Source organism: Amphiura filiformis, chromosome 2, assembly GCF_039555335.1.
Source record: "Amphiura filiformis chromosome 2, Afil_fr2py, whole genome shotgun sequence".
Lineage (NCBI taxonomy): Eukaryota > Metazoa > Echinodermata > Ophiuroidea > Amphilepidida > Amphiuridae > Amphiura > Amphiura filiformis.
Genome location: NC_092629.1, coordinates 63,428,461 through 63,556,816, shown reverse-complemented (window position 1 = coordinate 63,556,816; position 128,356 = coordinate 63,428,461). Strand labels below are relative to the sequence as shown.

General features: G+C 38.5%; 2 protein-coding genes across 2 annotated transcripts; one reads left to right on the top strand and one right to left on the bottom strand.

Annotated features, from left to right (window-relative positions):
• Positions 1 to 52,569: 52,569 nt before the first annotated feature.
• On the top strand, positions 52,570 to 66,110 carry LOC140142040 (glycine N-methyltransferase-like). The gene is made up of 6 exons (XM_072163960.1): positions 52,570 to 52,602; positions 53,096 to 53,238; positions 59,547 to 59,674; positions 63,069 to 63,322; positions 63,920 to 64,116; positions 64,806 to 66,110. Exons 1-6 carry the CDS (start codon positions 52,570 to 52,572, stop codon positions 64,966 to 64,968), a joined length of 918 nt encoding a protein of 305 aa, XP_072020061.1. The 3' UTR covers positions 64,969 to 66,110.
• Positions 66,111 to 73,336: 7,226 nt separating this feature from the next.
• Positions 73,337 to 110,810, bottom strand: LOC140146523 (glycine N-methyltransferase-like). The gene is made up of 5 exons (XM_072168399.1): positions 110,281 to 110,810; positions 80,176 to 80,303; positions 79,656 to 79,909; positions 77,927 to 78,117; positions 73,337 to 75,780 (listed from the first exon to the last, which is right to left on the bottom strand). Exons 1-5 carry the CDS (start codon positions 110,469 to 110,471, stop codon positions 75,618 to 75,620), a joined length of 927 nt encoding a protein of 308 aa, XP_072024500.1. The 5' UTR covers positions 110,472 to 110,810; the 3' UTR covers positions 73,337 to 75,617.
• Between the last annotated feature and the right edge of the window lie 17,546 nt (positions 110,811 to 128,356).

Genomic DNA, 128,356 nt, shown 5'->3' with positions numbered 1-128,356 from the left:
TTGATGTTTGTAAACTTTATATCTTAGACGAACTACTGTAAAAAGAGGATTTTTGCACCAACAAATGTTCGTGGTTTTCTGTCGATTCTGAGCTTTTTCACTTCTTTTGAATTCCAAATTAACAGCTAAGAAATGACTAGAATCGCACATTTCTATGATAGTGTTTGCCAATTGGAGCACAGCAAGCTTGAAAATAATTTTCAGCAAACATTTCCACTTTTCAGTACCTATGACCATATTCCTAGTACAAAAGCATTTTATATTGGTCAGGGGTGTAATAAGTTTTCTGTTTTTACGGATTACCAGGTTTTTGCTGGTCCAGAATCCGGATTTTTCCTGATAATAAAAATTCTTAAAAAGAAAAATTGGGGGGTGATACCCTCACACCCTATTTCCCAATCCCTAGCATTCCCTAAAAAGATAGTGCTCTGATCAAGTGTTCAACAGCTACTTACATCCCTGATCCTTGGTATAATGATATTATGATACTATCATTAATTATGCGTAATTGTGCGTGTTATATGAAATGAATGTGCCCGTCTCTGTTGTAAAATTGTGTAGACGAGGTGTGGATATGTTCACAATGCACACACTAGGGGGGCAATGGGCTATTCCAGTTGAAATCATATACCCCCTATGGAAGACATGGCCTCAATATCCCACACATGTGGTGTAGATTTTAAATGGAGCTCTAGACCACCAATTCAGGTATCCCCAATTAAAATTCTCCCGGTATGGAAAAATAAGTGCATGTCTTCTATAGCGTGTGTATGGTTTTCAACTGGAATAGCCCAATTTGGCTTCTACCCCAATTTGTCAATGTAATATATTGTTGTTATAGATCAGGCCTTCTCAACTAGTTTATTTGAAGTGCCAACTGGGAAATTTTAGTGATCATGAAGTGCCAATATGTTAAGGGGGGATTTTGCGATGGAGCGGGTGCGTGACCGCATCCATAGCGGGTGGGGTCCAGGGGCCCGCCTTATGGCCCCTGAAGGGGTCCAGTGTTAAAGGCCCGATCGCGGGGGTCCATGGGGCAGCGCCCCCGGAAGCTCTGAGATTTTAGAGCTTTCTAAAGGCTCAGATATGGTATGTTCACCCCTTTTTTTGTTAAAAATTTATGTGAAAAAATTAGTAAATTTACCGTACGCCACTCCGTGCGCCACTTCGACTAACTCCAAGCGCCACAAGTGGCGCGCGCGCCGCCAGTTGAGAAGGCCTGTTATAGATCATTGTCAAACTACAAGAATGATCACTTTTTGTAGCATAATATTGTCTTTCGTTTGAGTGTTTTCCCTCCAATTGAAAAAGTTTATATTTAGTAATGCAAAATTCAGCCTGTAGGATGAAGAATAATAACCTGCAGTGAAGTTAGCTCTATCAACAAGACACTAGACTCTTGTATAAGTCTGATGAGCACCTGTACTGTTGTTAGTCTATTCTTGCTGAAAATATTTAATTGGGATTCCAGGTAAAAACCATGTGTGCCTGCTCACGGTCAAAATGTTTTATTGCATGAGGTGAAAGGGCTTTGGTAGTATGTTACAAAAAGTCACATCAAAAATTCCTCCGGGGCTTGTTGCCATAGCAACGGCAGATTTTATGATGTTAGCGATTTTTGCTTATTTGGGGTGAAAATAAGGGAAAATATGAATTTTCTGAATTGCTCTAGTTTTTGAGATCACATTAAAACAGCAACATTACCACCATAAAGTACTATCTTTAAGCTTTCCCTAGATGCAAAAAATATTTCAATAATATTTCCCTGCGTGCAATTTTAGGGCTGGGCAATATTGCCAATTTAGCACTTTTGAAAAAAATGACATTTTTACACTATCTTTGAAGTCAAAAAACTAATTTTGCTTGAACACCCAGCATTTTTTTCTCTTTGGTGGTACTTGGGCAGACATTGCCCCTTCCAAATCTGGTAAATAAACTCTGGGACTATTTGTCCTGTAAAGCCAGTGTTGCCAGAAACTACCATTGTTAGTTGAATATCTGTACATATGCTACCACCATCTCACATAATATAGGTTCACACACATTGGTCCGTATGCACAAAATTTGTTTGACCAGGTCTAACTTTGGACCTGGTTTAATTATGGAGGTTAGACTTAGGGAGGGTCCCTTTAATCATTTCTTTCCCTCCTTTACTACTATCGCAAAGTCAAAAAATAAACGGCAGGCATCTAATATTAAGCTACATGTATTTGCCCTTAACAGGATATAGAATAATATAATATAAGGTTTGTAAATTACAAAAAAATCCTTCTCCATATAGGACTAATTTCCATAGTTAGACCAGGTCTAACTTGTTTTCTGCATACAGACTATTAATTAATAATATTTCCATGCATCTCTATACCAAATTTTGTTTAGATCAAAAGTTAAACTAAAATAGAATTTTGCATCTATTTTTTTTTTTTTTGGGTGATTTTTTTACACACAAATGGTTGGCAGTCAAGCACAACATTGTGTTCCCAAACATATATACTTTCATTAATCAAGGTAATCATGGGCAACTAAGTTGACTTTAAATACAACTTGTGAATGTTTTATTTATATATATCTAATTTATATCTACTTTTCATGCTAGTCTAGCTCTTCAAATTGACATGGTGATGTTTCAACAATATTCAAGATATTTAAAAATGACACCACCCATTGTTAAATAAGTTTGACCAGAAAGTATAACACATGTTTGTATCTTAAATACACAATATTTTCTTCAGACTTGCATTCTTTTTTCAACTGTCAACTACTTTTGAAATGCTGAATGTAGATAAAATTTAACATTTTATATACCTGTATCTCCATACACATAAATCCATCTTGTATTTTAGTTTGTTTGAATCAAGATTTTATTTGTCCAAACAAGCTCCAGTGTTAGCATTTTGTGAGTGTTATATGCAGAGTGTTTCAGCGGAGTTCAAACCTATTCAGTGTATGTTTTGCAGTTGGTAGTTTTACATGGTTTCCTCCTTCTAAATAATATAAATTCACGCATTAAGCATACTCGTCGTCGTACTACCAACTTAAAATATTTTGATATTTAGTGGGAAAAGATGAAAGTGTGTTTTGGAATGTTAACAACTTTCATCAAAATGATGTTGGAGTATGCAGGTCTTTAAAAATACAACAGTAAGCGTTAAAACAGGTATCTACTTGTTAAACTTTGGTACTCAAGTATACACAGACTAATACATGTTTACTTCATGAACAATAAGGATCCTTGCACAGGTATGTATGTAAACAAGTAAAAAACATTGTTCATTAATGCATTACAGATTTGGTTTAAAAGATGTACATGAACACTGTTTAACAAGATCCTGTAGCTTGATTACATAAGCTTCTTTGCATCTCTTATCTCTTATGTCCTTTGTCTCAATGTTCAAATCACTGCAAACTGCAGAATAGTTCACAAATGTTATGTGTGTTTGATACAATTGGATGGTGCAGACCAACTTGGTCAAGAACAGAACTAACCAGTCTTCTCTGGGCTTCTGCATTTTGATCATCTGCTGTTGGAGCAATTCCTCTAACCTTGGCAGCTACACGGCTGAAGTAACTGGAGATTTGCTGTGATGTCAGGAATTCAGTAGACTGGAAAAGTCTATTTCCTTGGACATCGTTCTTGAAACGCATTTCTTTGGCAACCTCCTCAGGATCACATTTTACACCACTCACCTCCCCTTCGTTAAACTTCCCATTTAAATACTCCTTCTGTTTCTCTGTGAAACGTTTGGCTGGCTTTCTTTTCTGAATGGCCCAGCCATTTGGTACCACTTCTCTGCTTGATGAAGTGCTAGTGGGTTCGAAGCTCGGTACTTGCTGTGCAGGCATTTCTAGTTTTCCTGCATACATCAACTTCACTTTATCATGTAGAGTATATTTGTCTCTAATCCTGGTATGGGTGTCACACAACACATGATTATTCAGCTCTGCAACAGTATTGTATGACATTATGCAGCCTTCTTCAGGACATGGGAAAAGATTAACAGAACTTTCACCTTCCTGATGACTATCAATTGAAGCTGTGTTGTCTTGACGGTGCACTGAGTATAGTCAGTGCTTGGGGTATGCCTAAAATCAGAAGCTGGGAGAACAATTGGTCTTCCTATTCGATATCCTTTCCAGGCATATACATCCTCCTCTCCAAACTCAAAGTTAGTTAGTTGGGTTATGTCATCAATCGGTTTTGCACTTGTAGCCTTTTCATTCACTTTACAGAGATACACTTTGACGCCAGCTATCCCACCCTTGCTCTCTATGGCCGTTTTAAATTGATCAGGCGTCTCCACGTCATGCCCTTCATCTATGTGGATTTGAACATGGGCCTTATAGAAGGAATCAAGGAATCTGTGATGCAGGAGTTGGTCAATCGTATTTATACAGTAAATTAGGAGCCGGGAATTTTTGATGTGACTTTTGTAACCTAGCCCTTTTGTAATCCTCCTTTCACCTCATGCAATAAAAAAAATTTGACTGTGAGCAGGCACATGTGGTTTTTACCTGGAATCCCAATGAACTAGCTTGAAATGATTCTACAATGAACATACATGTACTGCTCAAATGTTTTGATTTACCCCTACATAACCTTGGGGAGTTGATCCTGATTGATGATTCATCTAGACCTAGGTAGATTACTGCGCTGGTAGATTATTGCGTCCCTGAATGGTGCTTAATAGTTTATAAATGTAGCGTGTCTTCAGCCAGTGTGGTCAGTGACTCCTGCAAACTCAAGTGATTTTATTGTACTTTATAAATCTGAAATATTTTGTTTAAACCCACTGACCTACAGGTCACACAACACTTTAATCATGTGATTATTTAGTTTTATTGGTACAAAATTGTACCTTTGCAATGTTATGACGAAATGTTGAGAGGACTTATTTCTTGCGATGTGTTTATTAATGGTGGTTGATAGAATTCAAATAATATAGCAAGTTAAGTTGGAGACTTGTGCAACTTGTGTGAATAAAAGGTAACCAAATATTCCAGTGTATAAAATATGGCAATTACAAACTGAAAAGGTGCCTAACAAGTGTAACATAGAATCACAAGTCTTAATAGTAGACATCCCCCATCTATTCATACCACTAAGTCAGACAAAAAGTAATATTGACCTTAGGTGCTGTATAGGACTGTGCTACCGTTGTATGGGTGTATGAAATGGGGGCATTCAAAACAAACATGGAGGGGGGTGCTGTTGGCGTTAATGTGGGGATATACAGATCACTTCAGCTGGTCCCATAGGTGCTCTAAGGGATTGAGGTCAGGCGAACATACCTGCCACACTATTTCGCTTAATACCCTCACCAGCCAGGAATGCAGTAGCTAAATTGTCTCCCTCTTTGTGGTTGGGCATTGTCATCCATGAACACAAATGCTCCATCATGGGCTGCAGCAAGAGGTGCAACATGTGGACACAGCACTTTGTCGACATAGCATTGAGCTGTCAGGTTGCCATCAATATGCACAAGTGCTGTCTTCCTGTCAAGGCTGATACCACCCCACACCATAACACTCCCTCCACCGTAGGCTTAACTGGTTGAACACAGCACTCTGCATGTTGCTCTCCAACTCGACGCCACACACATCTCCGGCCATCAATGTGATGCAGGCAACTTCTCAGCTCATCGGTGAACAGCACATTACTCCACTGCTATCTGGTCCATCGAACATGAGCTCTGGCCCATTGCATATGAGCTTGTCTGTGTCGGAGTAACAAACACTTTTTGCCTCTTTCTTTTTTCAGATGAACTAGTTTAAACTAAGTTGTCAGTTTGTTTAGGAAACATATTTACAAGTGCTAATTAATCCATAAAACTCACAGTTTTGGTAATTTTTAGCTTTTCCAGTTTAAATAGTTGGTTCATCTACAATCAACTTTTCCTTTGGGTATGGGAAATTTTCGTCTCTAACTGCAATCACTTCTCCCAGATACAAGATCCCCTCTTATTCAACTGAGTGCCAATCTCCAACATTGACCTTGTCCGTAAAGGAGGGGTCAGGACTTAAAGTTGATGATGGTGGCATGCTTCTGTCATCTTTGTCTCATCCTTAATTGCATTCTCTGTGAGCAGGATGATTGGATATTTTCACACAGCACCTTAAGATGGTACATGGTTGCAATGTTGTTTATTGGCTTGCGATTTTGAAACACAGATGGCAAACTCAGGCTTTGGTTTCTCTCCTTATAGCATTTCTGATACAGAAATATTCTGCATCATCCTTACGCCTGCCACAAATGTGGCTGCACTTGTGACTATTGTCTTTTGCGTCTTTCCGAGTTTTTCCCCGCACACACCCGTCCATCTGTTAGTCACATGACAGTATCTTATAAACCGGTCGCAATGCTGCCACAATTATAGCAGTAAGCAGTATGTTTTCATGTTCTTTGTGGGAACCAGGTGTCTTGCCTTTTGCATGTGCACACTTGTAAATGCACCACGATGATTCCCCATCGGCACAAATGATGTTGACATGATTTGTCGGTGCTCTGACCATGGTTGAGCACACACAGCATTGACAACATCGGCCATTGCCTCAAGTTAACATTGCCAACATTGTTCCTAATGACCTTGCCATAGTATGTAGTCAGTTTGTTTATATATATAGTTCCAGTCAGTTTTGCATGACCACCCCCCCCCCAACTGCCAAGCATAACGCCACATTTACAATTTTGCAAAGATTTGTGCTAATTCTTTACTATAGGTTTGTGATTTCCAGACTTTCAGCGCAAAAGTCCTATATGATATTCTGATGGACTTGCCCTTTTCCTTATCTTTGGTAAGCCATGATGATGATACTATTTATACTGTGTTATCTTTTTCTGTTTCCCCAAGAAATTCGACCACTGAATACTTTGGAAGTGCCATTATCTGTGCATATATGTGAATGAATTACGTATATTGGGCAAAACCAGAAGCAACTTTCCTTTATTATCTTTGGTGAGCCATGATGATATAAGTATGTGTACCTTTGTGCTAAGTTTTAAAAGAATCAGTTTCCAGTATATATACATGTAGAGAGACTTCCATTTCCTGTGTTATGAACCAGATCAATATGGTTGAGTAAGGCTAGAAGTTTCGTGGTATCTATCTTCTTCGTGAAGAAATTGCGAAGCTCAGACAGTGAGTAGAATGCCTAGGGTTGCAAGTATGTGTACCTTTGTGCTAAGTTTTAAAAGAATCAGTTTCCAGTGTATATACATGTAGAGAGACTTCCATTCCCTGTGTTATGAACTAGATCAATATGGTTGAGTAAGGCTAGAAGTTGGGTGGTATCTATCTTTTCTGTGAAGAAATTGCAAAGCTCAGACAGAGAGTAGAATGCCTAGGGTTGCAAGTATGTGTACCTTTGTGCGAAGTTTTAAAAGAATCGGTTTCCAGTGTATATACATGTAGAGAGACTTCCATTTCCTGTGTTATGAACCAGAACAATAGGGTCGAGTAAGGCTAGTAGTTGCGTGGTATCTATCTTTTCTGTGAAGAAATTGCAAAGCTCAGACAGAGAGTAGAATGCCTAGGGTTGCAAGTATGTGTACCTTTGTGCTAAGTTTTAAAAGAATCAGTTTCCAGTGTATATACATGTAGAGAGACTTCCATTTCCTGTGTTATGAACCAGATCAATATGGTCGAGTAAGGCTACAGTCATCGAAAAAAGTCTTTGAACGCTTGTGTGTAAATAACGGAAAACTGTCACCCCCTCTCCCCGTGCAATGTTGAGAAATGCCAATGTCTTCAGCGGTTTCCCAATGTGTTCCAACATTGATTGATAGGGAGAGGGGAAGGGTAGATCATTGTTGTAGATGTCATGTTTGTTCCCAAGCACAATATACGTCATTTCCATGATCATAAGAAATTCTGCACGGAATTTCGACAGAGTGTGCCAAACATTCCAAATAATTTTTTCGATGATTGTAGCTTAATAGTTGGGTGGTATCTATCCTCTCTGTGAAGAAATTGTGAAGCTCAGACAGTGAGTAGAATGCCTAGGGTTGCAAGTGTATGTGTACCTTGCTTTGTGCTAAGTTTTAAAAGAATCGGTTTCTAGTATAATACATGTAGAGAGACTTCCATTTCCTGTGTCATGAACCAGATCAATATGGTTGAGTAAGGCTAGAAGTTGGGTGGTATCTATCTACTTCGTGAAGAAATTGTGAAGCTCAGACAGTGAGTAGAATGCCTAGGGTTGCAAGTATATGTACCTTTGTGCTAAGTTTTAAAAGAATCAGTTTCCAGTGTATTTAGGGAGACTTCCATTTCCTGTGTCATGAACCAGATCAATATGGTTTAGTAAGGCTAGTAGTTGGGTGGTTTCCATCTTCTCTGTGAAGAAATCGTAGAGCTCATGTAGCGAGTAGAATGTCTGAGGTTGCAAGTTATTAGGCCAAAAATGTGCATGAAAAATACAGTACAGGACCGACTTTTTAATAGTACTGTAAAGTAAACTTTGAGTTTATACTGACTACTCCAAAGGTGCCCTCTCTAAGCTTCTGTGCCAATGTTACGTCTTTAACATTAATTCTGGGAATGAATTGCGGTAGTTCCTTGATCTTGAACTTCTCCATATTTGTCACCATGATCATCTGTGACTCCGCGCTGTGCTTCAAACCAAGACTTTAGGGTAGGCGGTAACTGAGTTGATGGCAGTGACCCTTCACAGATTTTTTTTTGTATTCATCCTCAACCACTCCATAAGCTGTTAGATCATGAGATGAAAGATGATAGGACTTAATGAGGCCTGTCTTCTGCCCTCCTTCCACAAGCCCAGCCCATCGGCAGCCATCCCTTTTAGTACCGGGACTAGTCCATCTGTATTGATCTGCAAAAATGAAGAATGAGCATGGTAGGACTTATAAAGGGTAATCTTGTCACAATTCACAAACTGGTGTTGCCTGATTATTTCATTTAAAGGAAATGAGATAATGTGGTAGCAAACAGTCATGTGTCACAAGTTGGTTTTTTTCGCTGTGTGTAAAACATATCTCCGCAGCATCTGTCTGAGACTCTTTCCTAGACTTCCGAGTGGTCCTACCTGTACCACCTGCAACAGACTTGGATTTCTTTCCCTCTGCAGATTGAGACCGCTTGCATTTTTTTCTCCTTTCAGGTGCATCTTTCCGAGATTGAGAATGACCACATTTTTTTTTGCCAAAGGTCAAAATAAAATTACCATCGTAATTTTCTGGCTTGGTAAGATGATTGTGCGTTCAGATGTGCTGTAAGTGTGCAAGCAATTCTGACATTTTGGAAAATGATGTAGGGGGCACATCTTGAATGTGACTTTAAAGTTCTACTCTTCCGTATTTTCCCTCTTTTTATTTTGATATCTATCAACTTATCCAGTTAATTTTTCTTATTGTCAATAGGTGAGGATTTGATTCCACTCTCTTTCTCTGTAAGAATTGAAGTCTTTGTGGAATTGTTTACTTTTATGGCTAGTTGCTTATAATGTAAAAGAACAAAAATGTTTGTTTAATAGCATAAAATCTAAGCTTTACAATGACATGCCGCTTACTGTATCAAATCTTGAAATATCCTCTCTGGTAAAGTGCTTGTTCTAACACCAGAACACTGGAGTCTTTATAAATTCAAATATGAGGCGAAAAAGGGCCAAGTGCCAGGGGAACTCCCCCCGCCCTTGGCACCTGCTTGAATAGAACGAGCTGTGCCTTGACCGTAGTGGTGTTCAATTTGTAATTTTGTACTAGATATGATTTATCCTCTTTAATGCGTTCATATTATGTCATTTGAATACAGTTTCGCTTCATACGATGTTGATCCATCAGGTAATCCCAGTGGTTCATGTTTCATTTTTCATTTTTATAAGTGATTATTACTTTTTTTGAGACAACTGTAAATGCCAAATTGTTCACTCTGTGATCATCATTTTATGCAGTTTCTTCTTTTCTTAGAATAAAAGTAGTTGGACATAAATTTTTGCCGTGATCAATTCTTATCACTTACTTCATCTTGTAACTTCAGCTCTGCATCGGTGCAAAAGGGATCACTCGTAACTTTCTCGTAACGGTACTCCTAGCTCATTCAGCTCTGTATCAGTGCAAAAGGGATCAGTCGTAACTTTCTCGTAACGGTGCTCCTAGCTCATTCAGCTCTGCATCGGTGCAAAAGGGATCACTCGTAACTTTCTCGTAACGGTATACTCCTAGATCATTCAGCTCTGTATCAGTGCAAAAGGGATCAGTCGTAACTTTCTCGTAACGGTACTCCTAGCTCATTCAGCTCTGTATCAGTGCAAAAGGGATCACTCGTAACTTTCTCGTAACGGTATACTCCTAGATCATTCAGCTCTGTATCAGTGCAAAAGGGATCACTCGTAACTTTCTCGTAACGGTACTCCTAGCTCATTCAGCTCTGTATCAGTGCAAAAGGGATCACTCGTAACTTTCTCGTAACGGTATACTCCTAGATCATTCAGCTCTGTATCAGTGCAAAAGGGATCACTCGTAACTTTCTCAGAACGGTACTCCTAGCTCATTCAGCTCTGTATCAGTGCAAAAGGGATCACTCGTAACTTTCTCGTAACGGTATACTCCTAGCTCATTCAGCTCTGTATCAGTGCAAAAGGGATCACTCGTAACTTTCTCGTAACGGTACTCCTAGCTCATTCAGCTCTGTATCAGTGCAAAAGGGATCAGTCGTAACTTTCTCGTAACGGTGCTCCTAGCTCATTCAGCTCTGTATCAGTGCAAAAGGGATCACTCGTAACTTTCTCGTAACGGTATACTCCTAGCTCATTCAGCTCTGTATCAGTGCAAAAGGGATCACTCGTAACTTTCTCGTAACGGTACTCCTAGCTCATTCAGCTCTGTATCAGTGCAAAAGGGATCACTCATAACTTTCTCGTAACGGTATACTCCTAGCTCATTCAGCTCTGTATCAGTGCAAAAGGGATCACTCGTAACTTTTCCCACTTCTTTATATATGTATGTGCTGCCCTGTCTCGATGATTGTGATGTTTCAAATGTTGTGTAAGTGCCCTAGGTTGACTTAGATTACCTAAGGTTATTTTGCCTGGAATGCAAATTATATAAACTTTAAGATATCAATAATAACTTTTCTCCGCCATATCATAACATACATGTTGCCACCGATGGTGTGGCCATTCGACGCTTCTGGTAGAACCTGGTCTTCAAATGTGTGACCACATGTGTACGATAAGTTATCTGCATCCAGAACGGATTGAAGAGCATCCTTCCCCCTGGTCCCTGTGTAAGAAAAAGTGAATGGGCATATTACCTTGTTGCATATATTTCATGTAACACTGATAATCATTCATCTGATATTTTGAAATCAATGTTCTAGCCAAAGACACTTAAAACAACACAGAACACTCGCCAAGTTTCCTCTTGCTATACACTACCCTCCAAATCTCACATTCCTCACAGCAGATTACAAGGTCACAGTTCTTGACATGCTGCACAGTGCCATTGAATGGCAAAATGCCCCTTCTGCTGGTCTTGGTTGCAGATGGTCTGTGATTATCACTCGTGGGAGTACCATACAACTCACTGTAAAATAAATAAAATATTTTCAAGTGATGAGGTAAGAAATAAATTACAGATGTTTCCAATCACAGCCAGGATGGACCATTTTGTTGTTTAGTGTAAAGTGCATCTGCCTTCAACTTTCAGGAAAGCAAATGTTGCTGTTTGACATTCAATCCAGAAGCTGAAATATTTAAAAAGGAAATATTATTGAAAATTTATGTAACTAATTGTACCATTAATGCTTCTTACCTGAAGGTTTTAAAATGGAGACCATCTTCATCAGGTATTGGGTCTGAAAATATGTGGAGTGATTTGAAGACTTCACTGTCCATCCTAACTGCCCGCCAAATATTGCAGCCTTCCTCACCACACTTCATGATACTGGTGAAAGAAAAAGACTACATGTATACACTGCACAAGGATTACACTGCAGATTGGTAGACTTTTGATCCCATTTGCCCATAACTTGTCTGCTATACATTCTATAGCCTGTCCAAAACTTGCATACACATGTCATGTTTGACCACTATTTAATGTAAGAAATTGTATATACGAGGGGGTATCCAAAAGTTTTTGACATCACACAGAAGTGAAAGTGCTATACCGATGAAATTTTGTCAGTGTAATCACTGGTCCTTATGTACATTATGGTCCAAAAATGGTTTCATAAGTATGTTTACTTTCTTCACAGGTGGCGCTAGATGGGAAGTAGGCGCATAACCTTTTCGTGATAAGATCCTCCACTTTCTTGAGTTTTTTCACTGTGGCCGCATCATCCGTAAGTGATGGACGCCCACTTCTAGGCTCATCTGTGAGGGACATGTGGCCAGTTTGGAAATTCCTTTTTCAAAAAGCAATAGTGCCATATGATGGGCAATCATCACCGAGATTGCTTTAATTTCATCATAGATTTTCTGAGCATTGTAGGCCTAACCCTTCAAATGCAGGAACTTAATCATGATGCGTGCCTCAATTTTCAACATATTGCAGGTTATGCGCCTACTGCCCATCTAGTGCCCCATGTAAAGAAAGTAAACATACTTATGAGACCATTTTTGGACCATAATGTACATAAGGACCAGTGATTACACTGACAAAATTTCATCAATATAGCTCTTTTCCTTCTGGGTGATGTCAAAAACTTTTGGATACCCCCTCGTAGCATCTTGCTACTCGTAGAATGTGGTAATTGGGTGGAATTGAATAATTACAACAGCAACCTGCATCTGTCCACTACTCTCCCAGGACATGTGACCTGGACATACCCCAAAAATTAAATATGCTGTTTTGATACAGGGCCACTCATACTCCATAGGCATCTTCAATTACTTCTCTTAGATCTGAATGTTTTACCCCATAATGCAATATAATAGGAATCATCATATGCATGGACTACTTTCACAAGACTTACCAGGCATGGTAAGGACTACTAATCTTCTGAGTGCGCCTGTTAATCGACTGAAGATTTTGTAGACGTCGTCATGTGTATGTCCGATGATGAGGAAGTTGATCTTAACCTGTAGGTATTAAATAAATTGTCTACATTATACATTTTGTCTGTTATAAGCTAGTTTATACCAAACCATTCATGTTTTAATGAGCTGAATTAAGAAAGCATGCAAATCATTTTGATCTATTTATGTTGCTCTCTGGCCAGTTCCATAACTTGGCTATGTAGTAGTCTATAAATTTGGCCGCTGCCCTCTATCATCATGACTTCCAGACTCACCACCAGGACACCTGTTGCTGTCCATCACAGGATACAGCTTACTTCATCAACTGAACCAATCTACACATCTTCTGAATACTTATACCTTTCTCATGTTATTATTCCTCATTATGTACAGGTGAGCCAAAATTGTTCATATCTCCTCATTGGTATAATATTATAGATTATTTTGATTACATTTATTTGTCATATTGTTTTGTTTTTAAAAGGTAATTTAAGTTGGAATCTTTCTTCTCATTTTCTGACCTTATGAAGTAGGTGTAATGTGAAACCTACCATGTGGCACTGGCCACATGGATACATGTATAGGTGCTATGCTCATGATATAAGAGAAGGTCACTGACTTTACAGTGTTTGCGCAGTGCACACAGACATTGTTTTAACATGCTTGTTTAGTATAATTTCTAACTTGCCCAATGATAAAGAAATATTTTCTTGGATCTTTGTTTTCATTTCTTATTTGTCTACATGGCCTATATTTTGAAAACTTAAAGTCATGCACTTGAGATATTAATAGTAGTAGGCCTCAATATATTCGTAGGTCTTGTATGTTTAAGTATATTATGTTAGGTATAAATCAGTGCAGTAATTTACTTGTGTTTTGAAAAGTTCATGACAAACGATCAGATATTTATACCATTGTGATAATGATGTATGTATTTCCAAGTTAATGATTGGTTAATTAGATCATATGCACCTATGATCCAGTACTTAAGGCTAGCTAATTGAGGAATTAGTCCGATCGTCGACAGACAAATGGTATTAAGGTAGCGAGCTCGATTGTCTGTCTAAATCATGTCAACTTGTTTATTGTGTTTATGCTAAAGTACTATGCACTGGTTACGGGTAGAACACAGCATAAAGAATTAATATGATGTATTAATTAAGACTCGCATAATAATGATGATTATTAATTATTGTAAGCGAAGGTCATGGTGTTGTATACCTATCATTGTTTATGTTACCATAAAGAATGGATGTGTTTAACTTAGGTCATAGATGTTATATTATTTAGAATAGTTTAGATCTCAATATTTGTTTTGTGTTTTGGTCATTTTGTCAATTCATTCAGTTTTAATATTTATAATCGCAGGTTTGTATTCGAACCTTGTCGCAGTTGATCTTAAAGAATTATAAGTTTAAAACAGGATACAGCTTACTTCATCAACTGAACCAATCTACACATCTTCTGAATACTTATACCTTTCTCATGTTATTATTCCTCATTATGTACAGGCACAGAGAATAAAACCAAACCAAGACAAAAGTATTGGCTGTCAACTGGATTTTCTTTAGTGTGAGCCCTAAAGCCCCCCACGGCCGAGTTGAGCAAAATAACCCCCTAGATCATCTCTGTTACAAAATGGCGCTTCAACGTGGGGCTCTGACGTCAAAGAAGAATAATGCTCAACTCCGGCCAGGGCACTAGCTGAAGACATTGTACCGGTATGCTACCAATCCCTTCTACATGTACATGACGTTTCTACCGTTGGTGTTAACATGCAGCTTTGGACCGAGTAAGACAAACATCTGTTGAACTTGAACTTGAACACTACCAGAATTCAATTTAAGCTTCATTTCATCGTGACTTTCATATGACCCCCCCCAAATGCGACAACTGGAGATGGTGTTAGTACATTATGCAATTATTTCATTGAACTTGACATCATTGAACTTGACATCAGGAAGACACATCATTGATTGAACTTGAATATAACTTTCTGAACTATTTGCCTTATTGTTCATATGACATGCGCTTTGTTTATGTGTAATCAGGGAAGTGCTGGTGTAATATTGTTGTTGAATTGAACCAATTTCCCTAGTACAATGTCAAATCACTTATGTTTTGTTTAAAACATAATTTAAACATAGCTCTGTACACCTTGTGCACCAGTGCTATTGCTTATTCATACTCTGTTGTTGTTAAATGCAACCTATTTTTCTAGTACAATGTCAAGTCAGCTTAAAACATAATTTAAACATAGCTCTGTACACCTTGTGCACCAGTGCTATTGCTTGTTTATACTCTATTATTGTTGTCGAATTGAACCAATTTCTCTAGTTCAATGGTAAGCCACTTATGTTTTGTTTAAAACATAATTTAAACATAGCTCTGTACACCTTGTGCACCAGTGCTATTGCTTATTCATACTCTGTTGTTGTTAAATGCAACCTATTTTTCTAGTACAATAATGTCAAGTCACTTATGTTTTGTTTAAAACATAACTTAAACGTAGCTCTGTACACCTAGTGCACCAGTGCTATTGCTTATTCATACTTTGTTTTTGTTATTGTTTTTGAATTCAACCAATTTTCCTGGTTGCATTTTCATACCACTTAAGTTATGTTTTGTTGGTCAGCATAATTTAACCATAGCTCTGTACACCTCGTGCACCAGTGCTATTGCTTGTTTATACGTGTTGTTGTTGTTGAATGCCACCTATTTCCCTAGTACATGTATGTTGTCAAGTCACTGAAGTACATTGGAAAAATTTAAACGTAGCTCTGGCCACTCTGTGCACCAGTGCTTTTGCTTGAAACATTGTATGTTCATTTAATTTGGGCAACATTCTATTTTGGTTTGAATTCATTCAATATTCATTGTATTAGCTATAGCAAATTTTGTCATTTGTCAAACATCTGTGCATAATGGCGGATCTCGTGGAAGAAGGGTACCTCACCGTAGATGAATCTGTTGAGTCTTCAGTTCCCCCGACACCACACAACTTTGACACTCCGCCTATGAATACTACGGTATCAAATCCCGACCGCAGTGGGGTGTACGCAGACACCATTCCGGACCTGGGCCAGCTACGACTGACCAGCTACGATGACATGGAGGCACAACCTAGGAGCACTGAGAGACCCATGGGAAGACACAGCTACCAAATGCCAAGGCAGTCAGATCAGTTCTTCCGACCAGACCACAACAGCGAGGCTTACCCATCACCAAGCCCGTATAGGACACCATACCCAGTACTTCCGGATACCTTAGGATTATCACCTCCCCTTCCTCGACATACCACACCAATGAGCGTTAGAGGTACCAGGCAGGTTGTCCTACAACAGACTTTGGCCAAGCCTCCAGTGTTTTCGGGCGAGCTTCCCATCAAATCTGGTGAGGTATCATATGATGTATGGCGTTATGAGGTTGACATGCTCACACGCGAGGACCCTGACTATCCTCCATCATACATCCGGAAATCTTTGCGAGGGGAAGCCAGATCGCTGACCATGAGGTGCGTGACAATGGCACAGGTCCTCAACAAACTACACACCTTCTATGCTTCAGTTGACGATGGTGTTGTGCTACTTCAGAAATTTTACAGCTGTCGGCAACGGAAGGAGGAACCAGCCCGAACCTTCTACTACAGGCTGGAAGATCTTCTCAACAAGGCCAAGGATAAGGGTGAGATAGGAGAGCCACAAGCCAGCAGTAGGCTACGAGAGGTCTTCTGGAAGGGCCTTCTGGACTCTACCATCAAGTCTTCCCTCCATCACCATTACGAGGCCAGGATTTCACCAGAACGGCTACTGCGGCTGGTAAGGGAGCAGGAAGATGAGACAGTTAAGCCAGCGCCAGACCCACCAAGAGCTCGTGCCAGAATTAATCAACAGGTGACAACTCCTTGGGAAAAAGCGGATGAGGCAACCTATCCAGCACAAGACCAATCTACAGGTGGACCTCGTACCAAAGTTAATCAAAAGGCGATGACCCCTTGGGACCAAGAAGAAGAAGTAGTACATCTTGCACCAAACCCTTCTAGATATCATGCTGAACTACACCAGCAAGTGGCAAGCCCACCTCCACATCCAGCTTCGGCTCTGCATCCAGCACCACCTCAGACATCCTCCCAGGAGAATGGTGAATGGACCTGCTACCGCTGCCATTTACCAGGTCATGTTTGGCGTGGATGCAAGAATTTCCACTTGTGGACAGAGGGACCCAGACCAAACCGCAGACAAAGACCAGACAACCAAGGACAAAGACCAGGCCACAATAGACCACAGTCACAACACCGGACTCCTTTAAACTACCAGCGGCCACTCCCACAGGCCAGGGGGCAGTGGCACAACAACACACAGGCCACCCGCCCCCACCAGTACTAATTGGACAAAAACAGGCTACCCTAGAAAGGATAATTGGACCACGCAACGAAACGACACTGACAGTGAATGGAGCAGCCTGCAAAGCCTTGATAGATTCTGGTTCGCAAGTTACCACCATTGCAGAAGCCTTCCACCAACGACACCTTGCAGAAACCCCTATTCACCCTATTGAAGATCTGCTGGTAAAAGGAGCAGGAGGACAGGCTGTGCCATTCACTGGCTATGTCGAAGTTGCACTTACCATACCTCACGGAAACTCACAGACCAGTACCCTGGACGTTTTGGCATTGATCGTACATGACACGGCTGACAACAAAGATGTCCCAGTATTGGTTGGGACCAATACTATTGTTCTTTTCAAGGATAGTTGCAAGCAGACATATGGAAGACGGTTCCTGCAACAGTGTAACCTTCCAACAGCTTGGACTATGGCTATCAAACACATGCATGCCCTGGAAGCCCTTTATGGTGCAGATGGAAAGGTCGGACCAGTGACCTCTGCTAATCGCAAGACACTTACCATTGGTGCAAACCAAACCACTACTGTGAAGGCTACGGTGCGGTCCCACCCCAGCGTTGGCACCTACACAGGACTACTACAGCCCACCAATGAGACTAATATATCTGGCCGGGCTGCTGTAACTCCGAGTGTTGTAAATGTCAAGGCCAGGAAGAAAGCATCATTGATTTGGGTGCCCGTAACCAATCTGTCGGACCAGCCCATCACAATCAAGCCCAAGGCAGTCCTCTGTGAACTGCACCACGTTGCTTGGGTAGGATGTGCATCCTCAATGGCTACACCTGATCCATCTACCCATGATCAAGCTGAATCTGATGAGGAACCAAACACGCCCCCTTTCGGTAGCAGAGGAGTGGATCTCGAGGACTCCCCCTTGAACACGGATCAACGGCAGCAAGTCCGAAATCTTCTAGGTTCATGGGAAGGCGTCTTCTCCCAAAGTGAGCATGACCTTGGATGTGCCACTGCCGTGAAACACCAGATCCCCATGACCAATGAGACCCCCTTCAAACAGCGACACAGAAGAATTCCACCTTCACAGTACAATGAAGTGCGTCAACACCTGAAGGACATGCTGGACGCAGGCGCTATTCGTGAGTCCCACAGTCCATACGCATCTCCGATCGTCCTCGTCAGGAAAAAGGACAACAGCTTGCGACTCTGCATCGATTACCGCCAGCTCAACCAGCGGACCATCAGGGACAATTTCCCACTCCCTCGCATCGAGGATACTCTAGATGCCCTATATGGTGCTCGATGGTTTTCGTCTTTAGATCTCAAGTCAGGATACTGGCAGATTGAAATGGCAGAAGAAGATAAGGCGAAAACTGCGTTTACCACCCCTCTCGGCTTCTATGAGTGCAACAGGATGCCATTTGGACTCACGAATGCGCCAGCCACCTTCCAACGACTTATGGAACGCTGCATGGGTGACCTGAATTTGACACAATGTCTAGTCTACTTGGATGACATAATTGTCTTTTCAGCCACTTTTGAGGAGCACCTGCAGCGTCTGGCATCTGTCTTGAAACGTCTTCGGGAGTATGGTTTGAAGTTAAAACCAAACAAGTGCTTTCTATTCAAGCAGAAGGTGAACTACTTGGGGCACGTTATATCTGCCAAAGGCGTCGAGACAGACCCCACCAAGACAGAAGCCCTGCGGAGTTGGCCTGTACCTAAGGACCAATCTGAATTAAGATCATTCCTCGGCTTCGCAGGGTATTATAGAAGATTCGTCCAGAACTTTTCACGGATAGCTAGCCCCCTAAATAAGCTGTTGGGAGGTCCGCAGAAGAAGAAGAAGCGAGGAAAGAAATACCATCAGCCCGGCCTTCTGTTCCTTGGTGTTGGACGGATGAATGCCAACTCTCCTTCGACACCTTGCGAGATAAGCTTATGGAGCCGCCGATCTTGGGCTATGCTGACTTTGGTCAACCTTTCCTTCTTCACACTGATGTGAGTATCACTGGCCTTGGTGCGGCACTGTACCAAGTGCAGGATGGCAGAGAGCGGGCAATCGCGTATGCAAGCCGAGGACTCAGCAGAAGTGAAAGGAACTACCCGGCGCATAAGCTAGAATTCCTTGCGCTGAAGTGGGCAGTTACTCAAAAGTTCCATGATTACTTGTACGGACGGCGATTTGATGTCAGAACTGATAATAATCCACTGACATATGTGACGACAACAGCCAAGTTGGATGCTACTGGACATCGGTGGTTGGCTGCCCTATCGACTTATGACTTTTCGATATCCTACCGTCCTGGAAAGAAGAATGGGGATGCAGATGGTCTTTCCCGACGTCCACATGAAAGCCAAACAGAACCATCTGCCCAGCCTGTCGTGAGCACGCCAACCACTGTAACCAGTAGTACCATCAAAGCCATATGCCAGCACCATCACATCAGCTTCCCTGTGGTAGAGTCCATTGCAGCATCAGCTAATGCTATACCTAGCACTCTTGACATCCCGCAACAATGGCCTGGATCTTCTTCAACATCGAGCATCACCATGACTGACTGGCGTAAACACCAAGATGAAGATCCTGTTATTAGCAAAGTGTTGGCCATTATGGAAGGTGCTAATAGAAGACAGGGAGAGACCAAAGAACTGCCACCAGCTGTAGCCACCCTTCTTCGAGAATTGAAAAGACTAAAGTTGCGCGACAACGTCCTTCATCGAGTCCGACAAGAAGATGGGAAAGCCAATTACCAAATAGTTGTCCCCGCACTCCTGCGTGACAGGGCATTTGCTGGAGTCCATGATGAAGTTGGGCACCTTGGACGTGACAGGACTCTGGATCTTGCAAGAACAAGGTTCTACTGGCCGAACATGGCAGCCGACATCACATCCAAGATCAAGTCTTGTGGACGCTGCACCCGACGTAAGATGCCACAAGAGGCATATCGACCAGCGCCGTTGGTACCAATTGTCAGCAGAGAGCCGCTAGAGTTAGTGTGCATGGACTTTCTTACTATGGAACCATCTAAGGGTGGAATAGAAAATGTTCTTGTGATAACTGACCATTTCACTAAGTACACTGTGGCCGTACCTACAAGGAACCAAACCGCCAAAACGACAGCAAAAGCATTGCATGACCACTTTTTCATGCACTATGGCTTCCCCGCCCGTCTTCACTCTGACCAGGGCCGCAACTTCGAGAGTGCAGTAATTGCAGAGATGTGTAAACTGCTGTCAATCTCAAAAAGCAGGACTACACCATACCACCCTCAAGGCAACGGTCTTTGTGAGCGCTACAACAGGACGCTGCTGGATATGCTGGGTACGTTGACCAGCGAGAAGAAGGCCAACTGGAAGGACTACGTAGGTCCTCTGACTCATGCCTACAACTGCACTAAACATGCTTCTACTGGATTCTCCCCCTACTACCTCATGTTTGGGCGAAATCCAAGATTACCAGTTGATATTGCACTAGGACTCTCGCCATTTGGAGACGTGGAACAAGACCACATCACATATGCATCCAATCTTCGCTCCAGACTAGTTTATTCCTATCAGAAGGCAGGAGAGAATGCTCAGAAGTCGTCGGAGCGAGCAAAGACAAATTTCGACATGAAGAGTAGAGAGAGTGTCCTGCAGGAAGGAGACCGTGTGTTGGTGAAAAAGACAGGCTTCCAGGGGAAGCATAAATTATCTGACAGATGGGAAGAATTGGTGTATACGGTAGTGCGTCGAGTGGATCCAGACATCCCTGTTTACGATGTCAAATGTGTAGTCAGTGGAAAAACTAAGACACTGCACCGCAACATGATGCTTCCATGTAATCACCTTCCTATTCAAGCTGAGGACCCAACACCCGCAGTGGAGGATACCAGTGACAAAGAGAAGAAACCTCGTCGATCCCGAAGGCTGCAACAGTTAGCTCCAGAACCACAAGACTCGGACGACAGTGATGCTGACAGTGCTGATGATAATGAGGTGGAAGCATCAGTAGTTCAAACCCACGAGCTGCGTGCGACAGCTTCTCCATTTGTTTCAAATGGTGGGACTCATCCTCCTTCATCTGAACCGCACCTCTCACCTCTGGTGTCTACACCGCCTCTGCCGCCCAGTGCTGCTATATCATCTCAAACCTTACCTGGCCCAAGTGTGTCTTCATTGACTGAACTCCCTGCATCGAAGCAGCCTGCATCATCATCAACACTTCCAGCATCTATGGTTTGTCCTCCATCATTAGTGCCTCCTTCACTGGTAGTTTCTGAAACTGTTGACGTTCCTTCCACAACACCCCTTGTGCTCAGGCAGCATGCAGCACTGGACATTCATCCTTCGTCACCTCCAGCTGCAGCTATTCAGCAGACCTATGATTTGGCAGCGGATACCAGGGTACCACTATTTGACCTAAACCATGAGGAGATACCACCTGGAACACCTGACACTATCGCCTGCAATCCTGTGCCGTTTTCTGTCATCTCCTTCAATTGGATTGCAAGATTCCACAAACTCCTGACTGGTAATGTTGAGGACAACATTTTGTAAAGCGGGGGAGAGTGTAGTAGTCTATAAATTTGGCCGCTGCCCTCTATCATCATGACTTCCAGACTCACCACCAGGACACCTGTTGCTGTCCATCACAGGATACAGCTTACTTCATCAACTGAACCAATCTACACATCTTCTGAATACTTATACCTTTCTCATGTTATTATTCCTCATTATGTACAGGTGAGCCAAAATTGTTCATATCTCCTCATTGGTATAATATTATAGATTATTTTGATTACATTTATTTGTCATATTGTTTTGTTTTTAAAAGGTAATTTAAGTTGGAATCTTTCTTCTCATTTTCTGACCTTATGAAGTAGGTGTAATGTGAAACCTACCATGTGGCACTGGCCACATGGATACATGTATAGGTGCTATGCTCATGATATAAGAGAAGGTCACTGACTTTACAGTGTTTGCACAGTGCACACAGACATTGTTTTAACATGCTTGTTTAGTATAATTTCTAACTTGCCCAATGATAAAGAAATATTTTCTTGGATCTTTGTTTTCATTTCTTATTTGTCTACATGGCCTATATTTTGAAAACTTAAAGTCATGCACTTGAGATATTAATAGTAGTAGGCCTCAATATATTCGTAGGTCTTGTATGTTTAAGTATATTATGTTAGGTATAAATCAGTGCAGTAATTTACTTGTGTTTTGAAAAGTTCATGACAAGCGATCAGATATTTATACCATTGTGATAATGATGTATGTATTTCCAAGTTAATGATTGGTTAATTAGATCATATGCACCTATGATCCAGTACTTAAGGCTAGCTAATTGAGGAATTAGTCCGATCGTCGACAGACAAATGGTATTAAGGTAGCGAGCTCGATTGTCTGTCTAAATCATGTCAACTTGTTTATTGTGTTTATGCTAAAGTACTATGCACTGGTTACGGGTAGAACACAGCATAAAGAATTAATATGATGTATTAATTAAGACTCGCATAATAATGATGATTATTAATTATTGTAAGCGAAGGTCATGGTGTTGTATACCTATCATTGTTTATGTTACCATAAAGAATGGATGTGTTTAACTTAGGTCATAGATGTTATATTATTTAGAATAGTTTAGATCTCAATATTTGTTTTGTGTTTTGGTCATTTTGTCAATTCATTCAGTTTTAATATTTATAATCGCAGGTTTGTATTCGAACCTTGTCGCAGTTGATCTTAAAGAATTATAAGTTTAAAACAGGATACAGCTTACTTCATCAACTGAACCAATCTACACATCTTCTGAATACTTATACCTTTCTCATGTTATTATTCCTCATTATGTACAGGCACAGAGAATAAAACCAAACCAAGACAAAAGTATTGGCTGTCAACTGGATTTTCTTTAGTGTGAGCCCTAAAGCCCCCCACGGCCGAGTTGAGCAAAATAACCCCCTAGATCATCTCTGTTACAGCTACATCAGTGATGCACACATGTGTCCAAGCTAAAGCCATGATTCCTCCGTGATACAGAAAAACAGAAAAATTCACGGAATTCAGGGTTTGCTCACGGAAATTTGAAAATGCCACAAAATAGTGAAAAGTTGTGTAAAATGTCTTAACTGGTGTTGATTTGCAAAATAAAACAAAGAAAAGTGATTATTTAGCAGTAACCAACCATTAAACAATCTATTCTGGCATTAATTCTAGGCCTACGATGCAAGATTCTGGCCATACTTCAGTAAACGGTAAGACAGAATACACTTTAAGAGCATGTTTGTTTTAACTTTTCAGTGCTTTATAGTGAAAGACGGAAAATCACAGAAATCGTCCAATTTGTAACACAGAATTTAAATTTTGTAACACGGTGAAACTTGTGGCTTTAGTCCAAGCCCCAAGCAACTTATATACATCATTTTACTCTTTTCTGGATGTGTGTACTGTCTTCAACAAAAAGGACCATCAGGCCCATCACAAACATAATAATATTATAGTATGAAAAATCAGTTATTGTGTAAAAGTACTCTACCATTCTGTTCTGTTATTACATCTTAAACACCACGTTAGACTACTTTTTGCTACACAGAATTTCAAGGATGTGTACTGTGTGATGAATTGAGACAAAACCGAAAAGTAATTAATAGCACCCACCTTCTTTAAGGCCACCAGTAGAAATGAGAATGGCAGAACATAGTTGTTTTCATTCTCCCGCCAACAGTTATCAAACTGGAGATACAAGATGTCCGGGAGCTTCCTGGATGTCCTGGCATGGTCTTCAAGAGTTAGCATCAAGACGTTTATTGTCAGATTGCTATCTGAATGAATCTCCTGGCTTGTTATGAATGCCAGGGCATCCTTTCCGAATTTCATAGTGCCATGTGTCAACGCCCCAGTGACATGGGTGTGGATTCTCCACAGATGCTGGGTGAACTTGTCCATCCTTGTTAGATGTGGGATTCCAGTCTTAGACTGGTCCATCCCGTCTTACGGTCTATGCAAATACATAAATACTTGATATTCTGCCTTGACTTTTCTTTGTGCCTCTCATAGGTTTCTCTCTCTTCTTCTTCTTCTTCTTAAGTACGTCGACAGGGTGGCTTTATTAATATGCCACATTTCGTCAACCTAATGTATGGGGTACTCGCGCGCAAAAGAAAATAAAAAAGGGGGGGAATGGCAAAAGGATAAGGCTGGATATCAATCTAAGTGCTGTGCATGTGCTGTGCTGAAATGGATTGGTATCTAACGTGCTGCTCTGGGATGGATTGGTAGTGCTTGAAGCTGCTGCTTGAAGGCGTCGATTGAGGGCGCTCCAGCTACCTCTTTGGGCAACTCATTCCATTCTCTCAATGTCCGGGGGAAGAAGGAGAGCCGGAACGAGCTTTTTCTACGGTTACTGACCAGCTCATTAGCACGATATTGGATATTCTTTACCTCAAGTTTACTGCCCTCTGTTGACGACAGGGCTACGAACTTTTATCAAGGCGATCCGACATGCAGGGCCATGACATGTACCCGATGCATGACAATATTGATCATCTTCCATTGATATGTCACTGTTTTTAAGAGAACTATTCCTTGCTCCCTTAGTGGTAGCAGTGTCATGTTCAATCCAGCCATTCATATGAAATGAAACCCTTATTATTAAACAGCATTTATGAAGCGCCTTATCAATGAGATCAAGGCGCTGTACAAAGAGACTTTAAAAATTACATCTTAAATTACAACTTACATTACACATACTAAAAACATTGCATACACTGTTAAGCAACAATTAAATATATACACATGCAAAAAACATATATAAACAGGTGACAAGCTGCACACTATTCAAGAGGCAAGTAGAAAATTAACATGTTGGAAAAAGATGGGTTTTGAGCGATTTCTTGAATCTATGGATGGAAGGGAGTTGGCGGATGTGAATGGGCAGAGAGTTCCAAAGGCGCGGTGCAGCTGCCGTGAAGGCTTTGTCCCCAAGTGTTCGTTTTGTGCGTGGTATGGCAAGACGTAACTTGTCGTCACCAGATCTCAAATTCTCTCTAGATGGAACATAAGGAATGAGATACTCAGTGAGATAAGACGGCAGTAGTCCATGGATACCTTTATAAGCCAGCAGCATGAGTTTGAAAACTATCCGGGATTCAAGAGGCAGCCAATGGAGTTCTCTGAGCAATGGAGCTGATGAATGTCTCCTATCCAATCTAAACACAATCCGCGCCGCCCTATTTTGCAGAGATTGAAGTTTCTTCAGATCTTTGGATGTGATGCCATACATCATAGCATTTGAATAGTCAAGTCTGGATAAAATCAGTGAGCGGACAAGTTTGTGGCAGCTATCAACAGTGATGTACCGACGGATCCTGTAGATGTTACGGAGGTGGAAATTGATGGCCTTCGCCGTGTGTTTCACATGTCCTGTCATTGACATCGTCTGATCAAAGACAACACCAAGGTTTTTGATAACAAGAGATTGCAATATAGTGCTGCCACCAATATTAATGCAGATGTCCTTGATATATTTGATGTTATAGTTAGACGATGCTATAAAGAACTCGGTTTTTCACTGTTAAGTTTGAGCTTATTTCTAGTCATCCAATCACTGATTTCATTAATACAAGAAGAGAGTTTGTCAATGGCAAATTTGATATCACTTTCGGATTTAGCATTAAAGCGGTAAATAAAGCTGCACATCATCGGCATACATATGGTACTTGATCTTGTACTTCTGAATGATAGCACCAAGACAACATGTATACAAACCGAAGAAGAGCGGGCCAACCACAGAGCCCTGTGGAATCCCATAATGGAGAGCGTGATTGCTAGATGAAGCATCTCCGACGGATACGTGAAAAGAACGATTTTGAAGATAAGATGATATCCATGCCAAGGCTGTGCCACATATTCCATAGGTGTGCTTAAGCCGATTCAATAGGATGGCATGGTCTACCGATCGAATGCGGCGGATAAATCGAGTAATACAACCGCAACAGCATTGTTTTCGTCCATAGATCTTAGTATATCAGTTCTAACACAAAGGAGAGCAGTTTCTGTGCAATGCAGTTCTCTGTACGCCGGATTGGAATGGTTCTAGGAGGTCGTGGGAATTGAGATGGTCTTTAATCTGGCTACACACGACCTTCTCCATTAACTTAGACACATAGCTTATATTTGACACTGGGCGGAAATTCTTTAAAACCTCTTTGTCGAGGGAAGGCTTCTTCAAGAGGGGGATACAATCGCCTCACGGAGCTTAGATGGAAAGACACCTGTACTTAAAGACACATTAATTATAGATGTTAACGGTTTACACAACAATTCAACGTTCTCTTTAAACAACCACAGAGGAATGGTATCTAAAGCACATGATTTGGGTGGCATAGATGATATGATTTTACACACCTCTTCAACAGTGACCTGGTTAAATGAAGACAAAGAAACACTTTTGCTTAAAAGATTCTGACAGTACTCTAAAGGTTTGCAATCTGGAAGAGCACTAGGTACACTTGTGCATTTGACAGTCATAGGCTTTGATGAACATGGCGTAGCTGCAACCAGGAGCAAGAAAATTCAACACATCAAGAAATATTTTTTCAGCTGTTCCATCTTTACACACATATGGTTATAGTTGGACCCTTTAACAAGTGTGAGGCCAACCAGAGAAAAAACTTACACTACAATGCATCACAAACTAAAGTACAATTACACAACAAAAAAGAAAAAATCTATACCAGAAAGCTGATGTAAACAAACCCCTTAAGCAACTAAGAAAAATACAGGGTGAACAGGGTGGAACAAGAAAATTACAAATTGAATGTACAAAACTTAATATTGAGTCCACGAGGTTGCATAGTGCCGAGTTTGAATATCAGGCGGTGTTCAGCAATGAGTCTGTCCTTATTGGAGCCAGCGAGATTGTATAACAGCAGAAACTCTGAAGTGGCTAACATTACAAAGAGAAGGTGGATTGAAATGACGAGCAACAGGGAAACCAGCAAAGTTCTTAGAAATGGAGCGGAGATGTTCTGTAGTACGATCTGCTAATCGGCGGCTGGTTTCCCCTATGTACAATATATGGCAGTTTGTACATTGAATACAATAAACAACATTGCGAGAGATGCATGTGAAGTGGGAGGTGATGTCAAAACCCCATTGGGACCCATGGATGTGAGTTTCATTGGAGACATGAGCACAGGTATTACACCTTCTCCTATCACAGCAAAAAGTACCAGGGGTGTCACATGGCTGGATGGGGTGTGAAGTATTTTTCTTAGTTGCTTAAGGGGTTTGTTTACATCAGCTTTCTGGTATAGATTTTTTCTTTTTGTTGTGTAATTGTACTTTAGTTTGTGATGCATTGTAGTGTAAGTTTTTTCTCTGGTTGGCCTCACACTTGTTAAAGGGTCCAACCCGTAACGTTGTGTTTATCTATACCTCTTGGTATATATATATTTTGCACTGTTTCTAACTTTAATCTCTACGACCATATGCTCTCACAGTGCTACGCAGTTACCCGACCTTATGGTTATAGTTTCTCTTTACCATGAACTTAATGGGTTTGGCAGTCTGCAAGAAGCTGTAGATTTAGGGTTTGATGACATAATTTTATTTCATAATTTTGTACAGTTTAGAGGATAATGTCCTTTTTCCGTTCTGACATGTGTCCAAAAATCTTTGGGACTTTGCTAAGGGGTATACTCATGAAAGTATAACTGTCTATCACAAATCATGAATATTGTCTTTTTCTCCCATGTCGTATCGTTTGAAGCAATGGTTCAAGTAGGATATCATAGCATTACTTCCTTTTGATGAATACAAACTCTCATCAATTAAATAGTTGATCTGTTGAGGGTACCCTTCACTGCAAATACAAGTATTGCACATTTCCTGGGCATTAAAAAGTAAATAGGGCCTGGTTGAAGTTGGTTGGATGGGTAATGGACCTGCTGCGCATAGTCAAAACTATTATAGTGGACATTAACTTCACTGGAGCATGGCATGTGTGGTTCCTTGGCATCATAACCATTTTCCTGTTTGTTTAAGTCTCTCTTTCATTCCCCTGTTGAAAATGTTCTGCTTTGTGACTCGGCTGTCTTTCTGGCTTTTTGTCATCAAGGCAGGTAGAAAAGGCTTGGCCTTGATGCCTAGTGAAAGTTTGGGGGAAGTGCCCCTCATGGTGCCTGCTTTAATAATTTAAAGTCAAAGTTTTCCAATGATATGCTGCTTACTTGATCAAATCTTGAAATATCCCATCAGGTAATGTACTCAATATATTATCAGAAAGCTACAGGTTTTTGAGATTCTTCAAATTAGGTGAAGTGCCTAAATATTTTGGGTGGAGTGTCCCCTCTTGGCACCTGTTTTTATAGGGCCTATCTCTGATCTCTCTTACAGAAAAAATGAAGTCTCTATTTGATTTGATAGTCATACATTGACAATTAAAATTCCATAAAATCCAGATGAAGGTTTAGAGTAGCATTTTGTTAACTGCAACATGTACCAAACTTGTTTAAAATGAGATCCAAAACAAGTGTTGTAATATGTACATTTTTATGAGAAGTGTTCGTATATATTTATTGTAGTCCCGACTCAACAGATGAATTGAAGGCAGAACCCAAATAATCTGATTTATGTGAATCCATGGTTCAAGTCAATCTTTTTTTTTCTGTAGGTAATAATAGATATTGACTTTTTGTTGCATTGACATTCCTAGCATAAGTCGGTTATGGGCTTTAGGCGTTTGATGCTTGGGCACAAACGCGGCAAGTAAAATCTGGGAAGGCGAAAAAGAGTCCTGTTTTAATAGCTTAAATTCAAAGCTTTATATTCTGCTTACTTGATCAAATTTTGAAATATCCCGCCAGGTAATGTACTCAATATATTATCAGACAGCTGGAGTATTGTTAGATTCTTCAAATGATGAAAAACAGACCAACATGTCTGGGGAAGCCCCCCCCCCCCTTGGCTCCTGCTTTAATAAGGCAGAACCCAAATAATCTGATTTATGTGAATCTTACCCTCTGCAAAGAATCCTTGTCGATTATCCATGGTTCAAGTCTATCTTTTCTTTTCTGTAGGTAATAGATATTGACTTTTTGTCCTGTTTTAATAGCTTAAATTCAAAGCTTTCCATTGATATTCTGCTTACTTGATCAAATCTTGAAATATCCCGCCAGGTAATGTACTCAATATATTATCAGACAGCTGGAGTATTTTTAAATTCTTCAAATGATGAAAAACAGGCCAACATGTCGGGGGAAGTTCCCCTGGTGCCTGCTTTAATTAGGCACAAGCCAAATAATTTGATTCATGTGAATCTTAACCCTCTGCAAAGAATCCTTGTCGATTATCCATGGTTCAAGTCTATCTTTTTTTTTTCTGTAGGTAATAATAGATATTGACTTTTTGTTGCATTGACATTCCTAGCATAAGTCGGTCCTGGGCTTTAGGCGTTTGATGCTTGGGCACAAACGCGGCAAGTAAAATCTGGGGAGGCGAAAAAGAGTCCTGTTTTAATAGCTTAAATTCAAAGCTTTATATTCTGCTTGCTTGATCAAATCTAGAAATATCCCGCCAGGTAATGTACTCAATATATTATCAGACAGCTGGAGTATTTTTAAATTCTTCAAATGATGAAAAACAGGCCAACATGTCTGGGGAAGCCCCCCCCCTTGGCTCCTGCTTTAATAAGGCAGAACCCAAATAATCTGATTTATGTGAATCTTAACCCTCTGCAAAGAATCCTTGTCGATTATCCATGGTTCAAGTCTATCTTTTTTTTCTGTAGGTAATAGATATTGACTTTCTGTTGCATTGACATTCCTAGCATAAGTCGGTCATGGGCAAGTAAAATCTGGGAAGGCGAAAAAGAATCCTGTTTTTATAGCTTAAGTTCAAAGTTTTCCAATGATATTCTGCTTGCTTGATTAAATCTTGAAATATCCCGCCAGGTAATGTACTCAATATATTATCAGAAAGCTAGAGTTTTTTAAAATTCTTAAAATGATGCAAAGAACCAAAATAATCTGATTTATGTGAATCTTATCCCTTTACGAAGAATCCTTTTCAATTAGCCGTTGTTCAAGTGCCTTGACGTAAAGGGATTGTTCAAAATCGTCATATTCGCCGAAAACAGTTCGGAGAACTCTGTCCTTTCCCTACCATCTCTTCAGGCTAGTCATTCCTTTCTCACTCTTCAAATGTCCTTCCATACATCCATTCTAAGGTATGAATCTCTGAAGAAGACACCGATCTTATTGAGAAGTCCAATTAGGTTAATTGCTGCTACGCAACTCTCTGTGGTATCAACCATTACCAAGTTCAAAACATGGGCATAACACCATACGTGAATGTGACCTGGAGAATTTCTTTTCAACCAACTTGTTTATTCCTGAATACTCTCCGATCATATTAGCAGCCTCATCTTTATGACAATGTTAAAAATACACAAGAAATTATTCAAACTTAATATGAAAGCATTGGGTACTTACTTGAACGACAACCTCACATTGGGGAGGCGGTCATATCCCAAGGCCATGAATCGCCTGATGAAACCTGACATTGGGGAGGGGATCATATCCCAAGGCCATGAATCGCCTGATGAAACCACGTAATCTCACATTGGGGAGGGGGTTGTGTCCCAAGGCCATGAATCGCCTGATGAAACCTGACATTGGGGAGGGGGTCGTATCCCAAGGCCATGAATCGCCTGATGAAACCTCGTAATCTCACATCATTTTCGTACACAGCTTGAAGTCCAAGCTCCTGGACCTTCCGCCAGATACTGCTTCAGCGGCTGGCAGGGAACTGTGCACTTACGGCCTGTATCAGTGTTGCTTCAAAGTCAGTAGTAACTCTCACCGGAGTTAGTCTTCTTCATGTGAGATGTAGGACCTCCACTTTGAGTGCCCCTATCATTATTTCATAGTACATTTGGGTCTTCCCTGTCAGTAGAGCCATTCCTAAAGGAATGAACCACTCATCTTACAAAATTCCATGAATTGTCACTATTTGTACACATGGATTTGGGGCGGTTTGGAAGGTTCCATCAAACAACAATGTTCTCAGTTCCCTGTCACTACAAAATACAGTTACACCACGGTTAGTATTTAATGAGGAGCCTTCTTGTCCCATCCCAGACGCCATTTATTACTACATCAGCAATGCGTCTGGGAACAGGTGCACAGAGTACATTCCTTGTCTTTTGTAGAACACTTCTTAGCTGTTCGATCTGTGCACTCATGGCCTGCTTCAGTGATGCCTCAAGTCTGTAATAACTTTGGTCGGAGTTAGTTTTCTTTCTGTGAGGTTTAGGACCTCTGCTTTCCCCATCAGTAGGGCCATTCCTATAGGAATGCTCCACTTGTTTTTAGGAATATACCTTTTGCTGTTTTGCTTGATTCTTTGGTAATCAGCAAACAGCTGGTCAGTGCAGCATTTGATTTGCTTGGTGGCAGTGGACCAAACTTCTCTTTCTAGTTTCTACAAAAATAAAGTAATATTGATAAATGTTAAACAGACTGCTATCATCCAAGATGCAGTACCGGTACTCTTCTCCATTCACAGTCATTGCAGCATTTGATTTGTCTGGTGGCAGTGGACCAAAATCCTCTTTCTACAAAAATAAAGTAACGTAACATATAAATGTTAAACAGACTGCTATCATCCAAGATGCAGTACTCTTCTCCATTCACAGTCAGTGCAGCATTTGATTTGCCTGGTGTTTGTGTCGCTGCCTCCAGGACAGTTGGCTCCATATATTTACATCAGTGAAGTTCTGTCCTTGCCTACATACAATAGCCAATTTTTCAAAAATGACAATGGATCTATACATTTTGGCATGCATAATTTGTACAGCATCTCAACTGTGAGATGCATCAAGTACCCTTGTTGCATTGTTTTTCAGCTTGGCTTTCCCCAAGCTTTCTTGCCATCAAGAAAGTTTGTTTTTTCCAATATGTTCATTATTAGACTACTTTTTCATTAGTTGCTCCAAATCATTTATAACTTTGTCTAATTCATCAGTTTCTTGTTTGAAATTCATTGCTATTTGGGCGTCTTCTGAAGTAACTCAGCTTTCAAATTCTTCTTCAGGTTGGATTGGGGCAGCTTAGAGCGCATCTGGATCTGTATTTAACTTCTTGGACGGAATCACAACTTCATCTTCACTTGCAGCAATATCAAGCTTTGTGCCCTGGACAATAAATGATAAATCTTGTGAAAGATCCGCACAAAGTTGTTCATCATTTTCAAGAGTGTTTACCATGTTTACTAACCTGCTCTTGTGTTTTATCAGTTGAGTAAACTGCAAATCACATATTAGTAGCATAGGACATTTCTTCAGAAAGAAGCAAGGCCAAGCTCAGGTATTGATGCGCATCATTTAGGAGTTTTTCAGCTTGGCTTTCCTCAAGCATTCTTGCCATCAGGAATTGTTTTTCAGATATGTTCGTTATTAAACTAGTAGAGCTGAATAACTCTGTCATAATCTGACATTTCACTGAAAGCTTTCACAGCCTTAGGCAAAATTATGGTAGGTAGGTAGGTAGGGATTTTTTTTACTTTTAAAACTGTAAATTGCTGTAAAAAAGACCTTGGAATTTTTTTTTTTTTATTTTTTTTTAATTTGATTTTAATTTTTTTTTAATTTTTTCTTTTATTAAAAAAAAATAAGAAAAAAAATCAGGTTCTGGCCTATTTTGAGGGTAGGTCAGGTTATGCCAATCAAACAATTTTTTAGGCCTCATCAACAGGTGAATGTTCTTGTTGAGTGTCACTCTCTATGTCTATGGACATATCTATTGATGGTGCCATGGCCTCAATTGTAATAACGCCATCCCGTTTTCCCTCAGCCTTCTTCTTTTTCTTCCTGGGGTTAGTAGTTGATGAGTATCCATGGTCACCTGTTCCTGGTGGGAAGCACAGAACACATTCTTCAGAATGTGTTGGAAAGGTATGTACCTGTATTGATAAAAATGTTTATGTACTTTGTGATATTTAAAAATAGAAATATAGTACAATGAATAGTTTTGGTTGTCTCTTTATTTTCCAACTTTCAGTTCACATGTATGTGATTCATATATACTGAACAGCAATCATGTGTGTCTACAGTCTACAAGTGTGACCAGTCAACAGAAAATATTTGGTTTTTACTCATTTTAGTATATTAAGTGTTCATTTCATTTCACACAATGAAGTTGCTATAATACTTGAATCAACTGGAATTCTTCGGCTCCACTCAGCGATGTTCACTTATTGATAAGTTCATCATCTTGCAATGCTGTAGCCTACAACCGGCCCTCATGGGTTCTCAAATATCTATAACTGTCATAGCTGCAGTAAATTCTGACATTACAAGAAACATGTTCCTCCAATTTTTTTTTGTAGAAGAGAAAAGTCTGATCGTTTACCATAGTCTGCCACAAGATTTTATCTATACCCACTCTTGGCTTGTCAAGTTTAGTTTTCTTGTCATGACCAGGTGTCATTTTGTCTACAAGATTACTAATAATGTCAGTATTGATGAATTACAGTCGACGATTTAATTTATATACCATAAATCCAGCGACATACCGTAATGTGCTGTCTTCCATCACGCTCATTTTTGGTGCATTTTGGGGATATTTTCTGTTACCTCTCTTTCATGATTGATAATGAGTTTGTTAAACAGAATTTGTCCAAACGTCTGTGTGAAATGGATAGGTATGCAAAAGCTGAGATAATTAACACATTTTTGGTATTTATTCTTCTTTCAGTCTCTTTATGAAAAGTAGTCCTGTCATATCATTACATACAACCAAGCATCTGTGCTTGAACTCATCCCTGCATCCTCTAATTGCTGTTCTAATCTACTAAACTACTTCTTGTGTCCTTAAAATCTTATGTCCTTGTGTGGTCTAGTCCTTCTAATGCAGACGGGCGAACCTAAATTCCACGTAGTACCCCAATGGCTCAGAGTACTTTGTTCTAATGCGTCCCATGCAACAGGATGGTACCACTCTTCTATTACCTCTGCCGAGGTAGCCGTGCTGCCATAAAATAAACTGGCGGTAGGCAGCATGTCTATAGCGCTTGTGTTCCTCCCCCAGGTTCCTCTGTTGCCCTCTCTGGTCCTGGTGCACAGGGAGATGAAAAATAACCCCCTGTACAACCTCTGCAGCATCAGTACCGCTTTGTCCAGGATCAGAGCATTCATTTCCTGAAAATAATAGATAAGAGTAGTATTCTGCAATTAGTAGCCTATAAAATACATTCATACACTCTAAAGCTGAATTTATATTTCATTGCTGAGCTGCAAATGATTGGTTTCTAGCCATGACACAACCACTGCAGAAAATTGTGTACAGTCTCAATATATCACAAGTGCATTTTGATTTGCAGTTGTCACAGCATGTGTGTGACGGTACCATTGATTGATCATCATACTCAAGTCCAAAATGTTTTAGAGCCATCCTCCTCCTACAAATACGTGTGTGTCCCACATCTTATACTCCTTCATAGACTCACTCACTGTGCTGTCTTGATACATCTGGATATGTCACAAGTATGGAAGCACTAGAATGATGCAGGGTCACCAGGTATGGATTAGCTAGTCTCTGATCTTATCCCCAATTAAAGCCACTTATCAACAAATTGAAAATCATTTGCTGCCAACAAAATTCTTCTCAACTTATCCAGTCCAAAGGAACCTGGTTTATCAAAAATTATACCATCTGGCTTTCCAGTGGGTATATGTGTAGATGTTCCTTTCTTAATTTTATCGTATTCTACATGGTTCTTATTTGTTGCTTCATCAGCTTATCAAAAATACAATAAAAAATAATAATAATAATTAATGGTAACAAAAATGAAGAGTGATAGAAGCCAAAAGAAGGAAAGATATATTTTATTTCTATCATTCACTTTTTGGTAATGATGGAGTTCTTATCTAGATGCAACAAGACCAACATTGGGCAGAGTGAAACAGGAAAAGTGCTCCATAATGCTATGCTACCCTACCTTAAAATATTCACCTGCTTTATGTCAACTCCCATACCAAATGCTACTGTTGAGAACAACACCTTTATGTGCCCATTAAATTGAATGAGTCGAGTTGACTACACCTTCTTGAAATTTTTGTGGTGCATGGCAAATGGAAAGTGTTTGTCACAATTTAGTCCTTGGAAGAATATGCGATGTGTACACAAGCTGGTTCACTCTATCCTTCAGTACTGTTAATGTATATTCATATTGGCTCTTACGCTTCCCTGTCATGAATACCATTGCTACGAACCCGTTTAGGTACAAACCATATATCGTCAAGACTTGCTAATACGGTCTCGGCGCTGACCGAAAAGTTCCGTCCGTGTATGTAGTGTGTGTAGTCATAAAATTGTGCAGGTTTCTCTGTTTCTTGTCCCTCTAATGCTGCCACAATTTTTTCTGTACATGGCACTGCTGCATAACACAGCTGCCGATCCATTGCAAATATTGCAATACCTTTTCTATTATTTTGCTTCAGCAGATTCCGTCTTCCATTCCAGCTCTACCCTTATACCCCCTGAATTAGAATATACTGAATTTGAGCAGGAGGTGGTGGGCAGAGTGAAGACTTGCATCTTTGCAGTTGCGACCTTGAGCTCTCGAAATCTGATATGTTCATTTGCACTGCTCTCTGTAGACATTATCATATGCCCGTTTGATGGGGATGGACGGACCTGCGTAGTGGCAGCTGCTCTTTTCTGTGTCATCCTAGCTTGTCCTTGTCTGCAAACCCTTGAAAAAATAAGCACACAAAAAGAACAGAGTTCAAATAATCTATGCAACCAATATTCCATTCTTTTTAAATTATCTGGGAAGTTGTTTAACTTCCAAGCATTTCACAATGTTACAACAGTCATATTTCCATTTGAATAGACCCAGTACCAATATGCTGTTAAGGATATCATATATTATATCTGTTCAAGTCTTTGGGTTTCTCCTCACAAATTTTCTTCAGAATCGACTTCCATGTTCCATTGAAATGCTCAACTATTACATGCTGGGTGATAATGAGTAGTGACTACTGTTTCATTGAGAGCAGTTTGCTTACCTCAGGTGTACATTGAGAACCTTAGTCATATTTCCATTTGAATAGAATTAGTATCATCAGGCAGTCTGTGTGGAAACAAAGCTGATAAGTACAAATGTACCTTCTTCAAGCCACTCTCTCTTCAATCACTCCATGAGTTTGTCCACTCGGGATGCTCATGGCCAATATGTGGATTCACCAGGTGATTCATTATGGCACGGAATTTGGCTGCCATCAACTCCTCATCGCGATCTGGTGTGGAACTTGCTGACCAATATATGTGGTTTATGATAGCCTTCCGCCACAAAGCAACAACATCGCAGTCCTTCATCTGTGATACAGCCAGCAACTTCACTCCTTGTGGGGTGGGGGAACAAGTATAAGAATAATAAGAATTTTTTCTCACACAAACTGACCATTTTTGGTGGTTGTTTCTGGCTGCAAATAAAAATTAGTAAAATAGACATTTAATAGAACTTGATCAGTTCCCTTGGATAGTGATGTCCATTGTGATGTTCAACTGGGCAGCGAGCTCGGAGCAGAGGCGCTTCCGCCAATTCTGAGACGTCAAGACCGTCTGTCGTGATGACCTAAGTAATGGAAGCATGTCAAATAGCATTGGGTCTATTTAGGCTGAAACAAACGAATAAATAAATCGTATATTGGGGGAGATTACACCAACAAAAAATAGAAAACAAAAACATTAACATCCACGTTTGCTTACAAAATGTTCCACAACATGAATAGCCAGTGCAATACGGCAAACAAGCTCTGTCGATTTTGACGCAGGGGGAGGCTTTCCTTCTCTAATAGCATCTGCTATCGCTTCATCGTAGAGATCTTGTTCTTGATTTATGTATTTTTCAGCGTCGTCAGAAAAATTATATGTCACTTCATTTTCATGCAGTTTATAAATGTTTGAAGCCGCTGCATCAAAGAAATTGTCTTGAATGTCACTTATCTTGTCCTTCGCTTCCTTCACCACTGATGATCGTGGTGGGATTGTATATGGTATTGTCATCAAGAACCTGTTAAGTAGTCCGGAACCAACCTGACTCAGTTTATTGAATAGTAATCCCATAGGTTTCATCTGGATTGTGCCCAACAGGGAAAACGGTGTTGGTCGTCTATTTTCCTCGTCTTCTGTCCAGCAAAAATTTATCTCCTCTCCAGAAAATAGCTGATTCAGCACAGACACGTTGGTTATACCTTGGCTGGCATTGGTCAACATGTTGGGAAGTACGTCAGCTAGTTCTGTTGACAGTAGCATTGCTCTTTTTTCCTTGGCCAAATGATGTACGAACCCTGCAGGTGTACACTTCTCAAAAGTCAAGCCTGTCAAATCCTTGTCACTCGCCACAACTCTCATGGGGTCAATGGCCCCACCCGCATGGCTTCACTCTTTCCTGTAGTTGGATGCCTGACCACTATAGTATACAAGTTGGGCTTCTTCAGACAGCCCCACATCATCAACTGGCTCTTCAGCGATACTACAAAAGACACTGTGGTCAGTAATATTGGTATCAAATACCCAATATGTGACTTGACAGATATGACCTTTCTCTCCATGAACTTGTAGACATCCTCAGAAAATAGCGTATTGTACTAGAACCTTATGTCGCTAACCCGGCGATGTAGCTTTGCCCAGGACTCCGGAGACTCTTCCTCCAGTTGTGTTGACATGCGTCTACTTGCCATTGTGATTCTGGAAACAGTGGCAAGAGTAAAACAACCAATGCGTCACTGACAAAAAAAATTTGAAACCGGCTTTAGGCGTATAAGTACAATACGTCAGCGTCACAAACTAAATAAATAGCCTACAATGGATGCGTCAATGCGTCAGACATCTACAGATTCTTTATAACATTTATGAGAAATAACATGTGGCGATATGTACAACCAATGCGTCACTGACAAAAAAAATTCAAATCAGGCTTTAGGGGTATAAGTACAATACACCAGCGTCACAAACTTTCAGGGAATTAAAGCCTGTCACCAACGTCAATGCGTCTGATTATCAGACTCCGGCAAATTTTAAATAGCACACATATAAGCCTCACATTCATACGTCAATTCGGCACACATCTATGCAGCCTTTATAAAAACCAATGCGTCACTTACAAAATTGCACTTGATAACAATGTATAAGTAAGCCCAATACATCTGCGACAAACCAATTCCAAAAGACATATTACATTTGCACCCTATTCGGCAATCGCTCCAACATAGGAGGGTGATAGTATGTTCACACGTGAATTGTGCTTTTTATCCAATATATATGTGGTATTTTTTATTTGGGGTCAAAGGTCATTTACCTTTACAATTTCTACTTCCACAGTTATTAAATCTGTTGTGTCTGCAGTAACATCCTTCAATTGGACCATTCCAGGGCTTATGATATTTTCAGCTCGCATTCTCATCTGCTCTGTTATCTGCATTTCATAGCTACCCTGGATAACTGTACTTTCCTTCAAAAGAGCTAGCGCATAGTGCCCCTTGGTGAAATTTCTTATCAAAACTGTTCCCTTCAATTTTGGTGTGAGTGCTTTATTGTAGCAGACACTCTTGATTACATCTGTGTTGTCAGCAAGTGCTATTTCTAAGATACTGCTGGCTTGGTTTTCTTTCATGGCCACTACTTTACAACTTAGTGATTTAGGATATGGTTTACTCAAACTACCCGAAGTGCTGGATTTCGCTTTGATTGATTATATTGGTTCCATCTGAAATCAAAGAAAAAAGACAAAATATTTAAAAAATACATGCAAGTGGAAATATTTACTCCTAAATCCCCTACAAATTTATATTAGGCCAAGTTACAGTAATTTAGAAAACACTGTTAGCAATCATCTCCTGATGAGCGATTGTCGCTTGCAAGTTGAATTGAAGTCAACTGCTAGTTAAGTTAACAATATTGCTGGTCATATTAACATAAAATCATAATATAATATTTATGCGAAAATCTGCATTTATTTCTGCTGGTGACTGTATGTTTATCATTGCCTGTTGTTCTACTTTTTACATACTCCAGCAAGTCCTGTTAAATTTGAGTTGCTTCCTGACCATATGCATTCTGCATTCACATGAAAATGTTTATTTCCCATTGATCCTTTCCACTGTCATGTACTTGTGTTGTAGAAGAATGACTATTGCTTATGAGCGACACACATATTTGGCTTTGTGAGAGCTCCTTTGCACCCAAACACAAATATGTTACCTGACACAGGTTTAACTTTGAAAGGTTCGCCAAGAGTAGGTGGACAGACAGGTTTTTCTGGAGTTGGTCTGACAGGGTCAGCTTGAGTGACAAACATTCTCAGTGAGCCAGTTGGTTCCACAGGATATTGTGAAGTTAGATCATATGTGGCCAAGGATTTGGAGAGAGTGGGTCGTTGTGGTTCATCTGACCAACCCTTCCTTACCTGTTTGCTGCATGGATTCTTACCAGCACAGCTTAAATCATTAGCATTGGTGACCTTATCAGGATTTGCCTTCTTTTTTGATACTGCTTGAATAAATGTATTCAATTTGCCAACCTTGGTAGCATGTACAATCACATGCTCACAGATAGCATTATGTGTCCATTGTTGGGCACTGGCATGAGAAGCTTCCTTGACTTGTTGGGTCACCTAAAATTGTGCACTTGAAGCTTTCTCAAAGGTCAGGGTGTCTGCAGAAAATCCCTCCCTATATTTGACCATGCCAGCCCTTCTGAGTATCATTTTCTGCACATCGGCTGACAAACATGTCAAGGTGTGAAGACAGTTGCTGGTCCTTTATGTGTTGCTGCAAGTGTTGGTGAACCTGGTACTTGCCTTATCGGAATAGTTTTGCTTGGGTTGTTTACATTGAAGCTTTTTTGTCTTCGCACCTGGCTGTTCCTGATATAGATCTTCTGTTGCCACTTTATATTCAATATATTCCTCCCAAACTTCATAAGGACTTCTGTTCGAGCATAATGCTTCTTTGACATCTCTTTGTTGACATTTTTTAGCTCTCTCATGTCATCTAAGAAAGATGAAATTGTTTGTTTCTTGATATTATTCCACTTCTTCATTGTCAACTGCAATAATTCTGTAAGATAATTGTCTGGTATGTTTGATACTAGACCCGTTTCTCTTGCTAGTTTTACCATACAATGGGCATACATAACCTGTGCTTTGTTTTTGTTTAAGTATGTGAAAAATATTGGCTCTTACTCTGGAAATTCAGATCAGTCATCCCACTTGGTTTGGGGTTTTGTTAAATTTGACTCGTATTCTTCATACGATATTGAATGTATAATGCCTTGCGATTCTGATGATCCAGTTATATCTTTCAAAACTGTTATGAGAAACCTGTTAAACAAATGAAGGTTGTCTCTCACATGCATGCTGCTTAACATACCTTTCTTTGTGCATCATGCACATGAGGGACACAGCAGCAGGAAATACTTCTGCCAATGCCTATTGCAATGCCCATCCGTTACAAAGGCTTTTAGGCCTAAAGGCAGGGCAGGCTTGTGTAATTGTATCAAATAGCACCTGGTAGGTTCCTATGTTAAGTTACTATTATGTGTCCCATTAAGCATGAGTATTTGCCATCTTTGTTTTTTAATTGCGGATGTCTAACTTGTAGTCACTACAAAGAATCGTCCAAATTTAAAAGTGCCACACGGAAAGCCCTCATTTTCATGTGACATGTAGGGGCATGGTCAATGGTAATTGTGATTAAGTTAGGTCAAAATCGATGTAAGCATGTGAGTGCCAGAGCAAATGGTTGACAGAAGAAAAAGACAGAAATAGTGGTCCGCAGACAACAAACAAGACGGCATGAAGGTCGGATGGCTGAATGAAAGTTAGGTCTATGTATACAGACATTTTCCCTCTGCATTTCGTCCAGGCTTGGGACCGCAGTTGGCTGCATTAAATAGCTACCCTGCACAGCTGTACTTTCCTTCAAAAGAAGCGCATAGTGCCCCTTGGTGAAATTTCTTCTCAATACTGTTCCCTTTAATTTTGGTTTGAGTGCTTTATTGTAGCTGACACCCTTGATTACATCTGTGTTGTCAGCAAGTGCTAATTCTAAGATTCGCCTTACTGCAGTGTCATTATTTTCTTTTGCCAATGATTCGAGCAAAAAACCTTGTAATATAATGGTCCATGCATATACAGGTGAGCATTTGGTAGGACTCTGTTCAGCGTCTTTCCCAAACCTGACCTGAATCCAGTTGAATCGTCAACAAGGGCACAACTTTCTCCTTCAGGGTACTCTATGTACACATTCCAGCCATTTTTAGAATGGTGCTTGAGTTCTCCCTTTTCTGATACTCTATCATCAAGGAATTACGTGGCATCCCCTATAAAAGAATTGCCAGGTTTCTTGTCATCCACTGTTAATAATGGGTACGGTAATCATGCAAACATGGGTCTAAGAAGGACTTGTCTGACTGCAACCACTTCACAAACTCTTACAAGGAAGCCTGGTCTCCCTCCCACCACTCTCTCCAGTATTTCTCTCTAATGCATATCTAGAGTAATAATAATAATAGTGGTGTTACTTTCCAATTCCTCTGCAATATTTCCTCCAGGACAGCAAACAAGCTTGCACTCGTGTATGCTAATTTGACCCTCGACCCACATGACAATACGGATGAACTGGTAGAACTAAGGAATTTGGTAGGACTCTATATTCAGTGTCTTTCCCAAACATGAATTGAATCCAGTTGAATCCTCAAGTTATAGTAATTTAGAAAACACTGTTAGCAATCATCTCCCGATGAGCGATTGTCGCTTGCAAGTTGATTGAAGTCAACTGCTAGTTAAGTTAACAATATTGCTGGTCATATTAACATAAAATCATAATATAATATTTATGCGAAAATCTGCATTTATTTCTGCTGGTGACTGTATGTTTATCATTGCCTGTTGTTCTACTTTTTACATACTCCAGCAAGTCCTGTTAAATTTGAGTTGCTTCCTGACCATATGCATTCTGCATTCACATGAAAATGTTTATTTCCCATTGATCCTTTCCACTGTCATGTACTTGTGTTGTAGAAGAATGACTATTGCTTATGAGCGACACACATATTTGGCTTTGTGAGAGCTCCTTTGCACCCAAACACAAATATGTTACCTGACACAGGTTTAACTTTGAAAGGTTCGCCAAGAGTAGGTGGACAGACAGGTTTTTCTGGAGTTGGTCTGACAGGGTCAGCTTGAGTGACAAACATTCTCAGTGAGCCAGTTGGTTCCACAGGATATTGTGAAGTTAGATCATATGTGGCCAAGGATTTGGAGAGAGTGGGTCGTTGTGGTTCATCTGACCAACCCTTCCTTACCTGTTTGCTGCATGGATTCTTACCAGCACAGCTTAAATCATTAGCATTGGTGACCTTATCAGGATTTGCCTTCTTTTTTGATACTGCTTGAATAAATGTATTCAATTTGCCAACCTTGGTAGCATGTACAATCACATGCTCGCAGATAGCATTATGCTTCCACTGTTGGGCACTGGCATGAGAAGCTCCCGTGACTTGTTGGGTCACCTAAAATTGTGCACTTGAAGCTTTCTTAAAGGTCAGGGTGTCTGCAGAAAATCCCTCCCTATATTTGACCATGCCAGCCCTTCTGAGTATCATTTTCTGCACATCGGCTGACAAACATGTCAAGGTGTGAAGACAGTTGCTGGTCCTTTATGTGTTGCTGCAAGTGTTGGTGAACCTGGTACTTGCCTTATCGGAATAGTTTTGCTTAGGTTGTTGACATTGAAGCTTTTTTGTCTTCGCACCTGGCTGTTCCTGATATAGATCTTCTGTTGCCACTTTATATTCAATATATTCCTCCCAAACTTCATAAGGACTTCTGTTCGAGCATAATGCTTCTTTGACATCTCTTTGTTGACATTTTTTAGCTCTCTCATGTCATCTAAGAAAGATGAAATTGTTTGTTTCTTGATGTTATTCCACTTCTTCATTGTCACATGCAATGATTCTGTAAGATAATTGTCTGGTATGTTTGATACTAGACCTGTTTCTCTTACTAGTTTTACCATGCAATGGTCGTACATAACCTGTGCTTTGTTTTTGTCAAAGTATGTGAAAAACATTGGCTCTCACTCTGGAAATTCAGATCAGTCATCCCACTTGGTTTGGGGTTTTGTTAAATTTGACTCGTATTCTTCATACGATATTGAATGTATAATGCCTTGCGATTCTGATGATCCAGTTATATCTTTCAAAACTGTTATGAGAAACCTGTTAAACAAATGAAGGTTGTCTCTCACATGCATGCTGCTTAACATACCTTTCTTTGTGCGTCATGCACATGAGGGACACGGCAGCGGGAAATGCTTCTACCAACGCCTATTGCAATGCCCATCCGTTACAAAGGCTTTTAGGCCTAAAGCCAGGGCAGGCTTGTGTAATTTTATCAAATAGCAGATAGCACCTGATAGGTTTCTATGTTAAGTTACCATTATGTGTCCCATTAAGCATGAGTATTTGTCATCTTTGTTTTTTAATTGCAGATGTCTAACTTGTAGTTACTACAAAGAATCGTCCAAATTTAAAAGTGCCACATGGAAAGCCCTCATGACAACAGAAGTTTTCAATGTCGTCAACCCATCTTGTACGACACATCAACTTCCGTTTCTTTCCTTCCCTCCCTCCCTCTCAGTCATATATTCTTCAAGTTATTTCTCCAACTCTTGTTGGGTCCGAGGTGAATTACAAAGTACTTGGCAATCTATCATACCTCAAACGCCATTATTCAAAATAATGGGTGACAATAATTGGTCAAGAACCATAACACATTCTACACATAGCATTACTCTTTTTATTTCTGTTTTAAAGTCAAAATCTTCTCCCCTTGATGGACCACTTGTAGAAATTGTCATCCATGAACTGTTTGACTTGTGGGAGTTTGGTAGTGCAATTCAATCTTCTGATAATTGGGGTGGTTCCATCTGTGGAAGATTGGGGCATGCTTAACCTTGCTGCATTTACCAAGTCAACAAAGTTGAACAATGATGGCACTATTTATCTAAAATCTTGTTTGCCTCTTTGCATGGAGTAGACACTTGCATAATGGTCATCAGAAAAAAAGACTTGCAAATGGCAAGGAAATTTTCAAAAATCTTTTTATCATGAAATGTAAGGAATAAGTCATATTATTTAGCTAATTTAAATTTAAACATATGTAAATAGCACCCTCAATTTGCAGAAAAAGGTACAGCTTAGAGAATAAAAATTAACACAAAAAAGTGTAAAAAGATCAATAATTTTATATATAAACGAAAATCTATATTAGAAATAGCTTTGGCATTGTCCAGGCCTAGAATTAAACATTATAATGTTTTGCTAGAAAAATAAATAAATGATCACATCAAACAACCGTGATATCACATAACATTATATTAATTGTGTAAGTTGTATATTAATGCGTTATATAATTGGCATACTTACGGTTGGCATCCACAAAACAGAGAATAAGAGATAAATGCTCTTTCTGGGACATATCGCAAGCTTTCGATCATAATGGAAAAGAATTGTGCCTCTTTGATCTCTTCTAGAATTTGATCCTTCACTTGGTTGTCTCATATAGAAATCATCTCATTCTGTATTAAGCTTGATATCATGCTTGCATACTTTGCATGTCTTTCCAAATATATCTGAAAAACTTCATCTCCACCTTAAAAATGAAATAGAAGAGTTGCCTAAAGCAATATTACTTTAGTATAATGTTCATCTAAAATTATGGTAGTGCTTGAAGTTGACAAAAAGTGTATCGGTATACACTTACCTCTAGCACGCATTTTATGCATCTTCGCTGTCTGCCTGACTATCACAATGACCTCTAAAGGCTAAGCCTTGTCGTCCTAGAGTCACTACCACATCAAGAATATATAGCAGAACCTTCCTGTTTGTTGCTCTTGCCTCTGCTCCTATTTTGTTGTCTGCATCATCTCCAGTTTGGTGTTCAATTATGGAGCAAAGAGATAACCATGATTGATGACACATTCTTTGTGCTTCATATCCTACAAATTATAGGTTGACCAACTTCTTTATGCATGGTATAAAGTTAAGAACATGATGTAGATCACATCTAAAGGTTAATGTATGATAACAGATGAGAATGGTACAAATCAGCGGGGCAAATCAGTTACTTGTTCTTCTTGCTTTTATCCCAAGGAAGTTTGCTGAAAATGTGTCTAGCCTTCTTCCAATCCTTAAGGGCTGGGGTATGAATGTTTGGACAGTATTTATTTTGGGACATTAGAGCACATCAGACATATCGAATTGCATTCTGAATACGAAGAATGTCATTCTGATATCAAATAATTTTGATTTTTGAAATTTGCAATTTAATACACATTTTATGGCAAATCATTAAATATTGATATTTTTGATATTTAACAGTACTTGAAGTAAACTTTATAAATCTGATGATTCATACTTAAAGTGTATGTAGGTGGGATGAAAAGCCGACGATCAATTGAAAATTTTGACCTTTCGTATTGAAGATATGGAATTTTTTCACCAAAACACCAAAAAAAATTAGGTCTTTTGGGGAAAAAAATCCATATCTTCAATATGAAAGGTCAAAATTTTCAATTGACCGTCAGCTTTTCCTCCCTGCTACATACACTTTAAGAATATATCATTAGATTTATATAATTTACTTCGAGGACTGTCATATATCAAAAATTTGAAAAATATCAAATTTTTATAATTTGTCATAAAATTTGTATTATATTGTGAATTTCAAAAAATGAAAATTATTTGATATCAGAAAGACATGCTTCATATTCAGAATGCAATTCGATAGGTCTGAGGTGCTCTCATGTCCCACAAAAAATACTGTCGAAACGCAATAAACGCTCATTTTAGATCCCTTAATGGCACCAGCAGTGATTTCAACTACTTAATTGGTCAGCAATTGCTGCTTTGAATGTGTCAGCAATGTCTTATGTGTCTGGCTGAGCAAGAGATTGAGCAATTCTGGTCGCATTTACGGCCTGCTGGTTGGTCTTTTATCACACTTGATCTACATGTAATCATGGGTGGAAGTCCTCAGATAAAACATCCCCTCATTTGTTGGGCTTAAATATTGATTTCACCACACCTCTTTTCAGCATAGTCCTCTACCGACTCTTTCAACCATTGTCAAGGCTCCGCCAATTGGGCCCTCAGCGCCCATGTCAGTCCGTCGTGATCCACAATCAATAAATAAGTCAAGCTTGATTTAGATATCCAAAAAGATTTTAAAAGTTGTACATAAATAGGTTTATAGGAGATGATCAATCTGGTGGGCTTATCCCCTTAGTAGTCAATTCATTTTATTTGCTTGTCCAGTTGGTCTCAACTTTGGTTTGGGTGGGGTTGTGCAGCTGGGACTCCAAAAATTACCCTACTTCAAATCAAATTGGATTAAAAATTATACCAATTTTTGGAAATATTCACAAATTTAGCAAAAAAATTATGAAAAATTGGCATTTTTTCAAGAACATTTTGAAACAATGCCCTTTCTTAAACCAATTTTGATGAAATTGAGTGCCATCAATAGACCAAAATGGAAAATGGCTGAAAATGCACTCTTGATTCTAAACTGAATGGCTAATAATGCACCCTGAATCTGCAGCACATTTCCATTAAGAGCCCCCCCCCCCCCCATTTTTTGTTTAAAAAAACACTAATTTATATATAGTGCGTAAGACCATTGAAGACAATATTAAGCATCATTCAGAAATACAGCAATATAGATACCAAGGTATCCAAATTTGGAGAGCATGGTTTTTAATAAATCTGTGGCAAGTTAAGTTATAAGAATGTAGTAATAGGTTATTCCTGTTGAAATCCATAAACCAGATGGAAGACATGACCTATAGGTGGTGCATAGATTTCATTCAACTGGAATAGCCCATTATTGAATGTATAATTCTAAAGATGATGTAAGATAATGAGTTTAAGATTGACATGACCAAATGAACCAGGGCTGGTATTATATATGTGACCAGATCTGGTCCAATCAGGCCAAAGTTGGCAATTATAAAACTGAGATATAGACAAATAGTGAGGAGAAAAAAAAAACATAAGAAAATGGATATATATAAAAGGCTCATAACTTTGCCACCAAGTATTAAAGAGACCTTGGGATTCAACATCAGTAATTGTATGTGCTGAACAAGTTAGTAATGGTGGTAACTCAATTTTCAAAATGTCCAACATTGGCCAGAGTGGATCAGATTGGGTCACATATGAAAGAGTGTTCAAGTGTAGTATACTTGTTCATTGATATCTGATATTTTTTAAAGAATGTTGTTGGGTATAGACCAATTGTACAATTGTTGAAATATTTAAAGTACTAATTGTGCAACATACATGTTATGTGCAATATCTTGTATGTAATTGTATATATTTGTGTCTGACTGTTTCTGAAGAAAAAATGTGACCCATCACATCGAAACAGACCACTTCGCGGCTAGATTCATTGGCAGAAAACAATGAAAGAAGATGAGAAAATATAAAGAAAATAAAAAGAATTTTGAGCTTGTTTTGCCTCATAAAACATTTTTACTGTATCTGATTTCAACAAGTAAGGTGTTATTTTCAAGCTAAAAAGCAGCAGTTTATCCTAGTGTTTAAATCTCCATTTTCATTTATGCCGCGAGGTGGTCTGTTTTGATGTGATGGGTCACAAATGTTATTATCATGTTGTTGGTGTATACCTTGCTGAAATATATTTGAAAAACAATACTAATGCATTTTAAGTACTTAAAGTTATCTCAAATGAGGTTCTACCCCCAAAGTGTGTGTTGTGTGTGCGTACATTATCAGCATGCCTAATTATCGCATACACTTAGCAAAAGCTTTTCACAATGTTGCTAGAAAAATGCGATAAGAACATGACGTTCATTGCCCTGCCATTTTATTGTAATTTACGGTCTTTCACATGATGCATTTTAACAAATCACATTGCACGATAATAATGGGTCTTGGCGGTAATAGAATGGGAAATAAATAAACTTGATAAGAATGTCCTCTTCAATGAAATGTATTAGCCAGAGAAGATATCTTACCCTATTTCATCAAATGATCGACACTCCCATTACTTTGTATGGGTTTCCTTTGTTTTCATTCTGAGAATAGACTGGCTAAACATGAGTTGGCAGTCATGAAATAAACATATTTTGCAAGATCTTGATGTGCTATGTTCATTGAGGTACATTTTGTCACTATCAGTCAACATTAATAGGTATTTTTTCATGGGAAAATTTTCTGGACACATGACCAATGCGTATCAGTGTGAGTGTAACCTCGAGCCTGATCTCTGACCCCCGGCGGTGACCTCACTATTCAACTCTTAGTAATTTTGAATTGGAATAGTATTCTTGGCTGCAATTTTGATAGAAATTCGTGTATTGCAAATTTATTGAATATTATGTAATCTTAATTTCTTCACAATATCATCAAAACGTAATTTTTAAAATTCCTATCAACGGAAAAAAATATCTTTCTACGGAAACTCACCATAATATTATTAACTTGCGACAAGTAACTTATTTTGCATCAAAGGAGGAATTCTTCCTATTCAAATACATTGGTAGACCACCGCTGTGCTCAGGGTCACATTCCATAATGCTAATATGTCTGCGCCCATGGGGGTCACGTGTACAGAAAATTTTCCCGTGAAAATTTACCTATTAATTCTGACTGACTATTGACCCATGTTGCACTGGATAGCAAATCAGTCCCAATTGAAATGGGTATTAGCGTCATTTCCAAATCACTCGGATATTGGAATGGTATAGGGTTAAGCACATTGAAATGCAAAATTGTATTTCCAAGATTGGTCAAATCAAGTCAATAATGTTTGTGTTTCTTTGTGAAATGTATGTATTACTATTGCTTTTTATATTATGTGTATTATATGAATAAAGAGATGAAATTGAGCAAAAGTTTGATACTTGTGTATTTTTATAGCTATAGGGTTTCATCCCTCCCCCCATCACGCCCCCAGAGGGGCCACTCAGGTATCATAGTGTACACATGCGTGGCCAAGTTTTTTTTAAACACCTCCTATTACGAGTTTGACCTTACCAGCAATTTAATATAGAATTTACCACCTAATGAGTTTTTGGCTAGTAAAATGTACCCTTTTTGGACTCCTAATGTACCAAAAATTTGAAAAGGTAGGCTACCCTAAACAAGTTGTTAAGTTTCAGAAAACTATCCTTATTCTTGAAAATCAGAGTTTTTTAGACCCTAAATGCGTCATGCGCGTAACTTGCCTTGCCTAAAAAAACGCCCCTTTTTACTTGTTTTGTTGGTCACCCATGCGTACAGACCATTTAAGTGAGTGCCCCCTCCCCCGATCACGCCCCAGTTAGAACAAAACAAAAATCCACTACTTTGATTGAAAGATGCTAAATTTAAGCAGTTTGGCCCCTCCTCCAGATTAGGGTTAGTAAATAAATAAGAGTGATGTCCAGTATTCTTCAATTATCCCCAAAAGTTTTGATTTTGATTTGTATGAATATTAAGTTACTTAATTGATTTTGAAATATGTTAAGTAAAATGCTTGTTGTAGTACGCACACAATGTCAAACCTGTGCATAGGGACTTACGCGAAATAATATGCGCTGAACGATGAATCGTATGCTTGATTTGGCAAAACATTTTATAGTTTGCTTTCACTATGTTTGCTTACTAAAAAAGAACCATCATTTGGTCTTCAGTCCAAAATGATGCATCTATTTTTCAGAAAAGTAGAGCACTAATGTTTTTGGATTAAAAAAAATATCCTGTTTTGCCAAATGAAACCTAAATCCCAATCCTTTATTTAGTTCTAACTGGCAATGACAGACAAACTTCTTTTTTTTTCAATTTGGGGAAAAATGGGTCAAAAACTTGTTTTCGTACAGGTCACAAGTCTAAGCATTCGAAATCTTGTATATAGGCTAAGAATTTAGCTCAAAATGTAAACGTTATTTTTGATAATGCTTATGAAAATGATTAGAAAATATGTTTTCCAGAAGATAGAATGCATAACTTGATATTAGTCTTTGTACAAGTCTTTCAGCTTTGGAAAAGCATACCCTAAAAAACGCGTGTTTTGGCCCTTATTTTAAAAAAAGTGACCAAAAATTTAAATGTGACTTTCATTGCCAGTTAGAACTAAATACAGGATTAGGATATAGCTATGTTTCATTTGGCAAAACAGGATGATATTTTTTTGATCCAAAAAATTAGCGCTATATTTTTCTGAAATAGGGAGTAGTCTTGGCTGAATTAAAGTGAAAAATCCGAACAAGTGGATTATGTGCAATTCTATACTGACTGTATAAGTTCTTGAATTGCGTCAACAACAGATTCAAGGATGGTATATTTGAATGTTGTATGCAACATAGATATCGAACAATCGGCCCTCATGAATATGCGAGAATTCACAGCATACAATGCACGGGAACTGTGCTTCTGTGAGATTTTGGCCCGAAATTATGCTCCAGGGGCCGTAATCTGGAGTAATATTCTAAATCCATCATGCTCCAGGAGCATGTTTTGAATGTACACTGCTCCAGGAACATATTTGTTATATGCTCCTGGAGCATTGTGCATTCAAAACATGTTCCTGGTGCATGTATTATATGCTCCTGGAGCATTGTGCATTCAAAACATGCTCCTGGAGCATGTTGGACTTAGAATAATACTCCAGATTATTCATGCTCCAGGAGCATATGCTCCCGGAGCAGCTGTTCCTGTAGCATAATTTAGGGCCAAAGGGCCAAAATCTCACAGAAGCCGGAACTGTAGTAGTCTGCGGTGTGATCGACCAAAGTGAGGCAAATAATGATCCATTTTACCGGTTAAAATGATGCAAGTCAAGGTGGAGGCTTTGCGTCGAGAACCGTGAAAAAGTATAGTTTTAGCGCAACTTGCGGGTTTTTTTATTTTTATTATTATTATTATTATTATTAGTGTTGTTATTTATTATTATTATTATTATTATTATTATTATTATTATTATTATTCAAATTTAATTCCCTGTGTATGAGAATTCCCCCAAATCTGGTGCGCGGAAATTTCTTTGAAGCCGTACCCCGGTAGTTTTGCATATTATGATCTGATGATGAGCTATGATTAAACCGGGCTGACTGGTTGAGATTTGGGTCATGGTAGCGGGCTTCAAACCTTCAATTTTTATTGTTAAAAGCATAAATATGTAAAACTAGAGAAACTCAGTTTTGAAATGTCGCAATTTATTATTTGTTTTTATTGTCGCGTCTCGTAAAATAATGCTAATAAGTATTTATTGAAATCTCATGTTTGGCCTAAGTTAACATTGGTTTTAAACCTAGCATAATGTACACCTTTATGCCTCATAACTGCTAAATCTCAAGAATGGATTTTTTTAAGCACAAAAACGTAGGCCTACCTATTCTGAAAAATATATCTTATTGCCCACCACCGATCAAAATAATTATATTCTTATCCGAGCGTATGGCAAGTAGTATGCCTATGCACCAAGAGAGAAAGCCAATGTACCGCGCTGTTTTTTCCAAGGGTATGAGACCATCCATGGGTTTTCAAACACCAAACCAGGTTTATTGATGGAAATCCTGGTTCCTTGACCGACAAAGCAGCTTTTTAGATTACGAAATCAGGTTTTTTGAGTAAACCAGTCCCCGGCCCCACAAAAGTTGACAACCATGAGAGTTACCAAATTGCGCGGAAAAGGGGTTATTTTTTTAGCAAGGACCTTGAAATTGGCAAAATAGGGGGTGTTTAATTTGCACTGTCCGTGAAATTTGACAGTGAAATTAGCAAAATAGGGGTATTTAATTTGCACTGTCCGCGAAATTTGGATAAAAGGGGTAATTGAGAAAATCCAGAAATGTTATGTCAATATTTAGTGTCATTGATAAGGGGTGTTTGAAATTCTAATCATTGAAAGCGGGTGTTTGAAATTCTAGTTATTGAAAACCGCAAAAAAGGGGCTGTTTTTGGTCATATTTTTGTCCTCGATTTTGCATGAAAAAGGGGGTACATTTGATGAAAAATCATTGCAAAAGGGGGCTTTTAAAAGATTTGGCAACCCTCATGGTTGTCAACTTTTGTGTTGAGTTGTTTTTATTGCACAAAATACGTGCCATACGAGGCGGCTTTGCCGTCTGTTTGTCATGCAGCTCGCCGACTACCTGGGCTTTTGAAAGTAATGCGCCCTCTTGTGGCTTTGACCAACTCCAAAGTAATGAAACTTTCGGCCAATCAGAAGAGCGACTGTATTTTGCGTATTGTAGCAAAACGTTATCAGTAATAATCGTATACACGGCAAGCATCATAACATTTCATAATAATTATTAGTCAAGGTTGCTCAATTATCATGATTGAACAAATATTGACTTGAATTTGATAAATAATTGATATGAAATTATTGGTCTCCAATGTATCATACGGCCGGTACAAACCGGTCCCTTATTTTAAATCATTCAGTTGGGGTGTCGTTGCGCAGTCGTGGAAGTTCAAAGTTGTCACGATGACATAAAGTCATCCTTCTATATAGGCCTATGTTCTGCGCTACTTTTCACATAAATATCAGGAGTTAAAACTTGACGGATCTTGAAAAGCGGGAAGCTCGAGTATTTTAAAAACACTTCGCATTTTACTGTATATTTCAAGTAACTATACTATAGGGACCTACTATCAACATGACCGATATAGTGCAACCCATATCTGACTAGTATGCGGACGGCATAGCCGCCAAAGTATGGGAATATTATGTAGGTAGTACCGAGAGTCGAACCAAGGTCTACCGTGAATGGCTGGTGGATCTTCTCTGCAAGCGAGGGTGCTACCAAGTTCTGGATGTGGCTTGCGGCAATGGGTAAGTACTTGTGTATCTTTATTTAATACGCTTATATGAGCCATACGAGCTAAAACGTTCCAATTTTCAATAATTGTTTTCGACCACTAGAAAAGAAGAATATCGAAAATATTCATTGGAAATGTGTAGTATGATGTCGGTCAAGTCATGTTTTTGTTTCTGTATGATTTAGGCTAGAGCTTTTGTTTTAAATTAATTGACAGTCAATTATTTACTGGGGCATGGCAATGCAAGAGGTTGGCTAGCTCACACCACGCAAATTATAATGGAAAAGTGGACCACTATCCTGCTTGATTATGGTTAAATCATGGAAGAAAGAGATAAGATCTCATCTCTTTCTTCCATGGTTAAATGTATATCACCGCACAATCAATCACAAATCGTTTAACAGAAAACGTTTAAGGGGGTACTACACCCCTGCCTAATTTTGTGCCTATTTTTGAATTTTTCTCAAAAATTATAGCGCATTGGTTACAAGTAAGATATGTATATTATAGGGGCAAGGACTACAACTAATGCACTGGAAATTTTATTTCAGCACAGACAACAGTTGTGGAGTTACAGTCAAAATGAGGAAAATAAATCAATAACTACTTGCCTTGAGTTGCTGAATTTTCAGTGCAGTAGTTGTAGTCCTTGCCCCTATAATATACATATCTTACCTGTCACCAATGCGCTATAATTTTGAGAAAATGCAAAAATAGGCACAAAATTGGCCAGGGGTGTAGTACCCCTTAAATGTCGGGTTATATAAATGTCAATTTTAAAAATGTCAACTTTTAATGATATTATTTGCATTCATATTTCAAAACTATTTTCTGAATGGTTGTATACAGGGTGTCCCAGAAAAAATTACCGAGTGAATAAAATTGAACGTAAGTCGAGAAATAGACATAAGAATCAAAAAATTTAAAATGTAGCGCATAGCCTATTTTGTTGTGCATCACATACGAAAATTTGATTTGATTCGGTTGACTGGTTCCGAAGAAATAAACGATTACATAATGCGTGCATCAATGCAGTTCATTCCAAGTTTGATCAACAAGCGCTTTTTTCATACTCGCTCACTGCTTCCTAAAGTTTGTGTATCTCATTAAATTTAGTCCACATTATCTATCACAATCCGACGGTGTTATGTCATTCATGCTTTCACTGAAGATGAATAACAGTTTGTCGGAGAAAACTTTGATTTCTGCAATTGGAAGCTCTCCAACTTTAATTCTTTAGGCTGTGCAAATATATTATATTTTAACTTTACATAGAACATTTGCGCCAGGAATGACAATGATCAAGTGCTTACAGCTTTGCGTGTGATCTTTGATACCATGCAGCATTAATGTTGAAGTTTTAAAAGGTTTAAACTTTGCATTACAATTTCTTGGAAATATTCTTAAAACATTATTGAATGTGAGAATTTTTTTAAGCCAGCTGGAATTCTTTATGCAATAATTTTTTATGCAACGAAAAATAATATTTACAAATTCCGAGCATCATCTTACATGCAAGCTTTCATTTTCAATATCGTGCACGTTTTTCAAATTTGAACAAAACCTAATTAAATGTTTTAAAAAAAACATGTTATTTAAAAAGAACGAAAAGGAGTTCATAGAACAAAATATAGAGCCCATTGACAGTTTAACCACTAGTGCGCATTGTGTTGAATGATCTTTCTTTCAAACTTGGAATGAAGTGAATTGACGCATGCGTTATGTAATCGCTCATTTCTTCGCGATCGGCCAACCTATTCCAGTAAAATTGGCGTATAAGATGCAAAATAAGATGGGCTACTTGCTTGTGTTTAGATTTTTCTTTTCTGATATTCATTTCTCGACTTACGTTCAAATTCATGTGCCCGGTAATTTTTTCTGGGACACCCTGTATACCATGTAGGCCTATACGGTATCCTAAATAACCCGACATTTAAACGTTTCTGTAAAATATTTTATGATGGGCCTGGGTGTTTAACAAGCTTTGTAACCATGGTAACCGACGAATTGTTTACCAGCGTTCTCAGCGTTTACCAGAGTGTATCATATATTTAACCGGACACATAAAGTTTGCCAAAAAAAAAAAACGTTTAAAGATTGGGTTGTAAGGTTATAAGACGTTTCGTAACATTTTCAAAGCATTTTTAAATGTTGCTACAAAATATTTGCAACAATTATTTAAATGTTGACAAAAGATTTCCTTAAAATGTGTTGTAAATACGTTTAGAGAGCAACATGTTGTCAACACTATATAAATAGTTTGTCAGTATTTTGTATTCAAAATTTCGAAATGTTTTTGATGACCATTATACCCAACATTTCTTTAAATGTTACAATAACTTTGAAAAAATGCATTAAAGGCGTTTTAGAAACATACTTATTTGTGTTAAAACTTTGTTTGAGTCGGGTTTTCTTGATAACCTACATACAGTGAATAATAGAAACAAAAAAAAACATGTTCTTTGTTGTTATACCTTAAAGATTCGCCTAATGGCGCACATGGGCTCCTTTGCCTTCCTCTAAAAATCCCAACAAGAATAATTCCTTGTTCTTATTTGCTGGTGGGACTTTTGCGGGAGGGCACTTTTGATTTGTTCCTAAAATTTTAGTTATATATAAAGGCAGCCCATATGCGGCAATAAGCGAATCTTACGGTATTATGCAACAATCATGTTAATCAATTTCATGGAATATACGTAAGAATTAAGAGAGAGGCAGAGAGCGCGAAAGTGAAGAGAGGAGAGTGAGGGGAGAGGAAATGGAGGGAGTGAGAAAAGAGGAAGGCAGAGAAATACATGTATAGACGAATCCATGGTGGTCAGAATTTAGTAGGCCATGACTGGGTCCCCGGCGCACCAAACTGGTGTTGTGACTGCCCAATTGGGTGGATTAAAGCCGCTTAAAAATCGATGTTATGTTGTATTGTGTTGTAAACTTTCATCATTCTATTGTCTACGTGTAACACGGGTGATGAAGTGCAGTTTAAAATCCCCGCCAAGGACGCATCATTTCATATTTTAGGTGGGATATGCCTATACCCGACGGAGACCCAGCTGTGGCTACCATTGAGGTGTAGGAATGCGTGAAATTGGATTTGTCTATAGGAATACCAGGGGCTCGCTTGGTTTATCTGACCGAACTATTGGTAAACTGTGCTGTCGACATACGGGTATATCGTGTATACACGCATATAGGCCAACAGAGGCATATCCACTATATTATTTTGTAGCTTTTTCATGAGCTGGACTAAAAACAAGTTGCCGAAATTTGACTGAAAATTTTTGATTATTCCTTGCTCGCAGAAACTTGGGTGAACAAAACAATAAACCCATAACACGTATCATAATGTTCGTACGTCGACAGCAAGCAGTCTCCCAGATTCCAGAAAAATGCAGTATTTTTTGTTGGAGGGAGGGGGTACCGGGTTAAGAACGGTTTTGCCAAATAAAACATAGCTCAATCGTGTCAATCCTCATCTTTTAGTTGCCGAAACTGGCAATAAAATGATAATTTTAATATTGACCAATTTAAGGGATAAAACTAAACACGCACACGTTCTAGGGTATTCTTTGCAAACCTAAACATGCTAAAGGAATGTACAAACCCGGTGTACAAAGTCATCAACATATGCATTGCAGTCTATGTACTCTAAATTTCTATTTTAATAACCAATTATTAATAAAATATAGACATAAAATACTATGGTTAAAAGGAATATCTTCAATATGCTGAATGAAAGTAGAACCTAAAAGGTTCTTAAGCTGTCCTATACGTAATATAAAATAGTTGCGAAGAACTGAGGGTTCTGCAAAATGTTAACGAGAAGTGAAAATTGTTTTGTCAAGGAAATTTTGGAACCCTTAGAACCGTCTAATTTGCAGAGTGTAGATTAGGTTTGGATGTGTTTCATTTGGCAAATCAGTAACCCTGTATTATTTTAATGTGATCTGGTCCAATCAGACTAAAGTGCAGCAATAATGAAACTGAGATGAGAGCAAAAAGTGAGGAGAAATATTAAAAACAAACAAAAAACATAAGAAAATTGACATAATAGAAGGTTCATAAACTTAACGCTGCAACCAAGTATTCAAGAGACCTGGCGATTCAACATCAGTACTTGTATGTACTGAGCAAGTTAGTAATGGTAGTAACTCAAGTTTAAGAATTTCCGACTTCAGCCTGAATGCATCAGATTGGGTCACAAAATTAGTCCTGTATTTTTCTGAAATCGGGAGTAGTTGATACAACTTGAAGAATAACCATTTGAATTTGTTTTTACAGAGAAGTTCTCCCAAGGATGTCTAATACAAGGAACTGAAGGCAATCTTTGAACCCAATTGCTTTTTCTTGTCAGGTGTGTTGATGCACCGGGCAAAAACAACTTGCGGAATTTCTAGTAGGCATATATAGCAAATTTTGGAAGTGCTGGAAAAAATCAAAGAAAATCGTCCCTCATTGGGAACAAACGATATCATTATACAACATGGTGCATATAATAAACTGAAAGGCTTTCTCGATGGAAATTCATAATTAGTTAAAGCTTAAATAGCATTTCTACGAGATGCCGTCGCTATAATACTGCAGTATAGGCATATATGCCAGTGCAGCCGGCCCCTATACTGGTCGAGCTTTCGTTAGATGTGTCTCTGACTCGAACTTCATCAGGACTGGAGAAAGTTAAAAAGTTTTCTTTATAGTCTTGATGAAGTCAGAGACACATCTGAAGAAAGTTCGACTACTCACACAGGGACCGGCTGAGTACCGGTAGACATACAGTACCCATGGTAACCGAGGGCGGAGGCCTACTCGTAGAAATACTATAAAGTACCGGTGGGCCTACTGTGATAATCGATGGCGTACTCGTAGAAATACTATAAGTCGTCTTATTAACCTAAAAATTACCGACAAGGGCAATTTGTGCAAAGATTGCGATCAGTTATCTGGACATCTGCTGACCGGAAGATACAATGACATCATTGGATTGGTAACATGTATTATAATAGGTCAATATGGGTAACGGTTGCACAGTGGTGGATTCAGGAGGGACTGGGGTCACACACCTGATGGGGGGGGGGGGGGATTCAACATTCATTTTGGTATGTGCGGCGTAAGTTTTTAAAAAAAGTGGCATGAAGAAGTGAATCAGAACGAATTGATTGACAACTGCCGGCTTCATGTGATTACGCCCAACTATTTGACAGTGGTGTATCCAGGACCGTGGGACAAAACAACTTTCAAAGGGAAAACTTTGACGAAAATGGACTAAAAGGTGCAAGAGACCTAAATATTGAAATATCTGGGCGGTCAGCTAGCAAGAAGGGAAGACTTTCGCACATGGGTAGCTGTCCCTGGCTACACGCCACTGCTTAACGAACGGTCATTACCGTCTTAAGTCCAAGTGTGCGTGCGTGCCCCCTGGGCCCAGGTCTCACTGAGCCCCCTCCCCCCTAAAAAGAAACAAAAACGAATTTAAATGGTTTATAGGAAAGACCCAAAAGATCACACTGAATTCACCACTAACACCGGCGAGCACTCAAGTTTAATTATGAGGGTCATTCAAATAGTTTTGCTTCATTCCTGGGTTTCAATGCAATGTAATGCATTGAGCACGATTCGAATTGTACAGCCCTAGCCAAGGTGAAACGGACTTGAGGCAGAATTGTTTGAATGGCCTTTTACATATTGTCCCAAAAAGATCTGTCGGATGACGAATTTTAGAAAAAATGGTGAAATCTATGGGTTAGGAATCAAGCTGTGAAGGCGGAAGTATTAAACGGTGGGAGGGGGGTGTCGGTGTCGGGGACGAGCATGTTTTGTACCGGTTTTACTGGGACTTGTTTTGCGAAAGCGCACAAAAAAAAAGTCAATTTCGGACCATTTTAGCCCCAAATGAGGTGTCTTGATATTTTGTGGACCAGTGCCCAAAACACGGATGTTTTTTGTATACTAAAAAGGCAAATGTCAGAACCCATATACAAGAGTCAACATTGGTAGGGGAGGATGGACCATCCCCCTATCCAAAAATTAGGGGTTTATCCCCCCCCCCATTCCCCAGGATCTGCGCCTATATAATTATTACTCTTTACAGTAGGTTACATACAGCTTTGAAATACCATGGTATTCACCGTTTTTCTAAAATTATTCGCCATCATAGTGTTAAGATCTTTTTGGCACGACCTGTATTTGTGTATTAAGCCGCATTGAACCACATAGGGACGCGTGGGCATTTGGCTCGTATTCCAAAATGTGGTTGCATGGTTTTCAACTGGCCGCATGTGGCATTGGTATAATTAACAGATATAATTAATTGGTATCTTCCAGTATTGACTCGGTGATGCTGCTGGAGGAAGGGTTCCGCCTCACTAGTTGTGATGGGTGCGACAAGATGGTGTTGAAAGCTAGTCGGGTGCGATGGGAACGCCGGAGGGAACCGGCTTTTGATGATTGGGGTACTGCACTGTACAATTCAGATTACAATGTTACTGCACTATTTAATTCAACACCATACAAAACAGGCTATACACTCTTAGAAATGGGTCCACTGATGAAATGGAAAGAACGCAAGAATGGTTCTTTTTGGCCTATCCAGAACCTTTTCAAGTCTGAAATCGTGGATTCTGGCCTTTCAGAACCTTTTGGGTTCTAACCATTAAAGGTTCTACATAGAGAACACATTGGGACCTATTTATGTTCTACCTAGAACCTCTTTTCTAATATAATACAGTCAGTGTATCTCCATACTCGCCACAAACATGACAAAGTCAACTTGAATAACTTTTCACCTCCCCAGCAAACACAAATGTTTCGAAAACGTTATAAAAGTGCTATAAACACGTTTTGGGTTTATTCATAACATTTTAATAACATTAAAATTGTCTTTTTGTCAATTCTTAAGTAATGTTATGTTAATGTTTTGCATCCCGTTTAAAAAAAAATTATACCTTTTATAAAACCTGACAATAAAACGTTTTCTGTACAACGTTTTGTGTTTGATGTGTCACAAACATCGTTTTCCAAGGTTCAGAGCTTGGTAGCATGGAAGCCTCTTCTCATATCCTTAAGTTTCGTGCTTAATAAATCATTATTCTTTTTTTTTCTATTTCTTAGTAAATATTCATGTTGCCTTCATATTTGTCGCGTTCTTTTATACCCATACAATTTATCAAACTTTTTCGCACACTTCACTAAAAACAAGACAACTAAAGTCACATCAAGTGTCGATGTTACGTCATATAATTTTGTTTATTCTTTCTCTGTGGCCGGCCATAATCTGGCTGTGTGTGCTGTTATGTTGTTTGTTTGAATCAATTGTCATAATAACCATGATAACAATATTTGCACTATGGGCTGTTCCAATCCAAATACACACACCCCTATGGACAATGAACGTGATAGAAGATATGACCTTGATCTTGCACACAGGGTGTGTAGTGAGGTTACCTACGCTCCCTGTGTGGGTTAAGGTATGTCTTCCAGGGGTGTATGGATTTCAACTGGAATAGCCCTATATCATTGATTCAATACAAACTGGTACATGCTGGTCATTTATCACTTGTTTATTTCATTGTTGTTGCTATCTTGTATCTATACACTCATCCCGGGCCACTTATTTACTCTACACGTTTAATACAAACGTCAAGTTTGATAGACCTGTGACATGCCATGTTGCACTGCCAAAGTGACCATGGACCCAGCAAACACAAAAACGTTTTAAAACGTTTGAAATAAGTTATATTTTGGGTTTGGGTTTAGGTAAAAACGTTTTAATAACATTAAAATGTCGGGTTATATTAAGGTCATGAAATCGTTTTACCACTACAACAGTATTTTTAAATGTTTTCGAAATGTTATTGTAAACTATTTTTGCAAACATTTTGGCCAAATATTTTGTCAACACTTAATAACATTATGTTAAAATATTTGCACCCAGCAAACACAGAAATGTTCTTAAAATGTTTTTTACAAAACGTTTTAATAACATTTAAATGTCGGGTTATATAAAGGTCGTGAAAACATTTTAAAACGTTTATTGTAAATATTTTGGGCAAACATTTTTTGCAAAATATTGTTTCAACCCCAAAATAACATTCTGTTTAGAATGATTTGTACCAAGTAAATGTTTTTGGAATGTTATTAAAACGTTTTTATACCCTTTATATAACCCGACATTTAAATGTTATCTGTAAAACATTTGTGTTTGCTGTGCAGTAAATTACCAACAAAATGTTTTTTAATGTTATGAAAACGTTTTATACCATTAATATACCCTTTATATAACCCGACATTTAAACGTTTTCTGACAACCTTTTATAACCTTTTGCGAATGATGTCGAAAACGTTAATTTGTGTTTGCTGGGGACACCATGATTTGAAACTGGTTTTGAGGCAGTTCAGTTAGGGGGCTATCATTTTCTTCGGAAGGGGGTCCCAAATATACAAGGGGGTCATGAATTTTTGGGGAAAAAATGGGGGGGTCATACAATTTTTGATGATCAAAATGTAAGATGACCACAGATAGTGTGTTTATTTTATTCAAAAAAGACTGATTTCAATAAAATTTTAGCCTGATCGGTAAGGTGTGTCGTGTCGGTAATGGGTAGGGGAGGTGGTCATAAAATATTTGTTGGCGAAATATTGACGCCGACTTCCCCACTTCCGAAGAAAATGATATGCCCCTTTTTAATGCATGTCATGTCTTGCTACATAAAAGACACACAATTACTTTGCCAAGGCGGGCCCATTCAGTGATTTGCTCATCGGGAGTATCGTACAAATAATAAATTTTCAGGTTTTGCTAACATAGTTTTGCTAACCCGAATTTGTATTTCTCTATTCATTTCAAAAATACCTAATGCCTTCAGTTGTATCTATAGGCAATTTATAAACAATTTTAATTTTGTTACACTTTATGCTGTGGTCACTGAATGGCCTTTAATGACATGACTAGCTATTAAGGAGCTTTAACAAATTATATTTTAGCTAGCCTGCAATCATATCTTAAAGCCAAAATGTATGATTTCGGTTAAAGTTTGTTATTCTTTGCCAAAAGTTATTACATAATTATATTATTATTAGTAACAGCTGTCAAGGATGTTTTCTGCACATTTAAGCTGAAATAATTCGGTTTGCGAAAACGAGGTTCGCTAGTCGGAAACATACAAGGAGTCGCCAAAAGTAATGGTTTTGGCTTGGGTTAGGTTTTGGGTAAAGTTTAGTGTACTGTCAGTGTCAAACTTTTGAACTGGTTAAAGGAAGTGTCGGCAATCACAACATTATGTTTTATATGTTAGAAAAATAATTATCAAGCACGAATCACATGGTTTTATTTAAAACAAACTCGAATAAAAACAGCCATCTCTCAACACGCGATATTCAAAATTCCCGCGCCGAAATTTTCTAGAGCAATGACGTCATGGTTATTTGTGCTCATTTGTCGTCAGGCTTCATTGAATTATTGGGACGTCATTGCTCTAGACAATTTCGGCGCGGGAATTTTGAACATCGCGTGTTGAGAGATGGCTGTTTTATTCGTTTTTATGGTTAATATGAGTTTGTTTTAAATAAAACCATGTGATTCGTGTTTGATAGTTATTTTTCTAACATATAAAACATAATGTTGTGATTGCCGGACACTTCCGGCTTTAACGAGCCCGAGGACTAGTGGACTTTAGGACCATAGTGGCCTATAAGTGGACCCCGGGAAGTGGACGTAACCCATTATGCCTAAATCATTTCCGTAACTGCCAAAACCCTTTGATCATAGTTTCTTTGTAAAAGGATTTCGGGATCACACATGCAGTTCCTACTAATATCAAGTTTCTCTTTTCTTCAAACTCCATCCAGAAGTTGATGTTGCCAACTGGCTCACACTTGACGGAGACATCACAAAGCCAGGGGATGGGTTCGACGCCATCATCTGCATCGGCAATTCCTTTTCTCATCTGCCCGATTTTGACGGATCACAGAGTAGCCATCGCCGGGCGTTGCGGAACTTCGCTAAGATGCTGAAACCTGGTGGAGTCATGGTCATTGATCATCGCAATTATGACGCCATTTTGGATACCGGCAAAGCACCTGAAAAGAACATCTACTATCACGTGAGTTACTCTCTCTTTCTTTCTATCTGTCTGTCTGCCTGTTTGTCTGTCTGTCCCTCTCTCCCTTCTCTCTTCCTCTTCACTCCCTCCTTGCCTTCCCGTTCTCTGAATGATCAGAATGACCATATTTATAAATGACAGCCACGAAAGCAACGAGCCGCAAAGTCTTACTGATTTTCTTAGTATCTTTACGTTGTCATGATTCCCGCATATTGATGAACCAGAGATAACTATGGACTGTCCTTTTGTATGGTTGTGACTATAGAGGGCGTCTACCGATTTGAAAAACACTTCGCATAATTGAGTTATCGTCAACGTTTAGTCAAATAGCTAATGGAACACTAATCTAACCCTTGTGCTTCTGGAGCACACCTTTGTGCTGTTCTTGTACTCTAGGAGGACCGTGTGTTCTCGTGCTCCATATGAACACTGTATCTTTCATGCTGTGCTCCAAGAGTACGAAGTGTTGACGACAGCTCAATTAATCAAGACATTTTCACGGGTTATATTACGGTTTATCCCAAATAGTCGGTATGCGAAAACAAAGTAACATGATTTATTGTATAAAAACTTTGCGGTATATTTTGTGATTTGCAGGGTAGCAGCATCAAAGATATCAAAACATCAGTGACGTATGTCGATGGTAAACCTGATAAAGTCACACTTGACTACTTCCTAGATACTTCTCTTGCCATAGAACATCATCGCAATACCAACAAAGTGGTCCAGCGTGGGAAGACCTTCACGAGACATAACATACACAAGTATCTCGACGTGGAGGATAAGATCTACAGGTAATAGGTGCACTAGCGCTACTCAGAAGACCCTTTTATGTTTATCCGAAGAACCGATTAAGAAAATCCGTTAGCCAGAAGACCTGCTACTCGGAAAGCCCGCTAATCAGAAAGCCAGATACACTGTTTTGCAAAAGATCTTTCGCACACCAACCGATTAATCGCGTAAAAAGAACGGCTGAACTAGGTATTCAATTTTCGTGGCTACTTTGCGTCATTTTGACTTTACAGCTGGCAATCACGAGAAGAAAATGTGCTCAGGCACTTCACACTGCTCTGTTACAATGCTTATCCTGGTTGCGATGGTTGTATGTTGGTTGAAATAGGGTTCTGCGCCTGTATGGGTCTATAATAGCCCTGCGTCCCTGAATGATGCTTAATGATTTAAAAGGTGTATCCTGGGCAACAATGGTCAGCAAATTAATTCCTGGATGAAAGTTTGGTTGGCTTGTGGTTGTGGCTTAGTTTTTCTGTCCATACCCTCTTTATAAATTGCGCCATATGGGTTCATTTTAGAATTTTAGGATGTGCCGAATATGTGGCAATTGTTGGGCATTTTCCGCGATTTTTAACGCGGGGGGATGCATGTACCGCCATTGTTTAAAGCTCCTAAATCATATCATTTTATGTTTTTAATATTTCATTTCATTTCCTCTGAAATTTGCAGATTTTTTCTTTTAAAATTACAGATTTCAATTATGTTACTACCCACATCGCCTGAATAGCTTCACCAGTCTCCTCTACGAATGCTTCGATAACGATATTACACATACAGTCTATGGTGACTACAAACCAAAGGGCGAGGTAGAGACGCCAGCTTATTACATACATGTTGTAGAGAAGAACTTATAAATACACCGAGTAGATCTTGGATAGATTTGTACCCCACAATATGGACCACAATGGCCTCATTCCAGTGGCATAGTTCAATAACCTCAAGTAAACAATCATAGTGCAAAATTTGACCTCAAGTTGCAAAGGATGCATTTTTGTACTAAAATTTTTAAAGGTCATTCAATGAATGTGCAAATGTATTGGAGTTAAAGAACTGTGCCTGATAGATGAGCATGTTGTGGATCCTAGTGCCAGTGACATTGCTAAGACTTTTTTTTCAGGACGACTGACTATGCCACTTCCGCTGCGCCTACCCAAATTAAACCTGCTGTCACAAACCCGAGCACCAAACCTGGGCAAAGTCGCAATAATTATATAAGCTCTATATCGGCGATAATGACCACAAATCCCATAATGATATCCAATTTTATCATGGTTTGTGAGAGAGTCTCCAATGTAGAGTTAAAAAAAAAATTAAGATCCATGTTAGCTCATGTTTTGTGTCGTATATCGGAACTGGCAACCTATAGTAGGAATTTCAATTGAATGAACGCAGCTTTCAACAGATGCACTCGATCCAGCCGCGATTGTATATCGCATATTTCAAACTACAACGCGAACGCACGACCTTGAATACAATCCTAACCAATCACGAGCGCGTTGGCATGGTTGGATTCACTTCCGCACAGTGTCATCGACCCTATATCTTCATGGCAGAAATCGCCATGGTAGGTTGAATCCACAGCCACGATTGGCCATTTGGTTCAGACCTTTGAAGCTCTTTGAGACGAATAATTAGTCGAGGGACATGACTTAGGCTACTCACAATAGCCGGGTAATCGATCTTGGTTGTGCGTGAATAAGCTTGTATACCCCATTGAGGTCAATGGTCATCGACTTTATACTGCCTAGTAGTGAGTGCAGCTGTACTACACGTTGTAGTCCATACAGGACCAACGCAATATAAAATTAGAGTTTTGGTCCGATTTTGAGTTCAAAGCGCACGGCCAATTTTCAAAGCGCATTCTAGCGACCATCATATCTGTTCAACACGTATTTTCAAGTGTATGAGACCACATCTGGTTTCTTGAGAAAAATTCATTTACGGGAGATATTCATCATCTTCTAACCCGGTATCCGAAGATTTTCGCCTGATATCAAAATCGTGCATAGCAATTCACGTGTATCGATCCCGTGTATTCATTTTAATGTCTCTGCTGCACCAAATAATTATTATCGGAGACACTCGACTTCTTTGAACATCCGCATAGGAATGTCACTTTCACTGGCCAGCGTCTATCCTGAAGATGATTCGCACAACCTGAATATTCAACATGCCTAACTAATCTAATTGCATCATTTGCATGCCACTAAGACACGCATAAACTAAAACTATTTGAAATTTGTAATGAAGCTTAAAGATGGTACTACAGGCGCGTCGCAAGCGGGCGCCCCACGTTTTTGCACTTTGTGCAGTGCAATTTTTGCACTTTTTTTGCACGGTTGAGCTTCGCGTAACTTTTGGCGCCCCACCTTTTGTCACTTTGCTGCGCGCCTGAAAAAGTTTAGGCCTATATGCAATTCTGGTATTTTTACATGAAAATTGACAATAATAGAAAGAAAACAGAAGTGCTGAAAATGTGAAGCTAGCTGAGTTCGAATAGGGCCTATACATCGAACGCAATAACTATAGAACACGTTCTTGGTGTGTTCCACGTGTGATTTTGATGTGTTCTCAGTGCGTTCACATCGATGTTCATACGTTCTGGATGTGTTCTACATGTTCTAGAAGTGTTGAGCCATCGAGCATTGTCGAGTCAACATATGTTCTTTGATGTTCTGACAAATCACTCGTACACATCATGACATCGAGAACATACGAAGAACGTGTTCTCATTCCGTTACGTGCATAACACCTATAGAATGTGTTCTGCAATGTGTTTTGCGGCCGTGTCATGACGCTTCATCATGTTCTGCAGGTTTTGCAGTTGCATAAACTGATAACCTCCCAAATTTGGTACAATTGTGCACTTATTATACATTTCCATAATTACATTGGAGTGATGGGAAACGGTTAAAGGGCATTGGACCTCGACCATTGTCTGAAATAGGTACTAGAATTAAGCTTAAATGATCTCTTGCTAACTGCAGTGTGGAATCAGTGAGCCCATCAATTGATAATAATACCTGTACAAACATGAAAGTTACTCCAAGCAGTTGTGGAAAAGTGATAGTTTACACCGTGAGGCATGGTCCAAAGTTCATTTTAAGATGTGGAGGCATTTTTGACCCCTTGTGACCGCTATAGGTCACGAAAGGTCATGCAGGGGTAAACATTTGAAAATGCTCCAATCGTGTCGACAGATACGCCAATTAGGCCTATCCGTCTGATGAGCACAATGATTTCAAAAATGTAGCCTTTAGTTTGTGCTATCTACGACCTACGAATATTCAGCCAATGGCCTATGACTATCTCGGACGGTAGGGTAACACAGTAGGCAAAAATATTATTTTTATCATTCTTTTCAGCTAAACAAACTCTTTGTCATGTTACCCTCTACATACAAAATGTGCCGTTTTTACTCCAAAATAACTCTGTAACGATAGATCGTAGATAGCACACACTCAAAAAAGCGGGGTTTTTTCTTGTTTTGTTGATAACAACAAATAAACATGTAGCGTTTACTTTTACTTTTCCCATTATCACGTAGTGTGTATGCCGTTTTTATTTTAAACCCATGGCGTTTTTTATCGAAACATGTTCTTTATACTTTAAAATGCTTTGCGTTTGTATTTTAACAAAATAAATCAAGTTACAACGTTAATAAATCAATACACTGCAATACTCTGTAATCGAAACATGTTCTTTATACTTTAAAATGCTTTGCGTTTGTATTTTAAGAAAATAAATCAAGTTACAACGTTAATAAATCAATACACTGCAACACGCACTGCAAAAACAGTGTCCAGAGATCAGGCGTTATTCTATATACCACATTGTCCTCGATTTGCATTTAAACATGTTTAGGAATTTGATACCTTGTGCATGTTGTGACAAAGAAAAGTGATCAATATCTATACACTGTTTTTGCGGTGCGTTTTAAGTGCTGATATTTATTGTCATAATCAAAACATTTGGCGTTTACAAACATCCTTGTATAAAACTATTCAGATCAACATTTAATAAAACGCATGGCATTTACAAGAAGTTTTGTTTGCTTTTTATTTTTATTGTGTATTGTGTGATTTGCATAAAGAATAGATTCCTATTTAAATGTTATTTTCACTGATACATTGACCTTTTTTAATTTCGAGCCAAACAAATGAGGTAAAACGAATAAAATTCCCGGTGCCTATAAAATGCGTGTATTAGCTCGCCGATCGTATTATTACGGCGGAGCTTCACGCAGCTGGGACGTATCAAGACGTCACGCAGCTGGGACGTAACAATACGTAAGACGAATAGTGATGGGCACACCGTTTAGCCACCACTCGATCGGTGCTCTGAATAAAATCGCGGAGATCTCCGGATTTTATATAAAAACTTAAATTTAATGTAATTAAAGCACTTCAGGCTTAGTCTTTCGCGTCATATTTTAGTGCCCCATTGGGCATTACAATCATGCAAAAGGAAGAAATTCGAGAACAATTGTAGGCGTCGCCACAAATGGCTTTGAGTTAGACATTTGGTTCAAGGTGACCCAAACGGAATGTCGTAAATACTATTGTTTTTAAGGGGCGGTATTTAAGAAATTTTAGGAAACATTTCTGAATAATCAAAAGCGTGATCAAGAGTGTTAATAATTACATGCGCGTACTTTTTTTTGGAGTGAGGGAGGGCTTGGGGCGCAAGCCACCCGGGGTAAAAGCAGGGGCGGCAAAAACGGAGGAGCGACAATAGATGAAGAGGCATCAAGAAGAATTATTAAAGGAAAAAGGGCGGACAGTAAGCGTAATTATTAATGAAAGAAGGGCGGAAAATTATGGAAAACTAGTGTAACTATACCTTTTTTGTCACTAACAGTGCCACAGCTCGAGATGGCGGGGGTAATTGGGGGAAATTCTGACAAAACTGATATATAGCCCAATGATGTGCTTTAGAAAGTTGGGAAATCTTTCATTGGCGAATTATGTTACTTTGAAAAGCAAAAACGTTGACCCAAAAAAAAAGCTCATGGGGCAAGTTAAAGCCTGTGAAAATCGAAAATCTTATAGCCTACATTTCATACCTAAGTTTAACACACCAGGGTTTGAAAAAAATATACAGTACATGTATACCAAACATTAGTTTTTCCGGACATTTACTGCAAAAATGAACATGATTGCTTTTCTCCCTCTGAAATAGCTGTTCCATTTAATTTACATACTCCCTCTGGAATAGATTTCCCCTAATCAAATAGCATAATTGTGAATCTATCAAATTTAGGTTTGACGATCATATGACAAATCGAATCTGTGACGTCAATATTGATATCGATATCAATTAGGCTGTTCCAGTTAAATTACATACCCATTGGCCGTTCCATTTAATTTACATACTCCCTCTGAAATGGCTGTTCCATTTAATTTACATACTCCCTCTGGAATAGCTTTCCCCTAATCAAATTGCATATTGTGAATTTCAATCTATCAAATTGCATAGCTTCACTGTGAATAAGAGAACTTTTTTAAAACTTTTTTTAAAAGAATTTTTGACCTACCTTGACCTATGGCGTTCACTCCAATTGGGGTTGAGTGGTGCCATCTGCTTCATGATGTCCTGCCACTTCCTTCTGTCTTGAGCTAGTCTGCTAGCTTTGACCAAAGAGTTGATGTTTACTTTGCTACAATCGGCTTTCAGGCAGTCACTCTATCGTTTTGGTGGTCTCCCTCTTGGGCGTTTGCCATGGATATGTGCATCAAATGCTAATTTGGGAAAACGTGATGGTGGCATTCTCTGGATATAGCCGAAGTATCGGAGTCTTTTTGTTGATATTCTGTCCAGGATGGTAAACTCCATGTCAAGGGTTTTGCGAATGTTGGTGTTTCTGATCCTGTCGAGACGCGACACTCCCATTATTTTACGAAGGCTAGGCACAACATTTCAAATGTTGAAAGTCTGTTTTCATCTTCTTTCTTTAGAGTCCATGTTTCCGCTCCATACAGCAGTATTGAGAGGGCAAGTACTTTGTAGAGCTCGATCTTAGTGCTTCTCTGTATGTCTTTGGCGCTCCATATCTTGTGGAGTTTCTGAACAGTCCCTATGGCTTTCCCAATGCGTAATTTCACGTCTTCTGTGCAGGATCCCGTTTGACAGAGCTTCCCTCCTATAAGTATGTGAACTCCTCAACCTGGACTAGTGGTGTTTCATTGATTTTTATATCTATCTTTGTGTACTTTTTGGTAATTGCCTGTACTTAAGTTTTTCCTATGTTGATTTTCAGTCCCAGTGATGTGCTGCTTTTACGCACAAGGTCAACCAGAGTTTGTAGGTCGTTTTCACTCCAGCAACAAGTGCAATGTCATCCGCGAAGCGTAGATTATTGATAAGCTGTCCCTGAATGTTTACTCCTATGTTTGTGTCGTGTAGAGCATATAACATGACCAGCTCAAGAAGGATATTAAATAGCTGAGGTGAGATCACGCACCCTTGTCGCACTCCAACTATAGTAGTAAACCATTCTGTTAACTCTCCGTTCACTCTTACAGCGCTTTCAGATTTCCGGTAGAGTGCTTCAAGGAGCTTAATGATTTTGTTGGGGAATCCGAAGAATCCAAGTGCCTTCCACAGGCCCTCTTGCCACACAGAATCAAAGGCCTTTTCGAAGTCAATGTAGCAGCAGAAGAGTCCTTTGTCCTTTTCGAGGTGTTTTCCATAATCTGTCTCAGGGTGAACAGTTGATCAATTGTTGACCGGCCTGGTCTAAACCCAGCTTGCGCTTCTGAAAGGATTTCTTCAGCCCTTTTCATGATGCGTCTTTGAAGAATTAGAGTGAGAACTTTGCATGAGTGACTAAGTAGGCTGATTCCTCTGTAATTGCCACAGTCTAGCTTGTCCTTTTTCTTATAAATGGGGTGATGATTGCCTTTCCCCAGTCGCTGGGAAACTCCTCTTCGTCCCAAATTTTCTTGCACAATTTTTGTATAATATCAACTCCTATGTCTCCTGCTGCTTTCAGTTCTTCACCAGTAATGCTGTCGTAGCCCGGGGCTTTTCCATCGGAAAGTTTCTTTATTTAGCTGACGATAGGATGTCCGGTTCCTCAGCAGAGGTTGGCATTTGGGGGATACTATTTGCGAGATCTTTGTTAACTGGGTTCTGTTTGTTGTACAGATGTTGTACAGATCTTGAAAGTTCTCTTTCCATCTTTCTTTGACATCATTTGCTTCAGAGAGTATTTTTCCCACTTTGCTTTTCACTGTTTGCATTTTGGTGGTTGCTTTCTTTGTAATTTTCTTGATTGTTGAGTAGACTTCTTTGGATTTTGCAGCTTGGTGTGCTTGATCTACCTTGATGCATAGGTCTTTAAGCCACTTGTCTCGGCATCCTTTGGTTTTTCGCTTAATTTCACGATTTAGGAAGTTATATCTGCTCCGTTTGGTTGGATCAGTAAGTTTCTCTTGTTTGACTTTGCTTCTTTCCTGGGCAAGCTGGATAACTTCTTCACTTATCCAGGTTTTTCCTTTTGGCTCTTTTTGTATCCAAGTATTTTCTTTGATGTTTCACTAAAGGCGTTTTTTAATTTCTGTCCACATGTTTTCAGTGTCCTGATCATCCTGTTCCATTAGTGGAGCAAAGCGTCCTCCAATTTCAATTTCGTAGTCCCTTCTGGTTTGGGGGTTTTTGAGTCTGAAGATATCGTACTGTTTTGGATATTTGGCTTTCTTGATTGTGTGGAATTTCATGCATATATTGGCTATTACAAGCTGATGGTCTGATCCAATGTCAGCGCTTGGGTAGCTTCTGGCATTTTGCAGTTTTTCCACTTGATGCTAATCATGATATAGTCTATTTTGTTGCACGTGCGTTAATCTGTTGACTCCCATGTCCATTGTCTTGAATCCTTTTTCTGCTCGAATATTGTATTGCTAATACAAATCATTTACGGCACAGAAGTTAAGAAGTTTTTCACCACGTATTGGTTTACTTCACCATAACCATGTTTACCTAGGATATTTTCCCAGTGTTGCCAGTTAGTTCCAACTTTAGCATTTAAGTCTCCCATGATGATGAGGACATCACTTTTGGAGTTCTATTTACTGTAGTCTGGAGAAGATCGTCTACCATTTCTTCACGGTCAGCTGTGTTTGGAGCATATACTTGCAGAATGGTCATTGCTCCATTCTGTGTTTTGAATCTTGCTGATATGAGGCGTGCTGAAATTGGGTTATATCCAAGAAGTGCGTTTTGTGCTGTCTTGCTTAGAATTAATGCGACTCCTGCACGGTGTATTGTGTATTTTTATTTATTTCTTTTTCTTTTTTTTTATTTAAAAAGATTTCCCTAATCAAATTGCATATTGTGAACTTCAATCTATCAAAATAATTCAGGTTTGACGATCATGTGACAAATCGAATCTGTGACGTCAATATTGATATCGATATCAATTAGGCTGTTCCAGTTAAATTACATACCCATTGGCCATTACTCATTTTAATGTTGTAATTACTAGTATTTCCAGATAAAGTACAAGATAAGTATAAACGTTTCAGTTGAAAACCCCGAAGGTTAAATAAATTAAAAAGAAATGAATGCAAACCAGCCCTTCAATACAAATTCTGCAATACATCTACTTCCATTAAAAGTCTGCTTTTTAAAAAATCTCACGCAATTGAATAATAATAACCGTGTCCGATTGAACTGACACCAATTTTTTTCAGGAATATCTTGTTTAAGATTGAGAATAAAGCAGTGGCGTAGCTAGGGGTTTTGGCGCCCAGGGCTACATAATGCCCCCCCACACCTCCCCATTTCTTGAAACAATATATGGACAAATCGGGCCTACCGTCAAATATCGGTCTTCATTGATCTTTAAATGATTTTGTGCCTAAATGCCGGGCTAAATGCACGCGAAAATAGTTTGACATTCAATTTGCTTGGAGGGGCGCATATTAAATCGATGCCGAGTTGGCCAATTCGGTGCCCCCTCCCCCGTCGCTACGCCACTGGAATAACTTGGGAGGTATTGTTTTTAGCCATTCTCGTGCATGTATCGTCTCATATAGGCAGAACACGGACGACATTTTTGGCGTAAAACAACTTGGCTTCGCTTCATTGTTTTGCTTAAAATAATGTCGCGATTATCGCCCGTGTTGGGAGGCGATAGATGCACGACAGTGGCTAAAAACAATACCTCGAAATATATATAGAACGACGATTCCTATGACCACTAGAATGGAGACAACGTGGATTTTCAAAAGAATATTATTTTCTTTATTGAGGTTTATGATCCCATTATTGAAATCGCAGCCGGAAATGAATTACAACAATATTTACAATCATATTATTGCATCAAACATATTCAATATTAAATAAATAAAAATTAAGACAAAAAACAGAATATCTAACACGACCTTATCCAATTGGACCAAATTCGGCAATCACAACATTGAGATATAGGCTAGACAAAAAATCAATAAAAACATACAATACACGTATTATTGCATTAAACTCAAAAATATTGGATGATTACAAAAAATTTATTATAATACTTGTATAATAAATAATGCCCATTCAGTGATCCCATCGAAAATGTAAAAAAATGAAAATTGTTTACATATGACCTATATGAGTGAAGGATAAGTCATTACATTTGATATTGGGTATTTTTTCTGTGAAAAATTGGGCAAAACCCGAGGAAAACATCAGCATTTGAAAAAGATAAGTCATATTCAAATATCCAAGACTATTACAGATTCATGTAAAATGTTTCATTTGTCTAATAGGTGGCTTTCGGTTTAACCACAAGCAGGCTTTGTTAGCACATCTATGACAACGATAAAGGTTCAAAAATCTTAATTTTGATCATTTTTACGATTCGTCTGCTGAGCATCACTGAATGGGCCTTTTAAGTGATCGGATAGCAACGTTTGCACAGTATTTTTTGTGGAACCTGAGCACAGACATCGAATTGCGTGTTGAATACCAGGAGTGTCCTTCTGATATCAAATATTTTTGAAATTCGCAATATAATACAATTTTTATGGCAAATTGTTAAAAATTTATATTTTTGGTCCTCGAAGTAATCTTTATGAATCTAATGATATGCACTTCTAATGATATGCACTTCTAATGATATGCAGCTGGAATGAAAAGCCGACCATCAATTGAAAATTTTGATTTTCGTACTGAAGAATGCATAACGTTTCCCAAAAGACTTAAAAGTATTAGGTCTTTGAAAAAATATATACATCTTCAATACGAAAGGTCAACATTTTCAAATGATGGACGGCTTTTCTTCTCAGCTGCTTACACTTTAAATTAAGTGCATATCATTAGATTTATAAACTTGAGGACTGTTAATGTCAAAAATATTAATTTTGAATAATTTGAATTGCGAATTAAAAAATTGATATCAGAAGGACAATCCTCGTATTCAGAATGCAATTCGATATGAAGTGCCCATAATAAATACTGTGCAAACAACGTTGCTATCCGATCCCTTTTATGGACTATTTTTTCAGAAAGTGCCAAGACTAGTCTGCATAAACCGCACGAGCTAAATACTAATTGGGGCGTGTGTTTTGATGGAAAAATGTGTTTTCCATAAGTTTACATTACATGTGTTCATAACGTAGTAAATTTGCGCTTTGTGGGGTGCAAAATTTCTGAAATTTGTCGATAATGTTCCTATTATCATAATTATTTATTGGACATAATGGAGCAATTCCATTTATGTAACAGGAACTATTCGTCTTAAATACGTGGCTTAATGGACCTAACCACTTTTAAAGTCTAAATGCTATTATCAAAGGTGTAAAAACTGAACTTAGATGATTTTATACGATTTTCTGAACGAGCAAATCACTGAATAAGCATTTAATATAGCCCGTGCGGTTTATGCAGACCCCTTCACACTAGGTGTTTGATTATGTGATATTTCATAGGGGTGTATGCATTTCAAATGGAATAGCTGTTTGCACATCTTCTCAGGTATCTTTGTTTTTTATTGTTTTTTGTTTTGTTTCTTTTTGTTTTGTTTTTTGTTTTTTGGTTTTTTTAAACAAAATCTACATTGAAGTCTCACAAAACCAGGACAAAATCTGAGAGTTGGGACAAAATCCGGAAATTTCATTGAGATTTGTGGCCATTATCACTGATATAGAACTTTGGCGATTTTGTCCAAGTTTCGTGGCCGCAGATTTTGTGGCAGCAGCTTTCATTAGTGGGCCCATGGGTGCAGCAGTGGTGTATCCAAGGGGGAGGCAGCTCACCCCTTCCGAAGTCTCCCCCAGGTGCGTAGCCAGCTTTCTTGATGGGGGAGGAATAAAAAATTCGGGGGCAAAAAAAACACACGAAACGGTTACATTACGAATCGGTATTTTAGCCCATTTTTGCCAATTATTTTCGTCATATGTTGCCCCCACCCCCTTGAAAGTTGCTTTTCCCCTTTGCCCACACCACCCTACGTGAAAAAGTACTGGCTACGCCACTGGGTACAGATCTATCTAAGATCTACTTGGTGTATTTATAAGTTCTTCTCCACAACATGTATGTAATAAGCTGGCGTCTCTACCTCGCCCTTTGGTTTGTAGTCACCATAGACTGTATGTGTAATATGGTTATCAAAGCATTCGTAGAGGAGACTGGTGAAGCTATTCAGGCGGTGTGGGTAGTAAGTTAATTGAAATCTGTAAATTGAAAATGAAATAAGTAAAGGATAAGTTTGAGGAACTTTAAACAATGGCAGCATCAGCGGCATGTTTGGCCGAAAATTGATCTTTCAAATGATTTTGTCCTCAAATGCGCGCTAAAATGTTGACATTCATCGCTTGCAGGGGCGCAGAATCGATGCTGAATTGGTCAATTCGGCGCCCCTAGGGGTGGCGCCCAGGGCACGTGCCCACACGGTTGTTTGATGGGATCATTTATTAATTTTTCAAACAAAATATCATGTACAACCAAATTTTAGGCTTAAACAGCCACAAGTAATATCATGTTTTATGTATACAGATGCTTTTGAGTCATTCTCAACTTTAATTTCCCCTCTTTTACAAAATTATTCACTTTTATAGCATTTTTAAATTTTTTTTTGGATATAAAATGTATCTATTAATGACAAAATAGGTGGCGCTATTTAGTTACTGAAAATTACTCTTTCAAGCTTTCAATACAAATAATTCCTTTTATCGTTTGATCAAATATGTTTATAAAATTTCCTTGTTGCTTGTTTCACCTATTCCAGGTGTTTTAATGGCAGTATTAATCACCTAACCCTTGCAAATAACGAAATATGATTTAGGATAAATAGCGCCATCTATAGTTAGCATTTAGTTAATAATGAAGCTAATTCTATATACATCAAACAACCGTGCCCACCGGTCGCTTCGCCACTGGTTGGAAGACCCACTACTTAAAAGTTTGACTTGTGTGCTTAATAATGACCCGTTATTCTGAAGACCTGCTGGTCAAGGGAAATTCAAAAGACCCGTTAGGCAGAACATTATGGCGTAGTTTTATTCAAAACGGTACCGTACTGCTTTCTGCTTTTCAGCACTTTCAAGAAACGGGTCTTGCTCCCCACTAGTCCACTTGCTCTTTGGGAATTATCATCTGTGCAAGTTTTCTTGTGCTGGATGCCAATAATTGGGCTGTGAATGTGGTCCAGGAAGCGCGGTTCCATGACAGTACATTTTGCTGTTGTGTCAGTTGGATAACTGCTTGGTTACGGACATGTGTTTTGAGTAGAGTATTGAAGTAAACTTTTGTGTCATTTTGGTTCATTTAGATGGACAGGATTATAAGATATGACTTTGTGAAAAATTACAAGTTTCTCTTTGAGCTCAGTTTATTTAAGGGGGTACTACACCCCTGTGGTAAATTTTTGACTATTTTTGCATTTTCCTCAAAAAATAATAACACACTGGTAATAAAAATGTATATTATTGGGGCAAGGTATCCAATTACTACACTGAAATTTCAGTGATTCAAGACAAGCGGTTCAGTACATATGATAGGAAACGAGGTACATCCCAGCGGTACCTTATTTCTTATCATAAATAACAAACCGCTTGTCTTGGGTCACTGAAATTCCAGTGTAGTAATTGGATTCCTTGCCCCTATAATATACATAACTTTTGTTACCACTGTTATTAGTTTTTGAGAAAAATGCAAAAATATACACAAATTTATCGAGGGGTGTAGTACCCCCTTAAATGGAAGTGCCTAAAGTCAGGTGGGTGATAAAGTAGTGTACATCGACAGCTATAAGCCTCCTTTATAAGTCTTCAGACCCACACAAGCACACATTTGGGATAAGTGAGAACAATGGTACCATTTTCTCAAGTGATGCGCTTAAACATAACTTTATTGTGGACACTCGCCTGTTGAGTTAGTGTTCGAAACAATGGTACCACTTCTATTAATAGCCTGTCGGCAAATCAAATCGGCAACAGAGCATTACGTAATTTATTGCTTCTCCTTTCTATCTAAGTTCCTTGGGGACATGTCTCTAGTTCGAATTCACACTTTATGAACCATTCATACCTATCACGGGTTTTACTGTATTACCATGCGAATTTCCCCATGGTACCTTACGGAGGCCAGAATTTTATTGAAATATTTTATTTAAATGAGTATGACTCGGTCATGAGTGACGTCGTATTGCATACCCTCTATACTTTTCATTTTACGCGATCGATCGGTTGGCCAGTGCTTAAGGTCTTTGCAAAATAGTGCAGCGGGCCTTTCGAGCCCCCGGGCTTTCGAGTAACAGCAGGTCTTCTGGCTAACGGGTTTTCTTAATCGGTTCTTCGGATAAAAGAGCCTTCGTATTACCTGAATATCGTATCCTCCTCCACGTCCTTATCCTTGTGTCTAGGCGGAGATCCCCCATTCTGAACCACTTTATTGTTGTTGTTGTTATGTTCTGGGGCCAGAGAAGTGTCAAGGAAGTAATCAAGTGTGATTGTAGCTGGTTTGGCATCGACATACGTCACTGATGTTGTGATATCTTTGATGCTGCTACCCTGCAGATTAGAAAATAATAAATCCTAGTGATTTCCGCATTCTGGCGAATTAGAATAAACGGTAATATGACCCACGAAATATCTTGTTGTAATTAAGTTATTTTTCTGATTTTGATGTATTTTGATAATTTAATATTACCTGATTTTGATGTATGTAATTGTGTATTTATTTGATATGGAAATAAATGATGAATGAAAATGATGAATGAATCTTGATTAATTGAGTTGTTGTCTCAACGCTTCATGCTCCTGGGGTACTGTATATTAAGACACAGTGCCCATGGAGCACAGTGGAGCACAAGAACACACACCCAAAGGCTGACAGTAAAATTGTTAACTTGATTGTTGGGAATGGCCTTCTTTTCCTTCTTCTTTGTCTTCAAATCCATTTCTCACTTCTCTTTCCAAAAAGACGAGCATGCTTATATAGGCTTTTTAGCATGGCGTGAGCATTTTGTTTGAGCCTGGTCCCATCAGGACCCAATCGTTTCTCCACACGGAGCGACCTAAATCTGAAACCTGGAGGGGCAAATTTTAAGAAAGTGATTTTTTAAATGTTTTCTTCACTGTATCTGTGCCGAATTGAACAGGTTTGTGTACAAAACATATCCACATGCATCTCGGCCGTTGTGTGGCCGATTACGATAATATATAAAGTCTCGGGTTCAAGTTCAGGTCATTTATCATAATTAGATTTTTTTTCTTAATTTAGTCCCAAAATGTGTTGCTTACTACACTGCCCAGCGTCAGTGCAGTCACCTGAGCAGATCAGTTACGTAATCCAATTCTAAATTGCTTAACAACAGGGGATTAATGCCTTCGCAACCGGCAGAATACAAGTGTTGACAATGACACCATTTTACAACGTGCCTTACAAATCGGCAACGCTGCCCTCTATCTATAGTCATATGCATATAAAGAGGCGGTTAATAGTTATCTCTGGTTCATCAGTATGCTGGAATCATGCCAAATAACGTGATCAAGATACTAGGAAAACCACTTGCATTTTGCGGTTCTTGGCTTTCGTTGGAGTCATCGTACTATCTAATCATTTAAATCTACAAGCATTCTGAGCAGGATCAATTTGATAGTTTATGCTAGGTGTCGATCACCAGCCTTAACCAAGTATCGTCAAAATAGTTTTCGTTTCCGCCTCAAAATCTCACGATGGAAGGAATGGGAGAAACAAGGGAATGATAGAAATAAAAAGTATTAGATTATATTTTGGTTTAAAAAAAAAATCAAGGCCATGAAATGTTTAAAATGTTGTCAAATGTAAAATAATTTTTGCGAACATTTTATGTCAAATATTTTGACTCAGTATGTTAGAATATTTCAAATGTTTTTGAATGTTATGAAAACGTTTTATACCCTTAATATAACAATGACTTTTCTAGCCTTTTGCGAATAATGTAAGAACGAGTTTGCTGGGAAAAGAGTGAGGAGGGGAGAGTACAGGAGGGCAAGAAGTGACGAGGAAGAGACAAGGACAGACAAACAGACAGACAAACAGATAGAAACGAAGAGATGCAACTCACGTGATAGTAGATGTTCTTTTCAGGTGCTTTGCCGGTATCCAAAATGGCGTCATAATTGCGATGATCAATAATCATAACTCCACCAGGTTTCAGCATCTTAGCGAAGTTCCTTAACGCCCGGCGATGGCTACTTTGTGTTCCGTCGAAATCGGGCAGATGAGCGAAGGAGTTGCCGATGCAGATGATGGCGTCGAACCCATCTCCTGGCTTTGAGATGTCTCCGTCAAGTGTGAGCCAGTTGGCAACATCAATTTCTGGATGGAGTTTGAAGAAAAGAAACTAGATTATTAGAAGGAATTGTGCCGAGTTCAATGGACCATTTCGATATAAATCCCGAAATCTTTTTGCAGATTATTACGTCATCAAAGGTTATTGCCAGTTACCGAAATGATCTAGGCATAATATGCTTTGCATCCGCTAGTTCTAAAACGGCTCGCTGCGCTCGCATCAACCCTTCCTTTTTTAGGAATCAGTATCACCAGATCTTAAGACAAGTTTAGACAAGACCGGACAGACTTACCCCATTCATCGAAAGCTGCTTCTTTGCGCCTGGCCCATCTTTCTCTGAAGGCATGCATTACCATCTTATCTGAAAGATCGCAGCTCATCACCTTGAACCCTTCCTTAAGTAACATGACTGAATCAATTCTGAAAGAATAAAAGAACGTTTTAATATTAGTTAAAACAATTTAAGTAATAAGCCCAAGTTGACCTGCTTGCTTGCGCATTGCATGGTACATTTTTGAACCCCTCGGTTAAATAAAAATTCCTTTAAAAAAGGAATGGGGCGCCCAATGTGAGCTGGACGGGATATGATGAACAAAATCGAGAGAAATGCTTTCGTGTCAATTTGCGATTATGTGGGGTGGGAGTTCTGTTTTGGGGACCTATTGTAGTGAGGATATTGCTTTGGATATTGAATTTTGTTGAATTTTGTTATGCAGGGCCTAGGGTATATGATGGATAGTATAGAAGATACAAATAAGTAAGCTCCCCCCCCCCCTAGTCATCTATACACTCATTCTTGTCACACGACGAATTTCGACAAAGTCATGTAAACGTAATTTCGCTTTTCACCCGACCTCCGTCCACAAACAATCCTGAAATGTTGAAAACCTGGGGTCAGCGCACTCATGCCAGTTTATCCTAAGGTATGTGTCTTTTGTAGCCAACCCTGTGGCTAAGAGAGGCTAGGAAATACTTAAAACTTATACAAAAAATCATACCCTCCTTTCATATCAAACAATTCCAAGAAATTGACAGGCCTGTTAAATCAAGGGTAAGATCGATCGTTATTCTTCATGAGACAGGCACAGCCCATTTTTATGTTATTAATTCTGCTAAAAATAGTAATTAATAAATAACAAAATTACGTCATAATTATGACTTTAAATCGGCCATAGAACTCTATTTTAAATAGCCATTGGGGTTTCTTTCACTTTACCTTGCTAAGAACCCTTCCCAGCAGTTAGGCATATTACAGTAAATATTATTTCATTCAGCATTATGGGTAAACATCATTGCTTTAAACTGCCCAACAACGGTGAACCACGAGTTAAAAGTCGCCTAATTGGGCTACCATATCGCGGGGTTGGCAACTCGGGTTGCAAACACACTTCTGACCTTCAACACAATCATGTCTTTCGAATTTATTCCTTTCTCTGCTGAGCAGAATTGAAATTCGTTAATTAATGTTTTTTATCAGAGATAGCCACCACAAAGATACTGAGCTGTGTTCTAATATTTGGTCACAATCAGTTAGCACATAAACCAATTAGTGATTTCATGATTGGTCAGTGGCTGTTTTGTTTGGTTTAAGGATTAGGTGTGCAAAGGTCACTATGGACCACAATGGCCTCATTCCAGTGGCATATTATCAATAACCTCAATTAAACAATCATAGTGCAAAATTTGACCTTAAGTTGCAGAGTATGAGTTTTTGTACTCACATTTTCAAAGGTCATTCAATGAATGCACAAATGTATTGGGGTTAAAGAACTGTGCCCTGATAGATGAGCATGTTGTAGATTCTTCACACTGTAAACAACTAGTTCATGTGCAAACATGTTCAAAACATACATAATTAGAATGGTCAAATGTCACCGTCTATCGGGTTCTAAGAGGCGGTAAACTGCAGTTTAAACCATACCTGACCATACAAAGGTCACGATGTATTTGGTGTTTTTATAAGTCCATTAATTTTGTATTTTAAACAAAGAATATACGCACAACATTTTATCCCGTGCACATCAGAAAACAATAATAAAATAAAATCCAAGCATATTGTGGTTTTATTTCTAAGCTGGGCATAATTTTAAGCAAAACAGTTACGAAGTAAATCTAGCAAGACTGAAATTAGAAGCTTTTTGCAAAGTCAAGCCAAATAATGGGGACGCCGCCGTAGCGGGCGCCCCAAAAACAGATTTTGACCCCTGCAGAAATAATGGCCCGATAGTTTATTGTTATAAGATCAATATGGGTTGCTACGTGCGTATTGTCTATTTGTTTATCATGGACACCATCAGCGATCACATTTAGCAAGGCTTGATCCTTGTGCATGCGTACATCTACATCTATCTTACATCATGGAAGAAAGAGATGAGAAGGAACCACAACGACTTCGATCGGCCAAGTTTTAATCCGCTTATCTATTGACGCATGAAAAGAAAAGCTATCAATGGTACTTCCTTTCATGTATGATCCATTTACCGCGATCGATGCTTGGCGAAATCATTACTGGAAAAAAACTATAACAAACCCATCCAAGAACAAACAAACGCTACCCAGAAGTAAGATTATGGAATTTCACTGATGCTCTGAACATGATTAGTAGCTTTGTTTTGGGATCTACAGTCAAACTGTTTTCTTGATCGTGTTGTGTAACAAATGTCCTTTAAAACATCGAAAAGGTCATCAAAATCGGCCGTTTTTTTGCTGAGTTTCATCTTTAGCAAATAAGGTAAGATTTTGGTGACTTTTTCGATGACAAATAGATGCAAAATGTTCTTAAATAATGCACACTGTTCCGATTGAGTCCGGTACATGAAACCTGTTTAATTTAATAGTTTATATGTGTATAATCGTAACTAGCTAACTCGTTTCAGTGCCAAAGACTGCCAACTCTGAGAAAAAAGTCATCAAAGTTCGGAAAAATTGGGCGAAATGGAAGAAAAAGATGTAGGCCATCAATGACCGATAATCACGTCACCAGAGAAAATCCTATAGGGTGCTTGCACGGAAGGTCATTAGTTCAAATCATCCTTCAGACACGCTCCAGAATACATGCAAATACATGGAGTACAATACCAATCACCTGTTTAACGCGGGGTATTGATCAAAGTAAATCCTCATGAATAACAATGTCAATTAAATGTCGGTAAAGGGAGTGGACAAAGTGAATGCGTTCGTTGTGGTTCCTTCTTATCTCTTTCTTCCATGCTTACATCGACAGGAATACTGGAACAGAACCCTCCAATAGGGTTGTATGGTCCATGGTGCAAAGAAAAGGGCGACATCACCGATGATCACATCGTAACGAATCGTGCAGACAATATAATACAGTGGTGTGCGGGATAAAAAACCAGAACAGCAGAATAATTAGAAGATCACGATGGGCTGCTGCTGTTGACTGCAGCTTCCAATTCGTGTCCTAATGTCTGGGTCTCGTGGTCTGCCGACTTCCACCTGGCCATCAGTGATTAAGTTCCAAAGGCTAGATTGAAAAGCAGTGTGTGTTGCGATCTGAACCAGTGAGCTGGGAAGAAGGTTCCAACATCTGATAGTTTTTGGGAAATATGATGAGCGATACTATTCTATGGTGCATTGGATGTTAATGTATGATTGGTCATGTTGTTCACGAAGTAGTCTGGAAGGTCTATGGATGTAGTCTGGAATGTTGACAGCTGACATGTTGTTCTGCGTCTTATGCAACATTGTTAGTCTAGCAACGCATCATCCTTGGTGAAGTGTGGGCCACTGCAATGCCTCTCTCATAGATGTTACACTAGCTGTTCTTGAGTAGTTTCCAGATACAAAGCGGACTGCTTTTCTCTGAATCCTTTCTACTTGGTCAATGTGACTTTGTTGGTAAGGGTCCCATACAGTCTGGGCATACTCTAAAGTTGGTCGCACTAGACTAATGTAGGCACTCTCCTTCATCTTCTGGGAGTAGGTATAGAGATTCCTTCTGGCCATATTCAAGGTCTTATTGGCTTTGGCAGTGACTTTCTTGATGCGAGGTCCCCAATCAAGATCTTTGGTAAGTTCAACTCCAAGATATGTTTGCTGGTCAACATGCATAAGAGTTTCTCCACTCATGGTGTAATTGGTGGTAATTGGCTTTTTCTTCTGGGCGACTCTCAGAACAGAACATTTATTGGTATTGAATAACATTTGCCAAGAATGTGACCATTGAACTACCGGTACTTTATCAAAATCGAGTTGGAGAGAGTCAGCATCTTCTTTGGTCTTAACTTCTTTAAACAGCAAACAGTCATCAGCGAATAGTTGTATTTTTGAAGTCAGACCTTCTCCAATGTCGTTGATATAGAGGAGAAACATTAAAGGGCCTAATACCGTGCCCTGCGGGACCCCGGATGCAACATGAACTTCAAGCTTGTGGAGGAGGCGCTGGTGTGGCACGGTGTCAAATACCTTTGAAAAATCAAGCACCAGGCAGTCAAGTTGTTGTTTGCTGTCGAGGCCTCTACTCGGCTCTTCAACGATGTTAATCAGTTGAGTTTCACAACTGTGACCTTTCCTAAACCCATGTTGGAAACTGGCAAGAATATTGAGGGAGTCTGCATGTGTCATGATGTTTAAGAAGATGATGTGCTCAAGAAGCTTACATGTTATACTTGTCAATGATACCGGTCTGTAGTTTGCGGGGTCAGATCGTTTCCCTTTTATGAAAATAGCACTAACGTTGGCCTTGGTCCAATCCATGGGGACAATGCCACTATAAAGAGACTGCTGGAAAAGTCTTGTTAGTACCGGAGCTATTCAGGAGCCTTGTAGGCAGGATGTCAGGACCTGACGCTTTACGTGGGTTTTAGATAGTCCAACTTTGCAACTCCAGATACTTCAATGACAATTCTACCCATTTTTGGATAGGGACTAGGTCCTTTATCTGGGATGGAGCTGGTATCTTCCTTAGTGAAGACTTTCTGGTATTGTTTGGATAATGTTTCAGCCTTTGTAGCACCAGTTGTTGCTAACGAACTAGCTTCATCCAGCAATGGTGAAACACCAACTTTATCTTTCCGCTGGCTATTGATAAAGCTCCAGAATTTCTTCATGCAGCCATCCTGAGTGTCATCAAATAACCCAGCAATGTAGTTGTCATGGGAAATCTTGATTTCTTCCTTAATTGTTTTATGAATGTTTCTGTAGATATCCCAGTGGTGAAACTGCCAGATTGCACAGCTTTGTCATAAACCTTTCTTCTGTGTTTCATCAATCTCTGGATCTTACTGGTAATCCATGGGAGACCTGGTTTCTCCTTGAGCTCTTTCTGTGGGACATTTTCCTTCAGAGTCTGAAATATTGCATCCTTAAAGTTTGCCCAGTTCTCTTCAACGCCTGGGTTTTGGTCTTGCTCCGTGACAAATTTCTGAGAAAATTGGTCTAGATCTTCATGAATTTTCTCATTGTTAGCTTTTCTGTAGATGTAAACCTTTCTTCTTTTTCTCTTGCATAACTCAGGTTTAATATCACAGTCAGCTTGTACAGCATGTCATAATTGCTTATATAGTCGCCACCTTAAAGCCCTTTCCACCAATTGCACAAATTGCACAAATAGTGATCATTGGAAGCAACTAGGATATGAGAAAAATAATCTAAGTTCAAAATTGCATAAATTGCACAAATTGCTGACGGCTAGAAGGGACTTGGCGATCAATGTCATAATTGCTTATATAGTCGGCACCTTAAAGCCCTTTCTACCAATTGCACAAATTGCACAAATAGCGATCATTGGAAGCAACTAGGATATGAGAAAAATAATCTAAGTTCAAAATTGCTTATATGGCCAGTACGTTAAAGCCCTTTTGAACCCTTGTCTTTTGCATTTACTTCTAGCTATTTGTGCTATTTGTACAATTTATATATGTGGCGAATTGTAAAATTTACCTATACCTTAAGTATAGGATATTTACTAAAACAACCAATCCTGCGCCTTTCTCGGCTAGGACGAATAGCTTCTGATGTCCAATCTATCGATGGCAGATTGAAATCCCCGCCCAGGATTAAGATGGGGAGTTTTGATCCAAATGAAGTCAAGTTTTCCATGACACCACTACCCGCCCACTGCATACACACGTGCATGGTGAAATTTGAATTTTGACAGATAAATTTACAATAAAAACACCTTGAAAAGGTTGGTCGATTTCACATTTTATGTTATCTACAGAAGGTGTGAATTATCCTTCATGCATACATCACTTTAGACCTGAAATCGACCACGTAATAATGACACACGGGCAATTCTAAAACAACATCTTTTGCACAGAGTTCAATGGGATTTGAAAAGTAAAGTGGCAATTGAAACTCTAGTGATAACACTTTTACAGTGCATAATGGGGCTTCCTTAAATCATCCTCTGAGTTGGGCTATTAACTACTTGTAACTTTGCCATGATAAATTCACAATATTTCCCATAGTCGGACAATTCAGTGAGAATGAGATCATTTTTATATGCAATGAATACACCACCACCATTGGCATTCCTATCCCGTCTCCAGACAAGATAGTTATCTGGAAAGATCGTATCCAGATATTCAGGTGAAATCCAAGATTCAGTGCCAAGGAGAATATCAGGCTGCTCATTATGTAATAAGAGTTCAAGTTCTTTTTGTTTGCCTTTTCCTTTCAACCCCTGACAGTTAGCGGTCATTTATTTTCAGCTTTCTGTGTTTTTTAGTTCTTGTTTTATTTCTATTGTTACTAGGGAACTTAGAAGCGCCAGCAGTACCTGTACCAGTAGATGATTTATCTGGCAGAGCGGATGTGCTTTCATCTTCTGCAACTTGATCTTCTAGTGAACTAAATGAATTTGACAAATCAACAACCGAGTCCTCTTGTACTCTTTGTTGGTAATACCAATGCAATTTACGTGTAACCAAATACCACATTCGTCACTGAGTCAATTGCTTTGTCCGAGTCTAGGACTGGAATGTCACAAACACCACATGGGTAGCTCATATCAGCTGACATACTTGAGTCATTATCACTATTGGGGCCTGGATTGATTTGAATGTCGCCTGCCAAAAGGATGATCAGAATTGTCATAATTGGGTTAAAATTTCTTCATTTAAATTAAGCTTTCATTAGCTAGTACTACAGGACTCTGAATAACATTAGTAGTACATGTACAAGAGTTTGTTGGAAGGTTTTCATAGAACACACTAGTCATCTGCATACATGAGGATTGGAGGCAGGGTTTTGCATCTATAAACTATCACTACAAGCATTAGTCTAAACTTAAAGAGTACTATTAATGAACGCGTATTATGGGAGAGAAATTAGACAAAATAATGCACGCGCGCTGATGTTGATGCGTCTAATGCACGAGCCCCAGTCAGAACTCGGATTGCTTGTGGTGTGGTATTTATAGTCAGACCTCATATAAATTACTTGTGCTATTTGGGCAATGGCTCTATACTACTTTTTTTAGAGTAGCACTTGTTCAGTGCCTGTACTGTATGGGACCATGCCAACCCCTCTCTGACATTACAAAATCCACCAGTCCTATACAAGCGCCTGGTTGGCCTCGCGGTCATGCGCGCTTTGCGCGCACCCACCCCCCCTCGAGGAATTAGAACTAGTTCTCCCGGCTAGTTCTATACCAGAGTAGCACTTGTTCAGTGCTTCCGCGCGCACCCCCCCCCGAGTTCTATATAACTGTATTGTATACAGTGTGCTTGATGCTATTGTAAGCAGTCAGCTGGGATTCCCAGGTCAGATCAGGGAAGTGAAATCCTGGTCAGACCATGGTCAGACACATGAACCCTCAGGCCCCTCTGTGGCCAAAATTATAACTAGTTCTAGTTCTAGTTCCTCAAGGGGGGGTGCGAGCTCGCTCGCACATGGCCGCGAAGCGGCCAACGAGGCGCTTTCTGGTATAGACCTTTTTCCCTCTTTCCCATCATGCACTATTCCAGGGGGTATGAGTGTCGCAAAATACATCATCTCCCCGGGGAGTACAGAGTTATGTTCATTACATTCTGGAATACGGACATTTCGGCTGGTGCCTTCATCACAAAAAAGGAATCCCCGATCATCACGATAATGGCGCGCGATCACTAATACCTTTCGGGGGCAAAAAACAACATTTCTATGCCTTATGGACATGGTGTCGTCGCCAAAAAAAGTTTCCTGTTATTGAAACCTAACTTTGTATACATTTTATAGACCTAATGGTGAAAAACTGATGACGGGACACGCAGTGATATTTACCGGCGTCCGTTTCACTTTTTTTTTCGAAGTTGAATAAAACGAAAACAAAATCTCTTACACAGATGTTCTGCATCGCTCCGTAACTGCATCGCTCGTGTACCATTGTTATGTTATCAAATGCACTTGTTATGCCTCAATTTGATTGTGGTAGTTCTGTATGGAGTAGTTTTCTTGTGAATCTCAAGTAGACTATGGGACATGGGCATTTATCTTTCACTTCCGTAGTCCACTCTTGGGCAGAACATGAAAACATAACAAATCAAGAGTAAATATATGTCTGAATTAATATTCATAAAGTTCCCACGTTTTACTTTACTCATTTAGGAGTTATTTGGGGTTTAAAATGGGGTTTGCGTGATTTTTTTCCATTTTTGCCCAAAAATGTCAAATATTAAAATAGCTGTAACTTTCAAAATAAATTGAGTAGAAATTTCATTTCTATAGTAGATGTTACATGTCACATGGATGTCTAACACTAGTGAATAAAAATGTCACAGCACAACTCCAAAATATTAAAAAAATGGCAAAAAACATATTTTTGTGCCATCAACTTCAGGTATGTTGAAGATATGTCCTTGGACAACATTTCTGAGAGATATTGGCTTGGGGTCTCGATGGCTTCAACACATCACTTAGGTTAGCCTACTCCATAGAGTTGTACACATTTTGATTTCACATGTATAATGACTTTATGTACAAGTCTATGGAGAATGCAAACCTAACTAATGTGTTGAAGCCATCGAGACCCCAAGCCAATATCTCTCAGAAATGTTGTCCAAGGACATATTTTCAACATACCTGAAGTTGATGGTGGATCAAATTGTCTGACATTGGTTTTCAGGGGGGTCAAAATGTACAAAAGATGTACAATTGGGGTTTTGCATGGGTAATATCTCAGCTAAAAGTATTCTAATAGGCTCAATATTGGACAAGAGTAATGTCCTACCAAAGGGCTCTGACTGGCAAAAAAATGGACACAAAAATTATTTTTACTTTTGGAGTTCTGACCCCCCAAAGTTGGTCCTGGATGGACGAAGTTGCATTTTGAGGGCCCTATATCTTTTAAAGTAAAGGAGTTTCAAGTTTTCTGATGCCAGATTTGAATTCTACACAAATAAGTATCCCAGGATACATACTTTTCAAAGTTGTAAAGGGTTCCCTTTATACATTTATGGACCTCCAAACGTCGTCTTTCGCGTTAAGACACATTTTTATGCTGACCCCCTAAATTTCAAATTGATGCCACGGGAAAACGAAATGGAGTATGAAGCTCAAATTTTCGGGATTTTACTTTCTCATCAATATCTACCACCACACAGAAAAAGAAAAAAAAAATTGAAGAGGTGCTGCGGTGCACATCCCTGGAGTTGACATGGAATGGGTCTATAGGTCACAGACATTCACCATCATTAACTTTTTTGTTCAGAATAACTAGGTTGACATAATGACATTTTTTTTTAATCCATTTTTTTTATATTTTAGAGTTGTGCTGTGACATTTTTATTCACCAGTATTAGACATCCATGTGATATGTAACATCTACAATAGAAATAAAATTTCTACTCAATTTATTTTGAAAGTTACAGCTATTTTAATATTTGACATTTTTGGGCAAAAATGGAAAAAAATCACGAAAAACACATTTTTAACCCCAAATAACTCCTAAATGAGTAAAGTAAAACGTGGGAACTTTTTGAATATTAATTCAGACATATCTTAACTCTTGATTTGTTGTGTTTTCATGTTCTGCCCAAGAGTGGACAACGAAAGTGGAAAACCAAGGGCTGTAGAGACGCATGGCTTATAGTCTAAAGCAAGGCTACAAGTGTTACAAAATCAGCTAGCCAGGACAATTTTATCTGCTGATATTAGAACACCAATAAGTAACTTATTGAGTGCACTACAGTGGATAAAACTAAATGATAGATGGCATAATCAACTTCTTATTTTAGTTTTTAAGTGTTTAAGAAACCTGGGTCCATCTTATCTATCATCTAAATTTGAATTCGTTCATGATAGTCATATGCATATTACCAGGAATCATTCATCAAATACTCTTGTTGTACCAAAATGTAATTCAAATTCAGGCAAGCGTACATTCCATGCCAGAGCTGTTAATACTTGGAATGAAATTGCACCTCAGATCCGCAAAGAATTAAATAATGTCTTTGTATCAATTTAAAGTGCGAACAAATACTTCTGCTAAATAATTTGGGATTTCTATTCCCTTATAAATTGTACTTTTTATAAGGACATTTTAGCTTTAGCTTGTATTTTGTATAATCTTTGCCATATGAGTTCAATAGTATTTATTATGTTATTGATTTACCATGTGTAAGATGTAAATTTACTATGTATCAATATATGTATCACAGTATTTTATAATTGTATGAGGGCCTGCTTGGAAAGCAGTGCTTGACACTGAAGTGGAATTACCCTCAATAAAGAAAGATTATTATTATTATTATTATTATTATTATATTATTATTCAATAATTGCATAATTAGTAACATCGATGGCCTTTACGATAATCCGCATATATGGAATCACTCAGTATGCCCATATCAAGACAAAATAATTGCAAAGGCCTGGTAAAGACCATCGGATGCACACGATCTATGAGGTTGATGAACTACGTCATACCCCCTGGAATAGTGCATTGTGGGATAGAGGGAAAAAGTCAATAGGACTGGTGGATTTTGTAATGTCAGAGAGGGGTTGGCATGCATGGTCCCATACTGGCACTGAACAAGTGCTAGCCAAACCAGCATGCTCAGTGCATGGATAGAATGGGGTTCCAGGAATGACATGGAAATAGAAAAACATTGATCTATAAAGCAATATCTGATAGGCCTATATAAACCGTAGCATAGTCAATTGATGGAATGCCCGATCGAAAGGTATTATGAATATTGAATATTAAATATTAAATCGATTCCGTTCGTGGTGTTTTTTGTTTGATCGATGGGCTCTCGTGCGTGTGTATTCAATCACGGACTGCATGTCCCCCCGGCATGTCCCTGATTCAATGGAACTTTTTAAAGTTCCATTGAATACATACCCCATTTGATTCTCGGGGATGGGGGTGGGGGTGGTTGCATGGGGGTGGTGGGGTGGTGGGTTGGTGGGGTGGGGTGTGGCGGTTTGGGTCGGTCGGATTTTTTTCGCCTTTTGGCGGCGATTTTCTTTTAATTTGAATGTATACCTTTTATACAGAGTTGGTTGGGGATTTTTTTACTCATCAGTGAGGCGAATTTTTTCATCACACTAATGGGTGGTTTCTTTTCGTCTCACTAGTGCATGGGCGAAGTTTGTTTGCTTTTTACTCCCATCTGCCCCGGAAATCAAATGGTGCGGGGACCGGAACAGAGGGTGGCGAGTTGTAAAATTAATAAATAGGAGTTAAGGTCATGATTTTTTGCAATGTTTAGCAACGATATTAAACACGTAATATAATTTTATGTCTACATTGCGAAAGATAATAATCATTATATAAATAGTTAATCAAATTTAGCCTTTCTTCTACTATAATACTCTTAGTAATATAGTAGAGGAAAGGCTAAATAATTTGATAAACTATTATCATGATATTATCTTTAGTATTATAGTAGAAGAAAGGCTAAATTTGATTAAGGGGGTACTACACCCATGCATTTTTTTTTTTGCATTTTTTGCATTTTGTGAAGAAATGAGAAAAGAAATTGGACAAAGTGGTATGCAAAATGAAGGGCAAATCTTCTCGTTCAATTGGTGGCATCAGTATCAATGAAGCGTACATGCTTCTAATGATATAAGCCAAAAGGTGGTACATCACTGATGTTTTAAATTCACTTAATTTTGGAAAGCTTACTATCAACGGATTTCGTTAAAATTTTGGATATGTGTTGCTAACACATTAGGGAAATAATGTTGATATGTAAAATGGGAATAAGCGGTCCCTGATCTCTTTTATGACTTCATGAACTTGGTGCTCCACAACTATCAAAAAACGAACCGGTTAAAATGCTTCTATTTTCAATGTTGAGCTATATTTTGTATTTTGAACTTGCGACACTATTTCACTGAAACTTAATTAAGCCATAGGTAACAGGTTACCACAACCACACTACAGCAATGTTGAAAAAGATTGTATTTTTGTCACCCATACCACCATATTAGGTAGTTTTCCGTAAGCTTCATTTTTGTGATTTTGGTAACTATTTTTTATTTATTTGCCCAATTCATCTCAACTAGGCAATCTAAATTGTACTCACCATTTACATCCCAAGGTATTTTAGTATATCCACCTCACATATTTCCATTATATATCCAGTAACAGACAAAATATCAAAATTGATGCCTCATTATGACATGTATGATATCACAGACTACCACATGTTGATGCCTGAATTTGACCTGAACCAATTGACCTATAACCTGACCTTTGATGACCTTATAGCCTTTTTTAATCTCTTTTCCTAACACCACATTATAGAAGATAAATACATGGTGTACTATTAAATTGTCTATGTGGAAGAGATTAGGCCTATTGAATTTATTCAGTGTTATAATCAGTGAGTACATTTCTATAGATGGTATAACAAAGGATTTAATGTATTCTATTCATGCCCCCTACTTGAACATGTTGAAAAGAATAAATTATGGACAATTTATGGTTTGTTAGGCTGAGTTCACATAGAAGTATACGGTATACGGTATTCGCTATACGAAATACGCTCATTCGATCAGGCTGAGTTCATATAGGAGTATACTATGTGAACTCAGCCTGATCGAATGAGCGTATTTCGTATAGCGAATGGCGAGTATGTCAGTTTACCCATTTTCTTCGTCTTATCAAATGCTTGCAACTTTACTTCTTGAGGTCACATTGCATTCAATGAGGTGTCATAATGTGCAGAATTAGTTAGTGCATCTATTAAAAAATTAATTTGCCCACATATGGTTTAGGTTTTTAAAATTAGGACGGTATACGTTGCACTAAAATCGAACACGCACGATTCCCACTATACTATACTATACGCAGGTATACGGCCTTTTCGAATAGCTCTTATGTGACCCGGTACTATGAAATTACCTTGCCCGATTTAAGCTATACGCGTGCATCTGCGAAACGTGCATCGTATACCCGAATAGTATACTTCTATGCGATCGTAGCCTTATGTGACCCGGTACTATGAAATTGCCTTGCTCGATTTTAAGCTATACGCGTGCACCTGCAAAACGTGCACCGTATACCCGAATAGTATACTTCTATGTGAACGCAGCCTTATGAAACACGCATCTGAGTTACCAGGATACATGTAAACAAAAAATATATAGGGCTAAAATGACTTACTATACAATGGTTTAAAAGCACCTTTTTTATTATTATTTTATTTTTTTCTTTATTTCACATGATCCGTGCATATATTGCCTAGCTATAAATGAAAAAATATTTTTTTAGACCAATCAAACCAATACATGGGTGTAGTACGCCCTTAACTACTTACTATCATGATTATTATCTTTCGCTGCTTAAAAGCCATTCTTTGAAGATCGATCGATGGAGCAAGTTTTTATATTGACGGCAGTTTGTATGCATGTTTGATCAGCAGAGAAGCTCATCTTCTCTGGTTTGATTGATGGATGTGCAGTGACACAATAATTTGCCTTAAAATTTGTATTTATATCGCGAATTTCAAATATCAGAAGGATATTCCTCGTATTTAGAATGCAAATTGATGTGGCATATGTGCTCTCGTGTCCTATCCCATAAAATACTGTGCAAACGTTGCTATCCGATTCAAAATTAAATGGTTTATTCCATGTATGTAATATACCGTATTTCATGAGTTTACGCAGAAAAATGCGCATGCGGGAAATGGTGATATCATGAGTTTGCGCATCCCAAAGCTGCTCAAACCCAGCAATTCCTTGATATGCGCAGCTCTTAAAAGCTGCGTCCTTTGGGATTTCCTGAGTTTGCGCATCATGCTCAAACTAGGGAAATCTATGTTTTGCGCATCATGCTCAAACTCGGGAAATCTATGTTTTGAGCATCTGCGCATTCATGGGAATTTCCTAGTTTGCGCACGACCTAGTCTCTTTTTGCAGTCGTTTTATAAATAAATAAATTAGTATATTTTAACCATGATGACGTTCAAAGACTATACGAATGGCAAATTGTTAAGAACAACATTTTTAAAAACAAAACAAGAAACAGTACCGTTTGCGTGCATCGATTCATTTTGATATAATTATCATTATATAGGCCCTATCCCGGGACCAGTATATTGGGCCTACACACAAATATTCCCACTCCGCCTATGCCTACATCTATGCATGCCGAGGTTTACAGGTTGATGGTAGAGTCTTTTGATGAAATAGCCGGTAGGCCTAAATGTTGGATAGTGAAATATAGAGATAATGTCATATTCAGACTAAAATAGCCAGAAGGGTTATTTCACTTTAATACCTTGTCATGTAGGCTTTTTTGAGGTATTATCTGTAGTTATTACTAATATTATTTGAGCATTTCATTTCAAAATACTTAGTGGATTATCCGATTTGTGTATAGGCTAGTGTGATAAGATGCATCATTATAACCATATAATTTCGGATCGTGCTTGTGTGAAAAACGCACGTAGGCCTACTGAAAGTCAAGTTTGCTTAGCCGAGTGTCATGTCATGATCACGAGTCTTATAGGGCCTACTTTTAGGCCCTATGCTACTTTGCATTTGAAAGATCAAGCACAATAATCAATAATATTATCATCCATCATATCCTTTGTTTTCAAAAATGCTGATAATTTTTCATCTGATCCTTTAAATCTTTTGAGGAGTGTAGTATAGTGTCATTTGGTGAAAATTGTTGAAATGCTAAAAGTCTATAAGTATATCCTTTCCTGTGAGTCCTTTCTTAAAGGAGCATATACGTATTGGAACAAAGTTGTGGTCTAAACATACTATTTTGGGTTTTTTCAGGGCCATGACATAATTAAGATTGACAGGTTACATCGGCGTTCTGGACCGTCCATCTCCTCCTCACACTGTGATGAGTTCCCCGGTCATGGGTTACAGCTCGATATATTATTAGGCCTAGCCTATATAGCCTAGTACGTACACAGCAAAAAATGGGAGTAATTTGCTCCCGAGTAAAACATTGAGTAAAAAACGAGTAATAATTTACTAAAGAAAGTGCGAACCGCGAAATTTTGATTACTCCTCCCTAAAGTAAAATCTGATAAGTTGTACTTGAGTAAAGTTTACTCGGCAGCGTAGTAATATATGCTACGAGCTCGGAGTTCGCTACCGATTTAGGTTGCATTGGAGTAAAGTTTAGTCGGTACAATTGCAGAGTTCGACGACGCGACGCCATTGCAAGCCTATACGTGTGTTGCGGAAGATAGAAGAAGTACCCCTGGAAAAATATGTGTGGTGCATGGTGTTGAGTGGCGACTGCCTGAGGTTTAGTGGAAATTTTCCCCATTCTTGAAGGTAAGAGCTGATTATTTTGACCCGCAGGTTATGCAATAATTGTGTCATTGTGTGATGCAATAAACATTTCATGTTTGGCATGAAGTTGGTAAACGTAATGCAAATGAATTTAAGCTTACTCGGTCCAGTATGCTTATGCTCTGAATGTAGTATCCTGCCCTGCAAACGATCATGCTGATATATATGCAATAAACCAACCTATCACCTGTTTTATTGTGTTTATTTATTATGCAAAATGGTACATCAAGTTATGGAGGACAGAATTTTATTTAAATGATGATGACTCTGTTATGATGAGTGACGTCATACTGCATACCCTCTATATAGGCCATGCACATGTGGCAAGGGGCTGTGTTGCCCCCCTCCCCCCATGCTTTGATTCTTTGGCAAGCCAATTATGCCCATGTAGTACCTACATGTGTTTGGTTGTGCAATAATTACAGGGGCTGAGAAATGGAGGGGTTTTGATTTTTTGGCAAACCAACAAGGAGGGGGAGGGGCAAGCATTTTTTGACCAGTCAAAGGGGAGGGCAAGTAATTTCTCTCAAGAGCCATGTTCTCACAATGAGTTTTTTGTTTTATCCTTTTTGATACAGGCAGAGAGTTTTACAACTATAGCTTGCATGAGAGACACTCAAGTTGGACATGTGATCTGAGGGTTAAAGGAACCAAGTGAACTGCCTGGTATCTGTGGTGTAAAGGACATGATGAACATTATCAATTGTATATACTTAAATGAAAAGTAAATAACCAAATTGTACAAAGGTCAGAAAATAAAATTGCTGTGATTTGAATAGAAAATGATGCAAATCGTTCTCTTCCCAAGAGGAAACAGAAAGAAGGAAAATTTTGAACTATCGATGATGCCTGGTTCATAAGTGTGCTTTATGATCTAAATGTCACATGAGAGCCAATGGCTAATTGATCTTTATCATTTCATATTCTGGTAACTTAATATTGCAGATAATAGTGCTAACTACTTTCCTACCTTAATTCTGATATATGATGAAGAAATATTCGTAACCATTTGTAAGACCGTTTTGGAGCAATTTTATTGTGTACCCTTGACAATAAACATCAGACTGTCAGAGGACTTCTGATTTTTGAAATATTGTGGCATCAGACAACAAACATGTAATGGAGAACATTGAGAAATAGTTGACATAAAACTAAAAGCAGTGGTTTATACCATCTGTAGTTTAATTTAAAACTCTAACTGAGAGGTATGCTGCATTTCAGACCATCCACTACAAACCTGGTGCAAAATTGCTACATTTAACAAATTTTATGTATCTGTTTTTATAGTTTTCTTATAATATCCTTTAGGGAGGTTTTTAAAAAAGGCCCTACTTTACACCAGGTTTGTTCTGGATGATTTTTGTTGGGTAAGCAAAGGCAACTTTACATTTGCTTTGCTGATGTAACACTGTACTGATTTTGTGGATTGATTGTACTGTTATAGAGTTAATTGCTGTTAAAACCTTTTTTTTTTTTTTTTTTGAAGTTTGAATAATACTGTTTAAAAAATAATTTTCTTGCCAGTCATTGTTTGATTAATAGGTGTGATGTGCAAAATAATTTCATGTTTTTATTAGAACAGAGAGTAAAATGGAATGACAACAGCTTCATTGATTCTGGATATTACAGATGTCACAGTTTCAATCTACTCATTAAACTAAATTAAGAGAATAACGGATCCTTGGTCAGAACCTGAATCCAGTCCAAAATCAAAACCACAAAGGGATATAAATTTGAAAGAAAATATCCGAAATATGTCTCACCTTGTGAAACTAATAAAAACGAAACATTTTATGATACATATATTATACATATCAAAACACTACTTTCTCAACGTGTCTAAGGAAACTATACGTGTTTCCCAAAATATACTGCTTTTATCTTCTGAATTAGAATAGTAGTATAGCTTTATATGGCTATGTTGAAGAGATCTAATACTACTCATATCTCTCGAAACTTAGTAGTATTACTTCAGACATGCATATAAAATTGTCTATTTTGTTTCGAAATCTTTCAAAACATTCAAATTCTTTCCAAATTTCCAAAACAATCTTCTACTCAACCAATTGAACACTTCGCTGTCTTTTAGTAAAAATGTCTGCGTCAGCAGCCTAAAAATTGTAAATTAACACTAAAAACAGCAAGGCCGCAGGGCCGGCAGGCCTGAGGCCGGCGACTCCATACGACGACTAAACACTCCAAGTGAGTTTGTTTTATATAAATTCTGCAGGGCTAGAAAGATCGGTAAACCGCTAAAGCCCTAATGCAATCTCTCGCCTCTAGAGCTGTTACAAAGTTCCCACTCATAACGGTAATCAACTTTATTTTATTCAATTTAGGACATTCTGAAAACCGTTGCTAGAAAGCATACAGCTAGCAATATGTTACTTCAATGAAGTCAGAATGTGATGTCCAGTTTTTTACACAAAACATAATATTATTTGCTCCACAGGCGAGAGATCGCATTGGGGTAAAAATTATTAAAATTATATTTGAAAATAGGAAATAAAGAATATAATATTATTTGCTCCACAGGCGAGAGATCGCATTGGGGTAGAAATTATTATATAAAGTGTATTCGTAAATAGAAAATAAAGGATATAATATTATTTGCTCCTGAGGCAAGAGATTGCGTAGGGGTGATACTCTGAAATATTATAGACTTCTTTTGGAGATTAATTGAGAATATATTGAGAATTATGGGTCGGAGTTTTAACCGCAACAAAGTGGCTAACTCTAGACACCAAAGAAATTCAAATAGTATATTAACCAAACAAAGTAAAACAAAAATTAAAAACATTGAGAAGAAAGTTCTAGTCAACAAAGCAAAACAATTTGTCAAGAATCTGTCAAATTATAATTTGTCGGATAGTGAAATCTTGGCGCTTGGTAAAGGTTTGAATTTTATTGCAAATCCAGTTAAGCCTAAGAAAAGTGTTTTATGGAAGCCGCTGATGTGTTTACTAGAAGTATGCGGATAAGGTACCTTGCAGCTATTAAGGGCTGGGGACCTAGACATAAATTTAGAAATTCTTCAACTTGGACACCAGGTCCAACGCCTAGTTTGGCGCTTGAAGATTTTTTAGAAGGGATGAGAACGGAACTTAGTAAAGTTCCGATCAAAAACGTGCAACCGAATATGAGTAAAACTGAAACTCAAGCAGTAAATTCTCTCAGGAAAAACCCGGACATCGTTTTGAAAAAATTCGATAAAGGGAGAGGGATTTGCGTTTTATCAAAACAAGACTACATTAATGAGGGCCTTCGACAATTGAAGGATAGAAAGTCATATCTGAAATTAGATTATGACATGACAGTTCATACCGCCGAGATGGTTAGTGAATTAGTCTGTGAAATGTTTGAAGCCAAAGAAATTGATAAGGCACTAGCAGATTATTTGGACCCTGAAACTAGTTATGAAAATAAGACACCGGTGTTCTTTATGTTACCCAAAGTGCATAAGGAAGTCAAAGAGCCTAATCAAGTTTTTATAGGTAGACCGGTAGTCAGTTCGTGCAGTGCCCCGCTAAATAGGATAGCGGAATTTTGGACTTTACCTCCTTCCAGAGGTCAAAAAATCACCAGCATATCTTAAAGACACAGCAGATACAATTCGGAAGGTAGAAAGTTTAGTTTTGCCTGATGACGTCATAGTAGCGAGCATAGACGTTGTTAGTATGTTTACTGTTGTGCCACAGGAAGAAGCATTAAAAGTAGCTATGGAGACATTAGCGAAAATAAATCCGCTCTCCTGTGATCCTCCGATGCCTAGTTTGGCATTTATGAGGAGAATAGTAAAACTTGTTTTATACCGTAATGCGTTCGAGTTTAACGGTAAATTCTACCTTCAGATAGCTGGTTGTCCTATTGGACTCAAATCAAGTCCGAGTTTATGCTGTTTAGTAGTGAATAAACTAGTCCAGAATTTCATGAATTTGGACAAGAATGTAGTCTCTTTCCATATCTATATGGATGACTCGCTCCTGATGTGGTCAGGTACCATGGAGGAGCTGGAGGTGTTCATAGGCAAAATTAATGATATGCACCCAACGGTCAAATTCACATATTCGGCCTCGAAGGAAGAAATACAATTTTTGGACCTTGTGATATACAAGGGAAATAGATTTAGGACCTCTAACATCTTGGATGTAAGATGTTATACAAAAACCACAGAAACTTGGTGTTATTTGGAGAGAAATTCTTGCCATAGTCCCTCAGTGTTCAGGGGATTTATAAAAGGCGAGCTAATTAGATATGCACGTAACTCAAACAATTTAGAAACATATGAAGAAAAGAAATCAGTGTTTCAAGAAAAACTCCTAGCAAGGGGTTATAGTCTTCAAGAAATTGAGAAGGCTTCACAAGAAGTAGATTTTGAAAATAGACAGAGGTACATCACGGAAAAAGAACGTGATGCAAAAATACCTTTAGTTTTCAAAACACACTATTACCCGCATATAGAAAGTAAACATGTGAAGAATGCACTACTGAAACATTGGGAAATTATTTCAGAGCATCCAGAATTGAACCGCATTTTTCCAGAAATTCCGATTTTGGCATATAGTAGAACAAGGAATATGTGTGATTCACTGGTTAAAGCAAAATTGCCAGTTTCAGTAGACGCTGATCAGATTGATGAACCCGATTCTCGACCGGGATCGCCTAATCTGCTCATGCTGCAAGATTTGTTGCTAGAGAACAGAGGGTTCAATGATGTTCCGTTTGAAAATGAACATCCACCTCTTTCCATACCAAGATTAGAGAGATTGGAAGCAGAGGATTATTCTGATGACGGCATTGAATCACAGGAAAGTGTGAATTCAGACCCAAATTAAAAAGTTCAAAATTTCACCCGTATAACAACAGCAAAGTTAAACATGTTTAACAAGGAAGTTACTGCGTATGCAGTTAAGGAAAGCTTTCTTAGGCTGGTTGTTAATGAGGTTTTTTTTGATTACGTAAAAAGAAAAGAAGAGAAAGGCCAAGGCAGTCGGCAAATTAGCTGAACATAGGAAACTTTTAGTTTTCTATTTTAAGGCACAGGGCTTTAATTTGAGCACCTAGGCTTTTATTTTAACTATTTATAGAAAGATTTCCGGGAGGCAAGTTAGCTGACCGAGGTGAAGGCACAACATTTTGGGCCTACACTTTCAAATATAAATAGTTACGGGAGACAGTAGTCATTCCGAGGTATAGGATCGTTTTTAGAGCCTATACTTATTTTTAAATTTTGGAAATGCATGGGTCAGTAGACCCATAGCAGCGCAACTGATGAAGGACATGAGTCCAGAAACGATCGTCTTGCTAGCTGCTTGTTTAGCATTTCATATTCTATTAGGAATATGGAGCAACCCCCAAGGGGTGGATAGTTAGCATATTTTGATTATAAGTTTTTACAATAAAAACTTAAATAAAATATTTTCAAAAAAAACATTTTTCCCAAGAGGAATATAAGGCCTATGATGATATTATATTTCGAATTATAATATATCTTTGATTTTTAGACACATTCTTATATTTGGATTTTTAAGAATCTTGTGTTATGTGGTTAATTGTATATTTATATTTGGTTTATTAAATTAGGTTTTATACTGGAGATATGTTTGGTTGATTTTTAATTTTTAGGAAATATTTGGTCGTTTAAATAAAAATAGTGGAAAACTTTTCCGCAGACAAAAATAATATAGCTAATTTGCATAAAAAATATGATTGGTCAATTTTATAGAATTTTGATTGGCCACTTCCGCGGTCCAATCGGATCGCTTCCTTTACCAACCAATGAGCGCAATGTAGTGCTTTTGGTTTTGCGGATATAAGGTGAAGCATTTAGTCACAAACCTCAATTATTCTCTCTCAGTATGAGCAGACAATATCCGTTCGAGAACAAACTTTCACTGAAGATTAAGAAGATGTCAAGTTCGCAGCCTTCAAGCTCCAGCTCCAGCTCGCAAGGAACTACGGTGCAAGGTCCGAGAGGACAGGTGCCTAGTTCAGTGGGAAACCAGGTGCAAGGGTCGAGAGACCAGGTGCCAGGTGTTATTTCTCTGTCAGGGTTAGAGCCATTTGGACCTACCCAGGACTCTCAATTAATTGCCCCAGGTCAGAAAGTGCGAGCCGTTGTCCCCACACCACCGTCAAATTCTGTTCCTGAGATAGAACTCTCAAAACATAATCACGCTTTTGTTTTCGGCCTTATTGACATGGTGGAAAGTAAATTTATATGTCTGGCGATTCTCGAGGACAAGTTGACCAAGCTTACAAAAATGCTGGATGGTCAACTCGAGATTCCAGAGGCGATTTGTGCGGTCCGAAAGTTGCCTAGCCTACCGGGGTCTAACTTCTCTGTTAAGATGAGGTCGGAAGTAGACACCCTTTTTAGAATTCATTTTTTGGATTTTGTGAAACTAATGAAAGAAGACCTGGAAAAGAGGGTCATTCCCGATTTTGAAATTGAAATTGATGAGGCTAAGACTGCATCTAGACGAAAAATAGATGCAAGCAGCCCGATCATTGAGTTACATGTCGCACGCCGTAAATTTGAAGAGGCATGCGAGAAAGTTGTTGGAAGACAAAAGAAAGCCGAGCAAGAATAAGAACAAGAGTGAGGAGCCTTCTAATGAGAGACCTGCGAAGAAGAGCAGAACAGCGAACCGGCAACCGCCTCATCCTTCACGGGGTGGGGTTCTCACCGTCAACCCCAGCATGCTAGAGGTTACGGGAAGCAGTACCCGGCTCATCATGGTGAAGGCTGGAATGTTAGGCGAGGTCGCGGCAGAGGTCGTGGCTGGAGTTATTAACTCCACTAAAAACCAAACGGCTCTTTTCAGAGCCACCATTTGTTTAAAAAAGAGAGATGAGGTTGTGTCAATAAAATGCCCCTTTTAATGTTTTGCTTTTACAAATATATAAATAAAAAAATATATATATAAATGAAATGTTTTACTTTATAAGCTCTAGAGGCATGAGAATGCATTAGGGCTTAATTATAAATAAAATTTAAAACCTTGTGGTTTACTGAAAGTTCTAGAGGCATGAGAATGCATTAGGACTTTAGCGTTCTACCGATCTTGATAGCCCTGCGGGGTATATATAAAATTAACTCACTTGGAGTGTTTAGTCGTCGTATGGGAGTCACCGGCCTCGGGCCTTCGGCCCTGCGGCCTTGATGTTTTCTAGTTGTCAAAATACACTTTTCAGTCTGCTTACGCAGACGGGTTTTGAATTTTTATATATAAAAAACAGAAAGAAGTAAAAATGGTTGAGTAATAGATTAATTTGGATATTTGTAAGATTTTTTATAGTTTGGAAAGATTTCGAAACAAAATACTTTCTGAAGCTTGAAATATATGATGGTTATTTTAAGAAAGACAATTTTATATGCATGCCTGAAGTTATACTGCTAAGTTTCGAGAGAGATATAAGTGGTATTAGGTCACTTCAACATGTCCATATAAAGCTATACTACTCTTCTAATTCAGAAGATATAAGTGGTATATTTTGAGAAACACATATACTTTCCTTAGACATGTTTAAGAAAGTAGTGTTTGTTTTGCGTATATATTATGCATTTCATTTCGTTTTATTTAGTTTCACAGAGTGAAACAAACTTTTGGATATTTTCTTTTATATATATTTTGTTTACCCCTTGATGGTTTGATTTGAAACTGGATTCAGGTTCCGACCATGGGCCCGCTCACTTTCTTAATTAAAATAATTTCAGATACACGTAGCGTAGTTTCTATTATTGTTATTATATATAATGTTTCTTTCTTTCGTTTATCATGTACTTTCTATATATGCACATCAGTGCTGACTTCTAGCAAACACCAGGCCTATTATAACATTAATCATTCTTATTTCTGAAAAAAAAGTTGCAATCTAATTTGATTGTAAATGATTGACAGTTATTTGATAATGATTCGCTTTGTTTTTCTTAATTTCTGTAACTTTGCCTGTCAATCACGGACCGTTTTGCCATGAAGGAATTAATCCTAATCCGCTAATTATGCCAACAATTTCAAGGCGGAATGTTTGAACTCGAAAAATTATGTATGACTTTCTTTTTCTAATTTTTTTTTTCTTTATTTCTTTTTCTTTCATGGTTCTTTTTTCTTCTTCCTCATCTTCAAGTTCTTTCTCGTGTTCTCGTTAAATATTTTGTTCACGCAGACGCATTTTATTTTAATGTTCATGTATTTTGATAATATACATGCAAATGACTAGTAAACACTATCATACTAACATGTCATTAGCATTTGAATCATGTCTGCAAAGTGATGGCAATGTTTCTTTGGCCTTTGCAAAATCTTTTTCATGTCTATAAATGGTTCTTTCTGGCATTGCATATAGGCCCTACCACCAAATTCCAAGGCTTATCATAACAAAACTACAATACAAAATACACACCCATCCGCCTTACACAACCCCCACACACCCCACCCAATCCCACAAACATACACGCGGTATTATAGATGTTGAGCGCAGAATGCGGAAAAATGCGTTTTGAGCTTACCATATAAAGCATCACAAAAGCGTCTCATCACATAAACTAACCAGCACACCCCTGTTGTACACTCACCACACACCCGCCAAACAAATACTAAACACGCACATAAGCAATCTAGGCCTACATCATTAATGGACTTTGAAGTATTTTTAAGCGCAGAATGTCGAATATAAATTTGAGACTTTATAATAATGCCATATCTGATATGATAACGATTTAGAGCTCACTGTAGAGCTTACTGTAAATGTCATATCACAAAACATGACCGTCTCACCATAACAACTTATACAACCCTTTTCTTCTTTCTAGTTTCTTTCTGCGTTTCTATCGTCTTTCGTGCACTCTGTTTTTCCCTTTATCCCCAATATAATTATACTTGGAAGTATTTCACACACCCAGATTTGGAAAATTTGTCTTTTTTCTTTGCAAATTACTGATTTCTAGCAAACACCACACCTATATTTAATATAATATTAATCACGTACTTATTTATGAAAAAGGGTACAATCTAACTATTCTGATGATTGACAGCTATTTTGAATATATACCAATGGATAGGCCTATTCTACATGCGGCATTGCGCGGTGCTCCTTTATTAAAAGGGAAATCCCTGTTTGGACACGGTCAACATGGTCGAAGCGCTTATAAATAGGCCTAATTCTTTGTTGAATAATAGTATTTTCACGTCACGAATGCAACATGGCATTCGCCTGTAGGCCTACATAATAACTTTAGAATGTAAATTTGATAATAACTAAATTATCAATTATCAGTTTCACCCGTATAGGCAGGGACAGATTTAAGCGGTGGTCCGGTGGCCCTGCGCCAGTGGATTTTGCATTGGGCCAGTATAACTCAGTTCCAACAATGCTGACCCGACGGGCCACTAGATATTTGAGCCTGATATAACAGTTCTCATATGAGACAAGATATAATCAGTGATTGACATAATTTGACACAGTTTCTGCTCCATTTGTCACCTGTGTGCAATTTATAGTTAGTTTCGTATATTAATTCTTATTCTTGCATTGCATGCAAATTGGAAATAATTATATGGCCGCTTCCTACAGACCCGTATACATTTTTCAAAGAGGAAAGTTTGAAAGTTAATTCGAGTAGGGTATGCAAATGTCTTCCAAATTCTACTAGGTGGAAAATTTTAGCGTGTTTTTTTTTATTCTTTCTAAATACTATCCCTATACTCCAACATGTTCAGCATTCAAACATGTTTACAAAGTGATTGCATTATATAATGCGTTTAGTGATAATATATATTTCATTTTAAACTTCATAACTCGTTATTTTTCCTGTTCACGCGCCCACATAGGTCTTCCATATCTGGGTATATCAAATACCCAGATTTGGAAGCATATAGAAGTGGGTCGTTTATGCCGTGTGCATGGCCAGGCTGTAGACGGCATGCCCTATAATAGCATCCATAAGGGGATGACTTTATTTTTCAAATTAAAAAATAAAATATATTTCTTTCTTCTCTCTTTCAGTGACTTTCTTTTACTTTTAGTCCACATTTTAACAAAACATTGCTTTGTCTTTTTGGTGTGTTTTTTTTCTTTCTTTCTAAATACTATCCTTCAATATACTCAAACATGTTCAGCATTCAAACATGTTTACAAAGTGATTGCATTATATAATGCGTTTAGTGATAATATATATTTCATTTTAAACTTCATAACTCGTTATTTTTCCTGTTCACGCGCCACATAGGTCTTCCATATCTGGGTATATCAAATACCCAGATTTGGAAGCACAGAAGTTGGTCGTTTTATGCCGTGTGCATGGTCAGGCTGTAGACTGTATAATAGCATCCTTTAATTAATTCAGATCTTTGTAAAGGGGTGACTTTCTTTTTCAAATTAGAAAATTAAATTATATTTCTTTCTTATTTGTTTTCTCTCTCAGTGACTTTCTTTTAATTTTATTCCACATTTTTTGACAAAACATTGCTTTGTCTTTTTTCGCGTGTTTGTTCGTTCTTTCTAAACACTATCCCTCAATATACTTATCAAATTTGCAAATTAGAAAATTATATTTCTTTCTGATTTGTTTTTTCTCTTTCAGTGACTTTCTTTTAATTTTATTCCATATGTTTTAACAAAACATTGTTTTGTCTTTTTAGCATGGATGTTATGAGTTATTGTATAATTAAACAGTTTTGAACTGATTTTCTTTCTTTCATTTGTTTTTCTTCCTTTCTTTTCATCTAAAATCGGGCTAATTATTATATTTTGAAGGGCGGATTCGTTTGTTTCCTTTCTTTTCATCTAAAATCGGCATATCGGAAAGACTGAATGGACAGGGCAGGGAACCCATCTTTTTTTTTTATTCCGCAAGTTTCTTCCTTCCTTCTTTTTTTTTCTTAGTGCTATAAGCACTATCCCTCAATATACTCAAACATGTTAAACATTCAAATTTAGTGATATAGGGGCTTAGAAGTGTGATTTCATTTTAAACTTTTTTTTTAATCTTTCGACAGCCATGGTGTTACCGTGTTACTGTCTATGATTTATTAAACATTTTCATACAAATGAAAGATGGCTGATTTAAAAAAAAAATTTATCAATGATAAGAATCTGGTTATATTATAGAATCCATTGATTTTATATATATTATACAGATTCCATTGATTAATAATAGCACACCAGTCAATGATTAATACCAAGGAATTCAATATCCTAGCCATTCAGCTATTGTTCCTATTATATAACGTGACATTGCGCTAATCACCTTGTCAAGTGGACAATTGTTATGATATCCTTTCCTGTATCGTTTATCATTATTTTATTATTATAACCAATATAGTGCCCCAAAATGGTACTAATTTTGTTAGATGAACAACTAAGTAAATAATAATAAATCAATAAATGATAAAATATGTTATGATAATAAATAAATAAACAGCCTATAAATAGATAAAAGATACATTATAAATACATAATTAGAAGAAAGAGAATAATAGGCCCTATAAACAAATTAAATTCTCCAATGTGACTTTTATTATAATACAAATAGTCCGGCTAATATCAATAATAAAACCACAGTATATTTATAATAATATTAATAACACTAATAATAATAATAATATAATAATAATAAGAAGAAGAATAAGAATAATAAAATAATAACAATAATAATAATAATAATAATAATAATAATAATAATAATAATAATAATAATAATAATAATAATAATAATAATAATAAATAATAATAATAATAATAACACTAATAATAATAATAATAATAGTAATACTAATAATAATAACACTAATAATAATAATAGTAATAATAATAATAATAATAATAATAATATACAATTCTGATGATAGAAAGCAAAATTAAATCTTCAGAGCAATAATTTCCTCCGTTTTGACAGTTGTACCGTCCGTGACCGTGATCATGATGCAATTTAGTTTTACGTGTTGACTTCGCTCCATACGTTCATGCTCATTTCAAGGAAATTCCTAGTTTGCGCAGGCTGCTCAAACTCGGAAATTCGGCTGTTTGAGCATGAGCATATCAAAGAAATTCCCAGTTTGCGCACGCTGCTCAAAATCGGAAATTCGGCTGCGCAAACTAGGGAATTCGTTCAAATGCGCATCTTAATTAATTACGTGCGCAAAATCGAGATATCACTGAAATGAGCATGCTCAAAGTCGGGAAATCACTACTATGCGCATGCGCAAAACGGTGCGTCCTTTCTTGATATCCGGGGTCTCACATACCTCTTTATTCCTAACATTCTTCTATCACAATGCTTTACCTCTGACGTCATCACAACATCTTCAATCAGATGCCTGACGAAGTCCGATGTTTTCGGACGCAACGTAGCAAAGTGAGTTGCAAATTAGTTCCAGTATTAGATTTAATTTACAAACTAATGCTTTACCTCGCTTCCTACATAGCCACAGGCCTTAAAGCATCATATTCCGAGGAGCAGAAAGACACCAAATTGGTGTTTTATGACCTTTAACACTTTGCATTCTTTTGTGGCGAGTGTCGAGTGACATGGTCTTTCAATTCACGCCGAGTGTCCTTGACAGTCATGACTAATGCTTCAATGGTCATGAACATGATGAAAGAATTCAAAAGATAACCTCTGCCCCAAATCCCGAGCTAATTGTCTGAAACTGCTCCTCGGAAGATGTGAGTCTTCAAATGATAGTCATTAAGGGGGTACTACACCCCTGGCCAATTTTGTGCCTATTTTTGCATTTTCCTGAATTAAAGCACATTGGCGACAAGTAAGATATGTATATTATAGGGGCAAGGACTACAACTACTGCACTGAAAATTCAGCAACTCAAGGCAAGTAGGCCTAGTTATTGATTTATTGATCAAATATTGGTTTTCCCTCATTTTTGACTAACTCCACAACTGTTGTCTGTGCTGAAATAAAAACTTCCAGTGCAGTAGCTGTAGTCCTTGCCCCTATAATATACATATCTTACTTATCACCAATGCGCTATAATTTTTGAGAAAACTGCACAAATGTGCACAAAATTGGCCAGGGGTGTAGTACCCCCTTAAACGACCAATGGATAAATGACATGACTATCATTGAAGACCGAGTTCCACAGTCTACTTCCTACACGGGAGCTTGTCATTTTTGAGAACTCTTCTTGTTAATTACTAATTTACGATTAAACTAATATAAGTAATCAATATAAATTAAATGTTTACCCTAGAAACAAAGCCTAAGAGGTTAAAGCATCGGATAGTAACGTTTGTACAGTATTTTTGTGGCACCTGAGAGCACATCAGACACACCATAATGTATTTTGAATTAGGTACGGTATGTATATTCTGAATAGCGAGTCTATTCTGAATATGAGAAATTTCCTTCTGATATCAAATAAGTTTTTTTTTTAATTATCGATTATAAGTTTCCAAGGCAAATTACTAAAAATTGATATTTATATAATTTTGAATTTTTTTATATTATTTATCAATTTATCATTTTAGGTCTTTTTGGGAAGACGTACATCTTCAATACGCAAGGTCAGAATTTTCGGCTTTTCTTCCCATATAAAGCTTACTTTTTTTACTTCGAGGAATGTTAAATATCATTGTGTGAAAAAGGGTCCAAATTCACACTCTAAAAAGTCTTTTCAAGGGTATACGCAACCATGATATGCATGGAAGAAATTGAGGTTTTTTTTTTCTTTCAAAATCAATACTCATGATTCAATGGGATGCGTCCACGCATTGATGATTAATGGAAAAACACGTATAGAATTGACGATGAATGGATACATATACTATAGTTAGATAATAAACTTTAAAAACATAAAGTACCGGGGTACGGTGTTTTTTATGCTTCATCGAGTTACAATGCAAGTGCTAAGTAGGCCTTGGCCTAATACATTTGTCATTCGCCATTAATAACATCCAAGTAAACAAATTCCATTGTGTAACTGTCACTTAAAAGGGCATTTCGTGATCCACAGCATCATCCCCCCACTTTTCACAAAAAAGTTGAGATTTTTATATCACTGGAAACCTCTGGCTACATAATGTTTATTTACAAAATATTTCTTGCAGATTAATTCGTTTAGCAAAGATATCTTGAAATTTTAATTTCGTTCTGGTAGAAATTACAACACATTGTCTATGGAGCAGTGTAATATACAGATAATCATGCATTTACTCGCAAACGCAAAATCGGAATCAACTGAAATTTTGGGAATAATCTTTTTTCGTGGATATCTACTGAATAATGTCATAAAGAGAGGATGCTAGGATCACGAAATACTCCTTTAACACTTCGGCTAAAAAAACATTATCAGTTGTCTCAGTGAAAGAAGGGCCCAACTCCAGCTCGAACAAAAACATCTGGCGTTGCCATGGTAACGGAATATTTAATATCACATGGATGTATAAATTCAAGTTCATATAATCTAAGGACCCCGTAGATTTGAAATATTCTGTCTGGAAAACTAGAAATAAGACGTAGGCCTATTGGCAGTTTTTTGTGTATTATTCTCTCAAAAACTTTTTGGTGGAGTTGGGCCATTCCCAGTTGTAGTAACTACAAATTTCGAACGTTTGAGGACTTATTCCGTCGGAGCGGGGAGTTTCAATTATTGGAACTGGGCCCTTCCACTAAATTCAATTCCCACTTGTATATTTTCTAAATATCTTATACGCTTACCCTGTGCCGCAAGCCACATCCAACACCCTCTGACAGCCTCTATCTCTGAGTAGCTTCACAAGCCATTCACGATATACCTCGGTACGTTCACTTCGGCTACCTATGTAGTGCTCCCACACCTTCGCAGCCTTGCCATCAGCATACTGATCTGACACGCCGAGGGACCTGGTCCTGTAAATGCTGTCTCCCATATTGGCCGAATGTCTGTGTCCGGGGCTTATGTGTTTTATAAAGAAGATATTTTTTTAGATCATGCGTAGGTATAGGCCTACGATTATAAATTCCAATACTGGTAGTGGCACTTTTCTCTTAGTTGACTGTCCCCTCCTTTTCACTTCTACAATATCCGTGTGTTTAATCTGAAAGATCCGACGTACAATTAGAAATTGCGCTATTCAACCCCGGACTCAAACTTTTCTCTAGACCTCCTTATTGGAAACTCGTGCGGCTACTGCTTGGCCAAATCGTGATACCATGATACCTTGCAGATCATTTGTTTAATCTGGAAGATATCATCGTATTTTAGATATTGATTATGTAACTATACCCTGTATCTGAATTCATGGAAATTTCCATGGTAGGCCTAGGATGTGTATAGCGTATGCAGTGAACCTGCGACTTGTACTATTACAGTCTCAGAATAAACCAACCAGAACGGAATAACAATTGAAATGGCAGCCATGTACATGTTGGAGGATTTTTAAAGATGACAGAGGGCCTGGTGTCTCATCGATTCCACAACCATTCATCATACCTCTATCACCTGTTTTGATGTAGGCCTAGTATCATGCAAATTATGGAGGACAGAATTATTTCAATAAAGATGACTGTTAGGGCCTAAGGGACGCACCATTAGATTATCAAGGGAATTGTGTCGTGCCATCTAATAAGCAAAAATTATTGCTCCACCTCGGACCAAAAATAAATTTGCTCCACCTCGCTCGGACCAGAAAAAAAAGATTTGATTTCAAGGGTGAAAAAAAATTGTCACAGTAGCGAAGAAAAATTAACATCATATAGCTTTTAAATTGCAAAAGCAAAAATGTTCGCGCTTCGCGCAAATTTGCTCCATTTTTAGTCGAGAATGTTAGGATAGGATAGGATAGGATAGGAAGCTTTATTTCACCACGGAGGCCCAAATCAACAAAGTTGTTGTTCCTTGGGGCCGTGGACATAACATAACATACAAAATATAAATAAACAAAGTGCAAATAAAATTTACATCATCATAAAATTGATAGATTTAAACAACAGTTAAAAATATACACTTTTAGCATTATTTTTGAAAATATGTAAGGTCATGGATTTTTGAATAGTTTCATCTAAATTGTTCCAGATGATTCCACCTCTATATGATAAACTTTGTTTTAGCCTGGCTCGAAAAATATTTTTTGCGCATTTGTTTGTGAAAAAAGGCGAAACCATTTGATTCACTCTAGGCATACTTCATAGATTTTCACCAAATTCCACCCAATCTCAATAGATATCTGTGCCACATACCGGGGCCACATAACTGATTGGGAGCACTATCGGCGTAAATACCGGGGATATGGGGGATAAATCCCCCCAATATTTTGCTAGAGGGGATACATTCCCCAATGTTGATGCCTGTATGTGGGTTTCTTGCCAAATTAACCTCATATTTGCATTTGGTCATCTAAAAAAACCCAATTTTTGCGTATTTCTTCCACTTATGTACCATATTTCACCAGTTTAGCTTCAATATGCCAACATTTTTCGCGCGCTTCGCGCACATTTGTACCATGAACTTCTTTTGTCGAAAAAGGGTGGTGGATACTTCAAGAAAAATTTCCCCCCCCCCCCCCCCCCCATGTCAAAACGAAATCTACGCCACTGATTGGGAGCCATACGTGGCAGTGAGGATGAATCTAGGTATGTTGTTTTTTTGGTGAGAAATCATCACATGAATCTCTATGTTTTGAAGAAAATAATTCTAAGACATGGAGAAATCAAAAATTTCGAGTTCACTGCTTTGTGCTAAAAACTCACCAGATGAACCAGTAGCGTAGCCAGCGGAGGGAGTGGTGATCGGGGGGGGAGTGCGCCCTGACAATGAAAAATTAAAGAGAAAATCGGGCATGGCAAAGGAAAAGATCAGGGCAAGGAGCCTGTTTCCACCAAAATTCACCCCATCATGGACCATAATGAGTGTAGAATACCAAACTATATCAGATGGCCAGCAGGGAGTTCAATTCATGATACGATGCTATCTTCAGTAGATAGCACTATATCAGATGGCTATAGCAGGGAGTTCAATTCATGATACGATGCTATCTTCAGAAGATAGCACTATATCAGATGGCTATAGCAGGGAGTTCAATTCATGATACGATGCTATCTTCAGTAGATAGCACTCTATCAGATGGCCAGCAGGGAGTTCAATTCATGATACGATGCTATCTTCAGAAGATAGCACTATATCAGATGGCTATAGCAGGGAGTTCAATTCATGATACGATGCTATCTTCAGTAGATAGCACTCTATCAGATGGCCAGCAGGGAGTTCAATTCATGATACGATGCTATCTTCAGTAGATAGCACTCTATCAGATGGCCAGCAGGGAGTTCAATTCATGATACGATGCTATCTTCAGAAGATAGCACTATATCAGATGGCTATAGCAGGGAGTTCAATTCATGATACGATGCTATCTTCAGTAGATAGCACTCTATCAGATGGCCAGCAGGGAGTTCAATTCATGATACGATGCTATCTTCAGTAGATAGCACTCTATCAGATGGCCAGCAGGGAGTTCAATTCATGATACGATGCTATCTTCAGAAGATAGCACTATATCAGATGGCTATAGCAGGGAGTTCAATTCATGATACGATGCTATCTTCAGTAGATAGCACTCTATCAGATGGCCAACAGGGAGTTCAATTCATGATACAGTGCTATCTTCAGTAGATACCACTATATCAAATGGCCAGCAGGGAGCTCAATTCATGATACGATGCTATCTTCAGTAGATAGCACTATATCAGATGGCCAACAGGGAGTTCAATTCATGATACGATGCTATCTTCAGTAGATACCACTATATCAAATGGCCAGCAGGGAGTTCAATTGATGATACGATGCTATCTTCAGTAGATAGCACTATATCAGATGGCCAACAGGGAGTTCAATTCATGATACGATGCTATCTTCAGTAGATAGCACTCTATCGAATGGCCAGCAGGGAGTTCAATTCATGATACGATGCTATCTTCAGTAGATAACACTATATTAGATGGCCAGCAGGGAGTTCAATTCATGATACGATGCTATCTTCAGTAGATACCACTATATCAGATGGCCAGCAGGGAGTTCAATTCATGATACGATGCTATCTTCAGTAGATAGCACTATATCAAATGGCCAACAGGGAGTTCAATTCATGATACGATGCTATCTTCAGTAGATAGCACTCTATCGGATGGCCAACAGGAGTTCAATTGATGATACGATGCTATCTTCAGTAGATAGCACTCTATCGGATGGCCAACAGGGAGTTCAATTCATGATACGATGCTATCTTCAGTAGATACCACTATATCAAATGGCCAACAGGGAGTTCAATTCATGATACGATGCTACCTTCAGTAGATAGCACTATATCAGATGGCCAGCAGGGAGTTCAATTCATGATACGATGCTATCTTCAGTAGATACCACTATATCAAATGGCCAACAGGGAGTTCAATTCATGATACGATGCTATCTTCAGTAGATAGCACTCTATCGGATGGCCAACAGGGAGTTCAATTGATGATACGATGCTATCTTCAGTAGATACCACTATTATATCGGATGGCCAGCAGGGAGTTCAATTCATGATACGATGCTACCTTCAGTAGATAGCACTATATCAGATGGCCAGCAGGGAGTTCAATTCATGATACGATGCTATCTTCAGTAGATACCACTATATCAAATGGCCAACAGGGAGTTCAATTCATGATACGATGCTATCTTCAGTAGATACCACTATATCAAATGGCCAACAGGGAGTTCAATTCATGATACGATGCTATCTTCAGTAGATAGCACTCTATCGGATGGCCAACAGGGAGTTCAATTGATGATACGATGCTATCTTCAGTAGATAGCACTCTATCGGATGGCCAACAGGGAGTTCAATTCATGATACGATGCTATCTTCAGTAGATACCACTATATCAAATGGCCAACAGGGAGTTCAATTCATGATACGATGCTATCTTCAGTAGATACCACTATTATATCAGATGGCCAGCAGGGAGTTCAATTCATGATACGATGCTATCTTCAGTAGATAACACTGTTATATCAGATGGCCTGCAGGGAGTTCAATTCATGATACGATGCTATCTTCAGTAGATACCATTATATCAAAGGTGTCCAGCAGGGAGTTCAATTCATGATACGATGCTATCTTCAGTAGATAGCACTATATCAGATGGCCAACAGGGAGTTCAATTCATGATACAGTGCTATCTTCAGTAGATACCACTATATCAAATGGCCAGCAGGGAGTTCAATTCATGATACGATGCTATCTTCAGTAGATAACACTATATCAGATGGCCAGCAGGGAGTTCAATTCATGATACGATGCTATCTTCAGTAGACAGCACTATATCAGATGGCCAACAGGGAGTTCAATTCATGATACGATGCTATCTTCAGTAGACAGCACTATATCAGATGGCCAACAGGGAGTACAATTCATGATACAGTGCTATTTTCAGTAGATAACACTATTATATCAGATGGCCAGCAGGGAGTTCAATTCATGATACGATGCTATCTTCAGTAGATAGCACTCTATCAGATGGCCAGCAGGGAGCTCAATTGATGATACGATGCTGCTATCTTCAGTAGATAGTACTATATCAGATGGCCAGCGGGGAGTTCAATTCATGATACGATGCTATCTTCAGTAGATACCACTATATCAAATGGCCAGCAGGGAGTTCAATTGATGATACGATGCTATCTTCAGTAGATAGCACTATATCAGATGGCCAACAGGGAGTTCAATTCATGATACGATGCTATCTTCAGAAGATAGCACTATATCAAATGTTAGCAGGGAGTTCAATTCATGATACGATGCTATCTTCAGTAGATAACACTATATCAGATGGCCAGCGGGGAGTTCAATTCATGATACGATGCTATCTTCAGTAGATACCACTATATCAAATGGCCAGCAGGGAGTTCAATTGATGATACGATGCTATCTTCAGTAGATAGCACTATATCAGATGGCCAACAGGGAGTTCAATTCATGATACGATGCTATCTTCAGTAGATAACACTATATCAGATGGCCAGCAGGGAGTTCAATTCATGATACGATGCTATCTTCAGTAGATAGCACTATATCAGATGGCCAACAGGGAGTACAATTCATGATACGAATGCTATCTTCAGTAGATAGCACTATATCAGATGGCCAACAGGGAGTTCAATTCATGATACGATGCTATCTTCAGTAGATACCACTATATCAAATGGCCAGCAGGGAGTTCAATTCATGATACGATGCTATCTTCAGTAGATACCACTATATCAAATGGCCAGCAGGGAGTTCAATTCATGATACGATGCTATCTTCAGTAGATAACACTATATCAGATGGCCAGCAGGGAGTTCAATTCATGATACGATGCTATCTTCAGTAGATAGCACTATATCAGATGGCCAGCAGGGAGCTCAATTCATGATACGATGCTATCTTCAGTAGATACCACTATATCAAATGGCCAGCAGGGAGTTCAATTCATGATACGATGCTATCTTCAGTATAGATACCACAATATCAGGTAGTTATAGCAGGGAATTCCTGTCTGATTGTGTTTCCCTGCACTGCTCTGCGCGTGCAGGCCTGCGATCTGCTTCTGATACCACCCTCCTGACAGAGCACAACACAATCAAAACACTCATGTCAGCTGAACGCAGGATGTTGCGCCTCGACCTCGCACCTGGAATAGACTGCCAATTGGTATCAGGGAATCACAATCAGTGGGTATTTTCAAGAGGGTTCTAAAGTCACATTTGTTTCCATAGATTTTGTAGCCTTCACAGGCAGTTCTCATTTTTTCTACATGTTCTTCTTTTGCTTTGTTTTTTGTTTTGTTTTGAGCGCTACGTTCTAAATGTAGCAGCGCTATATAAATATTTATAATGTATGTATGTATGTAATTCAATTCATGATACGATGCTATCTTCAGTAGATAGCACTACATCAGGTGGTTATAGCAGGGAGCTCAATTCATGATGTGTGATGCTTCAGCTCAGTACGATGCTATATTCAGTAGATAGCACCATGTCAGATGGCCAGCAGGGAATTCAATTCATGATACGATGCTACCTTCAGTAGATAGCACTATATCAAGTACGGTAGATAGCAGGGAGTTCAAATCATGATAAGATGCTATCTTCAGTAGATAACACTCTATCAGATGGCCAGCAGGGATGGCCTATCATGAATTGAACTCCCTGATATAAATACCTGATATTGTGCTATCTACTGAAGATAGCATCGTATCATGAATTGAACTCCCTGCTGGCCATCTGATAGAATGCTTTCTACTGAAAATAGCATCGTATCATGAATTGAACTCCCTGCTATAGCTATCTGTTATAGAGTTATCTACTGAAGGTAGCATAATAGTAGTAGTACTGAAGATAGCATCGTATCATGAATTGAACTCCCTGCAGGCCATCTGATATAACAGTGTTATCTACTGAAGATAGCACTGTATCATGAATTGAGATCCCTGCTATAGCCATCTGATATAGTGCTATCTACTGAAGATAGCATCGTATCATGGATTGAACTCCCTGATATCATTTGATACTGCTTTGAACTCCCTGCTAACATTTCATATAGTGCTATCTTCTGAAGATAGCATCGTATCATCAATTGAATTCCCTGCTGGCCATCTCATATAGTGTTATCTACTGAAGATAGCATCGTATCATGAATTAAACTCCCTGATATAAATACCTGATATTGTGGTATCTACTGAAGATAGCATCGTATCATGAATTGAACTCCCCGATGGCCGTCCGATATAGTGCTATCCACTGAAGATAGCATCGTATTATGAATTGAACTCCCTTCAGGCCATCTGATATAACAGTGTTATCTACTGAAGATAGCACTGTATCATGAATTGAGATCCCTGCTATAGCCATCTGATAGAGTGCTATCTACTGAAGATAGCATCGTATCATGAATTGAACTCCCTGCTGGCCATCTGACATAGTGTTATCTACTGAAGGTAGCATCGTATCATGAATTGAACTCCCTGCTAACATTTGATATAGTGCTATCTTCTGAAGATAGCATCGTATCATCAATTGAACTCCCCAGCAAACACAAAAACGTTTTAAAAACGTTTTAAATAAGTTATATTTTGGCTTTTGGTTTAGGTAAAACGTTTTAATAACATTAAAATGTCGGGTTATATAAAGGTCATGATAACGTTTTAAAACGTTTTGTATGAAAACACACTACAACAATATTTTTTAATGTTTTCAAAAATGTTATTGTAAACTATTTTTGCAAACATTTTTGCCAAATATTGTGTCAATACTTAAATAACATTATGTTAAAATATTTGAACCCAGCAAACACAGAAATGTTCTTAAAATGTTTTTTCAAAACCTTTTAATAACATTTAAATGTCGGGTTATATAAAGGTTATGAAAACGTTTTTAAAATGTTATTGAAAATATTTTGGGCCAACATTTTTCGAAAAATATTTTTTCAACCCCAAAATAACATTCTGTTTAGAATGTTTTGTATCATGTTTTCAAGAATGTTTTTAAAATGTTATTAAAACGTTTTTATACCCTTTATATAACCCGACATTTAAACGTTTTCTGTAAAACATTTTTATTTGCTGAGCAGTAGATTATCACAAAATGTTTTTAAGGTTATGAAAACGTTTTATACTCTTAATATACCCTTTATATAACCCGACATTTAAACGTTTTCTGACAACCTTTTATAACCTTTTGCGAATGATGTCGAAAACGTTTTGTGTTTGCTGGGTCCCTGCTGGCCATCTGATAGAGTGCTATCTACTGAAGGTAGCATCGTATCATGAATTGAACTCCCTCCTGGCCATCTGACATGGTGCTATCTACTGAAGATAGCATCATACTGAGCTGAAGCATCATACATCATGAATTGAGCTCCCTGCTATAACCACCTGATGTAGTGCTATCTACTGAAGATAGCATCGTATCATGAATTGAACTCCCAGCTATAACTACCTGATATAGTGGTATCTAGTGAAGATAGCATAGTATCAAGAATTGAACTCCCTGCTGGCCATCTGATATAGTGCTATCTACTGAAGATAGCATCGTATCATGAATTGAACTCCTTGCTATAGCTATCTGTTATAGTGTTATCTACTGAAGGTAGCATCGTATCATGAATTGAGCTCCCTGCTGGCCATCTGATAGAGTGCTATCTACTGAAGATAGCATCATATCATGAATTGAACTCCCCGCTGGCCATCCGATAGAGTGCTATCTACTGAAGATAGCATTCGTATCATGAATTGTACTCCCTGTTGGCCATCTGATATAGTGCTATCTACTGAAGATAGCATCGTATCATGAATTGAACTCCCTGTTGACCATCCGATAGAGTGCTATCTACTGATGATAGCATTCGTATCATGAATTGTACACCCTGTTGGCCATCTGATATAGTGCTATCTACTGAAGATAGCATTCGTATCATGAATTGTACTCCCTGTTGGCCATCTGATATAGTGCTATCTACTGAAGATAGCATCGTATCATGATTTGAAATCCCTGCAGGCCATCTGATATAATAGTTTTATCTACTGAAGATAGCATTGTATCATGAATTGAGATCCCTGCTATAGCCATCTGATATAGTGCTATCTACTGAAGATAGCATTCGTATCATGAATTGAACTCCCTGCTGGCCATCTGATATAGTGCTATCTACTGGAGATAGCATCGTATCATGAATTGAACTCCCTGATATCATTTGATACTGCTTTGAACTCCCTGCTAACATTTGATATAGTGCTATCTTCTGAAGATAGCATCGTATCATCAATTGAACTCCCTGCTGGCCATCTCATATAGTGTTATCTACTGAAGATAGCATCGTATCATGAATTGAACTCCCTGCTGGCCATCTGATATAGTGCTATCTACTGAAGGTAGCACCGTATCATGAATTGAACTCCCTGATATAAATACCTGATATTGTGGTATCTACTGAAGATAGCATCGTATCATGAATTGAACTCCCTGCTGGCCATCTGATTTAATGTTATCTACTGAAGATAGCATCGTATCATGAATTGAACTCCCCGATGGCCGTCCGATATAGTGCTATCCACTGAAGATAGCATCGTATTATGAATTGAACTCCCTGCAGGCCATCTGATATAACAGTGTTATCTACTGAAGATAGCACTGTATCATGAATTGAGATCCCTGCTATAGCCATCTGATATAGTGCTATCTACTGAAGATTGCATCGTATAATGAATTGAACTCCCTGCTGGCCATCTGATAGAATGCTTTCTACCAGTCCTGTACAATGATTTTATATAGTCGATAATATATTATCGAGTAGAGCTCATGGAGGCAGCCATTAGCAGACCACCCACTGTCAGATGGCTGGATGATTTTCAGCTGCACACACAAATGAATAGGAGAATTTTGAAAATGAAGCATGACTTTTTGATAAACCGTTTACGGCAAAAATTCTGAGCACTGGGTGATTCTAAGTTTCACATACAATGCACAAAACAATATTTGTAAAATCTTTGTCGAGAGATTTAAAAAGTTATCGAGAGAATTTTCTGTAATATTGTTTTAAATTAGCACAAAATATAATTTTCTAAGCAGAAAAATGGGCACAGTTCCTATCTTGCCATTGAAAACTACAGGAAGACCAGCCCAGAACTTCAAGCCACATGCCAGACAACCTGGAGCCAACTGCAAATAGCTGCGCCCATGTGATGTAAGTCGATAATATATTATCGACTTTATAAAATCATTGTACAGGACTGTCTACTGAAGATAGCATCGTATCATGAATTGAACTCCCTGATATCATTTGATACTGCTTTGAACTCCCTGCTAACATTTGATATAGTGCCATCTTCTGAAGATAGCATCGTATCATCAATTGAACTCCCTGCTGGCCATCTAATATAGTGTTATCTACTGAAGGTAGCATCGTATCATGAATTGAACTCCCTGTTGGCCATCTGATATAGTGCTATCTACTGAAGATAGCATCGTATCATGAATTGAACTCCCTGCTGGCCATCTGATATAGTGCTATCTACTGAAGATAGCATCGTATCATGAATTGAACTCCCTGCTGGCCATCTGATAGAGTGCTATCTACTGAAGATAGCATCGTATCATTAATTGAACTCCCTGCTGGCCATCTGATATAGTGCTATCTACTGAAGGTAGCATCGTATCATGAATTGAACTCCCTGCTGGCCATCTGATATAGTGCTATCTACTGAAGATAGCATCGTATCATTAATTGAACTCCCTGCTGGCCATCTGATATAGTGCTATCTTCTGAAGATAGCATCGTATCATGAATTGAACTCCCTGTTGGCCATCTGATAGAGTGCTATCTACTGAAGGTAGCATCGTATCATGAATTGAACTCCCTGCTGGCCATCTGATATAGTGGTATCTACTGAAGATAGCATCGTATCATGAATTGAACTCCCTGATAATTATAAATACCTGATATTGTGGTATCTACTGAAGATAGCATCGTATCATGAATTGAACTCCCTGCTGGCCATCTGATATAGTGCTATCTACTGAAGATAGCATCGTATCATTAATTGAACTCCCTGCTGGCCATCTGATATAGTGCTATCTACTGAAGATAGCATCGTATCATGAATTGAACTCCCTGCTGGCCATCTGATATAGTGCTATCTACTGAAGAAAGCATCGTATCATGAATTGAACTCCCTGCTGGCCATCTGATATAGTGCTATCTACTGAAGATAGCATCGTATCATTAATTGAACTCCCTGCTGGCCATCTGATATAGTGCTATCTACTGAAGATAGCATCGTATCATGAATTGAACTCCCTGCTGGCCATTTGATATAGTGCTATCTACTGAAGATAGCATCGTATCATTAATTGAACTCCCTGCTGGCCATCTGATATAGTGCTATCTACTGAAGATAGCATCGTATCATGAATTGAACTCCCTGATAATTATAAATACCTGATATTGTGGTATCTACTGAAGGTAGCATCGTATCATGAATTGAACTCCCTGCTGGCCATCTGATATAATAGTGTTATCTACTGAAGATAGCACTGTATCATGAATTGAGATCCCTGCTATAGCCATCTGATATAGTACTATCTACTGAAGATAGCATCGTATCATGAATTGAACTCCCTGCTGGCCATCTGATAGAATGCTTTCTACTGAAGATAGCATCGTATCATGAATTGAACTCCCTGCTATAGCTATCTGTTATAGTGTTATCTACTGAAGGTAGCATCGTATCATGAATTGAACTCCCCGCTGGCCATCTGATATAATAGTGTTATCTACTGAAGATAGCACTGTATCATGAATTGAGATCCCTGCTATAGCCATCTGATATAGTACTATCTACTGAAGATAGCATCGTATCATGAATTGAACTCCCTGCTGGCCATCTGATAGAATGCTTTCTACTGAAGATAGCATCGTATCATGAATTGAACTCCCTGCTATAGCTATCTGTTATAGTGTTATCTACTGAAGGTAGCATAATAGTAGTAGTACTGAAGATAGCATCGTATCATGAATTGAACTCCCTGCAGGCCATCTGATATAACAGTGTTATCTACTGAAGATAGCACTGTATCATGAATTGAGATCCCTGCTATAGCCATCTGATATAGTACTATCTACTGAAGATAGCATCGTATCATGAATTGAACTCCCTGCTGGCCATCTGATAGAGTGCTATCTACTGAAGGTAGCATCGTATCATGAATTGAACTCCCTGCTGGCCATCTGATATGGTGCTATCTCTGAAGATAACATCATACTGAGCTGAAGCATCATACATCATGAATTGAGCTCCCTGCTATAACCACCTGATGTAGTGCTATCTACTGAAGATAGCATCGTATCATGAATTGAACTCCCAGCTATAATTACCTGATATAGTGGTATCTAGTGAAGATAGCATAGTATCATGAATTGAACTCCCTGCTGGCCATCTGATATAGTGCTATCTACTGAAGATAGCATCGTATCATGAATTGAACTCCCTGCTATAGCTATCTGTTATAGTGTTATCTACTGAAGGTAGCATCGTATCATGAATTGAGCTCCCTGCTGGCCATCTGATAGAGTGCTATCTACTGAAGATAGCATCATATCATAAATTGAACTCCCCGCTGGCCATCCGATAGAGTGCTATCTACTGAAGATAGCATTCGTATCATGAATTGTACTCCCTGTTGGCCATCTGATATAGTGCTATCTACTGAAGATAGTATCGTATCATGAATTGAACTCCTGCTGACTCCATCCGATAGAGTGCTATCTACTGAAGATAGCATTCGTATCATGAATGGTACACCCTGTTGGCCATCTGATATAGTGCTATCTACTGAAGATAGCATTCGTATCATGAATTGTACTCCCTGTTGGCCATCTGATATAGTGCTATCTACTGAAGATAGCATCGTATCATGATTTGAACTCCCTGCTGGCCATCTGATAGAGTGCTATCTACTGAAGATAGCATCGTATCATGAATTGAGCTCCCTGCTGGCCATCTGATAGAGTGCTATCTACTGAAGATAGCATTCGTATCATGAATTGTACTCCCTGCTGGCCATCTGATATAGTGCTATCTACTGAAGATAGCATCGTATCATGAATTGAACTCCCTGCTAACATTTGATATAGTGCTATCTTCTGAAGATAGCATCGTATCTTCAATTGAACTCCCTGCTGGCCATCTGATATAGTGCTATCTACTGAAGATAGCATCGTATCATGAATTGAACTCCCTGCTATAGCTATCTGTTATAGTGTTATCTACTGAAGGTAGCATCGTATCATGAATTGAGCTCCCTGCTGGCCATCTGATAGAGTGCTATCTACTGAAGATAGCATCATATCATAAATTGAACTCCCCGCTGGCCATCCGATAGAGTGCTATCTATTGAAGATAGCATTCGTATCATGAATTGTACTCCCTGTTGGCCATCTGATATAGTGCTATCTACTGAAGATAGTATCGTATCATGAATTGAACTCCCTGCTGACTCCATCCGATAGAGTGCTATCTACTGAAGATAGCATTCGTATCATGAATGGTACACCCTGTTGGCCATCTGATATAGTGCTATCTACTGAAGAAAGCATTCGTATCATGAATTGTACTCCCTGTTGGCCATCTGATATAGTGCTATCTACTGAAGATAGCATCGTATCATGATTTGAACTCCCTGCTGGCCATCTGATAGAGTGCTATCTACTGAAGATAGCATCGTATCATGAATTGAGCTCCCTGCTGGCCATCTGATAGAGTACTATCTACTGAAGATAGCATTCGTATCATGAATTGTACTCCCTGCTGGCCATCTGATATAGTGCTATCTACTGAAGATAGCATCGTATCATGAATTGAACTCCCTGCTAACATTTGATATAGTGCTATCTTCTGAAGATAGCATCGTATCATCAATTGAACTCCCTGCTGGCCATCTGATAGAGTGCTATCTACTGAAGATAGCATCGTATCATGAATTGAACTCCCTGTTGGCCATCTGATATAGTGCTATCTACTGAAGGTAGCATCGTATCATGAATTGAACTCCCTGCTGGCCATCTGACATGGTGCTATCTCTGAAGATAGCATCGTACTGAGCTGAAGCATCATATATCATGAATTGAGCTCCCTGCCATAACCACCTGATGTAGAGCTATCTACTGAAGATAGCATCGTATCATGAATTGAATTCCCTGCTATAACTACCTGATATTGTGGTATCTACTGAAGATAGCATCGTATCATGAATTGAGCTCCCTGCTGGCCATCTGATAGAGTGCTATCTACTGAAAATAGCATTCGTATCATGAATTGTACTCCCTGCTGGCCATCTGATATAGTGCTATCTACTGAAGATGGCATCATATCATGAATTGAACTCCCTGCTAACATTTGATATAGTGCTATCTTCTGAAGATAGCATCGTATCATCAATTGAACTCCCTGCTGGCCATCTGATAGAGTGCTATCTACTGAAGATAGCATCGTATCATGAATTGAACTCCCTGCTGGTCATCTGACATGGTGCTATCTCTGAAGATAGCATCGTACTGAGCTGAAGCATCATATATCATGAATTGAGCTCCCTGCTATAACCACCTGATGTAGAGCTATCTACTGAAGATAGCATCGTATCATGAATTGAATTCCCTGCTATAACTACCTGATATTGTGGTATCTACTGAAGATAGCATCGTATCATGAATTGAACTCCCTGCTGGCCATCTGATAGAGTGCTATCTACTGAAGATGGCATCGTATCATGAATTGAATTCCCTGCTATAACTACCTGATATAGTGTTATCTACTGAAGAAAGCATCGTATCATGAATTGAACTCCCTGCTGGACATCTGATATAGTGCTATCTACTGAAGATAGCATCGTATCATGAATTGAGCTCCCTGCTGGCCATCTGATAGAGTGCTATCTACTGAAGATAGCATCGTATCATGAATTGAACTCCCTGCTAACATTTGATATAGTGCTATCTTCTGAAGATAGCATCGTATCATCAATTGAACTCCCTGCTGGCCATCTGATAGAGTGCTATCTACTGAAGATAGCATCGTATCATGAATTGAACTCCCTGCTAACATTTGATATAGTGCTATCTTCTGCAGATAGCATCTTATCATCAATTGAACTCCCTGCTGGCCATCTGATAGAGTGCTATCTACTGAAGATGGCATCGTATCATCAATTGAACTCCCTGCTGGCCATCTGATATAGTGCTATCTACTGAAGATAGCATCGTATCATGAATTGAACTCCCTGCTGGCCATCTGATAGAGTGCTATCTACTGAAGTTAGCATCGTATCATGAATTGAATTCCCTGCTATAACTACCTGATATTGTGGTATCTACTGAAGATAGCATCGTATGATGAATTGAGCTCCCTGCTGGCCATCTGATAGAGTGCTATCTACTGAAGATGGCATCGTATCATGAATTGAACTCCCTGCTAACATTTGATATAGTGCTATCTTCTGCAGATAGCATCGTATCATCAATTGAACTCCCTGCTGGCCATCTGATAGAGTGCTATCTACTGAAGATAGCATCGTATCATGAATTGAACTCCCTGTTGGCCATCTGATATAGTGCTATCTACTGAAGTTAGCATCGTATCATGAATTGAACTCCCTGCTGGCCATCTGACATGGTGCTATCTCTGAAGATAGCATCGTACTGAGCTGAAGCATCATAATATATCATGAATTGAGCTCCATGCTATTACCACCTGATGTAGAGCTATCTACTGAAGATAGCATCGTATCATGAATTGAATTCCCTGCTATAACTACCTGATATTGTGGTATCTACTGAAGATAGCATCGTATCATGAATTGAGCTCCCTGCTGGCCATCTGATAGAGTGCTATCTACTGAAGATGGCATCGTATCATGAATTGAACTCCCTGCTAACATTTGATATAGTGCTATCTTCTGAAGATAGCATCGTATCATGAATTGAACTCCCTGCTGGCCATCTGATATAGTGCTATCTACTGAAGATAGCATCGTATCATGAATTGAACTCCCTGCTGGCCATTTGATATAGTGCTATCTACTGAAGATAGCATCGTATCATGAATTGAACTCCCTGTTGGCCATCTGATATAGTGCTATCTACTGAAGATAGCATCGTATCATGAATTGAACTCCCTGCTGGCCATCTGATATAGTGCTATCTACTGAAGATAGCATCGTATCATGAATTGAGCTCCCTGCTGGCCATCTGATAGAGTGCTATCTACTGACGATGGCATCGTATCATGAATTGAACTCCCTGCTAACATTTGATATAGTGCTATCTTCTGAAGATAGCATCGTATCATGAATTGAACTCCCTGTTGGCCATCTGATATAGTGCTATCTACTGAAGATAGCATCGTATCATGAATTGAACTCCCTGCTGGCCATCTGATATAGTGCTATCTACTGAAGATAGCATCGTATCATGAATTGAACTCCCTGCTGGCCATCTGACATGGTGCTATCTCTGAAGATAGCATCGTACTGAGCTGAAGCATCATATATCATGAATTGAACTCCCTGCTATAACCACCTGATGTAGAGCTATCTACTGAAGATAGCATCGTATCATGAATTGAATTCCCTGCTATAACTACCTGATATTGTGGTATCTACTGAAGATATAGCATCTTATCATGAATTGAACTCCCAGCTATAAGTATCTGATATAGTGTTATCTACTGAAGAAAGCATCGTATCATGAATTGAACTCCCTGCTGGCCATCTGATATAGTGCTATCTACTGAAGATAGCATCGTATCATGAATTGAGCTCCCTGCTGGCCATCTGATAGAGTGCTATCTACTGAAGATAGCATCGTATCATGATTTGAACTCCCTGCTAACATTTGATATAGTGCTATCTTCTGAAGATAGCATCGTATCATCAATTGAACTCCCTGCTGGCCATCTGATAGAGTGCTATCTACTGAAGGTAGCATCGTATCATGAATTGAACTCCCTGCTGGCCATCTGACATGGTGCTATCTCTGAAGATAGCATCGTACTGAGCTGAAGCATCATATATCATGAATTGAGCTCCCTGCTATAACCACCTGATGTAGAGCTATCTACTGAAGATAGCATCGTATCATGAATTGAATTCCCTGCTATAACTACCTGATATTGTGGTATCTACTGAAGATAGCATCGTATCATGAATTGAACTCCCTGCTGGCCATCTGATATAGTGCTATCTACTGAAGATAGCATCGTATCATGAATTGAGCTCCCTGCTGGCCATCTGATAGAGTGCTATCTACTGAAGATAGCATCGTATCATGAATTGAATTCCCTGCTATAACTACCTGATATTGTGGTATCTACTGAAGATAGCATCGTATCATGAATTGAACTCCCTGCTGGCCATCTGATATAGTGCTATCTACTGAAGATAGCATCGTATCATGAATTGAGCTCCCTGCTGGCCATCTGATAGAGTGCTATCTACTGAAGATAGCATCGTATCATGAATTGAACTCCCTGCTAACATTTGATATAGTGCTATCTTCTGAAGATAGCATCGTATCATCAATTGAACTCCCTGCTGGCCATCTGATAGAGTGCTATCTACTGAAGATAGCATCGTATCATGAATTGAACTCCCTGTTGGCCATCTGATATAGTGCTATCTACTGAAGTTAGCATCGTATCATGAATTGAACTCCCTGCTGGCCATCTGACATGGTGCTATCTCTGAAGATAGCATCGTACTGAGCTGAAGTATCATATATCATGAATTGAGCTCCATACTATTACCACCTGATGTAGAGCTATCTACTGAAGATAGCATCGTATCATGAATTGAATTCCTTGCTATAACTACCTGATATTGTGGTATCTACTGAAGATAGCATCGTATCATGAATTGAGCTCCCTGCTGGCCATCTGATAGAGTGCTATCTACTGAAGATGGCATCGTATCATGAATTGAACTCCCTGCTAACATTTGATATAGTGCTATCTTCTGCAGATAGCATCGTATCATCAATTGAACTCCCTGCTGGCCATCTGATAGAATGCTATCTACTGAAGATAGCATTTTATCATTATTGAACTCCCTGTTGGCCATCTGATATAGTGCTATCTACTGAAGGTAGCATCATATCATGAATTGAACTCCCTGCTGGCCATCTGACATGGTCCTATCTCTGAAGATAGCATCGTACTGAGCTGAAGCATCATATATCATGAATTG

Excerpts from the sequence above, each read along its gene's own strand:
- LOC140142040 (XM_072163960.1), top strand. The coding sequence starts at position 52,570 with ATGCGCCCTCTTGTGGCTTTGACCAACTCCAAA. Across the intron at positions 53,239-59,546 it reads GATGTGGCTTGCGGCAATGG|TATTGACTCGGTGATGCTGC; the intron begins GTAAGTACTTGT and ends GGTATCTTCCAG. Across the intron at positions 63,323-63,919 it reads AAAAGAACATCTACTATCAC|GGTAGCAGCATCAAAGATAT; the intron begins GTGAGTTACTCT and ends TGTGATTTGCAG.
- LOC140146523 (XM_072168399.1), bottom strand. The coding sequence starts at position 110,471 with ATGGGAGACAGCATTTACAGGACCAGGTCCCTCGGCGTGTCAGATCAG. Across the intron at positions 78,118-79,655 it reads AAAAGAACATCTACTATCAC|GGTAGCAGCATCAAAGATAT; the intron begins GTGAGTTGCATC and ends TCTAATCTGCAG. Across the intron at positions 75,781-77,926 it reads GAGGAGGATACGATATTCAG|ATTTCAATTAACTTACTACC; the intron begins GTAATACGAAGG and ends TTCAATTTACAG.